Source organism: Coregonus lavaretus (genome assembly GCF_964263955.1).
Source record: "Coregonus lavaretus genome assembly, chromosome: 17".
Classification (NCBI taxonomy): Eukaryota; Metazoa; Chordata; class Actinopteri; order Salmoniformes; family Salmonidae; genus Coregonus; species Coregonus lavaretus.
The window spans coordinates 46,324,641-46,448,322 of NC_140004.1; the positions used below are offsets into that span (position 1 = coordinate 46,324,641).

The 123,682-nt window shown below is 45.1% G+C and overlaps 2 protein-coding genes across 2 annotated transcripts; one reads left to right on the plus strand and one right to left on the minus strand.

Annotated features, from left to right (window-relative positions):
* Positions 1-24,310: 24,310 nt before the first annotated feature.
* On the plus strand, positions 24,311-42,481 carry tmem175 (transmembrane protein 175). The gene is made up of 11 exons (XM_084181380.1): positions 24,311-24,622; positions 27,974-28,012; positions 28,438-28,535; positions 28,785-28,836; positions 30,107-30,142; positions 30,938-31,021; positions 31,559-31,723; positions 35,341-35,419; positions 38,065-38,200; positions 38,360-38,524; positions 38,810-42,481. The coding sequence occupies exons 1-11, from the start codon at positions 24,422-24,424 to the stop codon at positions 39,318-39,320; spliced, it is 1,566 nt and encodes a 521-aa protein (XP_084037506.1). The 5' UTR covers positions 24,311-24,421; the 3' UTR covers positions 39,321-42,481.
* Positions 42,482-48,381: 5,900 nt separating this feature from the next.
* Positions 48,382-119,598, minus strand: LOC311145088 (phosphatidate cytidylyltransferase 1-like; the record flags this gene model as incomplete). The annotated part of the gene is made up of 13 exons (XM_084181265.1): positions 119,376-119,598; positions 86,374-86,531; positions 74,989-75,085; positions 73,629-73,726; positions 70,498-70,637; positions 66,304-66,362; positions 64,368-64,450; positions 58,007-58,094; positions 55,027-55,095; positions 54,642-54,794; positions 53,660-53,779; positions 53,392-53,495; positions 48,382-48,517 (listed from the first exon to the last, which is right to left on the minus strand). The coding sequence occupies exons 1-13, from the start codon at positions 119,442-119,444 to the stop codon at positions 48,382-48,384; spliced, it is 1,374 nt and encodes a 457-aa protein (XP_084037391.1). The 5' UTR covers positions 119,445-119,598.
* Between the last annotated feature and the right edge of the window lie 4,084 nt (positions 119,599-123,682).

Below are 123,682 nucleotides of genomic sequence, written 5' to 3' on the forward strand. Positions count from 1 at the left end.
ATTCACCCCCCTTGGCATTTTTCCTATTTTGTTGCCTTACAACCTGGAATTAAAATAGATTTTTGGGGGGTTTGTATCATTTGATTTACACAACATGCCTACCACTTTGAAGATCCAAAATATTTTTTATTGTGAAACAAACAAAAAATAAGATTAAAAAACAGAAAACTTGAGCATGCATAACTATTCACCCCCCCCAAAGTCAATACTTTGTAGAGCCACCTTTTGCAGCATTTTCCAGCTGCAGGTCTCTTGGGGTATGTCTCTATAAGCTTGGCACATCTATCCACTGGGATTTTAGCACATTCTTCAAGGCAAAACTGCAGCCACCACCATGCTTCACTGTGGGGATGGCGTTCTCGGGGTGATGAGAGGCGTTGGGTCTGCGCCAGACATAGCATTTTCCTTGATGGCCGAAAAGCTAAATCTTTGTCTCATCTGACCAGAGTACCTTCTTCCATATGTTTGGGGAGTCTCCCACATGGCTTTTGGCGAACACCAAATGTTTGGCTTATTTTTTTCTTTAAGCAATGGCTTTTTTCTGGCCACTCTTCCGTAAAGCCCAGCTCTGTGGAGTGTACGGCTTAAAGTGGTCCTATGGACAGAGACTCCAATCTCCGCTGTGGCGCTTTGCAGCTCCTTCAGGGTTATCTTTGGTCTCTTTGTTGCCTTTCTGATTAATGCCCTCCTTGCCTGGTCCGTGGGTTTTGGTGGGCGGCCCTCTCTTGGCAGGTTTGTTGTGGTGCCATATTCTTTCAATTTTTTAATAATGGATTTAATGGTGCTCTGTGGGATATTCAACGTTTCTGATATTTTTTTTATAACGCAACCCTGATCTGTACTTCTCCACAACTTCGTCCCTGACCTGTTTGGAGAGCTCCTTGGTCTTCATGGTGCCGCTTGCTTGGTGGTGCCCTTTGCTTAGTGGTGTTGCAGACTCTGGGGCCTTTCAGAACAGGTGTATATACACTGAGATCATGTGACAGATCATGTGACACTTAGATTGCACATAGGCAGACTTTATTTAACTAATTATGTGACTTCTGAAGGTAATTGGTTGCACCAGATCTTATTTAGGGGCTTCATAGCAAAGGGGGTGAATACATATGCACGCACCACTTTCCCGTTATTTATTATTTGGAATTTCTTGAAACAAGTTATTTTTTTCATTTAACTTCCAATTTGGACTATTTTGTGTATGTCCATTACATGAAATCCAAATAAAAATCAAATTTAAATTACAGGTTGTAATGCAACAAAATAGGAAAAATGCCAAGGGGGATGAATACTTTTGCAAGGCACTGTAAGTGTTCCCTCTGCCCCTTTGTCTTTGTGTGTTATTGTTTATTGTGAGGAGAGTGAAGCTCGGTTGAGCTCCTTGTATTTTGTATCGCCTGGTTATTTCCCCCGTGTGCCTTGTTGGTTCCAGTGCGCCTGTTTTGCGCACTGGACTGTTTTGACGCATACTAACTCTGTATTCCGGAATAAATCCTGTTATTATGTGATTTACCCTCCTGCACCTGACTCCTTCAAATCACCCATCACAGAATCACACACCGCCATGGACTCAGCAGGAGAGGAGCACATGCCTGGAGTCGTGGCACGGGTCCGGGAGCATTCGACGATGTTAGCCAGCTTGGGAGAAGTGATGGAACGGGTTCTCCAGGTCGTCCAACACAAAATTAGATCTCCGGAGTGCGTACAACCTGGTGCGTGTCTGAGAGGGGGACGAGTGGAAGACAGCATTCAGCACAACCACGGGGCATTACGAATACCTGGTGATGCCGTACGGGTTGATGAATGCTCCATCCATCTTCCAGTCCTTTGTGAACAAGGTGTTTCTCGGGACATGCTTGGTCGCGGTGTAGTGGTCTACATCGATGACATTCTGGTGTATTCCGCTACTCGTGCCGAGCATGTGTCCCTGGTTCGCAAAGTGATGGCTCGACTGTTGGAACATGACCCGTCTCCTTCCTCGGATATCGCATTACGGTATGGGATGAGGATACTACTCCAGAGAATACAGAGGATGAGGATGGGATGGGATGAGGATACGACTCCAGAGTATACAGAGGATGAGGATGGGATGAGGATACTACTCCAGAGTATACAGAGGATGAAGACAGGATGGGATGAGGACACTACTCCAGAGTATACAGAGAATGAAGACAGGATGGGATGAGGATACTACTCCAGAGTATACAGAGGATGAGGATGGGATGAGGATACTACTCCAGAGTATACAGAGGATGAGGATGGGATGGGATGAGGATACTACTCCAGAGTATACAAAGGATGAGGATGGGATGAGGATACTACTACAGAGTATACAGAGGATGAAGACAGGATGGGATGAGGACACTACTCCAGAGTATACAGAGGATGAGGACAGGATGGGATGAGGATACTACTCCAGAGTATACAGAGGATGAGGATGGGATGAGGATACTACTCTATAGTATACAGAAGATGAAGACAGGATGGGATGAGGACACTACTCCAGAGTATACAGAGGATGAAGATGGGATGAGGATACTACTCCAGAGTATACAAAGGATGAGGATGAAATGGGATGAGGATACTACTCCAGAGTATACAGAGGATGAGGATGGGATGAGGATACTACTCCAGAGTATACAGAGGATGAAGACAGGATGGGATGAGGATACTACTCCAGAGTATACAGAGGATGAGGATGGGATGAGGATACTACTCCAGAGTATACAGAGGATGAGGATGGGATGGGATGAGGATACTACTCCTGAGTATACAGAGGATGAGGATGGCATGATGATACTACTCCTGAGTATACAGAGGATGAGGACAGGATGGGATGAGGATACTATTCCTGAGTATACAGAGGATGAGGACAGGATGGGATGATGATACGACTGCAGAGTATACAGAGGATGAAGATGGGATGAGGATACTACTCCAGAGTATACAAAGGATGAAGACAAGATGGGATGAGGACACTACTCCAGAGTATACAGAGGATGACGATGGGATGAGGATACTACTCCAGAGTATAGAGAGGATGAAGACAGGATGGGATGAGGACACTACTCCAGAGTATAGAGAGGATGAAGACAGGATGGGATGAGGACACTACTCCAGAGTATACAGAGGATGAAGACAGGATGGGATGAGGATACTACTCCAGAGTATACAGAGGATGAGGATGGGATGGGATGAGGATACTACTCCAGAGTATACAAAGGATGAGGATGGGATGAGGATACTACTACAGAGTATACAGAGGATGAAGACAGGATGGGATGAGGACACTACTCCAGAGTATACAGAGAATGAAGACAGGATGGGATGAGGATACTACTCCAGAGTATACAGAGGATGAGGATGGGATGAGGATACTACTCCAGAGTATACAGAGAATGAGGATGGGATGAGGATACTACTCCAGAGTATACAGAGGATGAGGATGGGATGGGATGAGGATACTACTCCAGAGTATACAAAGGATGAGGATGGGATGAGGATACTACTACAGAGTATACAGAGGATGAAGACAGGATGGGATGAGGATACTACTACAGAGTATACAGAGGATGAGGATGGGATGGGATGAGGATACTACTCCAGAGTATACAGAGGATGAAGACAGGATGGGATGAGGATACTACTACAGAGTATACAGAGGATGAGGATTGGATGAGGATACTACTCCAGAGTATACAGAGGATGAAGACAGGATGGGATGAGGATATTTCCACAGAGAGATAAAGACACATACTAGAACGTGACAGCGCCCAATACACCATCTAGTAACATTTCCAATACCTCCCCATTACCAGGGAGGTATTTGTCTGGTTTCAGGCCAACAAGTGTGCAATAAGACCCCAATCAATAATAAAGTGTAATGCTGACCCACTTCTATGGTAATAACCTTTTACTGTGGAGAGGAGAGAGGGAGGAGAGAGGGAGGAGAGGGGGGGAGAGAGGGAGGAGAGAGGGAGGAGAGAGGGAGGAGAGAGATAGGAGAGGGTAGGAGAGAGGGAGGAGAGGGGTGGAGAGGTAGGAGAGATGGAGGAGAGAGGGAGGAGAGAGGTAGGAGAGGGGAGGAGAGAGGGAGGAGAGAGATAGGAGAGGGGAGGAGAGAGGGTGGAGAGGGGTGGAGAGAGGGAGGAGAGGAGAGAGGGAGGAGAGGGGAGGAGAGAGATAGGAGAGGGGAGGAGAGAGGGAGGAGAGGGGTGGAGAGGTAGGAGAGAGGGAGGAGAGAGGTAGGAGAGGGGAGGAGAGAGGGAGGAGAGAGGTAGGAGAGGGGAGGAGAGAGGGAGGAGAGGAGAGATGGAGGAGAGGAGAGAAGAGAGGGAGGAGAGAGGAGGAGAGAGGTAGGAGAGGGGAGGAGAGAGGTAGGAGAGGAGAGGAGAGGAGAGGAGAGGAGAGGAGAGGAGAGGAGAGGAGAGGAGAGGAGAGGAGAGGAGAGGAGAGGAGAGGAGAGGAGAGGAGAGGAGAGGAGAGGAGAGGAGAGGAGAGGAGAGATGGAGGAGAGGAGAGAAGAGAGGGAGGAGAGAGGAGGAGAGAGGTAGGAGAGTGGAGGAGAGAGGTAGGAGAGGAGAGGAGAGGAGAGGAGAGGAGAGGAGAGGAGAGGAGAGGAGAGGAGAGGAGAGGAGAGGAGAGGAGAGGAGAGGAGAGGAGAGGAGAGAGGGAGGAGAGGAGAGAGGGAGGAGAGGAGAGGAGAGAGGGAGGAGAGGGAGCACTTTGTATGCACTTTGCTTACTACATATTCATAACCTACAGGCAGCCAAACCCCACGATTCAAACTCTCCATGTTGTCTCCAATCTAATATTCATCAGAGCTCAATCAGCAGACAACACAAAGAAACAAACTGGTTCTCTCTCGCTCGCTCTCCATCTTCCCCTTCAATCTCACCCACAGATGATGAGCGACAAGGATTTTCCATTGTGCTTCGACTGCTCTGACATCCAACATTAGAGAGGACACGGCCTGGAATGGAAAGTCCCCTCGCTGATACCTACTGCCGAGCAAACACAAACGTGCACGTGGCAGTCTCTGTCTGCGTTCTGAATGGCACCCTTTACCCATAGGGCTCTGGTCAAAAGTAGCACACTAAATAGGGTATAGGGTGCCATTTGGGATGCACTGCTCCTGTCAGAACTGATTAAGGGAGTCAGGCTCACTGAGACCTCAGATGGGGCAGAGAGCTGCCCGACAGTCACCAATCGAATGATGACAATATCCCAGACACACACACGCACGCTCGTACGCTATATACATATGCAGTGTGATGTAGGAAGTACTTTAAGGCCTGGATTCAATCAGATCGCGCGCTAACCAGCGTTAACAAAACGTTGTCCGGATCCGCATAGCGGTTGTTTTGATGTCTTGGAGGTGTAACTGCAGTACGCGCTGACCAATCAGAGAACAGCAGTATTTGTGTGTCAACAACCACTCCCTTCCTTCCTTATAATCCCGACCGTGTTAGAAGTTCAGAACGTTTTAAGAAAGTGAACGGTCTACCTATGATAGAAATGATGACTGTCATATCAAACCATTAAACTACAGACCCCCCCAATCGACCTGAAACCATTAAACTACAGACCCCCCCAATCGACCTGAAACCATTAAACTACAGACCCCCCCAATCGACCTCAAACCATTAAACTACAGACCCCCCTAATCGACCTCAAACCATTCCATCCTACAGACCCCACAGGAATTTCCAGCATCTTCCTGATCATCTCCTGGTGGCACGTTATCAGTTTGATAGAAACAGTTTACAACTCTTGTATGACCTGAAAGATAAATTTGCCAGAGACATTGTATTCACACAATCATTGCCTATCTGTGGAGACACAGGTTTTTGCCACCTTGGCGTTTTATCAGATACGCTCCTCACTGTTGCCGGGCAGTTTGTTAAATTTCCAACACATGAGAATCATCAAAAGCTGGCACAGGAAATCTATGCTATTGCGGATTTTCCGAACGTGCAGGGGGCGATCAACTGCACTCATATTGCTATCAGAGCTCCTTCTGTAAATCCACATTGTTTCATCAATAGGAAACAATCCCACTCCCTCAATGTGCAAACGATGTGTGGGGAGGTTAGGGTAGGGGGGAGAAGGTTAGGGTAGGGAGGTTAGGGTAGGGGAGAGAAGGTTAGGGTAGGGGAGAGAAGGTTAGGGTAGGGGAGAGAAGGTTAGGGTAGGGGAGAGAAGGTTAGGGTAGGGAGGTTAGGGTAGGGGAGAGAAGGTTAGTATGGGGCGGCAGGTAGCTTAGTGGGTAAGAGCGTTGTGCCAGTAACCGAAAGGTCGCTGGTTTTAATCCCCGAGTTGACTAGGTGAAAAATCTGTCGATGTGCCCTTGAGCAAGGCACTTAACCCTAATTGCTCCTGTAAGTCGCTCTGGATAAGAGCGTCTGCTAAATGACTAAAATGTAAAAATGTTAGGGTAGGGGAGAGAAGGTTAGGGTAGGGAGGTTAGGGTAGGGGAGAGAAGGTTAGGGTAGGGAGGTTAGGGTAGGGGAGAGAAGGTTAGGGTAGGGAGGTTAGGTTAAGGTAGGTTGAATAAATGCAACATCTACATTCTTCCTAAGCATCAATTCCAAACATTTAATTATTTTGATTGGTGAGTTCAGGCCGCAGATGTTTTGAGTCAGGAATGTATAATTACACATGCCTGTAAAGCTTGTTTAAGAAGCAGATACAGCGGACTACAGGGCATGGAATTTTAGCACAAAACAAGTCTGGATTTCAGGCTACTTCTAATATAATATAATATAATAATATAATAATAAATATAATATAATATAATATAATAATATAATAATAATAATAATAATAATAATATACTTCTGTAGGATGTAATGGAGTTATACAGCACGTATTGGTCCCGTTAATCTGTTTTTGGTTCAGTTCTACAGTACTGTCGTAGCTTGGTTATGTAACACCAGGCTGCATGCCGCCACCCTGTCTCTGACCCCAGATTGTGGTTGTATGAGGATAAAAATTACAGACGGGATTTATGGGTAAAAATGGGAATTACATTATATGATTACATAATGTCACAAACACAAACACACACACCCAGAAAGTAGTACTGTGGTACATGGAAATACAGTAGTACATCAGTCCCATTATGAACAACCTGTCCTGTAAATGCTTCCATCAGTACTTCCCATTATGAACAACCTGTCCTGTAAATGCTTCCATCAGTACTTCCCATTATGAACAACCTGTCCTGTAAATGCTTCCAATCAATCAATCAATCAATTTTATTTTATATAGCCCTTCTTACATCAGCTAATATCTCGAAGTGCTGTACAGAAACCCAGCCTAAAACCCCAAACAGCTAGTAATGCAGGTGTAGAAGCACGGTGGCTAGGAAAAACTCCCTAGAAAGGCAAAACCTAGGAAGAAACCTAGAGAGGAACCAGGCTATGAGGGGTGGCCAGTCCTCTTCTGGCTGTGCCGGGTGGAGATTATAACAGAACCATGCCAAGATGTTCAAAAATGTTCATAAGTGACAAGCATGGTCAAATAATAATCAGGAATAAATCTCAGTTGGCTTTTCATAGCCGATCATTAGAGTTTAAAACAGCAGGTCTGGGACAGGTAGGGGTTCCATAACCGCAGGCAGAACAGTTTAAACTGGAATAGCAGCAAGGCCAGGCGGACTGGGGATAGCAAGGAGTCACCACGGCCGGTAGTCCCGACGTATGGTCCTAGGGCTCAGGTCTCTCAGTTGGCTTTTCATAGCCGATCATTTAGAGTTGAAAACAGCAGGTCTGGGACAGGTAGGGGTTTCGTAGCCGCAGGCAGAACAGTTGAAACTGGAATAGCAGCAAGGCCAGGCGGACTGGGGGCAGCAAGGTGTCATCATGCCCGGTAGTCCTGACGTATGGTCCTAGGGCTCAGGTTCTCAGAGAGAAAGAGAGAACGAGAGAATTAGAGAGAGCATACTTAAATTCACACAGGACACTGGATAAGACAGGAGAAGTACTCCAGGTATAACCAACTAACCCCAGCCCCCCGACACATAAACTACTGCAGCATAAATACTGGAGGCTGAGACAGGAGCGGTCCGGAGACACTGTGGCCCCATCCGAAGAAACCCCCGGACAGGGCCAAACAGGAAGGATATAACCCCACCCACTCCGCCAAAGCACAGCCCCCGCACCACTAGAGGGATATCCCCAACCACCAACTTACAATCCTGAGACAAGGCCGAGTATAGCCCACAGAGGTCTCCACCACAGCACAAACCAAGGGGGGGGGGGGCTTCCATCAGTACTTCCCATTATGAACAACCTGTCCTGTAAATGCTTCCATCAGTACTTCCCATTATGAACAACCTGTCCTGTAAATGCTTCCATCAGTACTTCCCATTATGAACAACCTGTCCTGTAAATGCTTCCATCAGTACTTCCCATTATGAACAACCTGTCCTGTAAATGCTTCCATCAGTACTTCCCATTATGAACAACCTGTCCTGTAAATGCTTCCATCAGTACTTCCCATTATGAACAACCTGTCCTGTAAATGCTTCCATCAGTACTTCCCATTATGAACAACCTGTCCCGTAAATGCTTCCATCAGTACTTCCCATTATGAACAACCTGTCCTGTAAATGCTTCCATCAGTACTTCCCATTATGAACAATATGTCCTGTAAATGCTTCCATCAGTACTTCCCATTATGAACAACCTGTCCTGTAAATGCTTCCATCAGTACTTCCCATTATGAACAACCTGTCCTGTAAATGCTTCCATCAGTACTTCCCATTATGAACAACCTGTCCTGTAAATGCTTCCATCAGTACTTCCCATTATGAACAATCTGTCCCATAAATGCTTCCATCAGTACTTCCCATTATGAACAACCTGTCCTGTAAATGCTTCCATCAGTACTTCCCATTATGAACAACCTGTCCTGTAAATGCTTCCATCAGTACTTCCCATTATGAACAACCTGTCCTGTAAATGCTTCCATCAGTACTTCCCATTATGAACAACCTGTCCTGTAAATGCTTCCATCAGTACTTCCCATTATGAACAACCTGTCCTGTAAATGCTTGTCACGCTCTGGCTCCGGGACTGTGTAGTTTGAGCCAGGGTGTATTCATTTGGTTGTGTTGGGTATAGGGTGTGTTCATTTGGTTGTGTTTGGTTTTGGTTGTAGTGTCTTGTCTTGTCATGTGACTCCCAATCGGAGGTAACGAGTGTCAGCTGTCGGCTCGTTATCTCTGATTGGGAGCCATATTTAAACTGTCAGTGTTCACCTTAGGGTTGTGGGTTTTTGTTCCATGTTTCAGTCTGTGTACTGAGGACTTCACTATCCGTCATTGTTTATTGTTTTCTCGTTCGTGCACTTTAACTTTAATAAAGTCATGTTCGCTACAAACGCTGCGCTTTGGTCCACTCCTTCCGTAGACGGCCGTGACAGAAAAACCCACCAAAAAAGGACCAAGCAGCGTGTCCAGGAGCAAGGAGACTGGACATGGGAGGAAGCGCCGGGTAAAGAGATCGAGAGGCTGGCGATGGCCCAGGTGGGCAAATCGTGGTCCTGGGAGGACATGCTCGGGGGCAAGGGACCTTGGGGGAGGATCAAGGCCCTGGCGAGAGAGGAGCAACGGCGTCAGCAGGGCCATCGTCGGAAGGACGAGAGGCAACCCCAAAAAGTTTTTTGGGGGGGGCACATGGCTTGGGCGGCTGGGCAGCAGGAGGCTGCCACAGGGAGACGTGGAGAGAAGGCTACCGGAGTACGGGAGCCATTGGCGAGTAGAGGGAGGGAAGTAGTTGAGGCACGGCGTGAGAGACTGAGGTGTGTTACCAGTCCGGTCCGGCCCGTTCCTGATCCCCGGTTAAGGCCAGTGGTGTGTGTTCCCAGTACGGACCGGCCTGTTCCTACTCCACGCACCAAGCCCACGGTGTGCGTCGCCAGTCCAGCCCGGCCGGTTCCTGCTCCACGTACTAAGCCTACGGTGTACGTCGCCAGCCCAGCCCGGCCTGTTCCTGCTTCTCGCATCAAGCCTACGGTGTGCGTCGCCAGCCCAGCCCGGCCTGTTCCTGCTCCACGCACAGAGCCTACGGTGTGCGTCGCCAGCCCAGCCCGGCCTGTTCCTGCTCCACGCACAAGACCTACGGTGTGCGTCGCCAGCCCAGCCCGGCCTGTTCCTGCTCCACGCACTAAACCTACGGTGTGCGTCGTCAGCCCAGCCCGGCCTGTTCCTGCTCCACGCACAAGACCTACGGTGTGCGTCGCCAGCCCAGCCCGGCCTGTTCCTGCTCCACGCACTAAACCTACGGTGTGCGTCGTCAGCCCAGCCCGGCCTGTTCCTGCTCCACGCACAAGACCTACGGTGTGCGTCGCCAGCCCAGCCCGGCCTGTTCCTGCTCCACGCACTAAACCTACGGTGTGCGTCGTCAGCCCAGCCCGGCCTGTTCCTGCTCCACGCACAGAGCCTACGGTGTGCGTCGCCAGCCCGACCCGGCCTGTTCCTGCCACTCGCACCAAACCTACGGTGCGCGTCGCCAGCCCGGTCCGGCCTGTTCCTGCCACCCGCACCAAGTCTACGGTGCGCGTCGCCAGCCCGACCCGGCCTGTTCCTGCCACTCGCACCAAACCTACGGTGCGCGTCGCCAGCCCGGTCCGGCCTGTTCCTGTTCCACGCACAGAACCTACGGTGTGCGTCGCCAGCCCGAACCGGCCTGTTCCTGCCACTCGCACCAAGCCAAGGGTGCGAGTCGTCAGCCTGGTTCAGCTCGTCCCTGCTACTCGCACCAAGCCAAGGGTGCGAGCCGTCAGCCTGATCCAGCCCACTCCTGCTACTCGCACCAAGCCAGGGATGCGAGTCGTCAGCCTGGGGAGGCCCGTTCCGGCTCCACGCATCAAGCCTAGGGTGCGTTTCGTCGGCCCTGTCCGGCCCGTTCCTGCTCCCCGCACCAAGTCTGTGGTGCGTTTCGTCAGCCCTGTCCGGCCCGGTCCCGCTCTCCGCACCAAGTCAAGGGTGCGCTTCGTCAGCCCGGTCCGGCACATTCCTGCTCCCCGCGCCAAGGCAGTGGTGCGCGTCGTCAGCCTGGTAAGGCCCGTTCGTCCTCCACGCACCAAGCCAGGGGCGCGTGTCGTCAGTCCGGCTCCGGCCAACGGGGCTAGACAGGACCAGGGGTACTTTGGGGGGTTGGAGAGGAGGTGGGGATCAAGGCCGGAGCCAGAGCCACCGCCGAGGAGGTATGCCCGCCCAGCCCTCCCTTGTTTAGCCCGTATTGAGGCGCGGTCGCAGTCCGCGCCTTTAGGGGGGGGTACTGTCACGCTCTGGCTCCGGGACTGTGTAGTTTGAGCCAGGGTGTATTCATTTGGTTGTGTTGGGTATAGGGTGTGTTCATTTGGTTGTGTTTGGTTTTGGTTGTAGTGTCTTGTCTCGTCATGTGACTCCCAATCGGAGGTAACGAGTGTCAGCTGTCGGCTCGTTATCTCTGATTGGGAGCCATATTTAAACTGTCAGTGTTCACCTTAGGGTTGTGGGTTTTTGTTCCATGTTTCAGTCTGTGTACTGAGGACTTCACTATCCGTCATTGTTTATTGTTTTCTCGTTCGTGCACTTTAACTTTAATAAAGTCATGTTCGCTACAAACGCTGCGCTTTGGTCCACTCCTTCCGTAGACGGCCGTGACAATGCTTCCATCAGTACTTCCCATTATGAACAACCTGTCCTGTAAATGCTTCCATCAGTACTTCCCATTATGAACAACCTGTCCTGTAAATGCTTCCATCAGTACTTCCCATTATGAACAACCTGTCCTGTAAATGCTTCCATCAGTACTTCCCATTATGAACAATCTGTCCCATAAATGCTTCCATCAGTACTTCCCATTATGAACAACCTGTCCTGTAAATGCTTCCATCAGTACTTCCCATTATGAACAACCTGTCCTGTAAATGCTTCCATCAGTACTTCCCATTATGAACAATCTGTCCCATAAATGCTTCCATCAGTACTTCCCATTATGAACAACCTGTCCTGTAAATGCTTCCATCAGTACTTCCCATTATGAACAACCTGTCCTGTAAATGCTTCCATCAGTACTTCCCATTATGAACAACCTGTCCTGTAAATGCTTCCATCAGTACTTCCCATTATGAACAACCTGTCCTGTAAATGCTTCCATCAGTACTTCCCATTATGAACAACCTGTCCTGTAAATGCTTCCATCAGTACTTCCCATTATGAACAACCTGTCCTGTAAATGCTTCCATCAGTACTTCCCATTATGAACAACCTGTCCTGTAAATGCTTCCATCAGTACTTCCCATTATGAACAACCTGTCCTGTAAATGCTTCCATCAGTACTTCCCATTATGAACAACCTGTCCTGTAAATGCTTCCATCAGTACTTCCCATTATGAACAACCTGTCCTGTAAATGCTTCCATCAGTACTTCCCATTATGAACAACCTGTCCTGTAAATGCTTCCATCAGTACTTCCCATTATGAACAACCTGTCCTGTAAATGCTTCCATCAACTGGAACCTGAACTTCCTGACGGGACACCCCCTGGTGGTAAGGGTAGGCAACAACACATCTGCCACGCTGATCCTCAACACGGGGGCCCCTCAGGGGTGCGTGCTCAGTCCCCTCCTGTACTCCCTGTTAACCCACGACTGTGTGGCCAAGCACGACTCCAACACCATCATTAAGTTTGCTGACAACACAACAGTGGTAGACCTGATCACCGACAACGATGAGACAGCCTATAGGGAGGTGGTCAGAGACCTGGCAGTGTGGTGCCAGGACAACAACCTCTCCCTCAATATGAGCAAGACAAAGGAGATGATCGTGGACTACAGGAAAAGGAGGGCCGAACACGCCACCATTCACATCGACGGGGCTGTAGTGGAGCGTGTCGAGAGTTTCAAGTTCCTCTGTGTTCACATCACCAACAAACTATCATGGTCCAAACACACCAAGACAGTCGTGAAGAGGGCACGACAACACCTTTACCCCCTCAGGAGACTGAAGAGATTTGGCATGGGCGGCCATATTGAGTGTTACCCATGCCAGTAACTATTTCTATGCGCTTAATTGTGTTGTGAGGATGTGATACCAAGTCTTTAACTCCAACTAAAGCTTACCATATGCTTCCCAGTCGAAACAGTTCATATTATGACGAAGTTTTGTGCTGTATTTTGTTCTTTTTGTTATTCGGCTGTTTTTTTTGGGAGGGGGGGGGGGGGGGGGGGCTGTTCCTGCACACATTTTTTCACGAGGCAAGACGAAGTTCATTCAGTAGCCGAAGTCTACGCCCCTTCATTGGTGATTGGGCAACAGCACTACTCCTAGTAGGAGTGGGAACATTAAGTGTTTGTCATTCAACGAGAGACGACTAGTTTTCATGCACATTTTTACACTTGAGAAATACTGCACCAAACGTCTTACCTAGATGTAAAATTGGCGCGACTAAGATCAACATTTATGACAGATTTATTGATAGATCTTAGATTCATTTTGACTATTTTGAGGAAGTGTTTCTGGCTATGTTGTTGCTACAGTGGCTCAAGAGGGACAAACAGTAATATTGCCGCTTTTTCTCATTTTTCAAACGAAGGTCTTTAGGGAGTATGCGAGCACAGACTGTCGCTTCTCCTAGCCGAGTTCTGCTAGGAGCACCCGAACCTATGTATGCGGACACCTTTACAATAAATCAGAATCCAGAATACCTTGTTATTAAACATGACGGGGGTGGCAGGTAGCTTAGTGGTTAAGAGCGTTGTGCCAGTAACCGAAAGGTCGCTGGTTCTAATCCCCGAGCCGACTAGGTGAAAAATCTGTCGATGTGCCCTTGAGCAAGGCACTTAACCCTAATTGCTCCTGTAAGTCGCTCTGGATAAGAGCGTCTGCTAAACGACTAAAATGTAAATGTATGTATTCTACCAGGCCAACGAACAGTAACACTGGTCGACTCTCAGGCTAAAGTCCTGTTCAGATTATAATTCCTGTTCAGGACATGAGGAGTTGTTAGAGTTGGAGGCAAACCAGTTGTTTGTAATGAACCAGGAAGATCTGAGTTATCTGGTCTGAGATCTGTTTGTGCTATTCTGCAAACTCCTGTGGTTGTGGTTAGTTGCTAGGTTACAATTCCATTTGGTGATTCCCCTGTCTTTTATTTGAAGCTGTGATTGAAACACTAAAAGGGTACTTTCTTTCTGCCAGAGCTACCTCCTAGACACTAACATCATAACAGCTCCTTTCTACTGGCAATAATTCAGAAAGTAGGCTCAAGCCCTATCCATCCACCACTCACCTTACTTAGGCCGGGATTCAATATTCAATCCTACAGTGCCTTCGGAAAATATTCAGACCCCTTGACTTTTTCCAAATTGTGTTACGTTACAGCCTTATTCTAAAAATGATTCAATTGTTTTTGTTCCTCATCAATCTACACACAATACCCCATAATGACAAAGCAAAAACAAGCTACAAGCTTGGCACACCTGTATTTGGGGAGTTTCTCCCGTTCTTCTCTGCAGATCCTCTCAAGCTCTGTCAGGTTGGATGGGGAGCGTCGCTGCACAGCTATTTTCAGGTCTCTCCAGAGATGTTCGATCGGGTTCAAGTCCGGGCTCAGGCTGGGCCACTCAAGGACATTCAGAGACTTGTCCCGAAGCCACTCCTGCGTTGTCTTGGCTGTGTGCTTAGGGTCGTTGTCCTGTTGGAAGGTGAACCGTCGACCCAGTCTGTGGTCCTGAGCGCTCTGGAGCAGGTTTTCATCAAGGATCTCTCTGTACTTTGCTCTGTTCATCTTTCCCTCGATCCTGACTAGTCTCCCAGTCCCTGCCTCTGAAAAACATCCCCACAGCATGATGCTGCCACCACCATGCTTCACTGTAGGGATGGTGCCAGGTTTCCTCCAGACGTGACGCTTGGCATTCAGGCCAAAGAGTTCAATCTTGGTTTCATCAGACCAGAGAATTTTGTTTCTCATGGTCGGAGTCCTTTAGGTGCCTTTTGCCAAACTCCAAGCGGGCTGTCATGTGCCTTTTACTGAGAAGTGGCTTCCATCTGGCCACTCTACCATAAAGGCCTGATTGGTGGATTGCTGCAGAGATGGTTGTCCTTCTGGAATGGTCTCCCATCCCCACAGAGGAACTCTGAAGCTCTGTCAGAGTGACCATCCGGTTCTTCGTCACCTCCCTGACCAAGGCCCTTCTCCCCAGAGTGCTCAGTTTGGCTGGGCGGCCAGCTCTAGGAAGATTTGGTAGTTCCAAACTTCTTCCATTTAAGAATGATGGAGGCCACTGTGTTCTTGGGGACCTTCAATGCTGCAGAAATGTTTTGGTACCCTTCCCCAGATCTGTGCCTCGACACAATCCTGTCTTGGAGCTCTACGAACAGTTCCTTCAAACTCATGGCTTGGTTTTTGCTCTGACATACACTGTCAACTGTGGGACCTTATATAGACAGGTGTGTGCCTTTCCAAATCATGTCCAATCAATTGAATTTACCACAGGTGGACTCCAATCAAGTTGTAGAGACATCTCATGCATGATCGATGGAAACAGGATGCACCTGAGCTCAATTTCCAGTCTCTTAGCAAAGGGTCTTAATACTTAAGTAAATAAGGTATTTCTGCATTTTATTTTTAATAAATTTGCAAAAATTTCTAAAAACCTGTTTTCACTTTGTCATTATGGGGTATTGTGTGTAGATTGATGAGGGGGAAAAATCATTAAATCCATTTTAGAATAAGGCTGTAATTTAACAAAATGTGGAAAAAGTCAAGGGGTCTGAATACTTTCCGAAGGCACTGCATGTGCGTTGTAGAGTGCTGGAAATTAAAAGCTAATTACAGATTGAGCCGACATCTGCAGCCTTTACCGTGAATGCTATTTCCGCGAACGTCGGGAACATTGCCTTTAAAAAGGCACATAGTCGACTATACAACGTGCCTTGTATCGAATCCTGGCCTTAGGCTACTGTAGGAATAGTTAGCATTAGCACCTCCAGCCTAGACCAGACCCATGGTGTATTGATCTAACGGCGACCCAAATCCCAAAGCAGCACCAGAGATTATCGGTTGGGTATTAATGAGTGTCAGCAGTCTGAAGTCTCCCTTCTTCTCCCAAAATGTAAATGGTGTAGCCTCGGGCTCCGACTGACTGACTCTGAACTGGCCTGACTGGTGCCCAGACTAGCCCCAGGGCTCTCCTCCTGCCAAATCCCCACCATACAGACGCCAACCTGGGGCTGCACAGCCCCCATAGAGCAGTGGTGAACCGTGACTATAGGACCTAGGCCTTCGGATGGACCAAAAATCTTCCAATAGATTGTATCAAACAAAAAAAATAAAGAAAATAACAGAAAACATAGCATAACTTAATGTGCCCGACATTACAGTATAACTTTTTGTTGACATTATGAATAAATCAAACAGTCCTGGCTGCGCTTCGGGCTGCAGCACACACAGAGAGAGATTCGGCATGGACACAACATGTGACAGAGCATAAAATAATGCACAGTGTACACAATTTATGGTAGCCAACACCACTGTCACCAATAGCGACAACAGCAGTGTCACATCAAAGGTGACAGGCTCATGGTGCTGAAAGGACAGCGACCGTAATAGCTGAGCACTCCATGGCGCTGAAGGAGAGCAAATTTGGGTCAAACGCATAAGCACAGCAGATAGACAGACGACAGCAGGTACACACAGCATCAAATAATATTATAGAATAAGCAGCCTATTCACTCCAGTATGCCCCATATAATCATACCAATACAAAAGCACAACCATTTCATGTCCAAAATGGAAAAAAAAAACTGAAAAAAAAACTGCTATTACTTCCCATTGCAGATATATTCTATCACGTTCATCACACTAACCTGTGATCTACAGTTTAAATGCAACGTTTCAGTCATTATTTTCAAAGAGATAGCTAATAGCAAGTAAGCAGCAACAAAACAGTGCCACTCACCAGATGATGATCATTTGTAAACGAAGTTTGAAAGTTTAATCTTGAAAAGGGTGATGCTAGCAAATTTAGCAACAACGTCCGCCTTGAAGTTGATAGCAGTAGCTGAAGCCGCTGTCCCCATTGTCGCACCACTACAACTCAAGCTAGCTAACTTTACTAGCATTAGCTTGGGAAAACTACTGCTTGCAACACTTATTTTGTCATGAGCTCTCTTCTGCTTCTTCTTCTTTAAAAAAAAAAAAAAAAAGGTTTTAGGGCAGACTACAACCTATTAGTGTATTGCTTACACCTACTGTATTGGCTGTTCACCAGCCTGATTCAACAGTTCTGTGCTCTCAGTACTGACATGCCTCGGCCTAGACATGTCAGTCAAAAATAAAATAAAAATAAAAGGGCCACCCAATTCAAATCAAAAATCTGATTGGTGCATTCCACTGTCACTCCAAAGTTCTGCTCTACTACAGTTGAATGGCTGAAGCCTTCCGTCCAGCTTCTGAAGACCTACCCAGAGACCTCCAAAGAAAAATCTTGATTGGATAATTTTTTTTCTATTCAGTGTTAACCCGTCTCTTTCCAAAACAAACTGAAGAGATTAACTCATTTTTGGAAAGATTAAATAGAAATTACGATTTTTTTTAAATACATTTTTATAAATCCTTCTCTGAAGGCCTAGAAGGCCCTGACGGTTCCCCACTGCAATACAGCCCCTACCACACACATAGAGCTCTGACTGACTGACTCTGAACTGGTCTGGCCAGCATCCCGACTAGCCCCAGGGCTCTCCTCCCTGACTGACTGACTCTGAACTGGTCTGGCCAGCATCCAGACTAGCCCCAGGGCTCTCCTCCCTAACACAGCCCCCATACAGCCCCTACCACACACATAGAGCTCTGACTGACTGACTCTGAACTGGTCTGGCCAGCATCCCGACTAGCCCCAGGGCTCTCCTCCCTGACTGACTGACTCTGAACTGGTCTGGCCAGCATCCAGACTAGCCCCAGGGCTCTCCTCCCTGACTGACTGACTCTGAACTGGTCTGGCCAGCATCCAGACTAGCCCCAGGGCTCTCCTCCCTAACACAGCCCCCATACAGCCCCTACCACACACCTGGTGTTCAGCAGTGTGAAAAGGGTATTAACTTATAGCTTAGTAAATTGACAGGAGAAGCCTTAGCCTGTCTGTCTGAGGCTTGGGACAGGACTGTTTCTTTTCTTGCGCACCATCATGCATCTGTGCTACTGACAATTCCATGTTTATCTTCATATCCATGAGTAAACATGACTGATGCTACGGTATTAGTATTACCCACAGAGTTCTGGTATTACCCTCTGGTCTCAGTAATCACAGTCAACATCACCCTCTGGTGGTGACAGTGATAGTCTGACATCTGCAGAGATGGACTTTAGAATCTCCTCATTCCAGGATGGATGGGATTCAATCCTTTGGGGGCCTGTTCACAATGCACAATTTAAAGGTAATTTCCGATTGAGCCAACTTCTGCAATCTCAAAGTGTGACTACATTTACAAAATGTTCCTGGCACATATCCAAATATCATCTTACTTCATTTATTACCATCTGGTAGATGCTTTTATTCAAAGCGAATTACAGACATATGTGCATAAAACATTTTTTGTATGTGTGGCCCCATGGGAAATGGAACCCGCCTTAGCTACTGTATCTTGAAGTATGTCTGTGTGTGTTTGCGTGTGTGTGTGTGTGTGCGTGTGCATGCATGTGTGTCTGCGTGTGTGTCTGTCTGTTTGTCTGTAGATCTGCCAGTTACAATCTTACAGATCCATGCTGCACTTCTGCTACATGGGTAGTCATTCCAGTTGTTCCACGCAAACCTGGTATCAAGGGGGACACAGTCATATAAATAATATGGACAAACATGTATCAAAGGGGACACAGTCATATAATTGAAAATCTGGTCGGTCCACAGTGTCCCGGAAAAGAGTATAGTAAATTATCTCACCAGTAGAAAGAAAAACATGCCTTTAATTTGAGAACCTCAAAAAGAATGTCTCACACACTATCCTGCTTTATTTATTGAACTTTTAAGTTAACATTATATATCTTTAATTGTGCCAGAGATTATACAGTACGTAGAATTCAAAAACCAGTCATTCGACAGTGGGACAGACGCAGGGAGACGCAGAGTGACTTGTAGAACACACAGCGGTCCAAAGCTGACAGCCACCAGTCTAGGACCTGAGGAACGACACACACATTACACATGACCCTGGCTTCTTCACCCCAAATGGACTCCTATTCCCTACGGAGTGCACTACTATTGACCAGGTCCCATAGTGCTCTGGTCAAAAGTAGTGCACTCCATAGGGAATAGGGCGCTGTTTGGGACGCTCCCCTGCATCGCTGAACATGGTTGGAGTGGAGTTACTGACTTCAACAAGTCACAGTTTCACAAACGAAGATTGAGCTTTACTACACTGCAATACATGTAAATCCTACCTAGCATTTTAATATTGGATTGAGATAATGAAGTAAAAATTACTTGTTTTGAGTTGATTTCACTTAACCAAAAAAAAATGCATTTACTTGTTTGAGCTAGGCCTACCCCAAAAAAAAAAAAATGCATCAAGAAAATGTGTCCTGTATCAAGATATTCTGATTTGTATCAAAAAATTTTTTAGGTTAAAATAAGTACAATTATCTGCCATTGGGGTAAGATGTCTTAAAATATATTCAGTAGCGGTGGTTTGGTAATATCACTGAGAATGCCAAGCCAAGCCAGTCAAAAATACATATTACAACCTATGTTGTGATAATTGCGTTGTTTGCTCTATAACCCATTCGTTCATACGTCACCGTGATATACAATAAGGCCGTGACAACAAAAAGACAACAGTTATACAGTGGAGGAATAAATTCAACTACACATACGTTTGTTTCATCACAAAACCGGAGAGCAAAATCTGCCCGGTGAAGTCCACAAAGCAAAAATTGAATGTAACGCAAGTTCACGCAAAATGTATGTTTTCAACAGTTTACTAAAGAACTCCTGATTTAGAACCACGGCGTTACCGCAAGTAAACACAACGACAACAGGAGCACTGCTTCCGCTATTCCAGCACCATTTCAACTTAAACATCATCAAATCAACATGGCTAGATATGCTTAGTTTAATACGCTGAAAACAAACTTAAAGATACCAAAAACAATTTAGTCCAATCAACGTTGCTAAATATCATGTGGCTGTCCATTTCTGTGTGTGTGTGTGTGCTCAAGTAAAATAAAAATATTGACTCACCCTATTTGTTGACTAGTTGAATGCCAATGCCATCCTCCTCTTTTTCATGTTGGCAAAACAGTCTATGGCTCTGTCATACTGTAAAAATGTGGTCACTAGACAAGGCAAGAACTAGATGTATGTCAGGAGAAGTGCAGTACTATCATAAGGAGAGTTATACTTGGAATACGGAGGAGGAATGGAGGGAAAAAGAGAGGCAGAGGAGGTCGAAGAGAGAGAGAGGGAGGAAGAGGGTGAGCTTGAGTCAGTTAAAAATGGCGGGGAAAAGGGAGATGGTTGGTTAAAGAAGAATGGTAGAACGTGTAAACAGAGTGAGTTGAAGACAGGAGGAGCAATGGAAGTGAATGAGGGCGAATTATCGGAGGTGGCAGGTGTGGTGAAGTTCTCTGAGCCCGAGGTTTGCACCGAGGGTCAGGATAAAGATGAGTCTGTGACGGCAGGAGTGAAGTTTTTGGAAAAAGTGGACCCTTGTCTTTTGGCTGATCCATTTGTGGTGTCAGGGTGGGTGAAAACAGAGTTGGGTGCTGTGGAATCGGTGAGGGTAACCAGAAGTGGTCTGGTGATAATTGTTTTTGTTTCTGCTGGTCAAAGGGAGCAGGCGCTCCACGTTAAATTAATGGGGACAAGAGATGTGAATTATTTCGATCTCAAGAAAAGGGCACCATTGAAAGGAGTGATTACTGGGGTAGCGGTAAATGTGAAAGCTGACCAACTGAAGGGGAAGATTCCCGGTGTTTGTGATGCTCGTCGTTTGGTGCGATGCAGACAGAAACAGAAGAGTCATTGTCTGTTCTTTTGAGTTTTGATGTTGAGTCTCTGCCCGACAAAGTGATGTTAGGATACATAAGGTATCCTGTACGAGCTTTTGTGCCAAATACATTATGTTGTTACAGGTGTCAAACTTATGGGCATGTGACAGCAGTGTGTAGGAGGGAGGTTCCTAGGTGTGAGAAGTGTGCAGAAGGGCATGAGACAAATGAAGGTGTAGCATTGGGGAAAGTAGTGGTATGTGTTAATTGTAGGGGTGGCCATGGGGCTGGGGATCAGAAGGGTCCGGTGCGAGAGAGGCAGGTTGAGGTTACCAGGGTTAGGGTAGAGCAGAGGGTGTCATATGCTGAGGCAGTGAAGAAAGTAGAGGAAGATGGGTCAAGGGGGAGGGATCCTGAGAGGAGTTGTGTGAGTAGTAGATCTGTACCACTACAGAGGGATAGCCCAACGAGTGATATATGTTTCAGTAAGATTGGATTTTTTTTTTTTTTTTTTTTTTTTTTGTCATTTTAGCAGACGCTCTTATCCAGAGCGACTTACAGGAGCAATTAGGGTTAAGTGCCTTGCTCAAGGGCACATCGACAGATTTTTCACCTAGTCGGCTCGGGGATTAGAACCAGCGACCTTTCGGTTACTGGCACAACGCTCTTACCCACTAAGCTACCTGCTGTCTATTTTTGGCATTTATAGCAATGGTTATCAACTGTACTGCAGGGATGGAGTTTGTACTGCTTGGTGACCTAAATTGGGATATGCTTAATACCCCAGCCATCCTACAATCCAAGCTAGATGCCCTCAACCTCACGCAAATTATCAACGAACCTACCAGATACAACCCTAAATCCTTAAACATGGGTACCCTCATAGATATCATCCTGACTAGCATACCCTCTAAATACACCTCAGCTGTCTTCAACCAGGATCTCAGCGATCACTGCCTTATTGCCTGCGTCCGTAACGGGTCCGCGGTCAAACAACCACCCCTCATCACTGTCAAACGCTCCCTAAAACACTTTAGCGAGGAGGCCTTCCTAATTGACCTGGCCCAGGTATCTTGGATGGATATAGATCTCATTCCGTCAGTAGAGGATGCCTGGTTGTTCCTTAAAAGTAATTTCCTCTCAATCTTAAATAAACATGCCCCATTCAAAAAATACAGAACTAAGAACCGATATAGCCCCTGGTTCTCCTCAGACTTGACTGCCCTTGACCAGCACAAAAACATCCTGTGGCGTACAGCATTAGCATCAAATAGCCCCCGCGATATGCAACTTTTCAGGGAAGTTAGGAACCAATATACACAAGCAGTCAGGAAAGCAAAGGCTAACTTTTTCAAACAGAAATTTGCATCCTGTAGCACTAACTCCAAAAAGTTTTGGGACACTGTAAAGTCCATGGAGAATAAGAGCACTTCCTCCCAGCTGCCCACTGCACTGAGGCTAGGAAACACTATCACCACCGATAAATCTACAATAATCGAGAATTTCAACAAGCATTTTGCTACAGCTGGCCATGCTTTCCATCTGGCTACCACTAACCCGGCCACCAACTCTGCACCCTCTGCTGCAACTTGCCCATGCCCCCCCCGCTTCTCCTTCACACAAATTCAGACAGCTGATGTTTTGAAAGCGCTGCAAAATCTGGACCCCTACAAATCAGCTGGGCTAGACAATCTGGACCCTTTCTTCCTAAAACTAGCCGCCGAAATTGTCGCAACCCTTATTACTAGTCTGTTCAACCTCTCTTTCATAACGTCTGAGATCCCCAGAGATTGGAAAGCTGCCGCGGTCATCCCCCTCTTCAAAGGGGGTGACACTCTAGATCCAAACTGCTACAGACCTATATCCATCCTGCCCTGCCTTTCGAAAGTATTCGAAAGCCAAGTTAATAAACAGATCATCGACCATTTCGAATACCACCGTACCTTCTCCGCTATGCAATCCGGTTTCCGAGCTGGTCACGGGTGCACTTCAGCCACGCTCAAGGTCCTAAACGATATTATAACCGCGATTGATAATAGACAGTACTGTGCAGCCGTCTTCATCGACCTGGCCAAGGCTTTCGACTCTGTCAACCACCGCATTCTTATTGGCAGACTAAATAGCCTTGGTTTCTCAAATGACTGCCTCGCCTGGTTCACCAACTACTTCTCAGATAGAGTTCAGTGTGTCAAATCGGAGGGCCTGTTGTCTGGACCTATGGCAGTCTCTATGGGGGTGCCACAGGGTTCAATTCTTGGGCCGACACTTTTCTCCGTGTATATCAATGATGTCGCTCTTGCTGCTGGTGACTCTCAGATCCACCTCTACGCAGACGACACCATTTTGTATACATCTGGCCCTTCATTGGACACTGTGTTAACAAACCTCCAAACGAGCTTCAATGCCATACAACAATCCTTCAGTAGCCTTCAACTGCTCTTAAACACTAGTAAAACTAAACTCTTATCTCCCTCAATAACTTTAAGCATCAGTTGTCAGAGCACCTTACCGATCACTGCACCTGTACACAGCCCATCTGAAATTAGCCCACCCAACAACCTCATCCCTATATTGTTATTTAATTTGCTCTTTTGCACCCCAGTATCTCTATTTGCACATAATCTCTTGCACATCTAGCATTCCAGTGTTAATACTATTGTAATTATTCTGCACTATAGCCTATTTATTGCCTTACCTCCATAACTTGCTACATTTGCACACACTGTATATATATTTTCTGTTGTATTTCTGACTTTATGTTTTTTTTACCCCATATGTAACTCTGTGTTGTTTTTGTTGCACTACTTTGCTTTGTCTTGGCCAGGTCGCAGTTGTAAATGAGAACCTGTTCTCAACTGGCTTACCTGGTTAAATAAAGGTGAAATAAAAAAAAAATAAAAAAAAAATGGAACGTAAGTCGCAGAAAATAGAGGTTGTGTTGGCAGCTGCAGAGAGGTATTTGGGTGTGCGAGACAGAAGAGTTACAGGGTGTGTTAAGTGGTTGTGTCCCATCCTTTCAGGCTGTTGGCCTGAAGTAGGAATAAATAGATTGAAGTATTGTAGTTATTATTATTATTATTGTTAATATTATTATTATTATTATTTTTTTTTTGAGTGTAGTATTAGTTGGTAGTGTATTTGTTGTATTATTATTTTATTTTTTTAAAGCAAAGTATAAGGGAGTTGTACTCCACTCTAGTAGGTGGCGGTAATGCAACATTTATTGGATGCCAACTGTCGTTAAATCTCATCGACGAAGAAGAAATCATGCAACTGCGCAGTACTTCCCAAGGCTGTGATTCTGTTAAACTGGCTCTTCCGGACTCTACCCAACTCCGCTCAGCTGTCATTCTTATTTGAAAACAAAGATCCCGTGCTCGGGTGATTGCAGCTCCGCCGCCGCGTCCACCCCGTTTGTCACTTGAATCGTGCCGTTACCGGGTAAAATGGGGGAAAACGCCGACACCGAGATCATAGAGCACCACGTTGACGAGGAGATGGAGAAGAAGAGGATATTAAGAAGCCATGGCTCTTCGTTCATGGAGAGTGTTACACCGTCGGAGAGGGATGGACACAGTAGTACGCAGTCTTCCCACAGGCTACTGGCGTACAGTGATGCGCTCATCTCAATCATAGCCACTGTTATGGTAGGTAGGTAGGTACGTAGGGAGAAGCATGGACAGGTTAAGAAACTCTGTGGACATCATGTAAATGTCTAGCCTGGTAGCAGTCTGTACTAACCGTCGAGATCAAATGAAATTACTAGAGGGGCTATGTCATAATATAATATGCCATTTAGCAGACGCTTTTATCCAAAGCGACTTAGTCATGCGTGCATACATTTTTTTTATGGGTGGTCCCGGGGATCGAACCCACTACCTTGGCGTTACAAGCGCCGTGCTCTACCAGCTGAGCTACAGAGAACTCATAAACCCTCAAGGTTCCAGAATGGGGTGAAAATGGCAGCCATTAGCCATGTTTCCTTCCAATTGGCGACAGATTTTCATGCGAATTTTCTAAAATCCGCATAAAAACAATGAGCATTTTCCCCACCAGAGATGTTTCCATCCAATTGACCTGTTGTGAATAAAAGCCTGTGCGTGATGACGTAGTGCACATAATAACTTTTTGCGTTTAAATTCCCATGTACCGAATAAAAACGTACAAATGAAATGAGTTTCCATAGCATTTTCAACTCTACTGATGGTTTTGTCACAAAATGTTGCTTTAAATAGTGAATGTGCCCACTCTGGTACGTGCTCATAGCCAACAGGTCGCAGATACACTGCGGGTATAGCCTTGATGAGATTATGTTTATTTGTCAAACAGCAGCCAAGCATTGATCATCATGTCACCAGAATATTTATTGGAATGGAGCATCAAGGTAATCACCGTGCACTTTCACCACCCTGTGAAGTTCATCATTTATTTCATCTTTATGCTTTCCCGAATCGTAGTGGGAGGACCACGCAACAGATCTGCTGACTCCCAAGATTACTTTGGATTTATATTGATATTATAACCAATGTCAATCAGTTTTCCACGTTTTGATTTTGTTTGTAGAAATCACTTAAACAAAGATTGAACCAGTTTTTGCCCAGTGGGAAAGATCCAATATTGTCGAGCATTTTTGTGTACGTTTTTTGTAATTTAGCAGACGCTCTTATCCAGAGCGATTTACAGGAGCAATTAGGGTAAAGTGCCTTGCTCACGGGCACACCTACTGATTTTTCACCTAGTCGGCTCAGGGATTAGAACCAGCGACCTTTAGGTTACTGGCACAACGCTCTTAACCACTAAGCTACCTGCCGCCCTATTTTGTTTTGTCGACATTTGGAAAAACTGTCTGGCTACCTTTGCTAACAAACATACAGTGCAGATAAATACCTCAAATTCATTGTTTTACACAATATCTTATCACAGCACTGGCAAATCATGGTTGACCAACTCCCTGACCAAAATGGCTGACCTTTTATACCATCCATAAGAAGGGTCATGACCATTCTAGTATTCTAATTTCGAATTCTATGGTGCTAAGGTTCCACTCCTTGTCTAGCCAAACCCTGCCAAACTAATGCTGCGTTGAAAACAACTGGGAATTTGGAACTCGGAAATATTCGACCTCAGTGCGTTCAAGACAATTGGGAACTCCGATTGTGAAAAATCGTTTTGAACGGTAATCCAACTCAGAAATTTCAAGTCGGGAACTCGGGCCTCTTTTTAGAGCTCAGGCTTTCCAACCTGAAGATCATGACGTCATGATTTGAACTCGTGTTTTTTTCAAGAGTTTGTATTGAAAGCACCTATAGGCTCAACGTTTGACATATGACATGGAGTACAAGGAGTGTAATGTTAGTGCAAACGGGTCTGGATTTCAGGTAGTTACATTTCTGTGTTCTCTGAATTGTAATAGACGCAATAGAGTACCACAGTATGAGTCATTACCCATAAATCCGAGCGGTCAAACAGGAAATGGTTCCAATCTTTTTTTCCACCATTCATTTTTTCCCATAGAGGATTTTAGAAACACTTAAAATAAGGACTGTGTTTCGTGAAGGCTTACCCTGGAGTGACGTTTTGATAACCATGTAAATATCTCTAGGACAAGGTTACTTTTATCAATATATTTGCCTGCATTTACCCCCCCCCAAAAAATGAAATGCTAATTAGCTGCTAATGTGGCTATTATAAATAACTACAAATGCCATGATGATCTGGACGAAACTGCCGAATCGACGCAAAGGTGAGAATGTGTGGATTAACTATGTTAGCTAAATGTAGTAATGAATAAATTGGCAACATTTCTTTAAAATGGACAATTCTGTGAACTGTCTTGTACAAGTTTTAAATTGACACAATAACTGTTAACAAAAGTGTCAGATGGAGATGATGTGTAGGAGCTTGCAGGGATTTGTAGTTTTGCACGATGTAAACATTTATGCTAATTAGCATGTTCAAATCTGAAAATAAATCGGGTACACACTTATTAATGAGGGCACACACTTCATATGTTGTGAAATCTGTTATGAATCTATTGTAATGTTTTTAAAATGTATAACTGCCTTAATTTTGCTGGACCCCCAGGAAGAGTAGCTGCTGCCTTTGCAGCAGGCAATGGGGATCCATAATAAATACAATACAAATAGAGCTGAAAATATTGATAAAAGTCACCTTGTCCGAGAGATTTACATGGTTATCAAAACGTCACTCCAGGGTAAGCCTACACGAAACACAGCCCTTATTTTAAGTGTTTCTAAAATCCCCTATGGAGAAAAAAATGAATGGTGGAAAAAAACGATTGGAACCATTTCCCTGTTTGACCGCTAGGTTTTATGGGTATTATGACACCTCCACTGTGTGGCTCTATTGCAATTCTTTGAGCTGCATCCAGCTACCCTTCATGTCAATATTCTGTTCTGAATTCCACTCTAGCACAGTAATAACAAGAGAGGCTATTCTAGCCTTCTGTTTTCATATACTGTACCTCAGAGGATGTTGATGGCACCTTAATTGGGGAGAACGGGCTCGTGGTAATGACTGGAGCGGAGTCAGTGGAATGGTATCTAATACATGGTTTCCAGGTGTTTGATGCCATTCCATTTGCTCCGTTCCGGCCATTATTATGAGCCGTCCTCCCCTCAGCAGCCTCCACTGGTCTACGTCCTGTAGCCATAGAAAGCACTGGCTGGAACAGGAACAGGAAACACAGTACTGGCTGGAACAGGAACAGGAAACACAGTACAGTAGGTCTGGAGGTGTGTGAAGTTGCTGACCATTGCTATTGAATTTCACAGCTTTGCTCAACATCTTTCTGCATCTGCAATACACTGTGATGAAACTATACATTTTTGGACTGTAGCAAATATATTAATGTTTATCTTATCTTTAACTCTGCGTTGTTGGAAAAGTACCCGTAAGTACGCATTTCACTGTTAAGTCAACACCTGTTGTCTACGAAGCATGTGACAAATACAATTAATCTATTCGTGTATTTGCAGATATTACCTGTTGCACATACGAAGGTCCAAGATAACGAGGTAGGTAAACGTTAACCGATATTTAAATATTTAACATTTTTGAGGCCTTTTTAAGCATTCTAGTACAGTTAAATAGTTGAAACAATGTGTCATATGTTCATTTGTTCAGTTAGGAACAGGTTGTTTAATAACTTGTAGATGAGAAAAATGACAAATCCATGAACGTATTTTTATCGCACAACAGATATTCATGACACAAATATTTTAGCTGCCCCCCGCGTTACAAAGATGGTTCAGTTGTGTGATAAAAATAGCTCTTCTTTCTAGCCAATATTGACTGTATAGAGAAACTTAAAAATGCTAGTTCTATAATATATATATATATATATATATAGCATAGAATATGCGCAATAATATATTTTGAACATTTGATACAGGAACATCTGATGAAATGCTTAAATAAAAAGTATCTGTCTGTCTGTTAGGAGTTGAAGGAGAGCCTGCAGGTTCTGCTCACCACCAAGATAGCTGTGTACTTGATGACCTTCCTCATAGTGACCGTAGCATGGGCTGCTCATATCAGGTGAGGTCATATCAGGTCGGGATTATCATATGCCCCTGTTCAAATACTCCTTCGTTTCTTGTTTTCTTGAGGTAAGCACAAACCTAAGCCTACAGTGATTGGATAGGTGTAAGCAAGGTTACCACCGTATTAGTTTCACCCCATAAAACCAATTTAGAACTGCCACATTCCTGTAATAATATAATGTTTGGTGGCCATTTTGGAGATGATGGTCACGTTTTCCTCTCTCTCTTCGGTGTGTTTTTACAGGTTATTTCAAGTCATTGAACGTATTGATGACTGCCTTGCACTTCTCAACCTGGTAAGAACTACTGGTTCTCAAAATCACAGCGCACCACACAACCCTGCATCACAACACACCACATAACCCTGCATCACAGCACAACACACAACCCTGCATCACAGCACACCACACAACCCTGCATCACAGCACACCACACCACATAACCCTGCATCACAGCACACCACATAACCCTGCATCACAGCACACCACATAACCCTGCATCACAGCACACCACACAACCCTGCATCACAACACACCACATAACCCTGCATCACAACACACCACACAACCCTGTATCACAACACACCACATAACCCTGCATCACAACACACCACACAACCCTGTATCACAGCACACCACACGACCCTGTATCACAGCACACCACACAACCCTGCACCACACCACACCACACAACCCTGCACCACACCACACCACATAACCCTGCATCACAGCACACCACACAACCCTGTATCACAACACACCACACAACCCTGTATCACAGCACACCACACAACCCTGTATCACAGCACACCACACAACCCTGCACCACACCACACCACACAACCCTGCATCACAGCACACCACACAACCCTGCATCACAACACACCACACAACCCTGCATCACACCACACCACACAACCCTGCATCACAACACACCACACAACCCTGTATCACACCACACCACACAACCCTGCATCACAGCACACAACCCTGCATCACAGCACACCACACAACCCTGCATCACAGCACACCACACAACCCTGCATCACAGCACACCACACAACCCTGCATCACAGCACACCACACAACCCTGCATCACAGCACACCACACAACCCTGCATCACATCACAGCACACCACACAACCCTGCATCACAGCACACCACACAACCCTGCATCACAGCACACCACACAACCCTGCATCACAGCACACCACACAACCCTGCATCACACCACACCACACAACCCTGCATCACACCACACCACACAACCCTGTATCACACCACACCACACAACCCTGCATCACAGCACACCACACAACCCTGCATCACACCACACCACACAACCCTGCATCACAGCACACCACACAACCCTGCATCACACCACACCACACAACCCTGCATCACAGCACAGCACACAACCCTTGGTCAGGATATAGCATGAGAGCACCAGGCCAGTTAACTCACTAAACAGTTTCACTTCTGTCATTGTAACGGTGGCATGATTCACCATGTAGTGAACCCATGTGTTTTCTGTGTCAGCGTTCTGAGCTTTCCTTTTCTATTCCAGGCATGTATGATGCTGATCACCTTTCTGCCATACACAGTGAGTCTGAATCATGTTCGATCAGTCAGTCAGCGGGGATGTGAACTTTACGCTGACTGACTGACTGACTTACTGATAAGGGCCGGGACTATACCAGTATCGCAATATTTTTTCCATGGCAAAAATGAAAACACGAAGCAGAACGAACTCTTTGGTCCTTTAAAAACCTGCTGGATGTAATATATTGTGTGCTACAGCTTGGAAAATAAATACATGTGACTCTGGATGACAACATGTTTGTTTCCAACTTGGGGCTAAAGAAGTTACATCCGCGTTGTCTTTTGTTTCCTTGATATTATACTAACAAGTATCGCAATACTGGTATCGCCCCGACCCTACTTACTAGCTGACTGGCTGGTTGACTGGCTGGCCGACTGACTGGCTGGTTGACTAGCTGGTTGGTTGACTGGCTGGCTGCCTGACTGGTTGGTTGACTGGCTGGCTACCTGACTGGCTGGCTAGCTGGTTGACTGACTGGCTGGCTACCTGACTGGTTAGCTGCCTGACTGGCTGGCTAGCTGGTTGACTGGTTGACTGGCTGGCTGCTTGACTGGTTCGCTGACTGGCTGGCCGGCTGACTGGCTGGCTAGCTGGTTGACTGACTGGCTGGCCGACTGACTGGCTGGCCGACTGACTGGGTGGCTGACTGACTGGGTGGCTAACTGGTTGACTGTCTGGCTGCCTGACTGGTTGGATGACTAGTAGGAAATGTTTGATCAGAGATGAAATTGGGAGCTGCTGTCTGAACTTGTCCAATAAGAACACAGTCCCTGACACATTTGTTTTCCTCTGCAGTTCTCCCTCATGGCAACGTTTCCTGAGAACATCTTGGGAATCCTCCTGTTCTGTGCCTGTGTCATGGTGCTAGGCCTCATTCAGGTGAGGATACTGTGTGTGTGAGTGGAAATTCTGAACTCGCAACCCTCCGCACCATTGCATGTTGTTTTTCTTGGTGTAATTACACAGTAAAACTATACTTGCAAATTTGAATCCCTTTGCTCCCTCCCTCCCCCTACTCCCCCCCCCCTCCCCTTCCCCCTCCCCCTCCTCCCTCCCTCCCACCCCCCTTCCCCCTCCCCCTCCTCCCTCCCTCCCACCCCCACCTCCCTCCCTCCCACCCCCACCTCCCTCCCCCCCCCACATCCCTCCCTCCCTCCCCCACCTCCCTCCCTCCCTCCCTCCCTCCCTCCCTCCCTCCCCATACTTCCCTCCCCCCCACCTCCCCCCCCCCCCACCTCCCTCCCTCCCTCCCCCCCCCACCTCCCTCACCTCCCTTCCTCCCCCTCCCTCCCTCCCTCCCCCTACTTCCCTCCCTCACCTCCCTTCCTCCCCCTCCCTCCCTCCCTCCCCCTACTTCCCTCCCTCTCCCTCCCTCCCTCCCCCTACTTCCCTCCCTCCCCCTCCCTTCCTCTCCAGGCTGTTATAGTGGTGTATGGCTTCAGCCGTCCATTCCTGCTCAACGACCAGATCCAGGTGTCGGAGAACCATGTGTTCTATAAACACCACATCCTCAAGGTCATCATGAGGGTCCCCATCATGTGCTTCTTTGCTAGCATCTTCTCATTCATCTTCTTCCAGCTGGTATGTCAGTCCTTTTCTTTCCTTCTCTCCTCTTCCTCTTTTCTCTGCTTCTCCTCCCTTTTCCTTCTCTTGTCTTCTCTCCTCCTCCTCTCTTCTTTGGGACTAAAAAGTGAGGTGTGCACGGTAGGGGTGCACGATATATCGGTAAGCATATCGGAATCGGCCGATGTTAGCTAAAAACGCCGGCATCGGCTCTATGTGTAGTTTAACGCGGATGTTCAAAACCGATGTCAAAGCTGACGTGCATACCTGTATAACGTAGGTAGATGACGTATTGACGCCACGAAAAAAATACAACGCTGCACGTGCAACACAGCATTCCTAACCAAGCCCACAATGTCTGCTGTGTGGATCTATTCTGAAGTTTCAAAAGGAAGGTAACAGGAAGGCCATATGCAACGTTTGCGCTGCTATTATTTCCCGAGAAGGGGAGAAAGTGAAATCTTTCAATACCAGAAACCTAATTACTCATTTGAAAGTGCGTCACCCCGAGACGTTCAGCGACTACTTACAACGAAAGCAGAAAGAAAACTTAAGCTCACACTTCCAACAACTAAACAAGTTCAAGTCGAGCAGTCCTTTGGAAGAGTAAGAACATTTGGGCGAGACTCAAAGGCCAAATCCATTAACGGCAAGATAATGGAATTCATTGCCCTTGACATTCTACCTTTCTCTGTCGTGGATTTAAGTTGGCTTTCGCCGACTAGTCGAGGACCGGTACACACTACGAAGTAGGCGCTATTTTTCAGATGTTGCCCTACCGGAGTTGCACAGTATTGTTGAAACGTACATCCCATGAGCTACTTGCTGTGGGCGTCACCGCTATTAGCTTCACGACTGACATTTGGACCAGCGATGTCAGCCCCATGAGCATGCTGAGTCTGACAGCACAGTGGGTCGACGAGGATTTCGTACTGAGGAAAGCCGTATTGCATGCTCAAGAATGTGCTGGTTCTCATACCGCTACTGCCACTTCAATGGCATTTGAGAACATGTTTGAAACTTGGAAAATCCCCAAGAACAAAGTACACGCTGTGCTACGTTATCATGACAAAGGCTTTGGAAGAATGCGGAGTTGCCAGTTTGCCATGCATGGCACACACGCCAGTGGCAACAGGTAGGAAGATAGCGGGTCATTTTAAACACTCGCAGCTAGCATACAGCCGCCTGCAAGCAATACAGGAACAGTACTTTTTACATGATAGAGGGCCTGCTGAAACCAAAACGAGTGCTTGGCGTGTACGCAGCCGACTAATGAATTACCTGCAACAATCAGTACAAACCAGTGGACTCTCATTCAATGCAGACAAGAAACCGTGTTTAGGTGAAATGTTCCAGACACAGCTGGACAAGATGGAAACGGATACAGTGACCGTGTCACCGAGGAAGAGGAACCACGACAGAAGAGGCCACGGACAGACAGAACTGAAACTTCACTGCTCGACATGTATGATGAAATTCTGGTTGAGAACGGAACGACTGAACGACAAAACAGCACAGCAGCAACGAAACAGCACAGCAGCAACGAAACAGCACAGCAGCAAGTACGTGAAAGAAATAGGTTTTGATGATGTTTTACTGGGAATGGGGACACACGTAAATGCCAACAAAATAACCTTTTGGTCAGTGTGTGTGTGTGTATCTCTGTGAGAGAGACGCCTTGTATGTTCATTTTCTGTTACTACATCGGCCAACATTTGCCAACGTTGATCTATGCCTAATGGTCCTTTTGGAATGCAAGAATAATGCAATATGTTGTATTACATTTTAATTTCCTAAATGGAAGATGAGATGTTGTAAATTTGCTCGCATTTTACTAGTCAAGTCAGTTGAGCACATTTTGAAAAGTTTTAAGTTGTGCCATTTATAGCAGTTTATGACATAGCCTAGAGTCAGTAATTATTTCAAGCAGTTAAAGCTAAAGTGATTAACTGCATTTTAGTTTAAACCAATATTTATTTCAAAGCATTTTTAAGTTTCTCCATACAGTCAAGATTGGATAGTAAGAAGAGCCGCCAAAAACTTAACCATCTCTGTAACGCGGTGGGGGGGGAGCTAAAATATTTGTGTCATGAATATCTGTTGTGCGATAAAATACGTTCATGGATTTGTCATTTTTCTCATCTACAAGTTATTAAACAACCTGTTCCTAACTGAACAAATGAACCTATGACACTTTGTTTCAACAATTTAACTGTACTAGAATGCTTAAAAAGGCTGCAAAAATTTTAAATATCGGTTAACGGTATCGGGTTTTTTTTGGCAAAGAAAATATCGGTATCGGCCAAAAATGTCATATCGGTGCGTCCCTAGTGCACGGCAGAATTGTTACAACTACCCAGAACTCCATAGTCTCCTAGCGATAGTTTGTCACAAAAACCTGTACCATCTTTACATGTCTGTTATCTCTCTTATCACAGTCGTCAGTTCAACATCTAGTTTTGATTTACATTTGGTTGAGTTGTCAACTAACGTGAATTCAATGTGAAATCAACAAAACATTTCACCATGTCATTGGATTTAGGTTTAAAAGTAAAAAAAAAAAAAAAAAACAATGCCTTTACATTGACTTTTTTTGCAAATCCAATCAGTTTTACACGTTGATTCAACGTCATCGCATAGATTTCTTTGGTTGAAATGACGTGGGAACAACATTGATTCAACAAGTTTTTGCCCAGTGAGATCACTGTTTTTTTACAGTCTGCTTGTAAACTGCTTATGCACATAATTAATATAGTAATCGTTCAATCATCGGTCTTAGCAGAAACCTCTTGTAACAAGATGTTCTCCCGTTGTCTTTCAGTCCCGTGTCATACTAACGTTCTCCCGTTGTCTTTCAGTCCCGTGTCATACTAACGTTCTCCCGTTGTCTTTCAGTCCCGTGTCATACTAACGTTCTCCCGTTGTCTTTCAGTCCCGTGTCATACTAACGTTCTCCCGTTGTCTTTCAGTCCCGTGTCATACTAACGTTCTCCCGTTGTCTTTCAGTCCCGTGTCATACTAACGTTCTCCCGTTGTCTTTCAGTCCCGTGTCATACTAACGTTCTCCCGTTGTCTTTCAGTCCCGTGTCATACTAACGTTCTCCCGTTGTCTTTCAGTCCCGTGTGATACTAACGTTCTCCCGTTGTCTTTCAGTCCCGTGTCATACTAACGTTCTCCCGTTGTCTTTCAGTCCCGTGTCATACTAACGTTCTCCCGTTGTCTTTCAGTCCCGTGTCATACTAACGTTCTCCCGTTGTCTTTCAGTCCCGTGTCATACTAACGTTCTCCCGTTGTCTTTCAGTCCCGTGTCATACTAACGTTCTCCCGTTGTCTTTCAGTCCCGTGTCATACTAACGTTCTCCCGTTGTCTTTCAGTCCCGTGTCATACTAACGTTCTCCCGTTGTCTTTCAGTCCCGTGTGATACTAACGTTCTCCCGTTGTCTTTCAGTCCCGTGTCATACTAACGTTCTCCCGTTGTCTTTCAGTCCCGTGTCATACTAACGTTCTCCCGTTGTCTTTCAGTCCCGTGTCATACTAACGTTCTCCCGTTGTCTTTCAGTCCCGTGTCATACTAACGTTCTCCCGTTGTCTTTCAGTCCCGTGTGATACTAACGTTCTCCCGTTGTCTTTCAGTCCTATGTGATCCTAGCCATCATAATCTTCCTGCCTTACATCTCCCAGTCTCTAAAATGGTGCCGCAGCAAAGCTATTGGTGAGTATGTTGTTAGATACATGGATGCTAATTGCTACGTTTAGGTTGAAATAAGGTTGAGATATATTTATTTATTTATTTATTATTTTCTGATTGTCAAATGTTGGGTATAAACAAATAACACAACAGTACAATGGTTGAAGAAGAGAGATTTAACTACCGTAATATCATAAAATATTTGATTTGTAAGTTGAAGACTCTGCTGTTTTTAAACCCGTGTGTTACACATGTTATGTTGACGTTACACACAGTATGTTATGTTGATGTTACAGTGGCTTGCGAAAGTATTCAACCCCCTTGGCATTTTTCCGATTTTTTTTTTGCCTTACAATCTGGAATTAAAATATATTTTTTGGGGGTTTGTATCATTTGATTTACACAACATGCCTACCACTTTGAAGATGCAAAATATTTTTTTGGGGTGAAACAAACAAGAAATAAGACAAAAAAACAGAACTTGAGCATGCATAACTATTCACCCCCCCCCAAAGTCAATACTTTGTAGAGCCACCTTTTGCAGCAATTACAGCTGCAAGTCTCTTGGGGTATGTCTCTATAAGCTTAGCACATCTAGCCACTGGGATTTTTGCCCATTCTTCAAGGCAAAACTGCTCCAGCTCCTTCAAGTTGGATATGTTCCGCTGGTGTACAGCAATTGGATTGAGGTCTGGGCTTTGACTAGGCCATTCCAAGACATTTAAATGTTTCCCCTTAAACCACTCGAGTGTTGCTTTAGCAGTATGCTTAGGGTCATTGTCCTGCTGGAAGGTGAACCTCCGTCCCAGTCTCAAATCTCTGGAAGACTGAAACAGGTTTCCCTCAAGAATTTCCCTGTATTTAGCGCCATCCATCATTCCTTCAATTCTGACCAGTTTCCCAGTCCATGACCACTGTGGGGATGGTGTTCTCGGGGTGATGAGAGGTGTTGGGTTTGCAGCTCCTTCAGAGTTATCTGGTCTCTTTGTTGCCTCTCTGATTAATGCCCTCCTTGCCTGGTCCGTGAGTTTTGGTGGGCGGCCCTCTCTTGGCAGGTTTGTTGTGGTGCCATATTCTTTCAATTTTTTTAAATAATGGATTTAATGGTGCTCCGTGGGATGTTCAAAGTTTCGGATATTTTTTTATAACCCAACCCTGATCTGTAGTTCTCCACAACTTTGTCCCTGACTTGTTTGGAGAGCTCCTTGGTCTTCATGGTGCCGCTTGCTTGGTGGTGCCCCTTGTTTAGTGGTGTTGCAGACTCTGGGGCTTTTCAGAACAGGTGTATATATACTGAGATCATGTGACACTTAGATTGCACACAGGTGGACTTTATTTAACTAATTATGTGACTTCTGAAGGTAATTGGTTGCACCAGATCTTATTTAGGGGCTTCATAGCAAAGGGGGTGAATACATATGCACGCACCACTTTTCCGTTATTTATTTTTTTAGAATTCTTTGAAACAAGTAATTTTTTTCATTTCACTTCACCAATTTGGACTATTTTGTGTGTGTCCATTACATGAAATCCAAATAAAAATCTATTTAAATTACAGGTTGTAATGCAGCAAAATGGGAAAAACGCCAAGGGGGATGAATACTTTTGCAAGTATGTTATGTTGATGTTACGAATAGTATGTTATGTTGATGATATATACAAAAGTATGTGGACACCCCTTCAAAGTAGTGGATTCTGCTATTTCAGCCACACCCGTTGCTGACAGGTGTATAAAATTGAGCACACAGCCATGCAATCTCCATAGGCCAACAGGCAGTAAAATGGCCTTACTGAAGAGCTCCGTGACTTTCAACGTGGCACCGTCATAGGATGCCACCTTTCCAACAAGTCAGTCAACTGAAATGGGTTTCCATGGCCGAGCAGCCGCACACAAGCCTAAGATCACCATGCACAATGCCAAGCATCGGCTGGAGTGGTGTAAAGCTCGCCGCCATTGGACTCTGGAGCAGTGGAAACGTGTTCTCTGGAGTGATGAATCACGCTTCGCCATCTGGCAGTCCGACGGACGAATCTGGGTTTGGCGGATGCCAGGAGAACGCTACCTGCCCAAATGCATAGTGCCAACTGTAAAGTTTGGTGGAGGAGGAATAATGGTCTGGGGCTGTTTTTCATGGTTCGGGCTAGGCCCCTTAGTTCCAGTGAAGGGAAATCTTAATGCTACAGCATACAATGACATTCTAGATGATTCTGTGCTTCCAACTTTGTGGCAACAGTTTGGGGAAGGCCCTTTCCTGTTTCAGCATGACAATGCCCCCGTGCACAAAGCGAGACCCATACAGAAATGGTTTGTCAAGATCAGTCTAGAGGAACTTGACTGGCCTGCACAGAGCCCTGACCTCAACCCCATCTAACACTTTTGGGATGAATTGGATCGCCGACTGCGAGCCAGGCCTAATCGTCCAACATCAGTGCCCGACCTCACTAATGCTCTTTGTGGCTGAATGGAAGCAAGTCCCCCGCAGCAATGTTTCCAACATCTAGTGGAAAGCCTTCCCAGAAGAGTGGAGGCTGTTATAGCAGCAAAGGGGGGGGGACCAACTCCATATTAATGCCCATGATTTTGGAATGAGATGTTTGACAAGCAGGCGTCCACATACTTTTGGTCATGTGGTGTATGTTATGTATGTTGATGTGCTGTTACCCCTCAGGTCAGGTGGAGGAGACGCCAGATTCCTTCCTGTTTTACACGTACCATCCCAATGAACCACTCAGCAAGGAGAGGGTGGAGGCCTTCAGCGATGGAGTGTTTGCCATCGTGGCTACTCTACTCATCTTAGACATATGGTTAGTGTTATTCTCTATTTGGGCGGGCGGGCGGGCGGGCAGACGACAATGAAGAAGAATATTGTTGTAATTTTAAATGACGCTAATTTTTTAATGTTTATTTAAGCAGGGCGCCCTTCAAAAAGACGATGGTAAAGATGATGATCTCTGTCTCTCCAGTGAGGACAATGTACCTGACCCAGTGGTGGTCCAGAACCAGTACGGTGGGAGTCTGGTGGCTGCCCTGCAGGAATACGGTCCAGAGTACCTGGCCTACTTCGGCTCCTTCGCTACTGTGGCTCTCCTCTGGTTCGTCCATCACTCCCTCTTCCTTCACGTCACCAGGTAATGTAGAACAAATTCAATTCATTAATCAATCCATCAGTTAAATGTATAAAGCTCTTTTTACATCAGCAGTTGTCAGGTTAAAGACAAAGAAAATTAACTTGAGTTTAGTGTACATAGAATTGTACTATTGTGTATTTGGAAAAGTTTTACTCACAATGACTGTGCTTGTGTTACCTACCGGTACCTTAGTTGAATGCACGGACTGTGAGTCGCTCTGGATAAGAGTGTCTGCTAAATGATCTCTCTCTCTCTCTCTCTCTCTCTCTCTCTCATTTCATCCAGGACCACTCGTTTCATGGGCCTCCTCAACACCTTCTCTCTGGCCTTCGTAGGGGGCCTGCCCTTGGCCTACCAGCTGACCCACGAGTTCCCCCGTAACTCCCGCAACGAGCTGGAGGCCATCCAGATCAGCTGCGTCATCATCTTCTTTGCCGGCGTCTTCCAGCTCGCCATCTGGGTGGCAGCGCTGTTCAGCGAGCGCGAGACACTGCACCCATACGTGCGCTACGGCGGCCGTGAGCACACCTTCATGTTGGCTAAGCTGGCTCTGTACCCGTGCGTGGCGCTGGGGACCTTCTTCCTCACCTGCTTTCTCAGTAAGTTCAGCGCGTCTATTTTCCACATGATGGAGATTACGGTGCCGTTTGCTTTCCTGTTGCTGAGGCTGCTGGTCAGAGGCGGGCTGGCGCTGCTACGGCTCGTATTCTGTCCTGATAGGCCGGAGACGAGGAGCGCTCTAGAGGAGGAGGAGGAAGAGGAGGCTAGGATGCCCTTCAACGCCATGATCACTTAGTGGTGGTCCTTTAGCTAGATGATCAGATTAGCTCTGGGTCTGTATTCACAAATGTTGCAGAGTAGGAGTGCTGATCTAGGCTCAGTATAGCAGTTTATATAATAATAGTATATAATGAATAAGATGATATGGACAAGGGGGGTACCTGATCCTAGATCCGCTTTGTGAATACAGGCTCTGGACTTGGGGACGTGGCCTGTAGGACAGATATACTGTAGCCACAGCTTGTCTTGACCTCTTAAGGGAGAGTTTGAGTTCCATTCCATTTGAACTTGTACTTTCGGTTTGAATCGATGAGTCGTTTTCTTTTCAAATTGGTTGGGTAAGTCAAGTGAAATGGAATGGATGATTTGGAATGGAATTGATCCCACCCGTGGTCTCAAGGTAAGGTGGTAGGTAGGGAAATGGCACTGAGCCAGAGAGGTGGCGAGTACAACCAATGTAATTGACAGTTCTCCATTTTATAATTTGTATCTGACTTCTTGAACGATTATTTATTTTTGACCCTTGCATCTAGTCTGTTTGTGCCAACATTATACTCCAACAGGCACAGGGGTCGCGTTAGAGTTCAGAAATCTGCATTTTCAAAACGCAGACTTTACACAAACCTGCGTTTCTAAACCATTTCACCTGCGTTTTTTATATTGAAAGTCCCCCCCCCCCCCCCGAAAAATGTTTTCTTCAATAGAGTGATCAAGGGCGTGCTACTATAGTTTTCCTTCACAGAAAATACTTTAGTGCAGCATATTCACAAAATGGCTTCGTTTTCATCAGATGACAACAGAAGTGCAACGCTATTTGGCTGGCAGCCACACAAGTAAATGAGCTTACAATGAAAAAGCAAGGTCTTTTTTTTTCTAAAACAATGCATGGGATATCATATTTCTGTTTATCATTTGAAAGAATGTAGGCGGCTACATTTCCTGATGTTTTTCTTTTTAAGTTAATCTTGCATTTTACAGGAGAAAAGTAGGCTACACTGAGAAAAGTACCAGAGGAAAGTAGCTCCACATCAGAGCGCTGTCTGCTGAATAAAACGCCCCTTGGTGAATTCCCGTCCGAGTGGAGATGTGAAACTGAAGCACAAAATTAGTCTGAAGCCGTGCAGAAATTACAATAATAAGCATTTCTAGATCTGCGTTTATAAGTGTTTTATCTTTTTTTTTTTTTTTTTCATGAAAAACGCGACCCCTGAGGCAAAGGAGTGAAATGTTAGCACAGACTTAATTTCAAGCTAAGTTTATTATTGGGTTTTCATTCATTCTGAATATTGCACAAAATCATCATCATGTCCACTTCCAACCTACTGTGGCAGATCAAATGGAAGTCCTCCCGTGTACTGTCCATCTAACATACAGTACATATTGACCACCGAGTTTAATCACTGAGTAACATAATTTACAGGATTGTCAAATGTACAGTAATATCAAGTAACAAAGTATCAATTCTACAATCTTAAAAAAAAAAAAAATATGTATAACATCAATCCATGAGTGTTCAGCATGAATCTGACCAAGAGGGTAACTTCACTTTTCTCAGTTCTGAATACTATAATAACCGTCCACAGGAATGTACTCACATTAATGAGTTGGGTCAACTTATGTCAATATACTTACATTAATGTGTTGGGTGAGCTCATAATATTGCACTTCTTATTTTACACAATGAAAATCCCTATGCTTGGGCATACACTACAAGACTTCTAAAATCTTAACAACTTGGAATTGCTCACATTTCCCGATTTTCCTTGTCCCAAGTCTTTCATTCCGTCCATCCTCAACCCCAGGATGTGGGTGCTCATGTTACACGATGATTCCCTAGTTGATCCTGTCCAGTGTTTCTCGGTTGTCATAAAAATAAAAATAAATGCCCGACACGCAAACAGCGAGCTGCTTTATTCGTGTGCACATTATTATGTGCAGAAACAGATGGAGGCGCAGAATATGGACTATAAGAAATAATGATAAAATGAAAGTATATTTTTTGGTGTCTGTCATGGTGGAGTTCGTTTTGCATGGCCCGATTTGAGTGGATTTCACTTAAGGACCAATGGAATGGTCTAAAATGATGAAACGCTGCTCATCGGGGGCACCGGGCCATGTAAAACTCTCTCTCTCATTGAAAACGCTCATCGGGGGCACCGGGCCATGTAAAACGAACTCTCTCATTGAAAACGCTCATCGGGGGCACCGGGCCATGTAAAACGAACTCTCTCATTGAAAACGCAGCTGTGTTCTCTCCACAGCTCCACCAATCAGTCTCCCATCACCTCGGTTCTCACCGTGCGTGTTGTTGTTGTTACTTTCCTCTTCCGACAGAATTGTTTTGGTCTCACATGCGGAGTTCTCATTGGCTATTGGCAGCAGACCTTGCCCAATCGCGTCGTAGCACTGCTCATACTACAAGATGCACAACCAACATTTCAGACGTCAGAAAATAAAATCGGGACAGAGGTCTGGAGAACGGAACAGCCGTCATCCGTGCGTCCTTAGACCCGCTCAAACTACTAAGAGTCCCGACGTACTGATGATCCTAACCCAAGTTCATAGGATTTCAACCCGGTCATGAAAAAATGTCTGGGACGGCAGAAACGTGTAGTGTATGCCCGGCCTTAGCTGTGCACTTTAGATTAGAATTGGAAAGGTCCCCATTTAGTTTGTTACATTCTGAATTACATTTTTAAATTAAGTAAAAAGTAAGGTTAATGTGTGTGCATCAATTGTGAATAGCCATTCTCATCCGTTCAGACATGTTGTACTCGGAGTAGATTCATTTCTGGGCCATGTAACATCAAACCATAGTATGACATACAATGAAATTACCAACCCACTCAAGATATGGTTGCAGACAGTGATTTATTTAATATAGATGTTTAATGTTACATTAGATTGAAATGTAAAACGATTTTCTTTGCAATTTTCTGGATGTGATGATGTTTATTTTCCTATAAGGTCACTGTTATTCAAAATATCATTAAGTTACAATGTTATTGCTGCAATACTGTTTGATTTGTGTTTGACGTTGAAAAAGCACTTTAATTCAGAATGCTTCAGTGTTGTCTGCTTAGAGCTCAAATAAGGGATCAAATGTAATCTCTGTTAACCCAGAACTAATGTCTTGCGTAATTTGTCAGCTGCTTGTAGTTCTGGGTCCATACGTGTTAGAGTAAGGAGCTGAACCAGAACGAGAAGCTCCTCCCGTTCTCTTTGCAAGGTACACGCCGAATGTCCCCTCCCCATCCGAACACCTGCAAAATCGTGATTTGTCTAAATAACTTGTGATGAAAAACCCGAACACCGGAACCGCTGCTGCTCCATTCAAATTCTACAGTACCAGTTATGTTTATGTAGATCTGTTCTCGAGAGATTAAGCTATACGAGTGCTGTGTCACTCATCGCTAACACTGCAAGTTCAATGTCCAATTGCAAGTCCTTTTTTAATATAATCAATAAACTGCTTTAAAAAAAAGGCACAATCTGTCAGTTTATTTTTCTTTGAAAATAAATAATGTACTAATCTTTCATCCAGAGGACTGATCTGGGATCAGATCCCCCCCCCCCCTAAAATGCAAAACGGTCCTCGATCAGCACTCGCGCTCAGTCCACAGAAGAGGACAGTTATTATTTCTATATGGGAAAGAAGCCAGGAAGCACAACAAAATGTACTTCTGGAGGACATAAATTAAATACGTAAAAACCCGGAGGAGAATCAAAGGAAGCAAGCGTTTCAGACCGTGCTTTGGTAAACGTTTGGTAAAGTTTCTCTCTCTGCTAATCAGAAGAGATGAAGGGTTGGATTCATTCAGACACGATGGGGAAAAAATTCCAGTGCAAAAAAAAAAAAAAAAAGCACCCTTTTCATTAAATTATTACATTCAATGTGAGTTTCTGATTATTTTTTAACCAGTAAACATTGTTTATCAATCACGACTTGTTTTTCATGCAAGGTGGTAATGTTTTTCCACAGTGCAGATTTTCCTGTACTGTGTGTTTGATTGAATACCAGCCCAACACAGAAATCCCATCCAAATCATGCCTTTATATATTCAATTCAACTTTGGCATATTAAAGATAAAATATTGCTGAAAGATAAAACTACTCTTCTGAATATAATATACTTTATATAAACTACCGTTCAAAAGTTTGGGGTCATTTAGAAATGTCCTTGTTTTCGAAAGAAAAGCATTTTTACTCTCCATGAAAATAACATCAAATTGATCAGAAATACAGTGTAGACATTGTTAATGTTGTAAATGGCTATTGTAGTTGGAAACTGCAGATTTTTAATTGAATATCTACATAGGCGTACAGAGGCCCATTATCAGCAACCATCAGTCCCTGTGTTCAAATGGCACGTTGTGTTTGCTAATCCAAGTTTATCATTTTAAAAGGCAAATTGATCATTAGAAAACCCTTTTGCAATTATGTCAGCACAGCTGAAAAATGTTGTGCTGATTTAAAGAAGCAATAAAACTGGCCTTCTTGAGTATCTGGAGCATCAGCAATTGTGGGTTCGATTACAGGCTCAAAATGGCCAGAAACTCGTCAGTCTATTCTTGTTCTGAGAAATGAAGGCTATTCAAAAAGTACCACCTAGCTACCTATTCAACCACAGTTTATTAATGCTATTGCTACAGATTAATAATAACATCCCATTGTATTGCATATCATTTTCATATCTTAAAAGTGTTATAATAGTATATTTTTGACAAGTCACAGATTTTATATTAGGTCTTGTTCAGCTAAATATATTACATTCTATGTACAGTACTACATTGACACAGTGTAGTAGTGTGTGCATTGGTTGGTATGCGTATGATAGTTGCTGCTAGGGTTGCCAGATTACCCCAAATTCCCAGAAATCCTGGTTATGCCCTCCTGATTCTGGGAATATTCCAACTAGGATTTCTGGAAGACTTGGTAATTTTGCAACCCTAGTTTCCGCTTTCTTTACAGTGATCCATACCTACCGACATATAGTGAGGGGAAAAAAGTATTTGATCCCCTGCTGATTTTGTACGTTTGCCCACTGACAAAGACATGATCAGTCTATAATTTTAATGGTAGGTTTATTTGAACAGTGAGAGATAGAATAACAACAAAAAAATCCAGAAAAACGCATGTCAAATTTTTTTATAAATTAATTTGCATTTTAATGAGGGAAATAAGTATTTGACCCCTCTGCAAAACATGACTTAGTACTTGGTGGCAAAACCCTTGTTGGCAATCACAGACGTTTCTTGTAGTTGGCCACCAGGTTTGCACACATCTCAGGAGGGATTTTGTCCCACTCCTCTTTGCAGATCTTCTCCAAGTCATTAAGGTTTCGAGGCTGACGTTTGGCAACTTGAACCTTCAGCTCCCTCCACAGATGTTCTATAGGATTAAGGTCTGGAGACTGGCTAGGCCACTCCAGGAACTTCATGTGCTTCTTCTTGAGCCACTCCTTTGTTGCCTTGGCCGTGTGTTTTGGGTCATCGTCATGCTGGAATACCCATCCACGACCCATTTTCAATGCCCTGGCTGAGGGAAGGAGGTTCTCACCCAAGATTTGACGGTACATGGCCCCGTCCATCGTCCCTTTGATGCGGTGAAGTTGTCCTGTCCCCTTAGCAGAAAAACACCCCCAAAGCATAATGTTTCCACCTCCATGTTTGACGGTGGGGATGGTGTTCTTGGGGTCATAGGCAGCATTCCTCCTCCTCCAAACACGGCGAGTTGAGTTGATGCCAAAGAGCTCCATTTTGGTCTCATCTGACCACAACACTTTCACACAGTTCTCCTCTGAATCATTCAGATGTTCATTGGCAAACTTCAGACGGCCCTGTATATGTGCTTTCTTGAGCAGGTGGACCTTGCGGGCGCTGCAGGATTTCAGTCCTTCACGGCGTAGTGTGTTACCAATTGTTTTCTTGGGGACTATGGTCCCAGCTGCCTTGAGATCATTGACAAGATCCTCCCGTGTAGTTCTGGGCTGATTCCTCACCGTTCTCATGATCATTGCAACTCCACGAGGTGAGATCTTGCATGGAGCCCCAGGCCGAGGGAGATTGACAGTTCTTTTGTGTTTCTTCCATTTGCGAATAATCGCACCAACTGTTGTCACCGTCTCACCAAGCTGCTTGGTGATAGTCTTGTAGCCCATTCCAGCCATGTTTAGGTCTACAATCTTGTCCCTGACATCCTTGGAGAGCTCTTTGGTCTTGGCCATGGTGGAGAGTTTGGAATCTGATTGATTGATTACTTCTGTGGACAGGTGTCTTTTATACAGGTAACAAGCTGAGATTAGGAGCACTCCCTTTAAGAGTGTGCTCCTAATCTCAGCTCGTTACCTGTATAAAAGACACCTGGGAGCCAGAAGTCTTTGATTGAGAGGGGGTCAAATACATATTTCCCTCTTTAAAATGCAAATCAATTTATAACATTTTTGACATGCATTTTTCTGGATTTTGTTGTTGTTATTCTGTCTCTCACTGTTCAAATAAACCTACCATTAAAATTATAGACTGATCATTTCTTTGTCAGTGGGCAAATGTACAAAATCAGCAGGGGATCAAATACTTTTTTCCCTCACTGTATCTATAGCATGAGGTCAAGTGTCAATACCTACAGACATATCTATAGCATGAGGTCAAGTGTCAACACCTACAGACATACAGTGGGGGAAAAAAGTATTTAGTCAGCCATCAATTGTGCAAGTTCTCCCACTTAAAAAGATGAGAGGCCTGTAATTTTCATCATAGGTACACATCAACTATGACAGACAAAATGAGAAATTTCTCCAGAAAATCACATTGTAGGATTTTTAATGAATTTATTTGCAAATTATGGTGGAAAATAAGTATTTGGTCAATAACAAAAGTTTCTCAATACTTTGTTATATACCCTTTGTTGGCAATGACACAGGTCAAACGTTTTCTGTAAGTCTTCACAAGGTGTTCACACACGGTTGCTGGTATTTTGGCCCATTCCTCCATGCAGATCTCCTCTAGAGCAGTGATGTTTTGGGGCTGTCACTGGGCAACATGGACTTTCAACTCCCTCCAAAGATTTTCTATGGGGTTGAGATCTGGAGACTGGCTAGGCCACTCCAGGACCTTGAAATGCTTCTTACGAAGCCACTCCTTCGTTGCCCGGGTGGTGTGTTTGGGATCATTGTAATGCTGAAAGACCCAGCCACGTTTCATCTTCAATGCCCTTGCTGATGGAAGGAGGTTTTCACTCAAAATCTCACGATACATGGCCCCATTCATTCTTTCCTTTACACGGATCAGTCGTCCTGGTCCCTTTGCAGAAAAACAGCCCCAAAGCATGATGTTTCCACCCCCATGCTTCACAGTAGGTATGGTGTTCTTTGGATGCAACTCAGCCTTCTTTGTCCTCCAAACACGACGAGTTGTTTTTACCAAAAAGTTATATTTTGGTTTCATCTGACCATATGACATTCTCCCAATCCTCTTCTGGATCATCCAAATGCACTCTAGCAAACTTCAGACGGGCCTGGACATGTACTGGCTTAAGCAGGGGGACACGTCTGGCACTGCAGGATTTGAGTCCCTGGCGGCGTAGTGTGTTACTGATGGTAGGCTTATGTTACTTTGGTCCCAGCTCTCTGCAGGTCATTCACTAGGTCCCCCCGTGTAGTTCTGGGATTTTTTCTCACCGTTCTTGTGATCATTTTGACCCCACGGGGTGAGATCTTGCGTGAAGCCCCAGATCGAGGGAGATTATCAGTGGTCTTGTATGTCTTCCATTTTCTAATAATTGCTCCCACAGTTTATTTCTTCAAACAAAGCTGCTTACCTATTGCAGATTCAGTCTTCCCAGCCTGGTGCAGGTCTACAATTGTTTCTGGTGTCCTTTGACAGCTCTTTGGTCTTGGCCATAGTGGAGTTTGGAGTGTGACTGTTTGAGGTTGTGGACAGGTGTCTTTTATACTGATAACAAGTTCAAACAGGTGCCATTAATACAGGTAACGAGTGGAGGACAGAGGAGCCTCTTAAAGAAGTTGTTACAGGTCTGTGAGAGCCAGAAATCTTGCTTGTTTGTAGGTGACCAAATACTTATTTTCCACCATAATTTGCTAATAATTTCATTAAAAATCCTGCAATGTGATTTTCTGGAAAAAAAAATCTCATTTTGTGTCATAGTTGACGTTTACAGGCCTCTCATCTTTTTAAGTGGGAGAACTTGCACAATTGGTGGCTGACTAAATACTTTTTCCCCACTGTATCTATAGCATGAGGTCAAGTGTCAATAGAACCTAAACTAGTTCAGCTGAAATGAACGACAGGACTTAAGAACATGCTAAATGTTTTAGACGTTATTTTTGTATATGTTGAAGTGAAGACAATTATCTCTGATATAGACAGACAGATCATACCTACATATTAAACAACAACCATGCCCAAGTCAAATGTGTTTTAGTATCTTGACAACATGTTGGGGCAGCGTACATACGTCCAAAAACGTATTCATTTGTGCACACCGTAGCAAAACATTACGGAAACGGAAAATGAAAAACAGCCGTTTCATATTGGACAAATTCAGGTCGGTTTCGATCTCCCTGTTTCGGTCTGTTTTCTTTGCTTTGGTGTCTAGTGAATATGAGCCTGCTGTTGCTCTTCAGTTCGGCTGAAATCACTGCAATAATCTCCATCCATCCACAGGGAAACCGCCGGCCAGTCGCTGTCCCTTACAGTACGTTATGAAACAAACCATCTGTGTTCTTAGCTAGGATCAATTTTGTTTCTTCAGAGCAACGCAGCCTTTAAGTCTTTAAAAATGTTACTGCTGCTAGTTAGCCTGGTAGCATTACGGTTGCTTGCTGTAGTTTGTTGGTGCTCATGCAGGTCCCAGCGGCAGCTGTGAAGTCTGAAAGTATTGTTGTTGTTATTTGTAAGGGTAACACCTTAGTTCACAGTAATGAGGACTGGTTAAAAGAACAAGAAAAGAAAAAAACTGACGCTGGGCAGATGCGTGTCTGGAAGAAGTTGCAGGCCACACACAAGCAGCCAAAGACAACTTCTCTCAGACACACTACTCTCTCTTGCTTGTGTGGGCTACATGGGGTCCGTGGCAGCAGGGGGCAGTATTCCCCTGTCTCTCAGGCGGTCTCTCATGGTGAAGAAGACGCTCAGCTGCTGCTTTGGCTGCAGGACCAACAGCTGCTGTAACACCTTGCTGGGGTTGGGTCCCCTGGAACATAGACATCACATCTCGTTAACATCACATCTCGTTAACATCACATCTCGTTAACATCACATCTCGTTAACATCACATCTCGTTAACATCACATCTCGTTAACATCACATCTCATTAGTGCTGAGTGATTAGTGCTTTTTGGAGGTCCGTTTTTGGTTTGATTATTTAAAAAATAAATCACGTTTTATATTTCGATTTATTTTTTGCAAACATTAAATGCACTATGCGTTATGTGGGTTGAATGCTGTAACACAGAATAAAATAAAAGTCCCATGATGGTAGTGACTGCCCATTACTGCTTATCAGTTATTCACATTACTTTACTTTAATAAAATGTTTTTTATTTGATGACTTTATTATTTCATTCCAAGTCATCATCTCATCTCTACAGAGCTGCTGTCTGACTAAATCACTATTTTGTAGTTCTTCAAATTAAATAAGGCAGACTTTTATGACTGCTGAATACCAACTATCAATCACTTAGATCATGTATTTTCAGGTAGAGATACCTTGAAGAAACGGCTCTCTATGTATCACCTCTCTTCTGTCCCTTATGTAGCAGGCGTAAAATAAACACAGACCGGACAAGCAGGCGCGCAAAAGATTACGGTTATTGTAGTTAATTACCACGTTTTCTGCGCTAAACTATGTAGAATATTGGCCTGTTGGAAACTACAACTCCCAACTACATCGCACAGTTCGGGCTGGATGTGATTATCTCTAGAGAAACTGGGATGTGATTATCTCTAGAGAAACTGGGATGTGATTATCTCTAGAGAAACTGGGATGTGATTATCTCTAGAGAAACTGGGATGTGCTCATTGAGCTCACAGAAGAAAAACTGAACGAAATGGAATTCAAATAACTGAACAAATGTCGGTAAATTAGTTGTTAAAAAACCTAAAAATAACTGACATTTCGGTTAATCACTCAGCACATAACAGGGTCAGCCATAATAACTAACTACCAATAACCTATCAAACCACAGGGCAGGGTCAGCCATAATAACTAACTACCAATAACCTTCTATCAAACAACAGGGCAGGGTCAGCCATAATAACTAACTACCAATAACCTTCTATCAAACCACAGGGCAGGGTCAGCCATAATAACTAACTACCAATAACCTATCAAACCACAGGGCAGGGTCAGCCATAATAACTAACTACCAATAACCTTCTATCAAACAACAGGGCAGGGTCAGCCATAATAACTAACTACCAATAACCTTCTATCAAACCACAGGGCAGGGTCAGCCATAATAACTAACTACCAATAACCTATCAAACCACAGGGCAGGGTCAGCCATAATAACTAACTACCAATAACCTATCAAACCACAGGGCAGGGTCAGCCATAATAACTAACTACCAATAACCTATTAAACCACAGGGCAGGGTCAGCCATAATAACTAACTACCAATAACCTATCAAACCACAGGGCAGGGTCAGCCATAATAACTAAATTAAGTGGAGCCAGTTCAGAAGGGAAACCCAGAGTGCCCCGCCTCAGGCTGAGATGGCATCAATTAGGAGGTTAGTATCAATCACAACCTACCTTATTGGCTGTCTATTTAAACTGACCGGGTCTGCTGATCCTGCTGCCACTTGATGCTACTGCTACTATGAACTGGCTTCTTGTTCTGCTGTGTTTCTAGATGTTTCTCTCTATGCTGCTGTGTTTCTAGATGTTTCTCTCTATGCTGCTGTGTTTCTAGATGTTTCTCTCTATGCTGCTGTGTAACTAGATGTTTCTCTCTATGCTGCTGTGTAACTAGATGTTTCTCTCTATGCTGCTGTGTTTCTAGATGTTTCTCTCTCTATGCTGCTGTGTAACTAGATGTTTCTCTCTATGCTGCTGTGTAACTAGATGTTTCTCTCTGTGCTGCTGTGTAACTAGATGTTTCTCTCTATGCTGCTGTGTAACTAGATGTTTCTCTCTATGCTGCTGTGTAACTAGATGTTTCTCTCTATGCTGCTGTGTAACTAGATGTTTCTCTCTATGCTGCTGTGTAACTAGATGTTTCTCTCTATGCTGCTGTGTTTCTAGATGTTTCTCTCTATGCTGCTGTGTAACTAGATGTTTCTCTCTATGCTGCTGTGTTTCTAGATGTTTCTCTCTATGCTGCTGTGTAACTAGATGTTTCTCTCTATGCTGCTGTGTTTCTAGATGTTTCTCTCTATGCTGCTGTGTTTCTAGATGTTTCTCTCTATGCTGCTGTGTTTCTAGATGTTTCTCTCTATGCTGCTGTGTTTCTAGATGTTTCTCTCTATGCTGCTGTGTTTCTAGATGTTTCTCTCTATGCTGCTGTGTTTCTAGATGTTTCTCTCTATGCTGCTGTGTAACTAGATGTTTCTCTCTATGCTGCTGTGTTTCTAGATGTTTCTCTCTATGCTGCTGTGTTTCTAGATGTTTCTCTCTCTATGCTGCTGTGTTTCTAGATGTTTCTCTCTATGCTGCTGTGTAACTAGATGTTTCTCTCTCTATGCTGCTGTGTAACTAGATGTTTCTCTCTATGCTGCTGTGTTTCTAGATGTTTCTCTCTATGCTGCTGTGTTTCTAGATGTTTCTCTCTATGCTGCTGTGTTTCTAGATGTTTCTCTATATGCTGCTGTGTAACTAGATGTTTCTCTCTATGCTGCTGTGTAACTAGATGTTTCTCTCTATGCTGCTGTGTAACTAGATGTTTCTCTCTATGCTGCTGTGTAACTAGATGTTTCTCTCTATGCTGCTGTGTAACTAGATGTTTCTCTCTGTGCTGCTGTGTAACTAGATGTTTCTCTCTATGCCGCTGTGTAACTAGATGTTTCTCTCTATGCTGCTGTGTAACTAGATGTTTCTCTCTATGCTGCTGTGTAACTAGATGTTTCTCTCTATGCTGCTGTGTAACTAGATGTTTCTCTCTGTGCTGCTGTGTAACTAGATGTTTCTCTCTGTGCTGCTGTGTAACTAGATGTTTCTCTCTATGCTGCTGTGTTTCTAGATGTTTCTCTATATGCTGCTGTGTAACTAGATGTTTCTCTCTATGCTGCTGTGTAACTAGATGTTTCTCTCTATGCTGCTGTGTAACTAGATGTTTCTCTCTATGCTGCTGTGTAACTAGATGTTTCTCTCTATGCTGCTGTGTAACTAGATGTTTCTCTCTATGCTGCTGTGTAACTAGATGTTTCTCTCTCTATGCTGCTGTGTAACTAGATGTTTCTCTCTATGCTGCTGTGTTTCTAGATGTTTCTCTCTATGCTGCTGTGTAACTAGATGTTTCTCTCTATGCTGCTGTGTAACTAGATGTTTCTCTCTCTATGCTGCTGTGTAACTAGATGTTTCTCTCTATGCTGCTGTGTAACTAGATGTTTCTCTCTATGCTGCTGTGTAACTAGATGTTTCTCTCTATGCTGCTGTGTAACTAGATGTTTCTCTCTCTATGCTGCTGTGTAACTAGATGTTTCTCTCTATGCTGCTGTGTAACTAGATGTTTCTCTCTCTATGCTGCTGTGTAACTAGATGTTTCTCTCTATGCTGCTGTGTAACTAGATGTTTCTCTCTCTATGCTGCTGTGTAACTAGATGTTTCTCTCTATGCTGCTGTGTAACTAGATGTTTCTCACTATGCTGCTGTGTTCTGACATAATGAAGCTCATCTTGCCTCAAGTAAGGGTAGCCGGCGGTACGCTACTTGGTTAACATAACCACATAGTATTCATCTTGTGATGGTAGGTTTACTTTAAACAGTGCTCGGGCCTAGCTCCACACAGTCTGCTGGCGTAGGCTTCTGCTGTTTTGGGGGATTGGTATAGATCACTACCTGTAGGCTATTTTATATTGATGCTTTGCTTTAGCAGTGAGCTACCCTGACGGAGCAGAGCCTAGAGATCGCCAAGACTTGCATTATTCATTGCATAATAAACGGTTAAACATATTTCTACGTGGCGTTTTCTTTCTGAACTACCATTAACCTCCTATCAAACCACGGGACAGGCAGTTTCATTGTTAACATCTTACTGGGTTGGGACTCCAGGAACAGATGAAAATGAGACCAGTCAACACCACAGGACAGTCAGCCATCTTATAGAAAGAGTGTTTTTCCCTACTCCTATTTTAATGGCTGTGTTAATGTGACGACCCTTACCCGATGAAGCTGGCTGTGTTAATGTGACGACCCTTACCCGATGAAGCTGGCCGTGTTAATGTGACGACCCTTACCCGATGAAGCTGGCCGTGTTAATGTGACGACCCTTACCCGATGAAGCTGGCCGTGTTAATGTGACGACCCTTACCCGATGAAGCTGGCTGTGTTAATGTGACGACCCTTACCCGATGAAGCTGGCCGTGTTAATGTGACGACCCTTACCCGATGAAGCTGGCTGTGTTAATGTGACGACCCTTACCCGATGAAGCTGGCTGTGTTAATGTGACGACCCCTCCCGATGAAGCTGGCTGTGTTAATGTGACGACCCTTACCCGATGAAGCTGGCTGTGTTAATGTGACGACCCTTACCCGATGAAGCTGGCTGTGTTAATTTGACGACCCTTACCCGATGAAGCTGGCTGTGTTAATGTGACGACCCTTACCCGATGAAGCTGGCTATGTTAATGTGACGACCCTTACCTGATGAAGCTGGCCATGTTAATGTGACGACCCTTACCTGATGAAGCTGGCTATGTTAATGTGACGACCCTTACCCTGATGAAGCTGGCTATGTTAATGTGACGACCCTTACCCGATGAAGCTGGCCGTGTTAATGTGACGACCCTTACCCTGATGAAGCTGGCTATGTTAATGTGACGACCCTTACCCTGATGAAGCTGGCTATGTTAATGTGACGACCCTTACCTGATGAAGCTGGCTATGTTAATGTGACGACCCTTACCTGATGAAGCTGGCTATGTAAACGTGAGTGAAGGTAGCCATCAGATACTGACAGTCGAAGCGATCCATGATGCCTCCGTGACCAGGGATGGTGTCTGCAAAGTCCTGACAGGAGAGAGAGAGAGAAGTTATTACAGAGAGAGATGTTATTACAGAGAAATCACAGATTGTGTCTTTAAGGTATCAATGGAAATCATCCTGCACAAATATTTAGCTAAATAAACAAACATAGCCAAACGTGGCCTGCCTGTGTGTGTGTGTGTTCTCACTTTGATCTTGAATGCTCGTTTGAAGCCGCTGGCGAAGAATCCTCCAAAGGGACCAATCAGAGAGCCGAAGGTGGAGAGCGCCACGCTGTGGATCTGGTATGGGTACAGGTTCACCGTTTTCTGTAGAGACGTAGACACAGACAGACAGACAGACAGACACGTTGTTTAGGGTTTCCCATCGGATTCACTAAAACAAAGTACCACTATGTATTGGGCACCAGCTAATTAGTAAACAGCTAATTAGTAAATGTTTGAACAACGTAGTAAATACAACTCAGTATTTGACCATGTCTAAAACACAACAACAACAGGCTCTCCTCTCTCGGTCTCCCACCCTCACCAGACCAGTAAACAGACCCGTCTACCTAGTAGTGCCTCAGCCATCTAGTAGCACATGAAAACCGTATATTGGAATTCTTGTTCACTACTTGTCAGAGCAGGGATGCGCCCCAAATGGCACCCTGTTCCCTACGTAGTGCACTACTGTTGACCAGAGCCCATAGGGAATAGGGCTCCAGGTAACTTAGTGGTTAAGAGCGTTGTGCCAGGAACCGAAAGGTCGCTGGTTCTAATCCCCGAGCCGACTAGGTGAAACAGCTGGTCGATGTGCCCTTGAGCAAGGCACTTAACCCTAATTGCTCCTGTAAGTCACTCTGGATAAGAGCGTCTGCTAAATGACAAAAAAATTAATAATAATTGGGACAGGATTGCTGTGATTTAGCATAAAGCATTCAGTCTAGTGGTGCTGACATTCTCTTAACATCAGATTCTTTTAAACCCTGGTGGCTAAAACCAGACGCACCTATAGGCCTCAAAACTTTCCCAAAATGTCCTGGCTTTCCCAGTTGGATGATTTCTGGGACCAGCAGGGAATAAGCTGCCGAGGGACTCCTCCTCCAAAACTGGAATTCTTCAACTGGGATTTCTGGGAAAATGTGGGAATTTTGGGAATGTTTCAGGAATTTTGCAACCCTTTCCTTACCCATGTGAGGATGTCCTGGACAGTGGAGGGCAACGTGTACTGGTGCATCACAAAGATGTCTGAGGGTTCACACTCCGCAGTGAAGCGGTTGGTCTCACTGTTGTACTCCACAGGACAGACAAAGTACTGGAACTGAGCTAGCAGGTAGGCCAGCTGGGGGAAACGCAGCAGGGAACAATGAGGAGCCATGTTATTACACGCTGTAATGTAACGAGGAGCCATGTTATTACACGCTGTAATGTAACGAGGAGCCATGTTATTACACGCTGTAATGTAACGAGGAGCCATGTTATTACACGCTGTAATGTAACGAGGAGCCATGTTATTACACGCTGTAATGTAAAGTACTACCCCTGTCATAGCACGTTTATTTACTTTTACTCACTATGAATCCAAAGACCAGGGTTCCGAAGAACCCTCCTATGAAACCCTCCCACGTCTTCTTAGGAGACAGCTGTAATAAAAATATATACACATTTTAAATTTGTAACGTGTGTTATGCCAATTATTGATTTCTTTCTATGAAGTCTTTTTAAATTCAATAAATGTTTTTTTTTTATTGGGAATCCACTTACTGAACTGGGAGTACAGAAACTAAATTGAGAGTTGAGTGGAGACAGATACAGAAACAGTGTTTTACACAGGGATGACACAGTCCTTCACACAGGGATGACACAGGCCTTCACACAGGGATGACACAGTCCTTCACACAGGGATGACAGTCCTTCACACAGGGATGACACAGTCCTTCACACAGGGATGAGACAGTCCTTCACACAGGGATGACACAGTCCTTCACACAGGGATGACACAGTCCTTCACACAGGGATGACACAGTCCTTCACACAGGGATGAGACAGTCCTTCACACAGGGATGACACAGTCCTTCACACAGGGATGACACAGTCCTTCACACAGGGATGACACAGTCCTTCACACAGGGATGACACAGTCCTTCACACAGGGATGACACAGGCCTTCACACAGGGATGACACAGGCCTTCACACAGGGATGACACAGGCCTTCACACAGGGATGACACAGTCCTTCACACAGGGATGACACAGTCCTTCACACAGGGATGACACAGTCCTTCACACAGGGATGACACAGTCCTTCACACAGGGATGACACAGGCCTTCACACAGGGATGACACAGTCCTTCACACAGGGATGACACAGGCCTTCACACAGGGATGACACAGTCCTTCACACAGGGATGACACAGTACTTCACACAGGGATGACACAGTCCTTCACACAGGGATGACACAGTCCTTCACACAGGGATGACACAGTCCTTCACACAGGGATGACACAGGGATGACACAGTCCTTCACACAGGGATGACACAGTCCTTCACACAGGGATGACACAGTCCTTCACACAGGGATGACACAGTCCTTCACACAGGGATGACACAGGCCTTCACACAGGGATGACACAGGCCTTCACACAGGGATGACACAGGCCTTCACACAGGGATGACACAGGCCTTCACACAGGGATGACACAGTCCTTCACACAGGGATGACACAGTCCTTCACACAGGGATGACACAGGCCTTCACACAGGGATGACACAGTCCTTCACACAGGGATGACACAGGCCTTCACACAGGGATGACACAGTCCTTCACACAGGGATGGCACAGTACTTCACACAGGGATGACACAGTCCTTCACACAGGGATGACACAGTCCTTCACACAGGGATGACACAGGGATGACACAGTCCTTCACACAGGGATGACACAGTCCTTCACACAGGGATGACACAGTCCTTCACACAGGGATGACACAGTCCTTCACACAGGGATGACACAGGCCTTCACACAGGGATGACAGTCCTTCACACAGGGATGACACAGGCCTTCACACAGGGATGACACAGTCCTTCACACAGGGATGACACAGTCCTTCACACAGGGATGACACAGGCCTTCACACAGGGATGACACAGGCCTTCACACAGGGATGACACAGGCCTTCACACAGGGATGACACAGGCCTTCACACAGGGATGACACAGTCCTTCACACAGGGATGACAGTCCTTCACACAGGGATGACACAGTCCTTCACACAGGGATGACACAGGGATGACACAGTCCTTCACACAGGGATGACAGTCCTTCACACAGGGATGACACAGTCCTTCACACAGGGATGACACAGTCCTTCACACAGGGATGACACAGTCCTTCACACAGGGATGACACAGGCCTTCACACAGGGATGACACAGTCCTTCACACAGGGATGACACAGTCCTTCACACAGGGATGACACAGTCCTTCACACAGGGATGACACAGGCCTTCACACAGGGATGACACAGTCCTTCACACAGGGATGACAGTCCTTCACACAGGGAGACACAGTCCTTCACACAGGGATGACACAGTCCTTCACACAGGGGTGACACAGTACTTCACACAGGGATGACACAGTCCTTCACACAGGGATGACAGTCCTTCACACAGGGATGACACAGATCTTCACACAGGGATGACACAGTCCTTCACACAGGGGTGACACAGTCCTTCACACAGGGGTGACACAGTCCTTCACACAGGGATGACACAGTCCTTCACACAGGGATGACACAGTCCTTCACACAGGGATGACAGTACTTCACACAGGGATGACACAGATCTTCACACAGGGATGACACAGTCCTTCACACAGGGATGACAGGCCTTCACACAGGGATGACACAGTCCTTCACACAGGGATGACAGTCCTTCACACAGGGATGACACAGATCTTCACACAGGGATGACACAGTCCTTCACACAGGGGTGACACAGTCCTTCACACAGGGGTGACACAGTCCTTCACACAGGGATGACAGGCCTTCACACAGGGATGACACAGTCCTTCACACAGGGATGACACAGGCCTTCACACAGGGATGACACAGGCCTTCACACAGGGATGACACAGGCCTTCACACAGGGATGACACAGGCCTTCACACAGGGATGACACAGGCCTTCACACAGGGATGACAGTACCCAACCTGCCCTGGCCTTACCTCAGTGAGAGTTTGTGTGTGTGTGTGTGTGTGTGTGTGTGTGTCAACCCTAACCCCAAGCCACACGTGACTCAACTCCACTGGGAAAGAACAAGGTCATGTATTTGTCCTGCAGCCATACTGAGAATCACTGTGTGTGTGTGTGTGTGGAGGGGTTGGGTTGCATTAAGCAAAAAGACTCCTTGCAAGATAATGTACAATCAAGTATTCTTCGTCTTCTATTCCCTGGGTTTAGAAGCTCTTCTATTCATGGTTTGACTGGGATTTGGGTGGAATTGGGCCCAAGTAACCCTGGTGCAAACATGTAATATATGATATAATATAAGTGTACCTTAATGAGTGGCGTTCTGCCAAAGAAGAAACCAAACAGGTAGGCCATGATGTCATTGCATATCACTATGGAGATGGGGACGATGAACCTGGAAAACAACGTTAACAGATGTCAACCCCTAACGTGTGTTAAATGTTGTGTTGACGTTGTCAAAGATTTTTTTTAAACAGTTTACCGGTTATAGACACTGCTGACATACAGATTCAATATACGGAGCCACGAGCAAGGAAAAGGATTTGGTCATATCTGACTACTACAGTAACATAACTGGTAGACTACCACGCTACAGGAGTATAACTGGTAGACTACCACGCTACAGTAGTATAACTGGTAGACTACCACGCTACAGGAGTATAACTGGTAGATTACTAAACTACAGTAGTATAACTGGTAGACTACCACGCTACAGTAGTATAACTGGTAGATTACTAAACTACAGTAGTATAACTGGTAGACTACCACGCTACAGGAGTATAACTGGTAGACTACCACGCTACAGGAGTATAACTGGTAGACTACCACGCTACAGTAGTATAACTGGTAGACTACCACGCTACAGGAGTATAACTGGTAGACTACCACGCTACAGGAGTATAACTGGTAGACTACCACGCTACAGGAGTATAACTGGTAGACTACTAAACTACAGTAGTATAACTGGTAGACTACCACGCTACAGTAGTATAACTGGTAGACTACCACGCTACAGGAGTATAACTGGTAGACTACCACGCTACAGGAGTATAACTGGTAGACTACCACGCTACAGGAGTATAACTGGTAGACTACCACGCTACAGTAGTATAACTGGTAGACTACCACGCTACAGGAGTATAACTGGTAGACTACCACGCTACAGTAGTATAACTGGTAGACTACCACGCTACAGTAGTATAACTGGTAGACTACCACGCTACAGTAGTATAACTGGTAGACTACCACGCTACAGGAGTATAACTGGTAGACTACTAAACTACAGTAGTATAACTGGTAGACTACCACGCTACAGGAGTATAACTGGTAGATTACTAAACTACAGTAGTATAACTGGTAGACTACCACGCTACAGTAGTATAACTGGTAGACTACCACGCTACAGTAGTATAACTGGTAGACTACCACGCTACAGTAGTATAACTGGTAGACTACCACGCTACAGGAGTATAACTGGTAGACTACCACGCTACAGGAGTATAACTGGTAGACTACCACGCTACTGTAGTATAACTGGTAGACTACCACGCTACAGGAGTATAACTGGTAGACTACCATGCTACAGTAGTATAACTGGTAGACTACCACGCTACAGTAGTATAACTGGTAGACTACCACGCTACAGGAGTATAACTGGTAGACTACCACGCTACTGTAGTATAACTGGTAGACTACCACGCTACAGTAGTATAACTGGTAGACTACCACGCTACATTAGTATAACTGGTAGACTACCACGCTACAGGAGTATAACTGGTAGACTACCACGCTACAGTAGTATAACTGGTAGATTACTAAACTACAGTAGTATAACTGGTAGACTACCACGCTACAGGAGTATAACTGGTAGACTACCACGCTACAGTAGTATAACTGGTAGACTACCACGCTACAGTAGTATAACTGGTAGACTACCACGCTACAGGAGTATAACTGGTAGACTACTAAACTACAGTAGTATAACTGGTAGACTACTACGCTACAGTAGTATAACTGGTAGACTACTAAACTACAGTAGTATAACTGGTAGATTACTAAACTACAGTAGTATAACTGGTAGACTACTACGCTACAGTAGTATAACTGCTAGACTACCACGCTACAGGAGTATAACTGGTAGATTACTAAACTACAGTAACATAACTGGTAGACTACCACGCTACAGTAGTATAACTGGTAGACTACCACGCTACAGGAGTATAACTGGTAGACTACCACGCTACAGGAGTATAACTGGTAGACTACCACGCTACAGTAGTATAACTGGTAGACTACCACGCTACAGGAGTATAACTGGTAGACTACCACGTTACAGTAGTATAACTGGTAGACTACCACGCTACAGGAGTATAACTGGTAGACTACCACGCTACAGGAGTATAACTGGTAGACTACCACGTTACAGTAGTATAACTGGTAGACTACCACGCTACAGGAGTATAACTGGTAGACTACCACGCTACAGGAGTATAACTGGTAGACTACCACGCTACAGTAGTATAACTGGTAGATTAAACTACAGTAGTATAACTGGTAGACTACCACGCTACAGTAGTATAACTGGTAGACTACCACGCTACAGTAGTATAACTGGTAGACTACCACGCTACAGGAGTATAACTGGTAGACTACCACGCTACAGGAGTATAGCTGGTAGACTACCACGCTACAGGAGTATAGCTGGTAGACTACCACGCTACAGGAGTATAACTGGTAGACTACCACGCTACAGTAGTATAACTGGTAGACTACCACGCTACAGTAGTATAACTGGTAGACTACCACGCTACAGGAGTATAACTGGTAGACTACCACGTTACAGTAGTATAACTGGTAGACTACCACGCTACAGGAGTATAACTGGTAGACTACCACGCTACAGGAGTATAACTGGTAGACTACCACGCTACAGGAGTATAACTGGTAGACTACCACGCTACAGTAGTATAACTGGTAGATTACTAAACTACAGTAGTATAACTGGTAGACTACCACGCTACAGGAGTATAACTGGTAGACTACCACGCTACTGTAGTATAACTGGTAGACTACCACGCTACAGGAGTATAGCTGGTAGACTACCACGCTACAGGAGTATAACTGGTAGATTACCACGCTACAGTAGTATAACTGGTAGACTACCACGCTACAGTAGTATAACTGGTAGACTACCACGCTACAGTAGTATAACTGGTAGACTACCACGCTACAGGAGTATAACTGGTAGACTACCACGCTACAGTAGTATAACTGGTAGACTACCACGCTACAGTAGTATAACTGGTAGACTACCACGCTACAGGAGTATAACTGGTAGACTACCACGCTACAGGAGTATAACTGGTAGACTACCACGTTACAGTAGTATAACTGGTAGACTACCACGCTACAGGAGTATAACTGGTAGACTACCACGCTACAGGAGTATAACTGGTAGACTACCACGCTACAGTAGTATAACTGGTAGACTACCACGCTACAGTAGTATAACTGGTAGACTACCACGCTACAGTAGTATAACTGGTAGACTACCACGCTACAGGAGTATAACTGGTAGACTACCACGCTACAGGAGTATAGCTGGTAGACTACCACGCTACAGGAGTATAGCTGGTAGACTACCACGCTACAGGAGTATAACTGGTAGACTACCACGCTACAGGAGTATAACTGGTAGACTACCACGCTACAGTAGTATAACTGGTAGACTACCACGCTACAGGAGTATAACTGGTAGACTACCACGCTACAGGAGTATAACTGGTAGACTACCACGCTACAGGAGTATAACTGGTAGACTACCACGCTACAGGAGTATAACTGGTAGACTACCACGCTACAGGAGTATAACTGGTAGACTACCACGCTACAGGAGTATAACTGGTAGACTACCACGCTACAGTAGTATAACTGGTAGACTACCACGCTACAGTAGTATAACTGGTAGACTACCACGCTACAGGAGTATAACTGGTAGACTACCACGCTACAGGAGTATAACTGGTAGACTACCACGCTACAGTAGTATAACTGGTAGACTACCACGCTACAGTAGTATAACTGGTAGACTACCACGCTACAGTAGTATAACTGGTAGACTACCACGCTACAGGAGTATAACTGGTAGACTACCACGCTACAGGAGTATAACTGGTAGACTACCACGCTACAGTAGTATAACTGGTAGACTACCACGCTACAGTAGTATAACTGGTAGACTACCACGCTACAGGAGTATAACTGGTAGACTACCACGCTACAGTAGTATAACTGGTAGACTACCACGCTACAGTAGTATAACTGGTAGACTACCACGCTACAGGAGTATAACTGGTAGACTACCACGCTACAGGAGTATAACTGGTAGACTACCACGTTACAGTAGTATAACTGGTAGACTACCACGCTACAGGAGTATAACTGGTAGACTACCACGCTACAGGAGTATAACTGGTAGACTACCACGCTACAGGAGTATAACTGGTAGACTACCACGCTACAGTAGTATAACTGGTAGACTACCACGCTACAGTAGTATAACTGGTAGACTACCACGCTACAGTAGTATAACTGGTAGACTACCACGCTACAGGAGTATAACTGGTAGACTACCACGCTACAGGAGTATAGCTGGTAGACTACCACGCTACAGGAGTATAGCTGGTAGACTACCACGCTACAGGAGTATAACTGGTAGACTACCACGCTACAGGAGTATAACTGGTAGACTACCACGCTACAGGAGTATAACTGGTAGACTACCACGCTACAGGAGTATAACTGGTAGACTACCACGCTACAGGAGTATAACTGGTAGACTACCACGCTACAGGAGTATAACTGGTAGACTACCACGCTACAGGAGTATAACTGGTAGACTACCACGCTACAGTAGTATAACTGGTAGATTACTAAACTACAGTAGTATAACTGGTAGACTACTAAACTACAGTAGTATAACTGGTAGACTACCACGCTACAGGAGTATAACTGGTAGACTACCACGCTACAGTAGTATAACTGGTAGACTACTAAACTACAGTAGTATAACTGGTAGACTACCACGCTACAGTAGTATAACTGGTAGACTACCACGCTACAGTAGTATAACTGGTAGACTACCACGCTACAGTAGTATAACTGGTAGACTACCACGCTACAGGAGTATAACTGGTAGACTACCACGCTACAGGAGTATAACTGGTAGACTACCACGTTACAGTAGTATAACTGGTAGACTACCACGCTACAGGAGTATAACTGGTAGACTACCACGCTACAGGAGTATAACTGGTAGACTACCACGGTACAGGAGTATAACTGGTAGACTACCATGCTACAGGAGTATAACTGGTAGACTACCACGCTACAGTAGTATAACTGGTAGATTACTAAACTACAGTAGTATAACTGGTAGACTACCACGCTACAGGAGTATAACTGGTAGACTACCACGCTACAGTAGTATAACTGGTAGACTACCACGCTACAGGAGTATAACTGGTAGACTACCACGCTACAGTAGTATAACTGGTAGACTACCACGCTACAGGAGTATAACTGGTAGACTACCACGCTACAGGAGTATAACTGGTAGACTACCACGCTACAGGAGTATAGCTGGTAGACTACCACGCTACAGTAGTATAACTGGTAGACTACCACGCTACAGGAGTATAACTGGTAGACTACCACGCTACTGTAGTATAACTGGTAGACTACCACGCTACAGGAGTATAGCTGGTAGACTACCACGCTACAGGAGTATAACTGGTAGATTACCACGCTACAGTAGTATAACTGGTAGACTACCACGCTACAGTAGTATAACTGGTAGACTACCACGCTACAGTAGTATAACTGGTAGACTACCACGCTACAGGAGTATAACTGGTAGACTACCACGCTACAGGAGTATAACTGGTAGACTACCACGCTACAGGAGTATAACTGGTAGACTACCACGCTACAGTAGTATAACTGGTAGACTACCACGCTACAGTAGTATAACTGGTAGACTACTAAACTACAGTAGTATAACTGGTAGACTACCACGCTACAGGAGTATAACTGGTAGACTACCACGCTACAGGAGTATAACTGGTAGACTACTAAACTACAGTAGTATAACTGGTAGACTACCACGCTACAGGAGTATAACTGGTAGACTACCACGCTACAGGAGTATAACTGGTAGACTACCACGCTACAGTAGTATAACTGGTAGATTACTAAACTACAGTAGTATAACTGGTAGACTACCACGCTACAGGAGTATAACTGGTAGACTACCACGCTACAGTAGTATAACTGGTAGACTACCACGCTACAGAAGTATAACTGGTAGATTACTAAACTACAGTAGTATAACTGGTAGATTACTAAACTACAGTAGTATAATTGACCTTTTTTCACCTAAGTAGAAAAATGTAGACGTACAAATAGAAACGTATTTGAGGTAATACAAGCTAGAATCTGGTGCTCCTAAATATAAACTCCAGGTCACACAGCAAAATATTTAGGCACATATGTGAGTAGAATGGTCACAATGTAGTGCCCTGTGTGTGTGTGTGTGTCTGTCTCTGTGTGTGTGTGTGTGTGTGTGTGTGTGTGTGTGTGTGTGTGTGTGTGTGTGTGTGTTTCTTACCAGATCATTCCTTCAAACAGGTTCTGAATGACCAGGTGAGACTGAGTCACCACGATCAGGAGGGTTACATGGGTCCACGCAAACTGGAGGGGCAAACCGCGCACACACACACACACACACACACACACACACGTTAGTGGTGGGGAATGCAGACAGGGTACAGAGAGATGTATACAGACAGACTATATATCTACAGTATCTAGTTAGGCAAGGCTGAGTCACTCCACACCACTACCACTGACATCTACCACACAAAGACACAATGCTAGGCGGATGAAGACGCCTTTTACACAGCAGGCTAGTGTGTGAGACATACTGTAAATATAACACATAGCCCATCCTTTACGTTAATGACACAGAGGTGATGGATGGAGACATTCAAATACATCATATTTATGAGGTGTGTGTGAGGAGAGAAAAGAAAGCTATGGTGTAATCTAGAATGTTCTCTTGGGCCAGACCTAGTGTAGTACAGCTGGTTCTACTGGCTGTAATCTAGAATGTTCTCTTGGGCCAGACCTAGTGTAGTACAGCTGGTTCTACTGGCTGTAATCTAGAATGTTCTCTTGGGCCAGACCTAGTCTGGTACAGCTGGTTCTACTGGCTGTAATCTAGAATGTTCTCTTGGGCCAGACCTAGTGTAGTACAGCTGGTTCTACTGGCTGTAATCTAGAATGTTCTCTTGGGCCAGACCTAGTGTAGTACAGCTGGTTCTACTGGCTGTAATCTAGAATGTTCTCTTGGGCCAGACCTAGTGTAGTACAGCTGGTTCTACTGGCTGTAATCTAGAATGTTCTCTTGGGCCAGACCTAGTGTAGTACAGCTGGTTCTACTGGCTGTAATCTAGAATGTTCTCTTGGGCCAGACATAGTCTGGTACAGCTGGTTCTACTGGCTGTAATCCAAAATGTTCTCTTGGGCCAGACCTAGTGTAGTACAGCTGGTTCTACTGGCTGTAATCTAGAATGTTCTCTTGGGCCAGACCTAGTGTAGTACAGCTGGTTCTACTGGCTGTAATCTAGAATGTTCTCTTGGGCCAGACCTAGTGTAGTACAGCTGGTTCTACTGGCTGTAATCTAGAATGTTCTCTTGGGCCAGACCTAGTGTAGTACAGCTGGTTCTACTGGCTGTAATCTAGAATGTTCTCTTGGGCCAGACCTAGTCTGGTACAGCTGGTTCTACTGGCTGTAATCTAGAATGTTCTCTTGGGCCAGACCTAGTGTAGTACAGCTGGTTCTACTGGCTGTAATCTAGAATGTTCTCTTGGGCCAGACCTAGTGTAGTACAGCTGGTTCTACTGGCTGTAATCTAGAATGTTCTCTTGGGCCAGACCTAGTGTAGTACAGCTGGTTCTACTGGCTGTAATCTAGAATGTTCTCTTGGGCCAGACCTAGTCTGGTACAGCTGGTTCTACTGGCTGTAATCTAGAATGTTCTCTTGGGCCAGACCTAGTGTAGTACAGCTGGTTCTACTGGCTGTAATCTAGAATGTTCTCTTGGGCCAGACCTAGTGTAGTACAGCTGGTTCTACTGGCTGTAATCTAGAATGTTCTCTTGGGCCAGACCTAGTCTGGTACAGCTGGTTCTACTGGCTGTAATCTAGAATGTTCTCTTGGGCCAGACCTAGTGTAGTACAGCTGGTTCTACTGGCTGTAATCTAGAATGTTCTCTTGGGCCAGACCTAGTGTAGTACAGCTGGTTCTACTGGGAATAGCGTGCCATGTGTGTCATAGCCTGGGAGTAGGCTAGCCCGGTTACCATGCTGTTCGTGCCATCATGCCAAACCTTGTCATGCCATATATATACACAAGGAGTGGCATGGAGTGGAGTGTTAGCACAAACAGATCTGGTGCCCAGGCTAGGAGTATGCAGTATAGTGTATGGCATGCAGTGACAGGATGGTGGTGGTCAGTTAGTGGTTACTTGGCTCATACACACCATATAAAACTGCAGGCGGTAATGTTTCTTCACTAAACTCAGAACAAACATGCAGAAACCTGTGAAAAATCAAATAACATGCGGTCAGTTTCTCTGTACAAGGTGGGGGGGGGAAGAACATCATCATCATCATCATCATCATCATCATCATCATATTGCTGACTCCTATGACCATTTGTCACGCTGAGTTGTCAAGACAGAACAACCCGACGTGGATCCAGGCTAATAAAAAAAACGATATATTTGTGCTGAAGGTGTCGATTAAAAAAACATTCATCGTGTCTCAGGTTTCACCACATAAAGCAGCCAATGGGAGTCCCTGGGGAGAGGTGTATCGAGTCGCCGGGCAGATTGTGTCTGTGACAGACAGTGCTCCAGTCAGGGTCAAGTCAATGACGCTGACTCCAGGGCCCGTATTCAAAGTGTCTCAGATCAGGTCCCCTATCTTTATTCATTGTGATCTAAAAGGAAAAAACTGACCCTGGATCAGCACTCCTACTGCGAGATGCTTTGTGAATGTGGTCCCAGGTCAGGCTTATACCAACCCTAACGCTTTGGGAGTGTATGTGCGTTCACTTGGGACGTGACGCAACTCACTAAATGGGAGGATCCTAAAAAGGGGCCAGTGTGCGGATTCTGTCTGCGTCCTAAATGGTAGCTTATTCCCTTTGTAGTGCACTACGTTTTACCAGGGCTGTGGTCATAAGAAGTGCACTACATGGAACCGGGTACCATTCGGGACAGACACTGTGGTTTGGTGCCACCCCAGCTGCAGCTATAAAAACGGTAATGAACCACGAACGTTTATTGGCCGGTAAATTACAATTCTACCACACACTTCCTGCAAATAAAACACCAGTAATATTCCACTACGCTCTATAGGCCTAACACTTATACTGGCAGATTTGAACAGCTGTTTAGTTTCACTGAAGGGAGTAGAGGCCTGAGAAGAACATTGACTAGCCAGACTAGGGCTTCTTTCCAAATGGCACCCTATTCCCTATGTAGTGCACTACTTTTGACTGACACACAAAATATTTAAAGTGCCTTTGAACGGGGTACGGTAGGTAGCAGGTGCCAGGCGCACCAGTTTGAGTGTGTCAAGAACTGCAACGCTGCTGGTGTTTTTCCTCGCTTGACAGTTTTCAGTGTCACCACCCAAAGGACATCCAGACAATAGTGAAGACATCAAAACTATGAAATAACACATATGGAATCATGTAGTAACCCCCCCCCAAAAAAAATTATTAAACAAATAAAAATATATATATATTTGAGGTTCTTCAAATAGCTACCCTTTGCCTTGACGACAGCGTTGCACACTCTTGGCATTCTCTCAACCAGCTTCACCTTGAATGCTTTTCCAACAGTCTTGAAGGAGTTCCCACATATGCTGAGCACTTGTTGGCTGCTTTTCCTTTACTCTGCGAACCAACTCATCCCAAACCATCGAGATCTATCTCTCTCTATCTATCTCTCTATATAGTGGCCAGAAAATGGTTCGCTCCTACAGACAGTGAGTCACTTGGCCGTGGCTTGCTATATAAAGCAGGCAGACAGGCATCCAATTACTGTTTCATGGAATGTTAGAATGGGCTAAATGAGTAGCCTAAGCGACTTTGAGCGTGGTATGATCGTTGGTTCCAGGCGCGCCGGATCCAGTATCTCAGAAACGGCCGACCTCCTGGGCTTTTCACTCACGACAGTGTCTAGGGTTTACAGAGAATGGTGCGACAAACAAAAAACATCCAGTCAGCAGCAGTCCTGATGGCGAAAACAGCTCATTGAAGAGAGGTCGAAGGAGAATGGCAAGAATCGTGCAAGCTAACAGTCAGGCCACAGACAGACAGTGGTGCGCAGAATGGCATCTCGGAACGCACAACTCATCGATCCTTGTTACGGATGGGCTATTGCAGCAAACGACCACTGGTTCCACTCCTATCACCTAACATCAAGAATAAGCGGCTCCGATGTGGACGCGATCACCAACACTGGACAATTGAGGAGTGGGAAAACGTGACATGACTGCGCGGTCCCCAGATCTCAACCCAATAGAGCATCTTTTGGGATGAGATGGAACGGGCTGTTGTCAGCGTGAATGTACCGCCGTCCAAATCTGCAGCAACTGCCATCGCGTCAGCATGGACCAACATCTCTGTGGAGCGTTTGACACCTTGTAGAACGCCCAGAATAACTCAGGCTGTTCTGGAGGCAAAGTGGGGTCCGACACAGTACTAGACGGGTGTACCTAATAAACGGGCCACTGAGTGTTACAACACTCAGTGGCCAGTTGCATTGCATTGGCTGAATACTCTATTCTGATTGGTGGAGAGGGTTTTGTCCATTTTCTGATATACACACAGCAAACATGATAAAATGGCTATTAAGAAGTCGTCGTTATGAAGAATAATAAAAGGTGTTGTTATCCTCTATGTTAAAATATATATATAAACATATATATTAACATAGAGAATAACAACGACCCTAAGCACACATATATATATATATATATATATAGCCCCCATATGAAAAATATATGCACGCGACTGTTAATCCCTTTAGACGAAAAAGTCCTGTTAAATGGCATAGACCGACAGTGCCTTCGGAAAGTATTCAGACCCCTTGACTTTTCCACATTTTGTTACGTTACAGCCTTATTCTAAAATGGATTAAATAAATAAAAATCCTCAATCTACACACAATACCCCATAATGACGAAGCGTAAATAGGTTTAGACATTTTTGCAAATGTATTAAAAATAAAAACAGAAACACCTTATTTACATAAGTATTCAGACCCTTTGCTCTGAGACTCGAAATTCAATTGATCGGACATGATTTGGAAAGGCACACACCTTTCTATATAAGGTCCCACAATTGACAGTGCATGTCAGGGCAAAAACCAAGCCATGAGGTCGAAAGAGTTGTCCGTAGAGCTCTGAGACAGGATTGTGTCGAGGCACAGATCTGGGGAAGGGTACCAAAAAATGTCTGCAGCATTGAAGGTCCCCAAGAACACAGTTGCCTCCATCAATCTTAAACGGAAGAAGTTTGGAACCACCAAGACTCTTCCTAGAGCTGGCGGCCAAACTGAGCAATCGGGGGAGAAGGGCCTTGGTCAGGAAGGTGACCAAGAACCCAATGGTCACTCTGACAGAGCTCCAGAGTTCCTCTGTGGAGATGGGAGAACCTTCCAGAAGGACAACCATCTGTGCAGCACTCCACCAATAAGGCCTTTATGGTAGAGTGGCCAGACGGAAGCCACTCCTCAGTAAAAGGCACATGACAGCCCGCTTGGAGTTTGCCAAAAGGCACCTAAAGGACTCTCAGACCATGAGAAACAAGATTCTCTGGTCTGATGAAACCAAGATTGAACTCTTTGGCCTGAATGACAAGCGTCACGTCTGGAGGAAACCTGGCACCATACCTACGGTGAAGCATGGTGGTGGCAGCATCATGCTGTGGGGAAGTTTTTCAGCGGCAGGGAGTGGGAGACTAGTCTGGATCGAGGGAAAGATAAACGGAGCAAAGTACAGAGAGATCCTTGATGAAAACCTGCTCCAGAGCGCTCAGGACCTCAGACTGGGGCGAAGGTTCACCTTCCAACAGGACAACGACCCTAAGCACACAGCCAAGACAACGCAGGCGTGGCTTCAGGACAAGTCTCTGAATGTCCTTGAGTGGCCCAGCCAGAGCCCGGCCTTGAACCCGATCGAACATCTCTGGAGAGACCTGAAAATAGCTGTGCAGCGACGCTCCCCATCCAACCTGACAGAGCTTGAGAGGATCTGCAGAGAAGAAAATGGGAGAAACTCCCCAAATACAGGTGTGCTAAGCTTGTAGTGTAATCGCTGCCAAAGGTGCTTCAACAAAGTCCTGAGTAAAGGGTCTGAATACTTACGTAAATGTGATAGTTTATTTTCATTTTTAATACATTTGCAAAAATTTATAAAAACCTGTTTTTGCGTTGCCATCGTGTTTAGATTGATGATGATAAAAAAACGATTTAAACCATTTTAGAATAAGGTTGTAACGTAACAAAAAATGTGGAAAAAGTCAAGGACTCAATAATTTCCAAATGCACTGTGTTGTTGTTTATAAACTCAGCACGTGGCTGTGTTGATGGCTGTATTGATGGCTGTATTGATGGCTGTATTGATGGCTGTATTGATGGCTGTGTTCCACCAAGGCTCACCTGCCAGGTAGAAAGCGAAGGAGATGAAGCGATGGTATCGGACCAGGAACTGGAGCGAATCCTCTCTCTGAACCAACGCACCAAAGTACTCCGCCAACGTCTCACCATAGAAGAAGTAGTTCACACAAATCAGGAAGTACCTGGAAGACAACAAGCAAAGAAGGTAGAATATGTAGTTCTCTCTTTAGTGTGTGTGTGTGTGTGTGTGTGTGTGTGTTGTGCGTCACATAGGCCCCATTCATTCAGTATCAATCACGTCACACGAAGTAAAGCTAAAGTACCTGGAAAAACATGGCAGTGGCTTTTGCTCAGGGTTGGCTTGACTGGTGCGCCAAGGTTAATAAACGAAAACTTAAAATAAAATAAAAACTGCAATTGGAAAAAACTATTTAGTAAACTGAAATAAAATAAGAAAAACCTTTTTGAATACCTAAAATGTAAAAAACTAAAAAGCTGCTCTGCTGTACAGACACATAAAACTAAAAAAGGGGCGAGGGGCACTCCATATTCACACTATTACCTGCAGAATAACACTAGTCAGCATTTTAGACAGAACCGAGAGTAGGGGGGGGAGAGACCGTAGGGAAACAGAAAGAGAGCTAGACGGGAGGGGAGGGGGTCAATGTAAATAGTTCAGGTGGCCATTTCATAAATTGTTCAGCAGTCTTATGGCTTGGGGGTAGGAGCTTTTTGGACCTAGACTTGGCGCTCCGGTACCGCTTGCCGTGCGGTAGCAGAGAGAACAGTCTATGACTTGGGTGACTGGAGTCTTTGACAATTTTTGGGCCTTCCCCTGACACCGCCTGGTATAGAGGTCTTTGATGGCAGGAAGCTTGTCCCCAATGATGTACTGGGCCGTACGCACTACCCTCTGTAGCGCCTTACGGTCGGAGGCCAAGCAGTTGACATACCAGGCGGTGATGCAACCGGTCATGAAGCTCTCGATGGTGCAGCTGTATAACTTTTTGAGGATCTGGGGACCCATGCCAAATCTTTTCAGTCTCCTGAGGGGGAAAAGGTGTTGTCATGCCCTCTTCACGACTGTCTTGGTGTGTTTGGACCATGATAGTTTGTTGGTGATGTGGACACCAAAGAACTTGAAACACTCGACCCGCTCCACTGCAGCCCGTCTATGTTAATGGGGGCCTGTTCGGCCCTCATTTTCCTGTGGTCCACAATCATCTCCTTTGTCTTGGTCACGTTGAGGGAGAGGTTGTTGTCCTGGCACCACACTGCCAGGTCTCTGACCTCCTCCCTATAGGCTGTCTCATCGTTGTCGATGATCAGGCCTACCACTGTTGTGTCGTCAGCAAACTTAATGATGGTGTTGAGTTGTGTTTGGCCACACAGTCATGGGTGAACAGGAAGTACAGGAGGGGACTAAGCACGCACCCCTGAGGGGCCCCAGTGTTGAGGATCAGGGTGGCAGATGTGTTGTTGCCTACCCTTACCACCTGGGGGCAGCCCGTCAGGAAGTCCAGGATCCAGTTGCACAGGGAGGTGTTTAGTCCCAGGGTCCTTAGCTTAGTGATGAGCTTTATGGGCACTATGGTGTTGAACGCTGAGCTGTAGTCAACGAACAGCATTCTCACATAGGTGTTCCTTTTGTCCAGGTGGGAAAGGGCATTGTGGAGTGCGATTGAGATTGCGTCCTCTGTGGATCCGTTGGGGCGGTATGCAAATTGGAGCGGGTCTAGGGTTTCCAGGATGATGGTGTTGATGTGAGCCATGACCAGCCTTTCAAAGCACTTCATGGCTACAGACGTGAGTGCTACGGGGCAGTAGTCATTTAGGCAGGTTACCTTCGCTTTCTTGGGCACAGGGACTATGGTGGTCTGCTTGAAACATGTTGGTATTACAGACTCGGTCAGGGAGAGATTGAAAATGTCAGTGAAGAGAGGAGAGGCCTCCTCTAACATGTGCAGTTTCGTCACACAACACTGCCAACGCCACAGATGTCTCAAGTTTTGAGGGAGCGTGCAATTGGCATGCTGACTGCAGGAATGTCCACCAAAGCTGTTGCCAGAGAATTGAATGTTAATTTCTCTATTTTACCATAAGCCGCCTCCAACGTCATTTTAGAGAATTTGCCAGTACGTCCAACCAGTCTCACAACCGCAGACCACGTGTAACCACGCCAGCCCAGGACCTCCACATCCGGCTTCTTCACCTGCGACTAGCCACCCGGACAGCTGATGAAACTGTGGGTTTTCATAACCGAAGAACGTCTGCACAAACTGTCAGAAACGGTCTCAGAGAAGCTCATCTGCGCGCTCGTCGTCCTCACCTTGACCTGACTGCAGATCGGCGTCGTAACCCACTTCAGTGGGCAAATGCTCACCTTCGATGGCCACTGGCACGTTGGAGAAGTGTGCCCTTCACGGATGAATCCCAGTTTCAACTGTACCGGGCAGATGGCAGACAGCATCTATGGCGTTGTGTGGGCGAGCGGTTTGCTGATTATCAACGTTGTGAACAGAGTGCCCTATGTTGGCGGTGGGGTTATGGTATGGGCAGGCATCAGCTACGGATAACGAACACAATTGCATTTTATCAATGGCAATTTGAATGCACAGCGATACCGTGACGAGATCCTGAGGCCCATTGTCGTGCCATTAATCCGCCGCCATCACCTCATGTTTCAGCATGATAATGCACGGCCCCATGTCGCAAGGATCTGTACACAGTTCCTTGAAGCTTAAAATGTCCCAGTTCTTCCATGGCCTGCATACTCACCAGGCATGTCACCCATTGAGCATGTTTGGGATGCTCTGGATCGACAGCGTGTTCCAGTTCCCGCCAATATCCAGCAACTTCGCACAGCCATTGAAGAGGATTGGGACAGCATTCCACAGGCCACAATCAACAGCCTGATCAACTCTATGCGAAGTAGATGTGTCGCACTGCATGAGGCAAATGGTGATCACACCAGATACTGACTGGTTTTCTGATCCACGCCCCTACCTTTCTTTTAAGGTATCTGTAACCAACAGATGCATATCTGTATTTCCAGTCATGTGAAATCTATAGATTAGGGCCTCATTGACGGATTTCCTTATATGAACTGTAACTCAGTAAGTTGTTGCATGTTGCGTTTATATTATTTGTCAGTTTAGATACAATGTCCTCACCAGCTGAGTGTCCTGAACCAGGGCAGCTCGTAGGAATGGTAGACCCTGTAGCCGATATCTATGATCTCCTGAAAACACTTGATCTGGATGGTCATCACCTACCAAGGAAAGAGAATCACATGGAGGAGTTACCACTGGTCATCACCTACCAAGGAGGAGAGAATCACATGGAGGAGTTACCACTGGTCATCACCTACCAAGGAGGAGAGAATCACATGGAGGAGTTACCACTGGTCATCACCTACCAAGGAGGAGAGAATCACATGGAGTTACCACTGGTCATCACCTACCAAGGAGGAGAGAATCACATGGAGTTACCACTGGTCATCACCTACCAAGGAGGAGAGAATCACATGGAGGAGTTACCACTGGTCATCACCTACCAAGGAGGAGAGAATCACATGGAGTTACCACTGGTCATCACCTACCAAGGAGGAGAGAATCACATGGAGGAGTTACCACTGGTCATCACCTACCAAGGAGGAGAGAATCACATGGAGGAGTTACCACTGGTCATCACCTACCAAGGAGGAGAGAATCACATGGAGTTACCACTGGTCATCACCTACCAAGGAGGAGAGAATCACATGGAGTTACCACTGGTCATCACCTACCAAGGAGGAGAGAATGACATGGAGGAGTTACCACTGGTCATCACCTACCAAGGAGGAGAGAATCACATGGAGTTACCACTGGTCATCACCTACCAAGGAGGAGAGAATCACATGGAGGAGTTACCACTGGTCATCACCTACCAAGGAGGAGAGAATCACATGGAGGAGTTACCACTGGTCATCACCTACCAAGGAAAGAGAATGACATGGAGGAGTTACCACTGGTCATCACCTACCAAGGAGGAGAGAATCACATGGAGTTACCACTGGTCATCACCTACCAAGGAGGAGAGAATCACATGGAGGAGTTACCACTGAGGGATGGTTGGTGAAAGTGACTTGGGTTTTTTCAGAAATCGCGGTTGGTGGACTCTAGAATCAGTAGGGAATAAACGGAGGGAAGGGGGGGGGGGGGTGGGTCTTCCAATCTGAAATACTTCAACTGGTTTTTCCGGGGGGTAAAACAAGGAATTTTAGCAAAATATGGTTCACAATCAGAGTGAAGCCACGTACCACTAATATGAACAGCCACGGGGGGCCAGTATGAAAATGTATGCACTCACTAACTGTAAGTCGCTCTGGATAACAGTGTCTGCTAAATGACTAAAATGTAAACGTAAAGATGTTATGATGCCACGTACCACTAATATGAACATGATGTTATGAAGCCACGTACCACTAATATGAACATGATGTTATGAAGCCACGTACCACTAATTTGAACATGGTGTTATGAAGCCACGTACCACTAATATGAGCATGATGGGTCCCAGGTAGATGATCATAAAGAATCCTGATATCATGGCCAGAGACAGAACCCCTCGGATCCACCAGTTCTTCCATCTGAAAAACACACACATCGATACACACAGATACAGTGGGGGAAAAAAGTATTTAGTCAGCCACCAATTGTGCAAGTTCTCCCACTTAAAAAGATGAGAGAGGCCTGTAATTTTCATCATAGGTACACATCAACTATGACAGACAAAATTAGATTTTTTTTCTCCAGAAAATCACATTGTAGGATTTTTTATGAATTTATTTTGCAAATTATGGTGGAAAATAAGTATTTGGTCAATAACAAAAGTTTCTCAATACTTTGTTATATACCCTTTGTTGGCAATGACACAGGTCAAACTTTTTCTGTAAGTCTTCACAAGGTTTTCACACACTGTTGCTGGTATTTTGGCCCATTCCTCGATGCAGATCTCCTCTAGAGCAGTGATGTTTTGGGGCTGTCGCTGGGCAACACGGACTTTCAACTCCCTCCAAAGATTTTCTATGGGGTTGAGATCTGGAGACTGGCTAGGCCACTCCAGGACCTTGAAATGCTTCTTACGAAGCCACTCCTTCGTTGCCCGGGCGGTGTGTTTGGGATCATTGTCATGCTGAAAGACCCAGCCACGTTTCATCTTCAATGCCCTTGCTGATGGAAGGAGGTTTTCACTCAAAATCTCACGATACATGGCCCCATTCATTCTTTCCTTTACACGGATCAGTCGTCCTGGTCCCTTTGCAGAAAAACAGCCCCAAAATGATGTTTCCACCCCCATGCTTCACAGTAGGTATGGTGTTCTTTGGATGCAACTCAGCATTCTTTGTCCTCCAAACACGACGAGTTGAGTTTTTACCAAAAAGTTCTATATTGGTTTCATCTGACCATATGACATTCTCCCAATCCTCTTCTGGATCATCCAAATGCACTCTAGCAAACTTCAGACGGGCCTGGACATGTACTGGCTTAAGCAGGGGGACACGTCTGGCACTGCAGGATTTGAGTCCCTGGCGGCGTAGTGTGTTACTGATGGTGGGCTTTGTTACTTTGGTCCCAGCTCTCTGCAGGTCATTCACTAGGTCCCTCCGTGTGGTTCTGGGATTTTTGCTCACCGTTCATTTTTGCTCACTTGTGATCATTTTGACCCCACGGGGTGAGATCTTGCGTGGAGCCCCAGATCGAGGGAGATTATCAGTGGTCTTGTATGTCTTCCATTTCCTAATAATTGCTCCCACAGTTGATTTCTTCAAACCAAGCTGCTTACCTATTGCAGGTTCAGTCTTCCCAGCCTGGTGCAGGTCTACAATTTTGTTTCTGGTGTCCTTTGACAGCTCTTTGGTCTTGGCCATAGTGGAGTTTGGAGTGTGACTGTTTGAGGTTGTGGACAGGTGTCTTTTATACTGATAACAAGTTCAAACAGGTGCCATTAAGACTACTCACCTCGCCGCCTGCTTGAGAGAAGGCGGCGAGGTGAGTAGTCATGCTGTACTTCGCTCCGCAGGTAATATGACACATTACATTACAATGGAACGATTTGATTAGTGTAATGTTGGCTAGCTACATAGTTGTATTTGTATCAAAGATAAAGGTGTAGTATAGAGTAACTATCGAGGTTAGCTAGCCAGCTACATTCGTTCGCAGCGACGCCGTTTTTTTCAAACAAAGTCAACACCGCAGCCATTGCTAGCTAGCCAACACTACTAGCTACCAGCTAGCAGTACTGTGGCAACTAAATACAATATCCTTTTAGCCAGCTACATTCGTTCGCAGCGACGCCATTTTTCAAACAAAGTCATCACCGCAGCCATTGCTAGCTAGCCAACGCTACCAGCTAGCAGTACTATAGCAACTAAATACAATATAATTTTAGCCAGCTACATTCGTTCGCAGCGACGCCGTTTTTCAAACAAAGTCAACACAGCAGCCATTGCTAGCTAGCCAACACTACCAGCTAGCAGTACTGTAGCAGCTAAATACAATATCTTTGTGCTAGCTAGCCAACGTCTAATTATTGCTGCGTTATGAAAGGAACTAGACACGGACACGAATTATCTGTTTAGTGTGTTAACACACTATTGGTAGTTTGTTGTAACCAAGTATTGGTGCTAAACCGTGTGTTATTGGATGCTAGCATGCTAGTTAGCTATGGCGTCATAGTTAGCTACCTGAATAAAGTAAGTTGAGTCTATTCCTTGAAACATTGAACCGCTGTAGTTTACAACAATTCTAATTTCTAAAGTGGAAGTTGGGGGAGTTTTATTCGGGTGTTTCAGTGAAACAATTATAGTTTCTGAGGTGGAAGTTGGGAGTTATATTTGGGAGTTGTGGTGAGGGAGGCCCCGCTCTCTCCTTTCCCAGATGTTTAGTTCATTTCATTCCGATCTCCTCTGCATCATTGTAGCCATTTGCTACAGCCTGTCAACTATGCCTCTGCCTATCCCTGTTCTCTCCTCTCCGCACAGGCTACACAAACGCCTCACACCGCGTGGCTGCTGCCTCTCTAACCTGGTGGTCCCTGCACGCACCACACACCTGGAGTTCCAGGTCTCAGGCAGCCTCTGGAACTGCCGTTCTGCTGCCAACAAGGCAGACTTCATCCCAGCCTATGCTACCCTCCAGTCCCTCGACTTCCTGGCGCTGACGGAAACATGGATTACCACTGAAAACACTGCTACTCCTACTGCTCTCTCCTCGTCTGACCATGTGTTCTCGCATACCCCGAGAGCATCTGGTCAGAGGGGTGGTGGCACAGGAATCCTCATCTCTCCCAAGTGGACATTCTCAATTTTTCCACTAACCCATCTGTCTATCTCCTCATTTGAATTCCATGCTGTCACAGTCACTAGCCCATTTAAGCTTAATATCCTTGTCATCTATCGCCCTCCAGGTTCCCTTGGAGAGTTCATCAATGAGCTTGACGCCTTGATAAGTTCCTTTCCTGAGGATGGCTCACCCCTCACAGTTTTGGGGGATTTCAACCTCCCTACGTCTACATTTGACTCATTTCTCTCTGCCTCCTTCTTTCCACTCCTCTCCTATTTTGACCTCACCCTCTCACCGTCCCCCCCTACTCACAAGGCAGGCAATACGCTTGACCTCATCTTTACTAGATGCTGCTCTTCTACTAATCTCACTGCAACTCCCCTCCATGTCTCCGACCACTACTTTGTATCCTTTTCTCTCTCGCTCTCCTCCAACACTACTCACTCTGCCCCTACACAGATGGTAATGCGCCGCCGCAACCTTCGCTCTCTCTCTCCCACTACTCTCTCCTCTTCCATCCTATCATCTCTTCCCTCTGCTCAATCCTTCTCCCTCCAATCTCCTGATTCTGCCTCCTCAACCCTCCTCTCCTCCCTTTCTGCATCCTTTGACTCTCTGTGTCCCCTATCCTCCCGGCCGGCTCGGTCCTCCCCTCCAGCTCCGTGGCTTGATGACTCATTGCGAGCTCACAGAACAGAGCTCCGGGCAGCTGAGCGGAAATGGAAGAAAACTAGACTCCCTGCGGACCTGGCATCTTTTCACTCCCTCCTCTCTACATTTTCTTCATCTGTTTCTGCTGCTAAGGCCACTTTCTACCACTCTAAATTCCAAGCATCTGCCTCTAACCCTAGGAAGCTCTTTGCCACATTCTCCTCCCTGCTGAATCCTCCCCCCCCCCCCCCCCCCTCCCTCTCTGTGGATGACTTCGTCAACCACTTTGAAAAGAAGGTTGACGACATCCGATCCTCGTTTGTTAAGTCTAATGACACTGCTGGTCCTGCTCACACTGCCCTACCCTATGCTTTGACTTCTTTCTCCCCTCTCTCTCCAGATAAAATCTTGCGACTTGTGACTGCAGGCCGCCCAACAACCTGCCCGGTTGACCCCATCCCCTCCTCTCTTCTCCAGACCATCTCCGGTGACCTTCTCCCCTACCTCACCTCGCTGATCAACTCATCCTTGACCGCTGGCTATGTCCCTTCCGTCTTCAAGAGAGCGAGAGTTGCACCCCTTCTCAAAAAACCAACACTCGATCCCTCTAATGTCAACAACTACAGACCAGTATCCCTTCTTTCTTTTCTTTCCAAAACTATTGAGCGTGCCGTCTTTAGCCAACTCTCTTGCTATCTCTCTCAGAATGACCTTCTTGATCCAAACCAGTCAGGTTTCAGGACTGGTCATTCAACTGAGACTGCTCTTCTCTGTGTCACGGAGGCTCTCCGCACTGCTAAAGCTAACTCTCTCTCCTCTGCTCTTGTCCTTCTAGACCTGTCTGCTGCCTTTGATACTGTGAACCATCAGATCCTCCTCTCCACCCTCTCCGAGCTGGGCATCTCCGGCGCGGCTCACTCTTGGATTGCGTCCTACCTGACCGGTCGCTCCTACCAAGTGGCGTGGCGAGAAGCTGTCTCCGCACCACGTGCTCTCACCACTGGTGTCCCCCAGGGCTCAGTTCTAGGCCCTCTCCTATTCTCGCTTTACACCAAGTCACTTGGCTCTGTCATATCCTCACATGGCCTCTCCTATCATTGCTACGCTGACGATACACAACTAATCTTCTCCTTTCCCCCTTCTGATAACCAGGTGGCGAATCGCATCTCTGCATGTCTGGCAGACATATCAGTATGGATGACGGATCACCACCTCAAGCTGAACCTTGGCAAGACGGAGCTGCTCTTCCTCCCGGGGAAGGACTGCCCGTTCCATGATCTCGCCATCACGGTTGATAACTCCGTTGTGTCCTCCTCCCAGAGGGCGAAGAGCCTTGGCGTGACCCTGGACAACACCCTGTCGTTCTCCGCTAACATCAAGGCGGTGACCCGATCCTGCAGGTTCATGCTCTACAACATTCGGAGAGTACGACCCTGCCTTACACAGGAAGCGGCACAGGTCCTAATCCAGGCACTTGTCATCTCCCGTCTGGATTACTGCAACTCGCTGTTGGCTGGGCTCCCTGCCTGTGCCATTAAACCCCTACAACTCATCCAGAATGCCGCAGCCCGTCTGGTGTTCAACCTTCCCAAGTTCTCTCACGTCACCCCGCTCCTCCGCACACTCCACTGGCTTCCAGTTGAAGCTCGCATCTGTTACAAGACCATGGTGCTTGCCTATGGAGCTGTGAGGGGAACGGCACCTCCGTACCTTCAGGCTCTGATCAGTCCCTACACCCAAACGAGGGCATTGCGTTCATCCACCTCTGGCCTGCTGGCTCCCCTTCCTCTGCGGAAGCATAGTTCCCGCTCAGCCCAGTCAAAACTGTTCGCTGCTCTGGCACCCCAATGGTGGAACAAGCTCCCTCACGACGCCAGGACAGCGGAGTCACTCACCACCTTCCGGAGACATTTGAAACACCACCTCTTTAAGGAATACCTGGGATAGGATAAAGTAATCCTTCTACCCCCCCCACCCCCCAAAAAAAAAAAAAATGTAAACAATTGTAAAGTGGTTATCCCACTGGCTATAGGGTGAATGCACCAATTTGTAAGTCGCTCTGGATAAGAGCGTCTGCTAAATGACGTAAATGTAAAATGTAAATGTAAAAATAGGAGTACTTGGAGAGATAGAGACATGCACACTGTTGAAAACGACGAATGGTCGACAATGTGAGGGTCTCCATCTCTTCAAGAACCCACTCCTGTTGAGTCATTGGGGGTGTGTCAGAGGTGAGGTGTGCTCACCTGTTTGAAGGGGGCGTGTGTGTACAGACGATAGCAGAGGTACGAGTAATGCCTAATTATAGAGGTTATGGTAGGCGAGAGGGAGAGAGAGAGAATGTGTGTGTGTGCATGGTTTCCAGGATGTTGCTATTGATGTGTCCCGATATGACTTGTGCATGTGTTTACATCTGTTTGTTTAGTTTCGCACAAATACACTTCTGTTAGCGTGAGGGGGTTTGAGCGTGTGTGTTGTGTCTGCATGTGTGTGCGTGATTGTGTGCGAGCGTCCGGCACGTGTCCTACATTTGCATGTGTGTGTTTCCCTCCCTGCCTCCTGCCCCGCGCTCCACAGCACCCATCTCAGCCGAAATTACAGCAGCATTCTCCACCGCTCCTGTGGGGTCTCTCAGAAATAACCTCCTTTTGACTGGGGGGAGCCATGGAAACTGGCAGTGACCACTGTCGCTCACCTTTAGGTATCCTGGGGGGGTCCAGAATGGCAGGGCGCTGTCCCGTACACCAGAGCGCTGGAAAGCAGCAGAGATGGAGGTGGCGGCAAGGTGGGCCTTCTGATTGATGTCTGGGAAACAGAGCAGCCGTTCTCTGTGGGACGGGCTGGGGGGTTAAATAAAAAGAGGCCTTTCGGAGATGGGAGATGCTACTGTGCACGCTCTTTTGAAAAAAGGGGTGTGATAGTTAACGGAGATGTAAACTCTGGGCCGTGTTGAGGTGTGTAGTTCAGAGAGTTTAGGAGTAACCGTCAAAGTAACAGTGTTGCCTTTATTTAGTCCCAGCTATTCAGGGCCCTACAGGAGAGAGTCCAGGTCCAGTTTCAGTGCGTCACTACTCTCTCCAGCCAGCGCACTCTTCAGGAGGCAATAATCTCACACAGCTTCCGGAGAATGTAACTACCTCACACTACCAATTACCTCCCTAAACGTTACAGAACCCAACTACCAACTACTTCCCTAAACATTACAGAATGCAACAACGTCTCTAAATGCAGCGTCTTGTGAAAGTATTCAACCCCCTTGGCATTTTTCTTATTTTGTTGCCTTACAACCTGGAATTAAAATAGATTTTTTTGTGGGTTTGTATCATTTGATTTACACAACATGCCTACCACTTCGAATAAGTCATTGTTTTTGTGAAACAAACAAGAAATAAGACAAAATAACAGAAGACTTGAGCGTGCATAACTATTCACCCCCCCAAAGTCAATACTTTGTAGAGCCACCTTTTGCAGCAATTACAGCTGCAAGTCTCTTGGGGTATGTCTCTATAAGGTTGGCACATCTAGCCACTGGGATGTTTGCCCATTCTTCAAGGCAAAACTGCTCCAGCTCCTTCAAGTTCGATGGGTTCCGCTGGTGTACAGCAATCTTTAAGTCATACCACAGATTCTCAATGGGATTGAGGTCTGGGCTTGACTAAGCCATTCCAAGACATTTAAATGTTTCCCCTTAAACCACTCGAGTGTTGCTTTAGCAGTATGCTTAGGGTCATTGTGTCCTGCTGGAAGGTAAACCTCTGTCCCAGTCTCAAATCTCTGGAAGACTGAAACAGGTTTCCCTCAAGAATGTCCCTGTATTTAGCGCCATCCATCGTTCCTTCAATTCTTGACCCTAGCCCCTCCCTCTCAGCCTCCAGTATCTATGCTGCAATAGTCTATGTGGCGGGGGACTAGGTTCAATCTGTTATATCTGGTGTAATTCTCCTGTCTTATCTGGTGTCCTGTGTGAATTTAAGTATACTCCCTCTAATTCTCTCGCTCTCCTCCCGGAGGACCTGACCCTAGGACCATGCCTCAGGACTACCTGGCCTGATGACTCCTGGCTGTCCCCAGTCCATATGGTCGTGCTGCTGCGTCAGTTTCACAATGTACAGTACCAGTCAAAAGTTTGGACACACCTTCTCATTGAAGGGGTTTTCTTAATTTTTATCAAATCTCTATCTACCTCACTACTTATGATATACACACACAATGACTTTTCCAGGATTTTACTTGCTAACCAAAAATGAGCTATAACTGGGCATTTAACTCACTAGCAATTATTCTCAACAAATGTGCAAATGCGGCTCGCTTTGATTGGTGCCTTTTGGCAAACTCCAAGTGGGCTGTCATGTACCTTTTACTGAAGAGTGGCTTCCGTTTGGCCATTCTACCATAAAGACCTTATTGGTGGAGTGCAGCAGAGATGGTTGTCCTTCTGGAAGGTTCTTCCATCTCCACAGAGGAACTCTGGAGCTCTGTCAGAGTGACCATTGGGTTCTTGGTCACCTCCCTGACCAAGGCCCTTCTCACCCGATTGCTCAGTTTGGCCGGGCGGCCAGCTCTAGGAAGAGTCTTGGTGGTTCCAAACCCCTTATTTTTAGCACTAAACAGTCTCCATATATACTTCGGATAAAAAAGGCACATGACAGCCCACTTGGAGTTTGCCAAAAGGCACCTAAAGGACTCTCAGACCATAAGAAACAAGATTCTCTGGTCTGATGAAACCAAGATTGAACTCTTTGGCCTGAATGCCAAGCGTCACGTCTGGAGGAAACCTGGCACCATCCCTACGGTGAAGCATGGTGGTGGTAGCATCATGCTGTGGGGATGTTTTTCAGCGGCAGGGACTGGGAGACTAGTCAGGAGAGGGAAAGATGAACAGAGCAAAGTACAGAGAGATCCTTGATGAAAACCTGCTCCAGAGCGCTCAGGACCTCAGACTGGGGTGAAGGTTCACCTTCCAACAGGACAACGACCCTAAGCACACAGCCAAGACAACGCAGGACAGGCTTCGGGACAAGTCTCTGAATGTCCTTGAGTGGCCCAGCCAGAGCCCAGACTTGAACCCGATCGAACATCTCTGGAGAGACCTGAAAATAGCTGTGCAGTGACACTCCCCATCCAACCTGACAGAGCTTGAGAGGATCTGCAGAGTAGAATGGGAGAAACTCCCCAAATACAGGTGTGCCAAGCTTGTAGCGTCATACCCAAGAAGACTTGAGGCTGTTATCGCTGCCAAAGGTGCTTCAACAAAGTACTGGGTATAGGGTCTGAATACTTACGTAAATGTGATATTTCAGTTTTTTATACATTTGCAAAAATGTATAAAAACCTGTTTTTTCCTTGTCTATATGGGGTATTGTGTGTAGATTGATGAGGGAAAAAAACGATTTAATCCATTTTAGAATAAGGCTGTAACGTAACAAAATGTAGAAAAATGTCAAGGGGTCTGAATACTTTCCGAAGGCGCTGTATATAGAATTGTTTTAAGAAAGTCATACCTAGGATCATTTTGGCTATTTGCTTTTGAATTTTAAGACCCCTTGAAGTATAAAAAAATAAATATATAAAAATTATTTGATGAAACATTTTATTTGGCCTTACTAATATACAACCCATACAAACACATTGCATAACAGATTCTGAGAGATATAAGAAAGATCAGGAAACGTTTGTGTGTATATATATATATATACTGCTCAAAAAAATAAAGGGAACACTTAAACAACACAATGTAACTCCAAGTCAATCACACTTCTGTGAAATCAAACTGTCCACTTAGGAAGCAACACTGATTGACAATAAATGTCACATGCTGTTGTGCAAATGGAATAGACAACAGGTGGAAATTATAGGCAATTAGCAAGACACCCCAAATAAAGGACTGGTTTTGCAGGTGGTGACCACAGACCACTTCTCAGTTCCTATGCTTCCTGGCTGGTGTTTTGGTCACTTTTGATTGCTGGCGGTGCTTTCACTCTAGTGGTAGCATGAGACGGAGTCTACAACCCACACAAGTGGCTCAGGTAGTGCAGCTCATCCAGGATGGCACATCAATGCGAGCTGTGGCAAGAAGGTTTGCTGTGTCTGTCAGCGTAGTGTCCAGAGCATGGAGGCGCTACCAGGAGACAGGCCAGTACATCAGGAGACGTGGAGGAGGCCGCGAGGGCAACAACCCAACAGCAGGACTGCTACCTCCGCCTTTTTGCAAGGAGGAGCACTGCCAGAGCCCTGCAAAATGACCTCCAGCAGGCCACAAATGTGCATGTGTCTGCTCAAACAATCAGAAACAGACTCCATGAGGGTGGTATGAGGGCCCGACATCCACAGGTGGGGGTTGTGCTTACAGCCCAACACCGGGCAGGACGTTTGGCATTTGCCAGAGAACACCAAGATTGGCAAATTCCCCACTGGCGCCCTGTGCTCTTCACAGATGAAAGCAGGTTCACACTGAGCACATGTGACAGAGTCTGGAGACACCGTGGAGAACGTTCTGCTGCCTGCAACATCCTCCAGCATGACCGGTTTGGCGGTGGGTCAGTCATGGTGTGGGGTGGCATTTCTTTGGGGGGCCGCACAGCCCTCCATGTGCTCGCCAGAGGTAGCCTGACTGCCATTAGGTACCGAGATGAGATCCTCAGACCCCTTGTGAGACCATATGCTGGTGCGGTTGGCCCTGGGTTCCTCCTAATGCAAGACAATGCTAGACCTCATGTGGCTGGAGTGTGTCAGCAGTTCCTGCAAGAGGAAGGCATTGATGCTATGGACTGGCCCGCCCGTTCCCCAGACCTGAATCCAATTGAGCACATCTGGGACATCATGTCTCGCTCCATCCACCAACGCCACGTTGCACCACAGACTATCCAGGAGTTGGCGGATGCTTTAGTCCAGGTCTGGGAGGAGATCCCTCAGGAGACCATCCGCCACCTCATCAGGAGCATGCCCAGGCGTTGTAGGGAGGTCATACAGGCACGTGGAGGCCACACACACTACTGAGCCTCATTTTGACTTGTTTTAAGGACATTACATCAAAGTTGGATCAGCCTGTAGTGTGGTTTTCCACTTTAATTTTGAGGGTGACTCCAAATCCAAACCTCCATGGGTTGATACATTTGATTTCCATTGATAATTTTTGTGTGATTTTGTTGTCAGCACATTCAACTATGTAAAGTAAAAAGTATTTAATAAGATTATTTCATTCATTCAGATCTAGGATGTGTTATTTTAGTGTTCCCTTTATTTTTTTGAGCAGTGTATATATATATATATTTTTTTTTTTTTACATGTATTTAATCCCTTATTTTTGGCACTAAACAGTCTCCATATATACTTCCATTCATTTTTTCGACTGGTACCGGGGGACCTTCAGACGAGTCTTGTGAGACCTGTGGGCATCCTAGAGCAAACCGACCTACATGTAGGTGTTCATGAGAGTCTCACCTTTCCACAGAGGGGCATATTAGTGTGTAGCCCAAACTGTTCAGACGCTACAGACAGAAGTTGGCAGATCGGCTGTACCGACTTCAGACGAGTCCCAAGATGCTTGAGTCGGAGACCAAGACGGAGAACACCATCGTGTTTGTGAGCGTCTCATATTTCCATAGAGGGGTCATATTAGTTTGTAGGCCAAACCGTTCGGACGCTACAGACGATTTTGTGAGAAGACCGATTTTCGGGATGTCTCATGGTCTGACAAACACCTCTGTCACCGTTCACCAGATGCAGAAGTGCGACACAGACGGATGCAGTGGATTGAGACTCATCCAATGCAGATAAAAACACATACTGTTTCTCTAGCTTGGGGATTTATGTATTATGCTAATTAGATTTCCACGGGGGCATGGACATCGACCTTAGGGGGTTTTAAAGCAGATTCCCGCTTCTGAAATAGCCTAGCTTCCTTTGAGGATGTTGAGACATTGAAGTGTGTGTGGTACGTTACCTGGGGTTGAGGCCCTCCACAGCCTTGTTGAGGAAGTGTGGAGTGTTGTCTGCTGTGGAGGGAGGAACTTCTGGGGTGTCTGCTTTAGACTCACTGTCTCCGTCTCCCTCTCCTCCAGCCTCACCTGGCAGACCCAGTCTGTCCCCTCCGTCTGCTTCCTAACACACACACACACACACACACACACGAGATGGAGAGCGTTAGACTGGAATACTAGTGTGTCAGCACAAAGAAAACCAACAACGAGATGCTATACTGAACAAAAATATAAAATGCAACATATAAAAGTGTTTGTCCCATGTTTCATGAGCTGAAATAAAAAAGATCCTAGAAATGTTCCATACGCACAAAAAGCGTATTTATTTCCAATTGATTCACAAATTAGTTTACATCCCTTTTAGTGAGCATTTCTCCTTTGCCAAGATAATCTATTCACCTGACAGGTGTGGCATATCAAGAAGCTGATTAAACAGCATTATCATTACATAGGTGCACCTTGTGCTGGGGACAATAAAAGGCCACTCTAAAATTAGCAGTTTTGTCACACAACACAATTGCGCAGATGTCTCAAGTTATGAGGGAGTGTGCAATTGGCATTCTGACTGCAGGAATGTCCACCAGAGCTGTTGCCAGAGAATTTAATGTTCATTTCTCTACCATAAGCCGTTGTTTTAGAGAATTTGGCAGTACGTCCAACCGGCCTCAAAACCACAGACCATGTGTAACCACTCCAGCCTAGGACCTCCACATCCGGCTTCTTCACCTGTGGGATCGTCTGAGACCAGCCACCCGGACAGCTGATGAAACTGAGGAGTATTTCTGTCTGTACTAAAGCCCTTTTGTGGAGGAAAATACATTCTGATTGGCTGGGCCTGGCTCTCCAGTGGGTGGGCTTATGCCCTCCCAGGCCCACCCATGGCTGCACCCCTGCCCAGTCATGTGAAATCCATAGATTAGGGCCTAGTGAATTAATTTCAATTGACTAATTTCCTTAAAAAGAACTCTATCATCGTCACTTGCTGTTGAACAATGAAGAGCTCGGTTTGTTGTTTTGGAAACTTTATCGTTTTGAAAGTGTATTGGAAAGTTTCTTTAGTAGTCAACTTTTTAATTTGGATCCCTCGACGCAGTTGGCATCAGTTGCCGGGTCTGAGGAGCTATTTGGCGTTGCAGCTAGCCTAGCTGCTAGCTAGCTGCCTATCAAGCTAGCGGGGTTTCTTGAGGGCTTGAACGCAGCATGCAACGCGGTTAGCCATTGTGGCTTGAACCACAGATTGTCCCGGGTTTGTGGCTGTCTAGATCCCTGCTGTTAATGCCACTGCCATTAAACAAAGCATGTGTGTCCATGTATGCTGATGATTCAACCATATACGCATCAGCAACCACAGCTAATGAAGTCACTGAAACCCTTAAAGCAGGGGTGTCAAACTAATTTTAGCTCAGGGGCCACATGGAGGAAAATCTATTCCCAAGTGGGCCGGACCGGAAAAATCATGGTATATATAACTTAAAAACAACAACTTCAGATTGTTTTCTTTGTTTTAATACGATCAACATACAACATAAAGCTGGAGCCTGAGGACAGTGTGTCCAAAATAGTACAAGCACAACATCACTATTAATCATAAAACACATCAAGTTTATTTGAAAATTCTAAAGAAAAAGAACACACAAACACACAATGCCTCAGTGATTAAAAGAACTGTTTCACAGATCACAGAACTATATCAGGGTGTCATTTCTCAGGCAGAAATGTAGATACAAATAATGAAATCCTGTTCCCCAAACAAGTGCAAGAACCACAGAGTCAAGAATAGGTTAAATATACAAATAAAATAAAATCAATTAAAAACAATAGCACATCAACATAAAAACATATAAACATAAAGCTGGAGCCTGAGGACAGTGTCCAAAAGCACAACATCACTATTAATCATAAAACACCAAGTTATTTGAAAGTTCTGAGGACAAAGAACACACAAACACACAATGCCTCAGTGATTCACAGAAGTATATCACAGATCACAGAACTATATCAGGGTGTCATTTCTCAGGCAGAAATGTAGATAAAAATAATGAAATCCTGTTCCCCAAACAAGTGCAAGAACCACAGAGTCAAGAATAGGTTAAATATACAAATAAAATAAAATCAATTAAAAACAATAGCACATCAACATAAAAACATATAAACATAAATCTGAAAGCATTGCTCAAACTCCCGTAACAGTCCAGTTATTTTATCTTTGAACCGCTTCATGTCTGCCACATGTTGGGTCGCGCACACATTTTTCAGACAGGGGAAGTGAGCTGCATCACCACCGGCAAGTTGCGTCTCCCACAATGACAGCTTCAACTTGAAAGAACGTATGCTGTCATAATACTGCGTGACAACTTTGTTGCGCCCTTGCAGCTGTTTGTTCAAGTTATTCAGGTGCTCTGTAACATCCACCATAAATGCAAGGTCCGGCATCCATTCTGCAGAATGAAATTCTAACACTGGTTTGCCCTTTTCTTCCATGAACTGTTCAATTTCTTCTCGTAAATCAAAGAAACGCCTCAGCACAGCACCTCGGCTTAACCATCTTACCTCAGTGTGGTATGGCAGGCCATAGATGTGGTCTTTCTCTCTGAGAAGGCTGTCAAACTGACGGTGATTCAGGCTTCTGGATCGGATGAAATTAACAGTTTGGATGACCACCTTCATGACGTTATCCATCTTTAATGACTTGCAACACAAAGCATCCTGGTGCAAAATACAGTGAAAAGTCAAAAAAATCACGTCCTCCATTTGCAGATTGCACTTTCTCTCTGAACTTTGTCACAACGCCTGCTTTTTTCCCGATCATTGAGGGCGCACCATCTGTAGCCAGGCTGACAGCGCGGGACCAGTCCACTCCGACCCTGTCCAGCGCACCGACGAGTGCGGTAAAAATATCAGCTGCTGTCGTTGTATCTGTCATCGGCACCAACTCCACGAACTCCTCGGTGACGGTCAATGTGTCATCAACTCCGCGGATGAAAATGGCCAGTTGTGCAACATCTGTAATGTCCGTGCTTTCATCAATTGCAACCGAAAACGCAATAAATGACTTTACTTTTTGCTTCAACTGGCTGTCCAAATCCACTGAAAGATCGGAAATCCTGTCTGCAACTGTGTTTCTTGTCAGGCTGATATTTGCAAAAGCCTGCCGCTTTTCAGGGCACACAATCTCCGCTGCCTTCATCATGCATGTTTTTACAAATTCACCCTCACTAAATGGTTTTGAAGCCACTGCGATTTCATTAGCAATGAGGTAGCTAGCTTTCACTGCAGCGTCACTGATGTCTCGGCTGTGAGTAAACACAGACTGCTGTTTCTTCAGACCCGCCAACAGTTCATTCACCTTCTCTCATCTCAGCTGTCCTTGAAAGTTGTCATATTTGTCGGCATGAAGACTCACATAGTGGCGACGAAGGTTATATTCTTTCAGCACTGCAACATGCTCTGAACACACCAAACATACAGCTTTCCCATTCAATTCCGTGATTAAATAGGATGACCATTTTTCTTGGAACACTCTGCACTCTGCGTCCACTTTTCTCTTTTTTGACAGAGACATATTGGGGCAATGAGGGTGCCAAAGCACATAATGTTAAAAATAGAAGCCGTAATAAATATCGCGGGCAAAACAAAGTAGCTCATTGGCTGCACATGCTTGACCTACTTGCTCTGCCCCGGTATAAACAGTTTGCTTGCTTAACACAATTGCTATTGCGCCATCCAGTGGACGCAATTGGAACAGCAGTTTATTTTATTGAAAAATTGCAGCGCATTTTTATACTTAAAAAAAATATATATATATTTTTTTTCTTTCAAAAATCATCTCGCGGGCCGGATTAAACCCGTTTGCGGGCCTGATCTGGCCCGCGGGCCGTACGTTTGACACCCCTGCCTTAAAGAGTTGCAGTCTGTTTTGGAATGGGTGGCCAGTAATACATTTGGTACAAATCATTCCCTAAATTCTAGACCTCAGCTGAATCTGGTAATGAATGGCGTGGCTGTTGAACAAGTTGAGGAGACTACATTTCTTGGCATTACCTTAGATTGTTAACGGTCATGGTCAAAACATATTGATTCAAATGGTTGTAAAGATGGGGAGAGGTCTGTCCGTAATAAAGAAGTGCTCTGCTTTTTCGACACCAAGCAAGTCCTGCAGGCTCTAGTTCAGTTTTATCTTGATTATAGTCCAGTCATATGGTCGAGTGCTGCAAGGAAAGACCTAGTTAAGCTGCGGCTGGTCCAGAACAGAGCGGCACGTCTTGCTCTTCATTGTAATCTGCGGGCTGATATAAATAGAGTTGAGGAGAAACTGATTGCATCACTTCTTTTTATAAGAAACATTAAACGTGTTGAAAATCGCAAATTGTTTGCATAGTCAACTTACACACAGCTCTGACACACACACACTTACCCCACCAGACATGCCACCAGGGGTCTTTTCACAGTCCCCAAATCCAGAACAAATTCAAGAAAGTGTACAGTATTATATAGAGCCATTATTGGAACTCCGTTCCATCTCATATTGCTGAAATGAACAGCAAACCTGATTTTAAAGAACGGATAAAGTAACGCCTCTCCCCTATTTGACCTAGATAGTTTGTGTGTATGTATTGATATGTAGGCTACGTTAAGAGGCTAAGAGGCCTGAGTTCCCGAGTTGGAATTCCGATCGCACTGAAGTCAGAATTCGGAGATATCCGTGTTCCCAGTTGTTCTGAATGTGGCATCAAAACGGCAACGGAAGGCAGGCTTCATCAGCGCGTCACACACCACTTTGCAATGAGCTGGAGGCAGTATGCATTTTGAAAACATATACTTAATTGTTTGAAACCTGAACGTTTTAATACCTGTCTTACTTTGCGTCAAAGTAGCCCATTAGATCTCCTCTCTTTCTAAATTTTGAACTGATATTTTCTTCTCCGTCACGTGAAACCGCTCGCATGTGCAGTGCCCTTTTGAAAACTGTGTTTTCCCGCCAATTGCATTATGGAACGAACATTCGAGCTTAGCCTTCTTACTGCGCTTATAATGTATAGAAATAGTTTATTACAATATTAAGCTAAACATTCTGATCTGTGGCATCAGACTCATTGCTTTTTTATGTAGCCTAGGCAACCGACTGGTTGTATGAATTTGGGATCTACCGTCCCACAACTGTCCCAGAGTCTATTTGGAATAGGCTATTTCTTTCTCAACAAGGTGACCAATAGAATAGGTAGCCTAAACCTTTATACTATAGTAGATAGACACAGGCTAGTGATTTTACTGTTCGTTACTTGTCTTGTTAAAAAAAAAAGTAAATGTGGACAGTTATTCGAACATGTTCAAAAGTGCACATCAGAATTCGTTGAGAAGGAACGCACATCATTGCATCCTCGACTTACATGTTAATATGAATTATCATATTCTAAAATGCGATTTCTGTCATTCTGAGCACCGTGGGTGCAATAAAAAAAAACAACAACAATAAAACACTTGGCAGGCAATATCAACATTGGGGCATGATCTAGGCCTAAAGGCCTATTTGTGAACACAACAGAAAATAAACAGAAATAACCTACAAAAGAGACATCACAACACTGTCATGGCCTTATGCAGTTGGCACAGTGTTAGTATTATTATTATTTATTTTACCTTTATTTAACTAGGCAAGTCAGTTAAGAACTAATTCTTATTTACAATGACGGCCTACCCCCGGGCAAACCCGGGCGACGCTGGGCCAATTGTGCGCCGTCCTATGGGACTCCCAATCACGGCCGGATTGTGATACAGCCAACAGGGTCTGTAGTGACGCCTCTAGCACTGAGATGCAGTGCCTTAGACCGCTGCGCCTCTCGGGAGCCCCAAAGTAGGCTCCTCCCTGGGAGGTAAACATGTTCATTGTGGTTTAATAAATCTGGATTAGATTAACTCTGTGAGCAGAGAAGCAGAGCCAACCACCACAGTGCTAACCGGTCTTAGTCAAGACCAGATCTATTTAGCTACACTGAACAAAAATATAAAAACGCAACAATTTCAAAGATGTTACAGTTCATATAAGGAAATCCGTCAATTGAAATAAATTCATTAGGCCCTAATCTATGGATTTCACATGACTGGGAATAAAGATATGCATCTGTTGGTCACAGATACCTTTAAAAGAAAGGTAGGGGCGTGGATCAGAAAACCAGTCAGTATCTGGTGTGACCACCATTTGCCTCATGCAGCGCGACACATCTCCTTCGCATAGAGTTGATCAGGCTGTTGATTGTGGCCTGTGGAATGTTGTCCCACTCCTCTTCAATGGCTGTGCGAAGTTGCTGGATATTGGGGGAACTGGCACACACTGTCGTACATTTCGATCCAGAGCATGCCAAACATGCTCAATGGGTGACATGTCTGGTGAGTATGCAGGCCATGGAAGCACTGGGACATTTTCAGCTTCCAGGAATGAAACATAAGGTGATGGCGGCCGATTAATGGGACGACAATGGGCCTCAGGATCTCATCACGGTATGTCTGTGCATTCAAATTGCCATCGATAAAATGCAATTGTTTTCGTTGTCCGTAACTTATGCCTGCCCATACCATAACCCCACCGCCACCATAGGGCACTCTGCTCACAACGTTGATAATCAGCAAACTGCTCGCCAGCACGACGGTTGTGAGGCTGGTTGGATGCACTGCCAAATTCTCTAAAACAACTTTGGAGGTGGTTTATGGTAGAGAAAATAACATTCAACTCTCTGCAACAGCTCTAGTGGACATTCCTGCAGTCAGCATACCAATTGCACGCTCCCTCAAAACATGAGACATCTGTGGCATTGTGTTGTCCCTAGCACAAGGTGCACCTGTGTAATGATCATGCTGTTTAAATCAGCTTCTTGATATGCCACACCTGTCCGGTGGATGGAATATCTTGGCAATGGAGAAATGCTCACTAACAGGGATGTAAACAAATTTGTGCACAAAATTTGAGAGAAAAAAGCTTTTTGTGCGTATGGACAATTCCTGGGATCTTTTAATTTAGCTCATGAAACATGGGACCAACACTTTACATGTTGCGTTTATATTTTTTGTTCAGTGTAAATTAGAAGACAATGGGATAGTCCTTTTTCACGCAGGGTTTTCGAAGGCCGTTAGGTGACATCTCATGCTGACATAGCCAAATATGTTTCCTATACTAACCAAATGTGTGTTCAGACAATGATTGGGATCAGAAAGAGAAGGCTAAGCTATAGTCCTGTAGACTGCTTTCCAAGCACTGAGAATGCTGGAGCACAGAGAAGATCATGTTTCACAACAGTACAGTGGAGAGTGCAAGCAAGGACTCTGCAATCCAAACCCAGACTAACCCTTAACCCTTAACCCTAAACCTTAACCCTTAACCCATTAAACATTCAGACTACTTGTGAAGCAGCAAAGATTCAGGCTGTGGCAACACGCTTCCAGAATATTCTATTATACAGGTTGCGTCCCTAACGGCACACCACATAGGGCTCTGGTCAAAAGTAGCGCACTACGTAGGGAATAGGGTGCCATTTGGGACTCACACAAAGGCTGTGGCAACAGCCTTCCAGAATATTCTTCAAATCAACTTCAGATAAAACTCCCTCCACCCACTGTCAACAACATCATACTTCAAAACAGTTGGAGGACAGAACAGCGACATGCACTACCAGCAGCTCTTGAAACAAGCTACTATTCCGGTTATATGCAAAGGCCAAAGGTCAGTTCAATTGGATTTGCATTGCGTTTCTCACTATGAGTATAACATGATGATGTCATCTTTGGCCAGTCTACAAGACGTTAGTTAGGGCTAGGTGATATAATATAATAATAATAATAATAATAATAATAATAATAATAATAATAATATATGCCATTTAGCAGAGGATATATCGTGAATACTGGTATGGATCCACATGGATTTCTACAATACTGTCTTTGACGATATGTTGATACAATGCTAAATAAATTAAAAAGTTCTACTTCAAATACTTATTTCCCTCATTAAAATGAAAATCAATTTATAACATTTTTGACATGCATTTTTCTGGATTTTTTTGTTGTTATTATGTCTCTCACTGTTCAAATAAACCTACCATTACAATTATAGACTGATCATGTCTTTGTCAGTGGGCAAACGTACAAAATCAGCAGGGGATCAAGTACTTTTTTCCCCTCACTGTAAAGCCCATTAAAACCACTAATAATTCAGAAGCATAAAATATCATTTTATAAAATCGCAATACCGTCAATAGTTTTTTTTTTATGGGATGATTTTTATATATCGCCCATCCCTAGTTGGGGCCAGTCTACAAGAAAGACGTTAGTTGGGGCCAGTCTACATGAAAGACGTTAGTTGGGGCCAGTCTACAAGAAAGACGTTAGTTGGGGCCAGTCTACAAGAAAGACGTTAGTTGGGGCCAGTCTACAAGAAAGACGTTAGTTGGGGCCAGTCTACAAGAAAGACGTTAGTTGGGGCCAGTCTACAAGAAAGACGTTAGTTGGGGCCAGTCTACAAGAAAGACGTTAGTTGGGGCCAGTCTACAAGAAAGACGTTAGTTGGGGCCAGTCTACAAGAAAGACGTTAGTTGGGGCCAGTCTACAAGAAAGACGTTAGTTGGGGCCAGTCTACAAGAAAGACGTTAGTTGGGGCCAGTCTACAAGAAAGACGTTAGTTGGGGCCAGTCTACAAGAAAGACGTTAGTTGGGGCCAGTCTACAAGAAAGACGTTAGTTGGGGCCAGTCTACAAGAAAGACGTTAGTTGGGGCCAGTCTACAAGAAAGACGTTAGTTGGGGCCAGTCTACAAGAAAGACGTTAGTTGGGGCCAGTCTACAAGAAAGACGTTAGTTGGGGCCAGTCTACAAGAAAGACGTTAGTTGGGGCCAGGCTATTTTTGAAATGTGAGAGATTCTGACTGAGCAGCTCACCCTCTCTCTCTGTCCACTCACATCATGGGATAGATTGTGTTTGTGCTCAGTTCCTCTACAGAGGGCTGCTGATGTCTCCTTTCATGGCTTCCCTCACTAAAACCACCCTAAATAAGGAGAGGGGAGAGAGAGAGAGATTCACTAATTTTAGAGTAGAAGCGTTAAAGGTCAGAGGCTCAGTCACCCGTCCTAATGAGCAGGGAGACCAGGGTAAACTGGGTTGAGAGTGTGGCGGGGGGGGGGTCAGCCGTGACACTGTGCTGTGTCACCGCTGTGTTCAGTGCGTACCCGGCATCAGACAGACAAGGAGTCAGTCGTCTCCTTCATGTAAGAGGAGAATCCTACTCAACCTTTAATGAAGGAAGAAGACACTTTGTGCCCTATGCCCTAAATAGTGCAGAAAAGTAGTACCCTACATAGGGGATAAATTGCCATTTCATAGCACTGAGTGATGCCTGCAGAGGGGAGACAACCAGTGGAAACCTGAAGACTGGGACACCTGACGTAAATCGTTTTAGATCAGGAGAGCAAATCGTTTTAGATCAGGAGAGAAAATCATTTAGATCAGGAGAGCTAATATTGGTTCAGTTTGAAACTTCCTTTGAGATAATAATGAGTAAGAAGACATGGACAGGGGAACCTGCTCCTACAAACCATAGACAGGGGAACCTGCTCCTACAAACCATAGACAGGGGGACCTGCTCCTACAAACCATAGACATAGACAGGGGGACCTGCTCCTACAAACCATAGACAGGGGGACCTGCTCCTACAAACCATAGACAGGGGGACCTGCTCCTACAAACCATAGACATGGGGACCTGCTCCTACAAACCATAGACATAGACAGGGGGACCTGCTCCTACAAACCATAGACATGGGGACCTGCTCCTACAAACCATAGACATAGACAGGGGCAAATAGTCCGGGTAGCCATGATTAGCTGTTCAGGAGTCTTATGGCTTGGGGGTAGAAGCTGTTAAGAAGCCTTTTGGACCTAGACTTGGCACTCCGGTACCGCTTGCCGTGCATTAGCAGAGAGAACAGTCTATGACTAGGGTGGCTGGAGTCTTTGACAATTTTTAGGGCCTTCCTCTGACACCGCCTGGTACAGAGGTCCTGGATGGCAGGAAGCTTGGCCCCAGTGATGTACTGGGCCGTACGCACTACCCTCTGTAGTGCCTTGCGGTCGGAGGCTGAGCAGTTGCCATTCCAGGCGGTGATGCAACCAGCCAGGATGCTCTCGATGGTGCAGCTGTAGAACTTGAGGATCTGAGGACCCAAGCCAAATCTTTTCAGTCTCCTGAGGGGGAATAGGCATTGTCGTACCCTCTTCACGACTGTCTTGGTGTGTTTGGACCATGATAGTTTGTTGGTGATGTGGACACCAAGGAACTTGAAGCTCTCAACCTGTTCCACTAGAGCCCTGTCGATGAGAATGGGGCCGTGCTCAGTCCTCTTTTTTCCCCCTGTAGTCCACAATCATCTCCGTTGCCTTGCTCACATTGAGCGAGAGGTTGTTGTCCTGGCACCACACGGCCAGGTCTCTGACCTCCTCCCTATAGGCTGTCTCATCGTTGTCGGTGATCAAGCCTACCACTGTTGTGTCGTCGGCAAACAATGATGGTGTTGGAGTCATGCTTGGCCACGCAGTCGTGGGGGAACAAGGAGTGCAGGAGAGGACTGAGCACGAACCCCTGAGGGGCCCCCATGTTGAGGATCAGCGTGGCAGATGTGTTGTTGCCTACCCTTACCACCAGGGGGCGGCCGGTCAGGAAGTCCAGGATCCAGTTGCAGAGGGAGGTGTTTAGTCCCAGGGTCCTTAGCTTAGTGATGAGCTTTGAGGGCACTATGGTGTTCAACGCTGCGCTGTAGTCAATGAATAGCATTCTCACATAGGTGTTCCTCTTGTCCAGGTGGGAAAGGGCAGTGTGGAGTGCAATAGAGATTGCATCATCTGTGGATCTGTTGGGACGGTATGCAAATTGGAGTGGGTCTAGGGTTTCTGGGATAATGGTGTTGATGTGAGCCATGACCAGCCTTTCAAAGCACTTCATGGCTACAGACGTGAGTGCTACGGGTCAGTAGTCATTTATGCAGGTTATCTTAGTGTTCTTGGGCACAGGGACTATGGTGGTAGTACAGACTCAGTCAGGGACACGTTGAAAATGTCAGTGAAGACACTTGCCAGTTGGTCAGCGCATGCTCGGAGTACACCTCCTGGTAATCCATCTGGTCCTGCAGCCTTGTGAATGTTGATATGGGTTGTTACTGTTGACTTCAATGGTCAACTCAAATATTAGGTTACTAGGTTGTTAAAAATACTTGATTGTTGCAACTCAAATAAGCCTACTAGTGTAGATTCTCAAATCGTTAGGTAGAATTCCCCTCTAGGAAATAGCTTAAATACTTTAACTGTACCATAAAGCTAAAGCATAGCCCTGAGATATAGATATATAGGCCAGTGTTTCCCATATATTCATTGCCGCCACTCCAAAAAAATATGTAAAATAATTGGATGAATCTTTAGAATCTGACCTTATTGCCATTATCTCAATAAAAAAAGTCAAATCAGGTAGGTAATGGCTATTTTCTGTCTGAAAGAAAACATCAGGAAAACATCAGAGATGATCATGGAACAATCTTATATGATTGTTAGTGGAGAATCAATTCATTTCCCTCAGTTATTCTGTGCAGATGAATCACTCTCCCTTCTAACGAGCCGGGAACAGCTTTGTAGGTGGAAACGGAACACGCGTGTTCCTGAAAGTCAGATCTGTCAGGGTCATAGTTGGTAATAGCTCCAACCGTTCAAAATCTAGAGCCAAATTCATTCACTAGAAAAACTATTTTACCACTCCGTTTTATCCCAGCCGCTAATAAGGTTAATCACTTAACCACGGTTCTATGAAGTAAGCAGGGCGCATTCAACTCGCGTAACCACGGTTCTATGAAGTAAGCAGGGCGCATTCAACTCGCGTAACCACGGTTCTATTAAGTAAGCAGGGCGCATTCAACTCGCGTAACCACGGTTCTATTAAGTAAGCAGGGCGCATTCAACTCGCGTAACCACGGTTCTATTAAGTAAGCACCACATTCAACTGACTAAGGAAAACACATTCTTTCAGATTGCCGCGAGCCGCCAATTAATTCGCAGCGAGCCGCGCAATGACTATGACTGCATTATGCAGGGCCCATAGGACTCAGGTCCAAGGTAGTGCACTATATAGGGAATAGGGTGCCATTCTCTGGTCTAAAGTAGTGCACTATGTAGGGAATAGGGTGCCATTCTCTGGTCTAAAGTAGTGCACTATATAGGGAATAGGGTGCGATTCTCTGGTCTAAAGTAGTGCACTATATAGGGAATAGGGTGCCATTCTCTGGTCTAAAGTAGTGCACTATATAGGGAATAGGGTGCCATTCTCTGGTCCAAGGTAGTGCACTATATAGGGAATAGGGTGCCATTCTCTGGTCTAAAGTAGTGCACTATATAGGGAATAGGGTGCCATTCTCTGGTCTAAAGTAGTGCACTATGTAGGGAATATGGTGCCATTCTCTGGTCTAAAGTAGTGCACTATATAGGGAATAGGGTGCCATTCTCTGGTCTAAAGTAGTGCACTATATAGGGAATAGGGTGCCATTCTCTGGTCCAAGGTAGTGCACTATGTAGGGAATAGGGTGCCATTCTCTGGTCTAAAGTAGTGCACTATATAGGGAATAGGGTGCCATTCTCTGGTCTAAAGTAGTGCACTATATAGGGAATAGGGTGCCATTCTCTGGTCCAAGGTAGTGCACTATGTAGGGAATAGGGTGCCATTCTCTGGTCTAAAGTAGTGCACTATATAGGGAATAGGGTGCCATTCTCTGGTCTAAAGTAGTGGACTATATAGGGAATAGGGTGCGATTCTCTGGTCTAAAGTAGTGCACTATATAGGGAATAGGGTGCCATTCTCTGGTCTAAAGTAGTGCACTATATAGGGAATAGGGTGCCATTCTCTGGTCCAAGGTAGTGCACTATGTAGGGAATAGGGTGCCATTCTCTGGTCTAAAGTAGTGCACTATATAGGGAATAGGGTGCGATTCTCTGGTCTAAAGTAGTGCACTATATAGGGAATAGGGTGCCATTCTCTGGTCTAAAGTAGTGCACTATATAGGGAATAGGGTGCCATTCTCTGGTCCAAGGTAGTGCACTATATAGGGAATAGGGTGCCATTCTCTGGTCTAAAGTAGTGCACTATATAGGGAATAGGGTGCCATTCTCTGGTCTAAAGTAGTGCACTATATAGGGAATAGGGTGCCATTCTCTGGTCTAAAGTAGTGCACTATGTAGGGAATATGGTGCCATTCTCTGGTCTAAAGTAGTGCACTATATAGGGAATAGGGTGTCATTCTCTGGTCTAAAGTAGTGCACTATATAGGGAATAGGGTGCCATTCTCTGGTCCAAGGTAGTGCACTATGTAGGGAATAGGGTGCCATTCTCTGGTCTAAAGTAGTGCACTATATAGGGAATAGGGTGCCATTCTCTGGTCTAAAGTAGTGCACTATATAGGGAATAGGGTGCCATTCTCTGGTCCAAGGTAGTGCACTATGTAGGGAATAGGGTGCCATTCTCTGTTCTAAAGTAGTGCACTATATAGGGAATAGGGTGCCATTCTCTGGTCTAAAGCAATGCACTATGTAGGGAATAGGGTGCCATTCTCTGGTCTAAAGTAGTGCACTATAAAGGGAATAGGGTGCCATTCTCTGGTCTAAAGTAGTGCACTATATAGGGAATAGGGTGCCATTCTCTGGTCTAAAGCAATGCACTATGTAGGGAATAGGGTGCCATTCTCTGGTCTAAAGTAGTGCACTATAAAGGGAATAGGGTGCCATTCTCTGGTCCAAGGTAGTGCACTATGTAGGGAATAGGGTGCCATTCTCTGGTCTAAAGTAGTGCACTATATAGGGAATAGGGTGCCATTCTCTGGTCTAAAGCAATGCACTATGTAGGGAATAGGGTGCCATTCTCTGGTCTAAAGTAGTGCACTATATAGGGAATAGGGTGCCATTCTCTGGTCTAAAGTAGTGCACTATATAGGGAATAGGGTGCCATTCTCTGGTCCAAGGTAGTGCACTATGTAGGGAATAGGGTGCCATTCTCTGGTCTAAAGTAGTGCACTATATAGGGAATAGGGTGCCATTCTCTGGTCTAAAGTAGTGCACTATATAGGGAATAGGGTGCGATTCTCTGGTCTAAAGTAGTGCACTATATAGGGAATAGGGTGCCATTCTCTGGTCTAAAGTAGTGCACTATATAGGGAATAGGGTGCCATTCTCTGGTCCAAGGTAGTGCACTATGTAGGGAATAGGGTGCCATTCTCTGGTCTAAAGTAGTGCACTATATAGGGAATAGGGTGCCATTCTCTGGTCTAAAGTAGTGCACTATATAGGGAATAGGGTGCCATTCTCTGGTCCAAGGTAGTGCACTATGTAGGGAATAGGGTGCCATTCTCTGTTCTAAAGTAGTGCACTATATAGGGAATAGGGTGCCATTCTCTGGTCTAAAGCAATGCACTATGTAGGGAATAGGGTGCCATTCTCTGGTCTAAAGTAGTGCACTATAAAGGGAATAGGGTGCCATTCTCTGGTCTAAAGTAGTGCACTATATAGGGAATAGGGTGCCATTCTCTGGTCTAAAGCAATGCACTATGTAGGGAATAGGGTGCCATTCTCTGGTCTAAAGTAGTGCACTATAAAGGGAATAGGGTGCCATTCTCTGGTCCAAGGTAGTGCACTATGTAGGGAATAGGGTGCCATTCTCTGGTCTAAAGTAGTGCACTATATAGGGAATAGGGTGCCATTCTCTGGTCTAAAGTAGTGCACTATATAGGGAATAGGGTGCCATTCTCTGGTCTAAAGTAGTGCACTATATAGGGAATAGGGTGCCATTCTCTGGTCTAAAGTAGTGCACTATATAGGGAATAGGGTGCCATTCTCTGGTCTAAAGTAGTGCACTATATAGGGAATAGGGTGCCATTCTCTGGTCTAAAGTAGTGCACTATGTAGGGAATAGGGTGCCATTCTCTGGTCTAAAGTAGTGCACTATATAGGGAATAGGGTGCCATTCTCTGGTCTAAAGTAGTGCACTATGTAGGGAATAGGGTGCCATTCTCTGGTCTAAAGTAGTGCACTATATAGGGAATAGGGTGCCATTTGGGACACATTCAGAGAAAGGAAAGCATTTACAGAAACAATGGGCACCAATTAATATGAAATAGTCCAGGCTGGAAGCCTAATCGCATTCAACAACTGATTTTGCCTTTAGTTCCATTCATTGGCTGTCAGTTTTAAACACAGTGCTAGCTACACTCCGGTGTGAAGTCTTTTCATAGGCACAGATCTAGGATCAGCTTCCCCTCAGCCAATCCTAGTTGGGAAAATGCAACAAAAAAAAAGGACCCAGGATCAGCGTCTAGGGGCAACTTCATTCTAGACCGGCTAGCTTGACAGTATGTCTGAATGCAGTATGTCTGAATGCAGTATGCCTGAATGCAGTATGCCTGAATGCAGTATGCCTGAATGCAGTATGTCTGAATGCAGTATGCCTGAATGCAGTATGTCTGAATGCAGTATGTCTGAATGCAGTATGTCTGAATGCAGTATGTCTGAATGCAGTATGTCTGAATGCAGTATGCCTGAATGCAGTATGTCTGAATGCAGTATGCCTGAATGCAGTATGTCTGAATGCAGTATGTCTGAATGCAGTATGTCTGAATGCAGTATGTCTGAATGCAGTATGCCTGAATGCAGTATGCCTGAATGCAGTATGCCTGAATGCAGTATGTCTGAATGCAGTATGTCTGAATGCAGTATGTCTGAATGCAGTATGTCTGAATGCAGTATGCCTGAATGCAGTATGCCTGAATGCAGTATGTCTGAATGCAGTATGCCTGAATGCAGTATGCCTGAATGCAGTATGTCTGAATGCAGTATGTCTGAATGCAGTATGTCTGAATGCAGTATGTCTGAATGCAGTATGCCTGAATGCAGTATGCCTGAATGCAGTATGTCTGAATGCAGTATGTCTGAATGCAGTATGTCTGAATGCAGTATGCCTGAATGCAGTATGCCTGAATGCAGTATGCCTGAATGCAGTATGTCTGAATGCAGTATGTCTGAATGCAGTATGTCTGAATGCAGTATGTCTGAATGCAGTATGTCTGAATGCAGTATGTCTGAATGCAGTATGCCTGAATGCAGTATGTCTGAATGCAGTATGTCTGAATGCAGTATGTCTGAATGCAGTATGCCTGAATGCAGTATGCCTGAATGCAGTATGCCTGAATGCAGTATGTCTGAATGCAGTATGTCTGAATGCAGTATGTCTGAATGCAGTATGCCTGAATGCAGTATGCCTGAATGCAGTATGTCTGAATGCAGTATGTCTGAATGCAGTATGTCTGAATGCAGTATGTCTGAATGCAGTATGCCTGAATGCAGTATGTCTGAATGCAGTATGCCTGAATGCAGGGCCTAAGCAGTGCAGTCATGAGGCTAGCTCAGATCTCCATAGACATGTCTTAAAACAACACAGCGGAGGGAGAACAGTGGAGCTGTAACCATCAGAGCGGTTAACAGGCTGCTGCTGCCTGGAGCTCAGTGCGGCCGGTGTTACTGTGTGTGTGTGTGTGTGTGTGTGTGTGTGTGTGTGTTAAACGAGGAACAGAGAGCAAGCCAAGGTCAACCCACCGCACGGGGGTCTTGGAGATACAAACTCCTCTTCCCTCCCTTGTTCATTCATTGTCATGCCAAACAGTACTGCCAAAATGAGGGAAACACCAATATAAAGTGTCTTAACAGGGCGTTGGGCCACCACGAGCCAGAACAGCTTCCATGCTCCTTGGCATAGATTCTACAAGTGTCTGGAACTCTATTGGAGGAATTCCATCATTTGGTGTTTTCTTGATAATGGTGGAAAACACTGTCTCAAGTGCAACTCCAGAATTTCCCATAAGTGTTGAATTGGGATGAGATCTGGTGACTGAGACGGCCATGGCATACATCGTTTTAATGCTCATCAAACCATTCAGTGACCACTCAAGCCCTGTGGATGGGGGCATTGCCACGGTGGCCAAAATAACGTAGCTAGCTAAAACTAGCTGGCTAGAAGGATGAAGCTAACGTTGAACGGCGCCTGACCTCAGCAGGAGCAGTTGACCGCTAGCTATAAATAAAAAAAATGGGCTACTATAAGTTCTCGTAACAAAATACCTTTTCTTTACAGAGAGTAGTGAGACAGACTGTGGTGAGTCAGGCTGCAATGGAGATACACAGAGAGAGGAAGCACTGAATCAAGCAGGGAGGAAAGGTTAGTAATTTGGGGTCCTAAAATTTAAAATAGGGTCCCCTGAGAGAATCTTTAAATCTTATCAAACACATTAATAACTTGTTTCTCTTCAAATTGGTACAGAATACAGCATTTTAGGATCAACTAAGGGCCGTTTACACTGTCAGAATTCACGTTCATGTCATTATGTGTTGGGACAGCCAGTTGGACCTAAAATGTTGTGAAGTATAAAGACAATTTAATATCCTCATCAATATTAAAAGTCCTTGAATTTGACTTGCTATTGTCTGTATGAACCCAGGTTATATTATGAACCTAAATGATGACTATCCAATCTACTCCTCACGAATAGTAGGCCATCTTACACAAGTCCGCAAATGCCATGATGCATGGAATGCTTTATTATACAAGGTGCATTTTCTACAGTGACATTTTGCTTCCCCGAACTTGAAACTCACGCGCTGCCTATGTATATGTGATTCTGCTATTCTTTACTCGTCTTGTTGGCCGGCTGCAGGGTTGCCAGGGACAAAAGCCACACAGATACAGAAACATACCAAGGTAATGCGTGAGGGACTGGCTCTGCCTCACTGGGCAGTGTGTGTTCACCCTTTTCCAAATCGCCACTATCTCTTAAGATAATATAGCAGATAAATAACCACAGAGGAATGTGTCCTAAAATGGCACCCTATTCCTTATACAGTGCAATACTTTTGACCAGAGCCCAACAGGAATAGGGTGCCATTTGAGATCCACTTTCCCAGAGCTAAATCATGTCATGTGTAACCCACCCACCAACCCCTTTGACAGCCAGGACACGCTCGCCTCACCTTACTAGTTGTAGGATTCCATAGTGGGCCGAGAGGGGGGGGGGGGGGGGGGGGGGTCACAATTAACCTTTGAAGCAGAAGAAAGTCTAGTGGGGAAAGAATCACTAGGATAGCCCAGAAACACTAGGATAGCACTAGGATAGCCCAGAAACACTAGGATAGCACTAGGATAGCCCAGAAGCACTAGGATAGCTCAGAAGCACTAGGATAGCCCAGAAGCACTAGGATAGCACTAGGATAGCCCAGAAACACTAGGATAGCACTAGGATAGCCCAGAAACACTAGGATAGCACTAGGATATCCCAGAAACACTAGGATAGCACTAGGATAGCCCAGAAACACCAGGATAGCACTAGGATAGCCCAGAAGCACTAGGATAGCTCAGAAGCACTAGGATAGCCCAGAAGCACTAGGATAGCACTAGGATAGCCCAGAAACACTAGGATAGCACTAGGATAGCCCAGAAGCACCAGGATAGCACTAGGATAGCCCAGAAACACTAGGATAGCACTAGGATAGCCCAGAAGCACTAGGATAGCCCAGAAGCACTAGGATAGCACTAGGATAGCCCAGAAGCACTAGGAAAGCACTAGGATAGCCCAGAAGCAATAGGGTAGCACTAGGATAGCCCAGAAACACTAGGATAGCCCAGAAGCACTAGGATAGCACTAGGATAGCCCAGAAGCACTAGGAAAGCACTAGGATAGCCCAGAAGCAATAGGGTAGCACTATGATAGCCCAGAAACACTAGGATAGCACTAGGATAGCCCAGAAACACTAGGATAGCCCAGAAGCACTAGGATAGCCCAGAAGCACTAGGATAGCACTAGGATAGCCCAGAAGCACTAGGATAGCCCAGAAACACTAGGATAGCCCAGAAACACTAGGATAGCACTAGGATAGCCCAGAAGCACTAGGATAGCACTAGGATAGCCCAGAAGCACTAGGATAGCACTATGATAGCCCAGAAGCACTAGGATAGCCCAGAAGCACTAGGATAGCCCAGAAGCACTAGGATAGCACTAGGATAGCCCAGAAGCACTAGGTTAGCCCAGAAGCACTAGGATAGCCCAGAAACACTAGGATAGCCCAGAAGCACTAGGATAGCACTAGGATAGCCCAGAAGCACTAGGAAAGCACTAGGATAGCCCAGAAGCAATAGGGTAGCACTAGGATAGCCCAGAAACACTAGGATAGCACTAGGATAGCCCAGAAACACTAGGATAGCCCAGAAGCACTAGGATAGCCCAGAAGCACTAGGATAGCACTAGGATAGCCCAGAAGCACTAGGATAGCCCAGAAACACTAGGATAGCCCAGAAACACTAGGATAGCACTAGGATAGCCCAGAAGCACTAGGATAGCCCAGAAGCACTAGGATAGCACTAGGATAGCCCAGAAGCACTAGGATAGCCCAGAAGCACTAGGATAGCCCAGAAGCACTAGGATAGCACTAGGTTAGCCCAGAAGCACTAGGTTAGCCCAGAAGCACTAGGATAGCCCAGAAACACTAGGATAGCCCAGAAGCACTAGGATAGCACTAGGATAGCCCAGAAGCACTAGGATAGCACTAGGATAGCCCAGAAACACTAGGATAGCACTAGGATAGCCCAGAAACACTAGGATAGCACTAGGATATCCCAGAAACACTAGGATAGCACTAGGATAGCCCAGAAGCACTAGGATAGCCCAGAAACACTAGGATAGCACTAGGATAGCCCAGAAGCATTAGGATAGCCCAGAAACACTAGGATAGCCCAGAAACACTAGGATAACACTAGGATAGCACTAGGATACCAGAGAAGCACTAGGATAGCCCATAAACACTAGGATAGCACTAGGATAGCCCAGAAGCACCAGGATAGCACTAGGATAGCCCAGAAGCACTAGGATAGCACTAGGATAGCACTAGGATAGCCCAGAAGCACTAGGATAGCACTAGGATAGCCCAGAAGCACTAGGATAGCCCAGAAGCACTAGGAAAGCACTAGGATAGCCCAGAAGCAATAGGGTAGCACTAGGATAGCCCAGAAACACTAGGATAGCACTAGGATAGCCCAGAAACACTAGGATAGCCCAGAAGCACTAGGATAGCCCAGAAGCACTAGGATAGCACTAGGATAGCCCAGAAGCACTAGGATAGCCCAGAAACACTAGGATAGCACTAGGATAGCCCAGAAGCACTAGGATAGCACTAGGATAGCCCAGAAGCACTAGGATAGCCCAGAAACACTAGGATAGCACTAGGATAGCCCAGAAGCACTAGGATAGCACTAGGATAGCCCAGAAGCACTAGGATAGCACTAGGATAGCCCAGAAGCACTAGGAAAGCACTAGGATAGCCCAGAAGCAATAGGGTAGCACTAGGATAGCCCAGAAACACTAGGATAGCACTAGGATAGCCCAGAAACACTAGGATAGCCCAGAAGCACTAGGATAGCCCAGAAGCACTAGGATAGCCCAGAAGCACTAGGATAGCCCAGAAACACTAGGATAGCCCAGAAACACTAGGATAGCACTAGGATAGCCCAGAAGCACTAGGATAGCACTAGGATAGCCCAGAAGCACTAGGATAGCACTATGATAGCCCAGAAGCACTAGGATAGCCCAGAAGCACTAGGATAGCCCAGAAGCACTAGGATAGCACTAGGATAGCCCAGAAGCACTAGGTTAGCCCAGAAGCACTAGGATAGCCCAGAAACACTAGGATAGCCCAGAAGCACTAGGATAGCACTAGGATAGCCCAGAAGCACTAGGAAAGCACTAGGATAGCCCAGAAGCAATAGGGTAGCACTAGGATAGCCCAGAAACACTAGGATAGCACTAGGATAGCCCAGAAACACTAGGATAGCCCAGAAGCACTAGGATAGCCCAGAAGCACTAGGATAGCACTAGGATAGCCCAGAAGCACTAGGATAGCCCAGAAACACTAGGATAGCCCAGAAACACTAGGATAGCACTAGGATAGCCCAGAAGCACTAGGATAGCCCAGAAGCACTAGGATAGCACTAGGATAGCCCAGAAGCACTAGGATAGCCCAGAAGCACTAGGATAGCCCAGAAGCACTAGGATAGCACTAGGTTAGCCCAGAAGCACTAGGTTAGCCCAGAAGCACTAGGATAGCCCAGAAACACTAGGATAGCCCAGAAGCACTAGGATAGCACTAGGATAGCCCAGAAGCACTAGGATAGCACTAGGATAGCCCAGAAACACTAGGATAGCACTAGGATAGCCCAGAAACACTAGGATAGCACTAGGATATCCCAGAAACACTAGGATAGCACTAGGATAGCCCAGAAGCACTAGGATAGCCCAGAAACACTAGGATAGCACTAGGATAGCCCAGAAGCATTAGGATAGCCCAGAAACACTAGGATAGCCCAGAAACACTAGGATAACACTAGGATAGCCCAGAAACACTAGGATAACACTAGGATAGCACTAGGATACCAGAGAAGCACTAGGATAGCCCATAAACACTAGGATAGCACTAGGATAGCCCAGAAGCACCAGGATAGCACTAGGATAGCCCAGAAGCACTAGGATAGCACTAGGATAGCACTAGGATAGCCCAGAAGCACTAGGATAGCACTAGGATAGCCCAGAAGCACTAGGATAGCACTAGGATAGCCCAGAAGCACTAGGATATCACTAGGATAGCCCAGAAGCACTAGGATAGCACTAGGATAGCCCAGAAGCACTAGGATAGCACTAGGATAGCCCAGAAGCACTAGGATAGCACTAGGATAGCCCAGAAACACTAGGATAGCCCAGAGCCATGTAATGTAGGCCCTGATTGTGGCCCAAATGTCATCTGGCTCTGATCAAAAGCAGTGCACCATGTAGGGAGAAGTGTGCAGGCCCTATGTACACTACCTGACCAAAAGTATGTGGACCTACTCGTCAAACATCTCATTCCAAAATCATGGGCATTAATATGGAGTTGGTCCCCCCCTTTTCTGCTATAAACAGCCGCAACTCTTCTGGGAAGACTTTCCACTAGATGTTGGAACATTGCTGCAGGGACTTACTTCCATTCAGCCACAAAGAGCATTAGTGAGGTCGGGCACTGATGTTGGGCGATTAAGCCTGGCTCGCAGTCGGCGTTCCAATTCATCCCAAAGGTGTTCGATGGGTTGAGGTCAGGGCTCTGTGCAGGCCAGTCGAGTTCTTCCACACAGATCTTGACAAACCATTTCTGTATGGGTCTCGCTTTGTGCACGGGGGCATTGTCATGTCAACTGTTGCCACAAAGTAGGAAGCACACAATCGTTTAGAATGTCATTGTATGCTGTAGCGTGAAGATTTCCCTTAACTGGAAGTAAGGGGCCTAGCCCGAACCATGAAAAACAGCCCCAGACCATTATTCCTCCACCAGACTTTACAGTTGGAACTATGCATTGGGGCAGGTAGCGTTCTCCTGGCATTCGCCAAACCCAGATTTGTCCGTCGGACAACACCACTCCAGTCGACGCTTGGCATTGTGCGTGGTGATCTTAGGCTTGCGTGCGGCTGCTTGGCCATGGAAACCCATTTCATGAAGCTCCTGACGAACAGTTATTGTGCTGACGTTGCTTCCAGAGGCAGTTTGGAAGTCGGTAGGGAGTGTTGCAACCGAGGACAGACGATTTTTACGTGCTACGTGCTTCAGCACTCGGCGGTCCCGTTCTGTGAGTTGAGCCGTTGTTGCTTCTAGACGTTTCCACTTCACAATAACATCACTTAAGAGTTGACCGGGGCAGCTCTAGCAGTGCAGAAATTGGACCAACTGTCTTGTTGGAAAGGTGGCATCCTATGACGGTGTCACGTTGAAAGTCACTGAGCTCTTCAGTAAGGCCATTCTACTGCCAATGTTTGTCTATGGAGATTGCATGGCTGTGTGCTCGATTTTATACACCTGTCAGCAACGGGTGTGGCTGAAATAGCCGAATCCACATACCTTTGGCCATGTAATGTAGCTTGCATACCATGTTGACATGAATGAGATCATTTCAAACCTAACCGCTTTAGCGCCTATTGGATGATAGCATCTTCTTTACCGGGGGACTTTTGTTAAGAGCCCCGACGCCCTATCTGAAAGTTAACACGCATTGTCTGCAGTACTGTTTTGGAAACATAAGGAACTTATCTTTCATATCAGCAAGAAATAATTTTTCAGAAAACAGGGCTAAATTGATACACACCTTGATAGGGTTAGTGTTCCCCACGTTACAGCGCTTGTTTACGGAAAACAGACGGAAGACAGAGGCTTACACTTACACACATGCTGCCAACACGTGTGTAAGTGTAACTCAGGAAATGTAGCAGAAGTGTAGTCTGGTCAGATAGAGGAACCCATAGCAGTATGGATCTGTAACTGCTACAGTAAGTATCTTTGTTTGAAAATGAGTTTTTCCCCCTCACTGATGAAAGAAAAAAAGGGCCATATGCTTCGAAAGTCATATCGCAGGCGATGATTGACGTTTCTAAACGTTAAAACAGTGTCGGGATTGTAGTGGGCGAAGCTCGCCGACTGCGAGCCAGGCTTAAGTATGTGCACACATACTTTCACAGGACCATCGATCAGTGCTCCGTCCGCTCTCCAGTGGGACACGCTCTCCCCCGTCTCACCCCAAAAACTGGTGGTGTGCTTTTCTTATTCACACGTTAGCGTGGTGGGTCAATTACAGTTTCTTTTTTTTTTGCATGTTTTTTTTATATTGACTTATTTTATAATTCACACGTTACTGGTGTTTACTTTGTGTGTTTCCTTCCATTTCACCACGTTTCACCTGTAGATTACATTCTTTAAGATTTAACTATTTTCCTAAGTAAATATCTAAAAAAAGGCCTGCAAATGTATTTGTCTGGTTATTTATACTTGTGGCATAAAATATGACTGTGTTGAATCAGTCACTCTGTAGATGAGGTTAATGTCTTGGGGGGTCTGTCCTTATCGTCTACAGCCGGACACTCACCAAAGCAGGAAGGTCTCCATTGAAAAGCCTCTACACCTGACCATGTGAAACCTTGTTATGTTGACTAGGTGAATGTCGAGGGTCTGGCCTCATTGTCCACAGCTGGAAAGCCATCTTCACCGATGTAACATAGTAGAAAAGTCCTTATTTAAAAAAGGCCCACTACACAACTCAAGATTAGGTCAATGTCTTGAGGGTCTAGCCTCCAAGGAATATGGCGAAGTGACTGTCCTTACGCTAGTCTTTATTGTGAATAAGGAAAATCAGCAAAACCAAGTGTGTAGCTCACAACATGATATATGAACAGTCATCTACCAGGAAGAGAACATATGTGCACACATGTTTTCCAAACCACATTTACTGTATGGTGCCAGCAGCATCCTGGAAAGGCACTTGACCAGCTGGTGTGACGAAGTAGTCCTTGAGGTTGTTACGCACGTCTATAGCAACTCCGGTTGACCTGTATGCCAACATATTTCTTGGTTCCAGGAAGCGCGTGTCCCCTTGGACCAGCTCGTCTCCATTTCCTGGACGCAGGTCCCCAGTGGGTCTCGAGTGGACATGGGGTGGATGTACCGTGTTGTCAACAAACATGGGGTGGATGTACCGTGTTGTCAACAAACATGGGGTGGATGTACCGTGTTGTCAACAAACATGGGGTGGATGTACCGTGTTGTCAACAAACATGGGGTGGATGTACCGTGTTGTCAACAAACATGGGGTGGATGTACCGTGTTGTCAACAAACATGGGGTGGATGTACCGTGTTGTCAACAAACATGGGGTGGATGTACCGTGTTGTCAACAAACATGGGGTGGATGTACCGTGTTGTCAACAAACATGGGGTGGATGTACCATGTTGTCAACAAACATGGGGTGGATGTACCGTGTTGTCAACAAACATGGGGTGGATGTACCGTGTTGTCAACAAACATGGGGTGGATGTACCGTGTTGTCAACAAACATGGGGTGGATGTACCGTGTTGTCAACAAACATGGGGTGGATGTACCGTGTTGTCAACAAACATGGGGTGGATGTACCGTGTTGTCAACAAACATGGGGTGGATGTACCGTGTTGTCAACAAACATGGGGTGGATGTACCGTGTTGTCAACAAACATGGGGTGGATGTACCGTGTTGATGACTGTGTTGTCAGTGTCTGTAGTGCAAAAGGGAATTGTCCAAGTCTAGGTCCAAAAGGCTTCTTAACAGCTACTACCCCCAAGCCATAAGACTCCTGAACAGCTAATCATGGTTACCCAGACTATTTGCACCGCTACCTGCCTAAGCTACACCGGTACCCCCCTGTATATATAGCCTCCCTACTGTTATTTTATTTTACTTCTGCTCTTTTTTTCTCAACACTTTGTTGTTGTTTTATTTTACTTTTTTATTAAAAATAAATGCACTGTTGGTTAATGGCTGTAAGTAAGCATTTCACTGTAATGTCTGCACCTGTTGTATTCGGCGCATGTGGCCAATAAAATTTGATTTGATTTGATCATACCTCCTCCATGCTTTACAGTGGGAAATACACATGCGGAGATCATCCGTTCACCTACTCTGCGTCTCACAAAGACACGGCGGTTGGAACCAAAAATCTCCAATTTGGACTCATCAGACCAAAGGACACATTTCCACTGGTCTAATGTCCATTGTTCGTGTTTCTTGGCCCAAGCAAGTCTCTTCTTCTTATTGGTGTCCTTTAGTAGTGGTTTCTTTGCAGCAATTCGACCATGAAGGCCTGATTCACACAGTCCCCATTGATTTGGGCTGCAATTTCTGAGGCTGGTAACTCTAAATGAACTTATCCTCTGCAGCAGAGTTAACTCTGGGTCTTCCATTCCTGTGGCGGTGCTCATGAGAGCCAGTTTCATCATAGCGCTTGATGGTTTTTGCGACTGCACTTGAAGAAACTTTCCAAAGTTCTTGAAATGTTCCATATTGATTGACCTTCATGTCTTAAAGTAATGATGGACTGTTGTTTCTCTTTGCTAATTTGAGCTGTTCTTGCCATAATATGGACTTGGTATTTTACCAAATAGGGCTATCTTCTGTATACCACCCCTACCTTGTCACAACATAACTAATTGGCTCAAATGCATTAAGAAGGAAAGAAATTCCACAAATTAACTTTTAACAAGGCACACCTTTTAATTGAAATGCATTCCAGGTGACTACCTCACGAAGCTGGTTTCTCTGTGTATATCAATGATGTCGCTCTTGCTGCTGGTGACTCTCAGATCCACCTCTACGCAGACGACACCATTTTGTATACATCTGGCCCTTCATTGGACACTGTGTTAACAAACCTCCAAACGAGCTTCAATGCCATACAACAATCCTTCAGTAGCCTCAAACTGCTCTTAAACACTAGTAAAACTAAATGCATGCTCTTCAACCGAACGCTGCTGGCACCCGCCCACCCGACTAGAATCACCACTCTCGACGGGTCTGACCTAGAGTATGTGGACAACTACAAATACCTAGGTGTCTGGTTAGACTGTAAACTCTCCTTCCAGACTCACATTAAGAATCTCCAATCCAAAGTTACATCTAGAATCGGCTTCCTATTTCGCAACAAAGCCTCCTTCACTCATGCTGCCAAACATGCCCTCGTAAAACTGACTATCCTACCGATCCTTGACTTCGGCGATGTCATTTACAAAATAGCCTCCAACACTCTACTCAGCAAATTGGATGTAGTCTATCACAGTGCCATCCGTTTTGTCACCAAAGCCCCATATACTACCCACCACTGTGACCTGTACGCTCTTGTTGGCTGGTCCTCACTACATGTTCGTCGTCAAACCCACTGGCTCCAGGCCATCTATAAATCACTGCTAGGCAAATCCCCGCCTTATCTTAGCTCATTGGTCACCATAGCAGCACCCACCCGTAGTCTGCGCTCCAGCAGGTATATCTCACTGGTCATTCCCAAAGCCAACACCTCCTTTGGCCGCCATTCCTTCCAATTCTCTGCTGCCAATGACTGGAACAAATTGCAAAAATCTCTGAAGCTGGAGACTCTTATCTCCCTCACTAACTTTAAGCTTCAGTTGTCAGAGCACCTTACCGATCACTGCACCTGTACACAGCCCATCTGAAATTAGCCCACCCAAATACCTCATCCCTATATTGTTATTTATTTTGCTCTTTTGCACCCCAGTATCTCTATTTGCACATAATCTCTTGCACATCTATCATTCCAGTGTTAATACTAATTGTAATTATTTTGCACTATAGCCTATTTATTGCCTTACCTCCATAACTTGCTACATTTGCACACACTGTATATATATTTTCTGTTGTATTTTTTGACTTTATGTTTTGTTTTACCCCATATGTAACTCTGTGTTGTTGTTTTTATCGCACTGCTTTGCTTTATCTTGGCCAGGTCGCAGTTGTAAATGAGAACTTGTTCTCAACTGGCTTACCTGGTTAAATAAAGGTGAAAAAAAAAAAATTATAATGCCAAGAGTGTGCAAAGCTGTCATCAAGGCAAAGGGTGGCTATTTAAAGAATCTCAAACATTAAATATATATTTTGATTTGTTTAACACTTTTTTGGTTACTACATGATTCCATATGTGTTATTTCATAGTTTTGATGTCTTCACTATTATTCTACAATGTAAAAAAAAATGTAAAAATAAAGAAAACCCTTGAATGAGTAGGTGTTTCCAAACTTTTGACAGGTAGTGTAGATATCATATTTTGACTGGTAGTGTGTGTATATATATATATATATATATATGTCTATGCTCACTTTGAGGCAAGGAATACCGGACCATGAATGAGAGCACCAGCTGTTCCGGACAACCGTGTGATCACGCTCTCCGTAGCCAATGTGAGTAAGACCTTTGAACAGGTCAACATTCACAGGGCCAGACAGATTACAAGGACGCGTACTCAGAGCATGCGCAGACCAGTTTGCAAGTGTCTTCACTGACATTATCAACCTCTCCCTGACCCAGTATGTAATAGCTACACGTTTCAAGCAGACCACCATAGTCCCTGTGCCCAAGAACGCCATGGTAACCTGTCTAAATGAATATCTCCCCGTAGCACTCACATCTGTAGCCATGAAATGCTTTGAAACGCTGGTCATGGCTCACAACACCATCATTCCAGACACCCTAGACCAGGGGTGTCAAACGTACGGCCGCGGGCCGGATCAGGCCTGCAAACGGGTTTAATCCGGCCCGCGAGACGATAAAAAAAAAAAAAAAAAAACATGCGCTGCAATTTTTCTATAAAATAAACTGCTGTTCCAATTGCGTCCACTGGATGGCGCAATAGCAATTGTGTTAAGCAAGCAAACTGTTTATACCGGGGCAGAGCAAATAGGTCAAGCACGTGCAGCCAATGAGCTACTTTGTTTTGCCCGCAATATTTATTACGGCTTCTACTTTTAACATTATGTGCTTTGGCACCCTCATTGCCCCAATATGTCTCTGTCAAAAAAGAGAAAAGTGGACGCAGAGTGCAGAGTGTTCCAAGAAAAATGGTCATCCTATTTAATCACGGAATTGAATGGGAAAGCTGTATGTTTGGTGTGTTCAGAGCATGTTGCAGTGCTGAAAGAATATAACCTTCGTCGCCACTATGTGAGTCTTCATGCCGACAAATATGACAACTTTCAAGGACAGCGGAGAGAAGGTGAATGAACTGTTGGCGGGTCTGAAGAAACAGCAGTCTGTGTTTACTCACAGCCGAGACATCAGTGACGCTGCAGTGAAAGCTAGCTACCTCATTGCTAATGAAATCGCAGTGGCTTCAAAACCATTTAGTGAGGGTGAATTTGTAAAAACATGCATGATGAAGGCAGCGGAGATTGTGTGCCCTGAAAAGCGGCAGGCTTTTGCAAATATCAGCCTGACAAGAAACACAGTTGCAGACAGGATTTCCGATCTTTCAGTGGATTTGGACAGCCAGTTGAAGCAAAAAGTAAAGTCATTTATTGCGTTTTCGGTTGCAATTGATGAAAGCACGGACATTACAGATGTTGCACAACTGGCCATTTTTTCATCCGCGGAGTTGATGACACATTGACCGTCACCGAGGAGTTCGTGGAGTTGGTGCCGATGACAGATACAACGACAGCAGCTGATATTTTTACCGCACTCGTCGGCGCGCTGGACAGGGTCGGAGTGGACTGGTCCCGCGCTGTCAGCCTGGCTACAGATGGTGCGCCCTCAATGATCGGGAAAAAAGCAGGCGTTGTGACAAAGTTCAGAGAGAAAGTGCAATCTGCAAATGGAGGACGTGATTTTTTGACTTTTCACTGTATTTTGCACCAGGAGGCTTTGTGTTGCAAGTCATTAAAGATGGATAACGTCATGAAGGTGGTCATCCAAACTGTTAATTTCATCCGATCCAGAAGCCTGAATCACCGTCAGTTTGACAGCCTTCTCAGAGAGAAAGACCACATCTATGGCCTGCCATACTACACTGAGGTGAGATGGTTAAGCCGAGGTGCTGTGCTGAGGCGTTTCTTTGATTTACGAGAAGAAATTGAACAGTTCATGGAAGAAAATGGCAAACCAGTGTTAGAATTTCATTCCGCAGAATGGATGCCGGACCTTGCATTTATGGTGGATGTTACAGAGCACCTGAATAACTTGAACAAACAGCTGCAAGGGCGCAACAAAGTTGTCACGCAGTATTATGACAGCATACGTTCTTTCAAGTTGAAGCTGTCATTGTGGGAGACGCAACTTGCCGGTGGTGATGCAGCTCACTTCCCCTGTCTGAAAAATGTGTGCGCGACCCAACATGTGGCAGACATGAAGCGGTTCAAAGATAAAATAACGGGACTGTTACGGGAGTTTGAGCAACGCTTTCAGATTTATGTTTATATGTTGATGTGCTATTGTTTTTAATTGATTTTATTTGTATATTTAACCTAGTCTTGACTCTGTGGTTCTTGCACTTGTTTGGGGAACAGGATTTCATTATTTTTATCTACATTTCTGCCTGAGAAATGACACCCTGATATAGTTCTGTGATCTGTGATATACTTCTGTGAATCACTGAGGCATTGTGTGTTTGTGTGTTCTTTGTCCTCAGAACTTTCAAATAACTTGGTGTTTTATGATTAATAGTGATGTTGTGCTTTTGGACACTGTCCTCAGGCTCCAGCTTTATGTTTATATGTTTTTATGTGCTATTGTTTTTAGTTGATTTTATTTTATTTGTATATTTAACCTAGTCTTGACTCTGTGGTTCTTGCACTTGTTTGGGGAACAGGATTTCATTATTTGTATCTACATTTCTGCCTGAGAAATGACACCCTGATATAGTTCTGTGATCTGTGAAACAGTTCTGTTAATCACTGAGGCATTGTGTGTTTGTGTGTTCTTTTTCTTTAGCATTTTCAAATAAACTTGACGTGTTTTATGATTAATAGTGATGTTGTGCTTGTACTATTTTGGACACACTGTCCTCAGGCTCCAGCTTTATGTTGTATGTTGATCGTATTAAAACAAAGAAAACAACCTGAAGTTGTTGTTTTTAAGTTATATATATACCATGATTTTTCTGGTCCGGCCCACTTGGGAATAGATTTTCCTCCATGTGGCCCCTGAGCTAAAATGAGTTTGACACCCCTGCCCTAGACCCACTCCTATTCGCATACCACCCCAACAAATCCACAGATGACGCAGTCTCTATTGCGCTCCACACTGCCCTTTCCCACCTGGACAAAAGGAACACCTACGTGAGAATGCTGTTCATTGACTACAGCTCAGCGTTTAACACCATAGTGCCCTCAAAGCTCATCACTAAGCTAAGGACCCTGGGATTAAACACCTCCCTCTGCAACTGGATCCTGGACTTCCTGACGGACCGCCCCCAGGTGGTGAGGGTAGACAACACATCCGCCACCCTGACCCTCAGCACGGGGGCCTCGCTAGGGTGCGTGCTTAGTCCCCCTCCTGTACTCCCTGTTCACCCACGAAAGCGTGGCCGAACACGACTCCCAACAGTCATTAAGTTTGCCAACGACACAACGGTGGTAGGCCTGATCACCGACAACGATGAGACCGCCTACAAGGAGGAGTTCAGAGACTTAGCAGTGTGGTGCCAGGACAACAACCTCTCCCTCAACGTCAGCAAGACAAAGTAGCTGATCGTGGACTACAGGAAATGGGAGGGCCGAGCACGCTCTTATTTACATCGACGGGGCTGTAGTGGAGCGGGTCAAGAGCTTTAAGTTCCTCGGTGTCCACATCACTAAGGACCCATCATGGTCCAAACACACCAACACAGTCATGAAGAGGGCACGACAACCGCCTCTTCCCCGTCAGGAGGCAGAAAAGATTTCGCATGGCCCCCCCCCCCCAGATCCTCAAAAAGTTCTACAGCTGCACCACTGACAACATCTTGACTGGCTGCATCACCACTTGGTATGGCCACCCAAGTCATAGCCTTTTCTCTACTACTCCACAGCAAGCGGGACTGGAGCTCCTGCAATATTTTTTATTTTTTTTGCACTGACACACCAACGTGCTGCTGCCAATCTGTTTATTATCCTGATTGCCTAGTCACGTTTACCCCTACCTACACAAACATATTATCTCAATTACTTCGTACCCCTGCACATTGACTCAATACAGGTACTCCTTGTATATTTCATTGTATTACTATATCATTTTATTCGTCTTATTCGCTAATACTTTCTTCATTTTTAACTCTGCATTGCTGGGAAAGGGCTTGTAAGTAAGTATTTCATGGTACACCAGTCTACACCTGTTGTACTCGGCGCATGTGACAAATACTATTTTAATTTGATTTTAAGTCCACCGCAGAGAGTCAGTCAGGCTTTGTCAAGATGACAGCATGGTTGTCTTCTGACGAGGAAACAGCTTCATTAAGCTTTGGGTGCAAGGCAAGCAAAGAGGTGTGTCCGTATTCTATTTAGAAAAAAAGTAGCTATAAAACAACATTTGGCGACATTGTGTCAGTTCGGTAAACTGCTCGTCTATAACCGTTGTGTGAGTAACTAGCTCCAGTTTCGCCTGAGATCTCCAGGTCAGCTGGCTTGGCATGTTGTCATTCTGCCTTCTCCATACAGTTCTCAGCCATTAGCGTCGCCCGAACTACAATCCTGACGCCGTGTTTTAACATTTAGAAAACGTATCATCGCTTGCCATATGGCTTTTGATACATATGGCCCTTATTTTTCCATCTGCGCGAAAGAATCCTTAAAATAAAAGATTCATACTGCAGCAATTACAGATGCATACAGCTATGGTGCCTCCATCCTACGAAACTACACTTCCCGAGTTATGCTTCCTCAGGCATTTAAGCACGCTAGATAGCTAATTAGCACTGGTTGTTGCCTCTTGTCCTCCACAAATAAGCGCTGTAACATGGCGATATGGCCGTTGGGAACACTAACCCTATCAAGGTGTGTGTCAATTTAACGATTTTTTTCTTTAAAAAATGTATTTCTAGCTGATATGGTCCTTAAGCTTTTAAAACCGTACCGCAAAATGATCCATATGAAATCTTCAGACATCTTCACTAAACCCCACCGTACAGAAGACGCCTTCGTCCAATGACTTGTGATGATGATGAAGGGCTAACTAGCAGCTCGATAGCATGTTAGCTTGCAATGTGTGACTGTCAGGCAGAGGGAAGTCTTCGTGTAAACCACTATTCGCTAAAATGGCAATTTACAGGACAATAAAAAAGGTATGAAATAAAAATGCAGATATGGCATCATCGACATGGCATTCACATGAGCTATTTCGATAGCTAACGTTGAGAATTTAACACGATCTAGCTGTTAGTTAAAAGATAGCAAGCTAACGTAATTATCAAGGAATGGTCAGTTGGCCAACGGTTCTCGCTAGCCCCAAGTACCAAACTTGAACACACGACAGATGAGAGACAAAACATATATTCTCACTTAGTCGTGTTTCTTACCTTGTTGTCACCGTTTTCACTAACGCTGTCGGGATCCGCTCCCTTTCCTCTCATCCGTAGCTCCGTCATATCTTCCTCCTTTACCCGTTAGTTAAAACTCACAACACATAAAACGACTCTGAATAAAACAAGGAGGTTCGTAATCCGGTTAGGAGGATTTTCGGCTACCATGAAATAACCGTCCGTTTCTGCAATGTGCTGTCTATTGTGACAGATCATTCACTTAAAGTAGGATCCCTCTCTCTCTCCTACTTCTCTCCACCGAACGCGTGCATTTGTTTATCACGGCAGTTCTCGCTCGCTGTCCGGTAGCTTGTTGGTGGCGCTGCGGTGACCGACCAGCCTATCCGAAGTCTCTTTCTGACGGACTCAATCAGGGAGTTTTATTAACCTGAACCGCGGTGTGGTGAGGGAGGAGCGCCCTTCTCAAATCGAGTAGTAATCTGCGACGCTTGGTCATGTTGTTAATAAAGCAGCATGGTCCCATCGTCCAGAATCATACAACATAGATTTTTCCCATAAAACCATTCATTGGGAAGGCAGATAAAGTATTTTTATCAAAAGCAATCACTTTTGCATGTTAAACAGAATCCTACTCATTACTCCACGTGCTTAGTCTAGAATAGGCTACGTCTTTTTTGTTTTGTGTCGACTTCGCCATGGTCTATGATCGGGGTACCTGGCTCACCCCCGGGAGGCAGTTCGGTTCCAAAACGAATGCAATCACTTTTCACCCGAACAAACTCCTTCCACCGGGGTAGCTCGGGCATGATAATCGAATCCCCTCAATACTGGCTCGAAATAGCGCTGCTTCTTCCGCTCTGCAGTGTGGGGGGGGGGGGGGGGGGGGGAGATTATAATAAAAAGATAGGACTGCATTGTTGGCACTAATGCATGTTCTGTTGAGTTATTTTCCTGTTGATAGCCTATCATCAGGTGACCTATAGTAAACTTGTATTTGAATCGTGCTTTTCATTTTTTCGAACTTGTACATTCATCCTGATGGAAATCTACTTTCATCAAAAGGTTCTACCAATAACCATAAAGGAGAAACCCTTTATCTTCCAGCAGGTACCCTTTGCACCCCACAAAGAGCCATTGTAGAACCCCTGGGATGAAGTAGGTTCCATTGACTAAGTCGCTTTGGATAAAAGCGTCTGCTAAATGGCATATTATTATTATTATTATTATTATTATTATATATGAAGATGCATTGCAGAACCCTTGTCCATGTACAATAACCCATTTTAGAACATCCTTACATCCAACTTTACCTCAAACCAGGATATTAGGATAAACCAGTGCTATATATTTAGATTACATTCTAAAATAAATATGGCTCTGGGATCAACGTGTGTTTTAACGTAACAGCAGCATTGGTTTACACACATTACAAATAAAACACACACACACAGCTCTAATTGGTGGTAAACAGCAAGTATTTAATGAAATTAAAATAATAAGTACCAGATCTATTGCATTATTGTTACAGTTTCTGTAGGGGTTATTCTATGGTTCTTCTCATTGTTGTTACTGAACACATATATACAATTAACATTCAGCTATCATCACAGATTGCACACTAGATACTGTAGTAATGCAGTCTAATACAAGACCACCAAAATAATACACAATTTAATTTAGATCAGTCCTTATTTTTCCATTCAGAATACAAAAAGGTCACCCAGAGTTGGGGAGCATCTCCAGCACTCCAATCGTAACTGTGCAGAGACCTATCGCTCTCGGGGCTAATAACGGCTTAAAACAACTCATAAAACTGACAATGCCTTGAAAAAAAATTCACGAAACAAAAAAAAGAACAATAATAATGCCAATAAAACATGTACAATGCACTGACACAAAGGTCAGTTATGTTAATCTGTCAATGCACTGACACAAAGGTCAGTTGTGTTAATCTGTCAATGCACTGACACAAAGTCAGTTATGTTAATCCACACACAACAAGTAACAAAACTTGCTGACATAAAAAAAAAAAAAACACAAAATTAAAAACCCAGTAATAATAATTGCATAAATACTTTATACAGTTCATTTCACTCTGGAGGAGAAATGCTCCCTTTCTTTAAAATGATAGCCCGACAACATAAAAATTGCATTTGATAAAAATCATGATTTTGTATTCCTCTCAACTTTTATTTTTTATTTTTTTTGTACATGAGAAGGTGGAAATAATGAACTCAGATTAATAACAACAATAATAATAAGCCATCTGGTTTATTTTGAAGCTGCTTTAGTAACAGACAAATGTTATCAGCTGGATCTTATGATACAGTACATAATAGAGAGATTTACCGATAGTAATAAGAGTGCATATTCCGTGGAGGGGAGGAAAAGTCAGACTGTAATCGATCATTAACTACTCATTGACTGCACTTGTGTAACAGCTCTTTAAGTGTTTTACCTGTGAGAAGAGACTCTCCAAAAAAAGTCAAAAAAAAAAATAAAGTGTAAAAATAAAACGTGATTTCTAGTAAAGAAAGCAGCACTTCAATGTACTGTTGCCCACAGCATCATCAACATACAGAACAGGACGAATAAACGAGGGGGGGGGGATCCAGATCGATGATGAATCATGACGACAACAAACTATTGTTCGCATTTTATGGTCTCCACATATACACTGAGAAATATTTCTAACATACGCCACGTTGCTAGCTAACGACATCTAAGAGTGAAATGTGACGAGCAATCATGATCGCTTTTCTCGTGACCAACAGAGTGGATTTCGTGCTACAATCAACTACAGAGATCATCCTCAGTCAAATAGTATATATATATATATATATATATATATATATCAAGGTGATCCTTATATCACCAAACGTTCCAGTTACAACTGTACAACACATCTACAGCCACTCCACAGTCACTCGCTTTCATCTTAGTAGACGAGAAACACTTAGAACAGCTCTCACTACCACGCACTACTGGGTCTCACATCTCTAGTTCTACTGTTGCTATTCCACAGGTCTCGCTGGTTAACTGGGTCTCACATCTCTAGTTCTACTGCTGCTATTCCACAGGTCTCGCTGGTTAACTGGGTCTCATCTGTAGTTCTACTGCTGCTATTCCACAGGTCTCGCTGGTTAACTGGGTCTCACATCTCTAGTTCTACTGCTGCTATTCCACAGGTCTCGCTGGTTAACTGGGTCTCATCTGTAGTTCTACTGTTGCTATTCCACAGGTCTCGCTGGTTAACTGGGTCTCATCTGTAGTTCTACTGTTGCTATTCCACAGGTCTCGCTGGTTAACTGGGTCTCATCTCTAGTTCTACTGTTGCTATTCCACAGGTCTCGCTGGTTAACTGGGTCTCATCTCTAGTTCTACTGTTGCTATTCCACAGGTCTCGCTGGTTAACTGGGTCTCATCTGTAGTTCTACTGTTGCTAATCCACAGGTCTCGCTGGTTAACTGGGTCTGAGAATCAAGGTGTCAATGAGTGTGTGTAGATAAGACTATGTATAGTAACTATTGTTCATGGTCTAATGCAATGCAACTCTTTCTCATCCACTTAGGTGGTGAGAGCAGAGGTCCTGACCTCTGTGGCGAGAGCAGATTATGGAAAATAATCTGAAATAAAGCTATAAAAGAAGAATCCCTCGTTTGTGTGCATTCACACAGACTACATGTGATAAAGCAATAGCAATGCTTCTATAAACACTGTACACTAATGCTATACAGTATCTCTACTATGTAGCTCCTACGGTAGCATGGAGCAGTACAGGCTTGGGTGCAAACAGAGGAATCCATCACACATATACTGTGTGTATTCTCTATTTCAGATGATGAACCCCATGATGATTTACCTCCAGGTGAAACGTTACTAACGTATGCACCCTCACACAGCATCTCTCACAGATCAGCGGAGGTATCAAATAAAACCTGCTATGGTAAAAGGAAGGAACGCCTAAAAAAAACAACTGAAAATGATCATTTCTCCAGTCTTGACAAGCAACAACAATAAAAAAATTAATCTGGGACCTTAAACTGGGTAAGTGTCCCAAACAAAAGACTGCATTGTGGGTAGGTAAAGATCGACACGGTAGCTCATCAAACATTACTACTTGGCGTTACGCACGTGGTATATCAAAGCAATTTGGCAAAAAAAGGAAAAACATGACACAATCTCACTTTGATGGCAATTGCTTGACACTGTGGGCAACTCACAAATCAAATCACATATTGTAATTAAAAAATAATTTAAAAGAAATTAAGAAGTAATTGCATAACTAGAAACTGTAATGTCAACCCACAAACATTTATTGTTATTACTATAACATTCATAGT

Excerpts from the sequence above, each read along its gene's own strand:
- tmem175 (XM_084181380.1), top strand. The coding sequence starts at position 24,422 with ATGGGGGAAAACGCCGACACCGAGATCATAGAGCACCACGTTGACGAG. Across the intron at positions 28,013-28,437 it reads CGAAGGTCCAAGATAACGAG|GAGTTGAAGGAGAGCCTGCA; the intron begins GTAGGTAAACGT and ends TCTGTCTGTTAG. Across the intron at positions 31,022-31,558 it reads TGGTGCTAGGCCTCATTCAG|GCTGTTATAGTGGTGTATGG; the intron begins GTGAGGATACTG and ends CTTCCTCTCCAG.